The sequence below is a fragment of the Panthera tigris genome, chromosome B2 (assembly GCF_018350195.1).
Source record: "Panthera tigris isolate Pti1 chromosome B2, P.tigris_Pti1_mat1.1, whole genome shotgun sequence".
Taxonomy (NCBI): Eukaryota; Metazoa; Chordata; class Mammalia; order Carnivora; family Felidae; genus Panthera; species Panthera tigris.
In genome coordinates, this window is record NC_056664.1 from 91,682,961 (window position 1) to 91,827,139 (window position 144,179).

At 34.6% G+C, this 144,179-nt stretch overlaps 1 long non-coding RNA gene across 1 annotated transcript; it reads right to left on the reverse strand.

The window, feature by feature from the left end:
- Nucleotides 1-12,146: 12,146 nt before the first annotated feature.
- Nucleotides 12,147-96,870, reverse strand: LOC122238416. Its single transcript, XR_006217334.1, has 3 exons — nucleotides 96,769-96,870; nucleotides 63,544-63,801; nucleotides 12,147-12,321 (listed from the first exon to the last, which is right to left on the reverse strand). It is a non-coding gene; the product is annotated as an uncharacterized LOC122238416 (long non-coding RNA).
- Nucleotides 96,871-144,179: the final 47,309 nt, after the last annotated feature.

A 144,179-nucleotide genomic window follows, 5' to 3' on the forward strand; every position in this document is an offset into this window, starting at 1 on the left:
TTATATATGTGTGTACCAGTAGGTCATCAAGGCAACATTTCTAATGGCTATTTGTTAACTGAAATTCCTTTAAGTGGCCATAAACAATATCATAAATTTATATTAAAATACCATAAAACTATTAACGTGAATGAACTAAGGCAACATGCCTCAGTCAGAATAAGTTCAAAAAGCATAATATTAAGTTTAAAATAAAATTACAGATACATACTTAATTGCATGATTTTTACATAAATGCTAAGTTAAGCAAATTAAATAAAATATATCTTAATGGTTCATCTATATGTGGTCATACTGTAAGTAAAAGTAAGTTGTATTAAAATAAAAATTCAGAAAAAATTTACTTGTTTGAAGCCAAGAGGGGAATATGAGTATGAGGAAAAAGCACTCATATTAAAATAAGATTTTTCTTAAGCTACATGATTTCTTTAAACTACTAAAAATAAAAGTTATTAATTTAAAAAATGAAATGGGGTCTATTTGAAGTCAAATCAGAAATACAGGACAAATAAAAACCAAAAGCAAAAAAACTCCAGAGAACTAATGTATCAAATTTAAAAAAGGTATGTCAAATTGTAGCCATGTGTCAAAAGTGATTCTTGACTAAACACTTGGAATTCATCTCAGAAAAACTCAGGTTGTCAGTCTTATTTTAAATGTCCTCTCCTCTTCATCTTATATTTAAAAACATAAAGTGGAAATTTAAATATTTTCTGGAAATTTAAATATTTTCTAATCTTGCTCTACTGCCAATAAACAGTTGATATTAGCACATTTTACTGCAAATGTTTTGGCAAGATATTTATGTGACACGAACGTGTGTGTGTGCGTGTGTGTGTGTGTGTGTGTGTGTGTGTGTGTGTGTCAAACACTATGGTGGCTTTATAAATAGCCATTTAATATACTTTAATTTCTGCCACAGTTACTATTTTGTTATATTGGTTACTAAACTTGTCAGAAGAAAAACCTTGGATTTTCAAATTTCTGTAATCACTATTTTTTTGTGTTGTTTCAAAGTCATGGGTAGATGATCTATTAACAATATTACTGCTTTAAAGAGACAAATGTTTGAATCTACACTTGAAGGTAAGTAGAATATATAATATTTTAGCTGATGTAAACACAGGCAGACATTAGTTAAGGAATATAGCATGTTCTTCATGATTACCATGGCACTTAAGACCTATCTTCACTTTAGGTTTTCTCACACATTAATGAAATTTTTTAACGTGCCTCATCATTATAAAAATGTAAGATCTCCTGAGTCATGATGGCAGCTTTCATAATTTTCTTCCGAGGACACCTGATGTCCGAGACATTGGAATTATAATAGTTTGGGCTCCCATAAAATCACATGATTGCAAGGAGTTTGTTTGGGAAGTGAAGCCAGAGACCATGAACGGAGGAGTGAAGAAGTATTTCAGGAATCAGAAGAAATAAAAGTCGAATTATCAAAAAAGTTACACTCTGGACAAGTGTAACTTGATGTAGCTGATAAACCTGTAAACTTTTGTGAAATCCATGCTTCAGAGTTATCTCACATGGAAAATAAGAGAACTGGGTTATTTATCTGCTGACCCCTTTCAGTCTTTCATGAAGGGTTTTTCCCTGGCACTTGATCCTGTCCCACAAGATCATAGTGGACCCTAAGACCCTACAGGTGCTAGTTACTAGAATTCTAATCTGAATATAACATAATGGTAAGGTTTGTGTATATGGATAGGGATACCCACCACATCACACTATTAATACATGAGTTCTATGCCTTGCATTGTGCTTATACAAATATCGGTTGCTATTTAAAATAAAACACATAAATGGCCAAGATATTTTTTTAATAATGAATTCCACTTGTTCTTACCAGTGTATTTTTTAAGAGTGAAAAAGTAAGTCTATAAATAAAACAAATGCAAATGAATGCACATGATCATACTCTGAATATTTTTGGTTGCTAAACACTATATAATACTGTGTGTATTTCGTTTTGTAACCTGAATTTGCACAAAGTTATTCATAAGGTACATAATCTCAAAATGTTGTATCCAAAATTTTTCCTGTCATTATTCCATAGAAGTGGTCATATCCGCTTAATAAATTTATTCTGCTACCATCGTAATTTAATCCAATGTAGGCCATTTTGCTAAAACTCAACTAAGTACATCCGCAAATGTACAGTTGTCTATTTAGTGCATTAAGAATTTTGGATTTTGACAAAGATGACAAAGTAGGAGGATCCTAAGTTCATCACATCCTATGGATAAACACAGATAACAGTCACATCAGTGTAACTAACCCATAAAACAAACTAAAGTTTGGCAAAACAGATTCTCCACAGTTAACTGTAGAGAGGAGGCCATGAATAATCCATTAGTAAGGGACAAGGCATGATCAGGAACCAAACTCCCAGTGAGACTAACCACAAATTGGAGGGACACCCCAAAAATGAAGAACAGAGAGGAAAAGACCCTATACCCAAGCACGCCAGACATGAGAAACCTGCACTGGGAAGACAAATCCCCATATCATTTGACTTTGAAAACCAGAAGAGTTTAACTTCATAAGTTTTTATAATTAGTTGCTGTTAACATCCGGAACTTTAAAAATCACTGGACTTGGCTCTGGGAGAGCCTGAGGGTCATAGAAAACCGTCTTCCCATTAAAGATACAGGATAACAAACAACCCAACTGAGATACAAAATAGAAGCAGTAGTTTGGAAAGTGCCTGGCGTATACAGGGAGGAGATTTTATTTACTAATCCCAGAATGAACACAGGAGGGGCAGGGATATTTAGGGGACTTCTTCAAGAACAAAAGAACTGGTGGGTGCCATTTCCTCCCCCTCTTCCCCAATGTAGATACCCGGACACTTGTAGGAACCAGCTTGAACACTCACCACCTAGCTTGCTAACACCACATATTCAGCCTTTGCATTCTCCTGTGGACTGTCCCAAGCAGCTCGCCCCACTCAGTGGGAGTCTCCAAAGTGACGCCAGAAGCATTGCATTCTGCAAGCAGCCCCAACAATGATCAGCAGTACTGCAAAGTGACTCTTACCCTGGGGAGAGGGGAAGAAAGCCACACATACCAGTTTGCAGCCCCAGCAGTGGGCTGAGGGCAGACATCTGATCTGACTACTGGCCCTGCTAACCAACAAAAATCTCACAGTAGAAAGCACAAAAAGAGAGTCTTGTAGTTTAAGGTCACATGTGACTGCTAAGGGCAGACATCTGATCTGACTGCAGGCCCCACCCACCAACAAAAGCCTCTCAGGGAACAATGTAGGAACAGAATCCTGACCTTCCATGTGACCCCAGTTCTGGCAAAAGGGCTGAAGGTAGGCATCTCCTCTGACCTAAGTCAAGCCCAAGGCAGCCCCAGACTGGCCCCTAAACAGCACAAGAAACAAAAACCTTCTGACAATAAGCAAAGAGGGCCATTGTAGCTGACTGGACTGAAGCAAATGTGGCTCAACTAGGACAGTAGGACACATGCAACACACATAAGAGACACCCCTGAAATGCCAAGTTCTGGTGATTAAGGGACATTGCACTACAGAGCACGACAGGGCCTCTTCTTCATTAGGCCACTACTTTCAAGGTCAGGAGACATTAGCTGGCTTTCGTAATCAGACATAGAGACTTAGACAAAATGAGGAAACAGAGGAATATGTCCTGAATAAAAGAACTGAATAAAATCATAGCAAAAAAAAGCAGGGGGGAGAGAAGGAGATAAGACTCAAATAAACAAAATCAGAAATGAAATAGAAATAATGCACACCACAGAACTACAAAGAATTATAAGAGAAGATTATGAAAAATTATATGCCAACAAATTGGGCAAACAGAAGAAATGGATAAATTCTTAGAAACATATAACCTCCCAAAACTGAAACAGGAAGAAATAGAAAATTTGAACAGACTAATTACTAGCAATGAAAGTGAATCAATAGTAAAAACAACTCCCAACCATAGTTCAGGGCCAGATGGCTTCCCAGGTGAATTCTACCAAACACTGAAAGAAGAGTGAATACCTTTTCTTATCAAACTATTAAAAAATAAAAGAGGAAGAAAAGCTTCAAAATTCTCTACTCTTCTCACTTCCAACTTCATTTAGAGTTGTTTTCTATTAGTGATTTTCTTTTCCTACTACTATTAATCTCATCCTATTAACATGTTTATTTTTTCTCTGTGTATTTCAAAGGTCTAAAATATCCTGAAGAGATAGAAAAGCACTAATTACTCTTTAACATGTGCCATGTCCTCATGTAAACTTCTCCTTTAGGGTTAGCTTTCAATTTCACAGCTCCAAAATGTGGAGGAGCCAATATATAGGACCATATGAGGAATCTCCATAAGGTATTATAAAAGATCAGATTGTCAAAACTAATTTTAAAACCTCAAAGATATTATTCAAATTTAAACTTCACTAATGTTTCAAGGACACAAGAATTACAAGACACAGGCAGTAGAACGATTTCATGACCACAACCTTATTTCCCATTTTTTTTTTTTTTTTTTTTTTTTTTTGTAGCATCATATGTGCTCTGGGACCAAACAGTATACGGAATCTCTAAGCATTACTGAATCAAGGGGCTTTCTGTTAGCAAATATCATTGTCTTATTTGTCAGGAGACTTGATGTTGGTATATTTATAAGGAAATTCGATGGATTCATCAACCATCTTCCTTATGTGCATCCTTCCAACAGAAGAGTATGCTGCTTCCAAAAGTGGGTTGAGACCTGCTACTTAACCTCTTCCTTCCCAGTACACCCTTTGTCTTTTATCAATATTGCCTTTCCATAAATGTCTTAGGCATCTTTATTATTTTTCTTAAACTATTTTCTGCAAAATATTATACAAAAGAACAAGCCTGTAAAGACTCCAACAAGCATTAGGCATGAACAATACAATGTGGAACAGAAATTCCCTCTACAAAGCATGCTAATCATGATTGTATCTCTTTACTTGTCTTTTGCTATTAATCTATTAGGCATTTACCCCTTTTTAAAATAGTCAGTAATTTGGGGCGCCTGGGTGGCTCAGTCAGTTGAGCATCCGACTTCAGCTCAAGTTGTAGTCTCTCAGTTCATGAGTTCGCCCCCGCTTCAGGCTCTGTGCTGACAGCTCAGAGCCTGGAACCTGCTTCAGATTCTGTGTCTCCCTTCTCTCTCTGCCCCTCTCCTTCTCATGTTCTGTCTCTTTCAAAAATGAATAAACTTAAAAATAAATAAATAAAATAAAATAAAATAAAATAAAATAAAATAAAATAAAATCATCAATGATTTGAATATTTTTTTTTCATGTTTTTATTTATTTTTGAGACAGAGACAGATCATGAGCAGGGGAGGGGGCAGAGAGAGGGAGACACAGACTCTGAAGCAGGATCCAGGCTCTGAGCTGTCAGCACAGAGCCCGACGTGGGGTTCGAACCCACAAACTGTGAGATCATGACCTGAGCTGAAGTTGGACGCTCAACCCACTGAGCCATCCAGGCACCCCAATGGTTTGAATATTTTAATGTATTTAGTACAAATGTTTATAACAGCATTATCAATGAGAGCCAAATTATGGAAAGAGCCCAAATGTCTATCAACTGATGAATGGATAAAGATATGAGATTATATATATATTATGTATCTAATTAATGGAACATATATGTTTAATGGAATATTACCTAGCCATGAAAAAGAATAAAATCTTGCCATTTGCAATGATGTGGATGGATCTAGAGTGTATTATGCTTAGCGAATTAAGTTAGTCAGAAAAAGACAAATATCATATAATTTCATTCATATGTGGAATTTAAGAAACAAAACAGATAAACATAGGGGAAGGAAAAAGAAAAAGAGGTAAACCAAAAGAGACAATTAACTATAGGGTACAAACTGAGAATTTCCGGAGGGGAGGTGGTGGGGGATGGGCTAAATTGGTAATAGGTATTAAGGTAGGTACTTGTGATGAGCACTAGGTGTTATATATGAGTGATGAATCACACTACACCTGAAACCGATATTACACTATATGTTAACTAACTAGAATTTAAATAAAAACTTGAAAGAGTACATGTCTCTTTTATAAACAATGGTTTTCCACAAGTGTTTCAAAAATCGTGAGCTTCAAATAAATTTACCCATATATTATCTTATTTGGAGATCATGTCTGCATGACTTTACTTTTCACTTATTTTTATCAGAGAAAACATAAAATTTTATTTCAACAATATATATCTCTGCCAGAGAAGTTAAAGTTTCACTTACCATATATCAATTAACTATATCACATATTTCTAATAGCAAATTGTGGCTATAGGTCAATGTTCAATAAAGTCTGGATTCTTTTTGTTAGTGAAAACAGCTATATCTTGGATATCATGGCATAGGTTTTTAAAGATACTGGCTTCCAGCTGTAATTATATAGTTCCACTTATTTATTTCCCATAAGACAATATGGTTTTGATCTTTATCTGTTCAATACCAACTAATCATAGCACAGAGAAGATAAAAGTTTTTACCAGGTATCTGGGCTGTTAAAAAACAACAATGAAAACCATAATAACCGGTGATGATCTCCTAAAACTTAGACTTACCATAATGTATTATCACAAATTTGCTTTTTAGGTTACCTCTTGAGTATTCATAACCACTGATCTTCAAAGACATCATTTTCATGATTAGAATATCTAATAGTCCTTCTTTTGTGAGTCTATAAAACTACCCCATCATTGTTGATGGGCATGGTCATCCATTAGAACAGAAGTTCTCAGTCAAGGGTAATTTTGTCCTCTAGAAGACATTTGGCATCTGGAGACATTTTTAGTAGCTACAACTGGGGTCTTGCTATTGGCATCTAGTGAGTTGGAGTTAGGAATATTACTAAAAATCTTAAAATGCATAAGGAAGTCATTCACAACTAAGAATTATTTAATTCAAAATGAAAGGTGATAAATCCTGCATTTGATTCATTATTCAGAGTCATTATTAATCCTTTCACCTATGGCCTTATTACCTATCCAGAGTGATTTTCAGCTGTAACCCATCTTTCTTGTCTTCTAGAATACATATCCCTCTGATATTCTGAACAATGGACATTTCCTTAACATGGTTTCTTGCCTTTCAGAACATTTTTATAGCCTGATACAATACCCCATGAGCAGTTCCTAAAGTCCTCCCAAAGTTTTTGGAACTACTGGTCAAACCTCTACATATACTGTTGCCTTTGAACATTAATGAGAGTCATGCAGTTTGAGAACATAATCTGTATTCCAAACTGTTGTGTGCTCACTGAGACTGCCTGTGTGCACCACAATTTTAAAAGTATCTTTGCATACCTCTGAATGGTTGTTGTAGGTAATATTAAGCCACAATTCACATCCAAATACACAATTTAAAGGCTGCTCAAGTTCTATTTCTACTGTCCTTAAGTAAATTTCACCCAAATTCACAACAGATGTATTTAAATGAGCATACTAAATTGTGAAATATAAGGACAACAGCTGCAGTCTGCTTCTCACCATTTTCAGGCAGCTGCCTTCAAAATATATAATTTTGATCTATGATTTTATATAATGCATAAACTTTGCTTTTCATTATTGTCTATCCTGTATGATTCATTGGTAGTACTTCACAGGATATCTGATAAATAGAATAGTAAATATAGGACATTAACAGTGAACTAAGCAGTAGCTGGGGCCCATAAGTAAAGTCATCAAGATATATTTTGTCCCTTCTTTACTCCAAATTATATAAGTGGAATACATAGGTAGAGTTTATAAATCAATATTTTAATTTCCCTTCTCTATAGGAACCAGGTCTGAAAGCTTCTCATTGCCACCACATTGGTAAGAGAGAGCTATGGGTATTATTCTCAGGCTCTGAGGTTCTCTCCTGGAAATAGTATGATTGTATCCTTAACTGGAACTGTGATTCACTTTTAAGCATCATTCTTATTTGCTATAATCTTTGCTTATTTCTAATTATTGCCTGTTTTGACCACTTTTTCATCCCCACCCCACTTATCCTCATGATCTTGGTTTCTAGCACAGAAGAATAGTTTACTCACAGAGCCAGCCATACAATATCCTTACTAATGTTTCTCCTTAGCTCCACATGCCTGGAAGACACAGTAGGATTTGACAGAAAAAAAATCAAATGACTACCCCTGCTTCTTGGTAATAGCACTGAATTTACATTTGATCCTCATTTGTCTATATGGAAGAAACTATGACCACCCTAAGATTTAGGAAAATGCACTATCACTTTTATGATATTGATAACATATCAACTACACTGGGTATATATAAATTTAAACCCATACCAGGCACCACCAGATAAAACAAAAGAGAAGATTATTTTCTGTTAGATGGGAAATATACATAATTGTATAAACTGCATCTTTCCTTACTCCCACATTCTGACCTCTCACACTCAGAAATATTTCCAGTTGACTCCTGGCCTTACTTCCTTTCATACTCATTTCAGTAGATTTAAATGGAATACTAATCCTTAAAAATCATCTATCTCATTATTAATTGGCCAATATTTTAATTAAAATGTAGTATTTTCAAGTAACATGGAACTACCATAGATTATTGTTTCCTTGTCCATTTCCTTACCTGAATGATAGATAATTCACCATTTTAAACATTTTATTTTATTTTCCAAGGTTGCTTCTGTTATGGGATAAATAAAGTCTAGGGTAGAATAAGTCCATCCCAGACAACATCAGTTAATAATCCACTGGGTTTACCAAGAGGATTCCAGTGTAATTCACTTAGCTGATGTGCACTGACCTTTGTCCTTGAGAAATTATTCCACATCCAGCTTCAAACAATTTATTTCCTTTTGATATTAGTGCAGTTCACTTTCACTCACCTGTTCAGGAATGGTCTGTGTCTCCCCCTGCCTTCTCATGTCCTGAATAATTAACTCAGGAATGAGAAAACAGCATCTTAACCTCCATTCCAGTTTCCTAAGGGCCAGCACATCTTGTTTATTTTGTTTTGCTTTGTTTTCGGTAATTATCTACATAACTCATACCAATACTTCCTCTAAATTTACATAGAGATTTTTGCAGCTGGCTTCTGTAACCTAGTAGTATGTATTTAAGATGAATCTAAGTGTGACTTTATTGTAATTTCTTTTTATTTATATTTATCTGGTTTTGGTATAAGGACAATTTTGGCTTTATAAAATGAATTAAGTTTATTTATTTGTTTTGAGAGAGAGAGAGAGAGCTCACAAGCAAGCAGGGGAGGGGCAGAGAGAGAGGAAGAAAGAAATTCCAAACAGGCTTTAAGCTATCAGCAAAGAGCCTGATGTGGGTCTTGATCTCACAAGCTGTGAGGCCATGACCTGAAATGAAATCAAGAGTCTGGTGCTTAAACTGAGTGGGCCACCCAGGTGTCCCTCACCTCACTCTCTCATTGCTTACATGGTTTCTGAGTTGTCTCCTGCATGTTTTATTCCCATTCTTCTATGGGTAAGATGTCCCCTCCCTCAAACTTCTTTCAAGATTTTATTTCTGTCTTGGTTTTCTGAACTTTGAATATGATATACTTGAGTGTAGAGTGTATCTTGCTTGGTGTTCTCTAAGATTCTTAGATTTTTGCCTTTGTGTCTGTAATTAATTTTGAAAAAGTTTCAGCCACTATTACTTAAAATATTTCTTCTGCCCAGTTTTCTCTTTTCTCCTGCTGGTATTCCAATTACATGGATATTACACCTTTTGAAATTTCCCCACAGTTGTTAAATATTATATTCTATTTATTATTATTATTTATTTTGCTTTTCAGTTTGGAAAATTGCTTTTGACCTATATTCAGACTCAGTGCTTCTTTCCTTAGCAATGTCAGTGTTCACTGATGGGTCTATCAAACATATTCACCACTCTCAATACAACAGTCCATAAAAGCATTCATCGTTTGTTAGTTATTTTTTCTTTGCCTAAAAAACTTAATAAATTTTTTAAATTAATTAGTTAATTAATTTTTTAATTTACATCCAAGTTAGTTAGCCTATAGTGCAACGATTTCAGGAGTAGATTCTTTAATACCCCTTACCCATTTAGCCCATTCTCCCCTCTCACAACTACTCCAGCAACCCTCTGTTTGTCCTCTATATTTGAGTCTCTTATGTTTTGTTCCCCTCCCTGTTTTTATATTATTTTTGCTTTCCTTCCCTTATGTTCATTTGTTTTGTATCTTAAATTCCTCATATGAGTGAAGTCATGTGATATTTGTCTTTCTCTGACTAATTTCGCTTAGCATAATACCCTCTAGTTCCATCCATGTAGTTGCAAATGACAAGCTTTTATTCTTTTTGATTGCCGAGTAATACTCCATTGTATGTATATGTATGTGTGTGTGTGTGTGTGTGCGTGTGTGTGCGTGTATGTGTGTATATATGCTTTGTCTTTTGTTTTTTTAAATTTCAGCAAGACTTGTAAAATTTTTTTTTTGCTGAAAGTCACATATGATATCCTGGTCATAGTAATTGTGATAAATAGTCTTTTAATGTGCGTTTATATTAATCTGGCTGTGATTTGTTAAATGTGCCATAGTAGTATATGCCAGATGCTTTACATCTGTATCTGTACATTGCCCATATTTTTATTCTTCCTTAGAATTTCTTTCTCTCAGCTTTAATTACTCATTTGTTTTTGCTATCTTTGGGTTTCCGTAGAAACACCTCCTCAGATACAGTGTAGATTGCAGACCTTTCAGCTACGATCCACAATTATGACACTGGACCCTTGTTGGTATGGTAGTAACATAGGGGAGAGGAAATGTCCTACAATATTATCATAAATTATCAATCTTTTACTGGACCTGTGTCTCTGAGATGTGAACTGCACATGTATTTCATAGTTTCCTTTTTCTCCTCAGATGTAATAGGAAGCCTAGAGTGGGATGGATTTGGAGAAATGTCTTTCCATTAGGTGGAGTAATGCTCTGAAAAAATCTTTGACACTGTTTATTCTTCCCTTCTCTTTCCATGAGCGGATCTCTCTTGGCTCATCATCATAGAGAATGTGGTGGTATTCCTGGATGTAAAATCTATAAAAGTGTGGGACTTTCCTAATATTCTTGCCCCCAAGAGGTCCCTAATCTCAATGTAGTCCACTTAGAATCAATCCACAACTTCATCAAAGTTAGCATTTAATTATTACAACAAGTTTATTGCTCTAGCTGATCTCTATTACGACTGATTTGCCAATATCTCCAGGTTTATGGGTGGTGGTTTGCCATGTCACTTCAGGTCTCTAATGGGTCCAAGAAAGACATTGATTTTCAATTTGTTCAGCTTTTTCTAGTTGTTAAGATAGGAATGGCAACTCTCAAGCTCTTTACATGTCAGAGCTGAAATCAAAAGTAATTTTCAAGCATTTTTCATCATGAATCATGATCCTCATAATTTCATTTGAAAATCTCCAAACTGGGATAGATAGAACAAATTTTCTATGACACCTTAATAGTCAGACCACTGATGGAACACCTCCATTTCCCTCATATTTTTTCATGTACTATCAACTTCATAATAAGAATCCTATGCACATCCATCTTTTTTATCTCATTCTTCAAAAGCCATCTTCTACATAATAGCACTAGTTATTATTCCTTTTCTTGTCTTCTCATTTCTCCCACTTGTCCCCCTTTCATTTTGATAACATGCATCTTAGTTTCCCATCATGATACCCCTTAATGCTGCAAGCTGAGATACCCTCAGTGTTCTCCTGGCTTCCCAAGAGTAAGTTTACATAAAAAGCACATGATTGGAGAGTTCTTCTGATCACAACATCCATTACCATCTGCATAGATAGCATTAAATTTTTTGTCCCTGGTTATTAAAAATCCAGTTTAAATTCACTTGGTATTCATAGCATTCTAACAGTGTAGGGAGAAATAGTTAATTTATACTTTGGGGAGAAGTGGGGAATTATTCATGCCAGACAATTGTTTTAAACCACAGCAAAAGGTTAATTTTCTTACCATTAGAAATATGACCAGTTAAAAAAATATTCTTCAGAATTAATAATTTTAATCAAAATTTGGAAATATAAACTTTTGAATTTAGTAACTATTCAGCCTTGCTATTTTCAAAGCTAAAGATGATTTAGGAAAGGAAATAGAGTTGTATCATATCCTTAGAATAAAGTGTTCTCACTTTTAAGTATATCAAACGGTGTTGAATTTCCAGATGCATGTCAACGTTGACATAATATCCACAAGATCCCAATTACCATTAGTCTTACTTCTTTTTGCCTCTGGCAGTGTGAAGTCTTGGGTCTTCATGAGCAAAACTGTCCACTAATCAGCCAAAAATACTGCAGTGAAGAAAAACAGTGACATGATTTTTAGCAGAATAAAAAAATGTAGTGGAAATAATTTAAAAAGTAAGTTCATGCTTGAATTGTACATTGATTGCTTTTGTTTTATTAGAGTAATGTCATTATTTTATGAATCTTGTAATGTTTTCAGTATAATAGAAAATGGCATGAGAATGTTGAATAATAAAATGCATATGAAAAAAAGTGGAAAAACTTCCTAAAAATACCTTGCATAGAAACAACATAATGGCTCAAATGTGTTTGTGTGTATATATGTAAATTTTGAAATTGGTTAATATATTCCATGGCTTAAAATCTATATGTAATACATGCTTATAATTTTACTCTGCTATATTTCCCATCATTCAGTATTAGCCATGAAAGATTATTTCTGTGTTGGTATGAAGGTTTGTAATGTGTGTGTTTATGTATGTGTGATTACGTGTATACAGTCAGTTGTTTCAGGTCAGATTGAGATCAAGTGTTTGATAAAGTAAACATTTTATTTGAATGAATTTACACTCACAATATGGCATAGTGTTTGGGTGTACTGTCTTAGCTTTTGGTTATAGCTTTTTACTTATAACATAGAGTTTTCATTTTTTATAAACCATAAGAAAATATCATCTTTAATGAGCTGATTATTTCCTCAACCAAAGCTAGAGGCATCAGGTAATAGGTAGCATCTGTACCAGCAATGTTGAATCTTTTAAAATCACCTTTACTTATTTGACTGCAATATTTTCTCAATGATTCAATATACTTTATTATTTCCCATGTCACCTTTGCCTTGGTTATGTCCAGTTTCAGGAAAAAGCAATATGTATTTGAGAAATGGTAAATGCTAGGAAAAAAAAGAATGGTAAGAAGTTGTCTTAAGTTTTTATTAAAACATTTTCTTGTATATTTTCACCAGTGTTGATTTAAAACATGAATCTTGAGAAGATAATATTTTCCTAAGATACAGCTTACATCAACATGATGCTGCCAAGACATTGTATAAGTAATGGAAACTACATGCTTTTTATTATATTTATAGATAGTGATACTACATTAAAGGCTTCCTGTATGCATATTAATTAATTAGAAGTGATATTTAATGTGGGATATTTTATGTGAAAAGTGAAATATTAATGAACTCCACATCATATGCATATTTATTTTGCTGCAGTTTTTGTTGTTTATTTGTGAGACTTAGATTTCCCATCAAGTTCCATTTCTAAGAACATACTGAGACGTTAATATCATATGCAATTTAATGTAATATTAAATTTTTAAATTATACTAATGATTTTTTGTGAATACAAATATTTTAGCAGTACATATTATGAGATGAAGCACTTAGATTAGCTTCATGGTGTAAGAAACAGTTCAGAATGAAACTGTTTAAATAAAACTGTTCCTTCAGCCCTGCTTTCCTTTTATTCCTCTTGCTTCTTTCCAACCATACTCCTATATAAAAGTTGGTTTAAGACTAATCATTCATTCATGCATAAATTTGTTTATATTTGGCCTAGAAATCAATTTAAAACATATCTGTGTCAGAGTAAGCATATCAAATAGTTTGACATCACGAATAATTTAGGTAGAACACCAAATTGCTGAATTTTTTCAGTAAAATGCAATGTGTTCATTAAATACTAAATTACCTACAAAGTTTAAACTGTTGTAGGCCAGGTCATGTTTTATTACCCAAAGTCATTTACATGATATTTCTCTCACAGTGGGCATTTAATAGATATTTTATTTAGAAATAAGTATGAGTTACTTCAGAATTAAACTGATATATAACATATTTCTGGTTACATCTTAATTTTTGTGAAGTTTTTCTCAATATTCTAGAGCTAAAGTTGAAGGACATGATCATGCCCTCAAAAATGCGCAAATAAATGCACTAAAGGCAATACCATGTAAGACATAAGGCAAAGTACAAACAGCAGTATGTGAAGAAAAAATATAACATGAATATCTAACTTAAGAAATTAGTATCTACATTAATAGCTTAAGGTTAAGCAGTTTTACAGGTCTGACTCAAGTAAATGGAAGAATAGACTGATGCCAGCATCTGATTTAGTCCAAACAGGGCCATTTCCTGTATCAGGTGGCTCCCATTTTACATGCTCAGCTAGAAGTTCTCCTTTAACCATAAATATATTGAGGGTTATGAAAGTTAGATACTTCTGTCAGAACCCTTTACAACAAAGATATAGCTCTACCTGACATAAGTACATTTCTGTGTAGGTTTTCCCCAAGAAAATGTGTTTTATATTTAGCTGTGTGTGACATAACTGGTTTGTCTGTCTCTGCTTTAGTTTTGAGTATTCTATATGATCATATAAATAGAGTTATACAGTATGCAGCACTTTTAGCCTAGCTCCTTTCACTTATCATAATGCTGTTGTTGTTGTTGTTGTTGTTGTTGTTTAAATTGTTTTGTTTCAATCAAAACCACACTGAGATATCACCTCACGCCAGTCAGAGTGGCTAAAATGAACAAATCAGGAGACTATAGATGCTGGAGAGGATGTAGAGAAACGGGAACCCTCTCACACTGTTAGTGGGAATACAAACTGGTGCAGCCACTCTGGAAAACAGTGTGGAGGTTCCTCAAAAAATTAAAAATAGACCTACCCTATGACCCAGCAATAGCACTGCTAGGAATTTACCCAAGGGATACAGGAGTGCTGATGCATAGGGGCACTTGTACCCCAATGTTTATAGCAGCACTCTCAACAATACCCAAATTATGGAAAGAGCCTAAATGTCCATCAACTGATGAATGGATAAAGAAATTGTGGTTTATATACACAATGGAATACTACATGGCAATGATAAAGAATGAAATATGGCCTTTTGTAGCAATGTGGATGGAACTGGAGAGTGTTATGCTAAGTGAAAAAGGTCATACAGAGAAAGACAGATACCATATGTTTTCACTGTTATGTGGATCCTGAGAAACTTAACAGAAGACCATGAGGGAGGGGAAGGAAAAAAAAAGAGAAGAGAGGGAGGGAGCCAAACCATAAGAGATTCTTAAAAACTGAGAATAAACTGAGGGTTGATGGGGGGTGGGAGGCAGGGGAGGGTGGGTGATGGGCATTGAGGAGGGCACCTGTTGAGATGAGCACTGGGTGTTGTATGGAAACCAATTTGACAATAAGTGTCATATTAAAAAAAATAATAAATCTATGTAGTAATGATTAAATAAATAAATAAATAAATAAATAAATTGTTTTGTTTCACTGTTGCGACCGGCGCAACAAACACCAAGGTCAGGGTCCTGAGGGTAGGGGAATGTAAGAAAAAAAGAGAGAGAAGAGAAGACAGTTTGGGAACAGGAGGGTCCCCTGGGCTGATGGCCCAAGTGACGGCTTTATTGTTGCTGTACACAATCTTTTATATCCAGACTCTTATGGGTCAGGCCATTCTAAGAATAAACAGGTTCCACATAATCGCTGCCAACCAAAACATTTAGTTCTGTGTTTCTTGTGAATTTTCTAGATGGGTCACAAGACCTTGTTGATAGATTGCTAGCAAAACACAATTCCCATGTTTGTTTCTATCTGACTCGGGGTAGAAAAAGGGAGGTAGCATTACTGCCAACACCTGCAGACCACAGGCTTCAGGAATTAACTTTCTTAGCCTTGACAAGGTTTTCGTATGCCCTTGAAAGTGGGGGAATGGGAGGGGGAACCACCAGGTTGGCTGAGTCAACAGGGAGCCGTTGCTCGACCTGGTCTCAGCCTGGCACCGGGGCCCGGCCTCCCACATTTCACTACTTGCTTGCTATTTTTCTGATTTGTTTTCTCTGGGCTTCTTGAATGCTTGGATTTGTATTTTGCTGTCTCTTCTTATTTTTGAAAAATTATCTGCTGTATTGATTTAGGTATTTCTTTTAAAACTTTATCTTACTCTTTGCATTCTGGAAATCCAATTACATATAGATGGTTAGTTTGATATTGTACTACAGTTCTTGGAAACTGTTAGTGTTTTGTTATCTTTTGTTTTGTTTTGTTTCTTACTCATTTCTATGTGTTTCAGTTGGGGAAATTACTATTAGTCTATCTTTTAAGTTCACTATTTCTTTCCTCAGCTATGTCTAGTTCACTGATGAGCACCCTAAAGGTATTCTCAATCTGTTTTACCATACTTTAAATTTGCTACTACTATTAGGCTCATTCTTATAATTTTTATAAGAATTTTTATAAGGATTTCTATTGAAATCCTCCTTCTGTCCATGAATACTGTCTATCTTTCAATATAATTTCTTACATATCACTTACACTTACTTAATTTCCCTCTCTGGATATTTCCACATCTGTGTCTTATCTGTGTCTTATCTAAACCTTGTTCTGTTAAGTGATTTGTCTCTTGACATTATTTTTGTCTTGCATTTTCATATGTCTCTTTATTTTGGATTAAAGCCAACATTGTGTGTAAGATAACAGAGATTGAGGTAAATAACACTCAATGCTTCACTTGTTGGGCCTCAGGTAGTAAATATATCCATCCTATCTCATCCATATTCCCCTATATTTCAACTTAGTTCATTGTCTTGCAACTTCAGCTCTCTGTTTGGTTCACAAATATGATTGCTTTTAACATTACCTAGGTTTTCTCATTGTTACTATAGGAATATGTATATTTATATCATATAGCTCTAGATCTATCATCTATATATTTACCTAATCATGTTGATCTTTATTTATCTCTTTTTTATTTAACTGAATATGTTACTAATCTGTTTTTCCTATATTGCATCTGTCAGAACATATCAATGCAGAATGTGTCACTGTATATCAGAGTACCTTTTGTAACTTATCGTTGCTAGAGAGAAATATTTTTATCAATGCGTCTAATACTTTATCATTTATTCTGCTCTCACAGACATTTCAGCCCTTTCTATTCTAATAATTTTACTGGAATAAAACAGTAAAAGAGCAGAATTCAATAAAATGGAATATCAAGAAGACAATAACCAAAGCCTGTTTACACTAAAATTTTATAAGAATTGTAAGTTGGCTTTTTTATATTTGTTAAGCAGACTGCTGAATGCTGGAAATTTAAATGGTTAGAGAGAATGAAATCTGTTTAAACCTACTAAATATTTACTCTTGTTCTTCCACATTTGTATTTTTATATAAAAATGGAAAAAAGGAAATTCATGTCAGTTTTATCATGTTGATGACATTCTTTGTCTACTTAGTACTTGTTATAGTTCTTATCAATTGCATATTTTAAACTGTGGTAATATTAAATTAATCTATCAATTCAGTCACCACCAAGAAATAGACACCTCTGTTTGGTGTATAAGACTACTAAGTACAAAAAACTTCAGAGTAAAAACTTTTTAGTATAAAAAAACCATTTAGATTACAAAACTTTCACTTATTTCATTAAATTCTGTTTGATCAGAAACTTGTCTACATTTCTTATTTACTTAATACATTTTCGTGATGCCACAAAACAATATAAGGAGCTAATGTTCACAGAATACTAAAGATGACAATCAATTCAATACATAATAATTAAATATGTATTACTCTGAAAATCCCAGATCTTCTAAAAGTCTGAGCCATTTTTTCCTGATAAAATAAGAAAACGTGCTGTTAATATAAATGAATGCTGAATTTTATAAATGCCTGTTAGAAGATTTCCTTGAAGAGTTTGGAAGGTATTCCCTGAAAGTGTAATAAAGATTATGAGTTCACATTTATATAATATTGTTAAAATTACAAAAATATATTAATCACTGGAAGTTAGCAAAACCTTTTCAGTCTCATTAAAGACATTTGTTTGCATATGCTTTTCCTTCGTATTCTTTAATTAAGATCTGTGGGTTCTAGAGAAAATGACAATTCGTTCTCCATAATTTTGTGGCAATGATTTAAGTTAATTACAATTAAACATATTTCAGTAATCTTTTCAGATTTAATTAGAAAATGATATCCACTCAACAGGAGCATTTATTCCCAACTGGAATAACTTTTTGATAATATTAAGTCATCTCTACATTTAATTCAGAGAAATATTTATTGCACATGAGATAATAAGTGAAAGTAAGAATACAATATGCTATAAAAGTTTAACTTTTTGACAACATGTTAACATACTCCCAAGTGCTGTGCCATCATAAATCATTTGTGCTTTTAACTGCTAACATCTTTAATTGAAAGAGATTTCATTAACTCCCTTGAATTATCAAATCCATTAGGCTCCTTGAATTATTAAATAAACTCTTGCTACATCCTTAAGTACCTAAGAATTAGGCAGGAAAAATCTCACTTTTTTAATAGATTAGGTTTTTTTTTTTTTTTTTCAAATCTCTGAAAAAAATCCCACAGTCATGTGCATCGTTAAGCAACATGTAAAGTTGGAGTAACTCTTTTATCCCTTTAAGCCTAAAACCTAAGTAATGGCTAAAATGGAAAAAAAAAATCACAAAGACATATACAAAATTGTGGCCAAGTACCCAAATATAGATCAATAGACCAATATCTTTCCCCACAACTTAGAAATCTTACCTCAAAATCCTAAAGGACTGAAGATGAACTAAGAAAATGTCAAAGTTAGGCAAGAATTAGATCATGTAAATTTAGATAAGATATTTAGGTTTTCTTGTAAGTATAACTACATCCCCTGAAGAATTAAAAAAAAAAATTTAGCTTATTTGTTTTTTGAGAGATAGAGGGAGAGAGAGCCGGAGAGGAGCAGAGAGAGAGGGAGAGCAAGAATCCCAAGCAGGCTCTGCCCTGTCTAGGTAGGGGCCCACATGGGGCTCAAACTCAAAAAACATGAGATCATGACCCAAGCAGAAATCAAGAGTTGGACACTTAACTGACTGAGCCATCCAAGTGCCCCACTAAAGAAATATTTTTGTATTTTATTCATGCTGAGAAATATCACTGTGACTTCTGTATAGATTATGGAATATGGGATAGAAGATATTAATAAAGAAAGAAGAAATATTAGGAAGAGTTTGACATAGTGTAGTGAAAAACAATGGTGTTTAGACTCAAGCTGTACCAATGGAGATAGATATGTGGTCTGATTTGGATATTATAGAATTGGCTAATTTAGAATTATAGCCAATAAGACAAAAAATATGTACTCCTGTGTTTGCTGGGAAACTTGACGTTTTCCCCAAAAACTGGATGTGATCCCTGTGGAAGATAAAGGAACTATAAAGTATTCTTGTGTTTTATCAAATTACTAACTCTTAAATTGGCGGAGAAAGTGATAAAGAGAAAAGCTGAGGTGAACTTAGATTACTAGAATGCCACAGAATGAGACACCCCAAATCGTATATATCGATATATATTTAAATGTATGTATATCTCTATAGATAGATAGATAGAAGATATAGAGAAGATACATCTTATAAGGTCTTATAAAATCTTATATGATATATCTTATCTATATTTTATCTTATATCTATATATAGAGAGGATTTCAAAGGAAAGTTTCTCATAGGGAAACTCTAAAGAAGCAAATAAAGTGTCCAAAGACAAAGTCAGCTTTAAAATTTTCATTATGATAGAAGCTTATCAATATTACTATAAGTAGTAATTTTCCTATCACTGACACTCATTACTCTCCCTCCTCAGATTTGGCTCCTCACTCTCTAGGGGTTTTTAACTTGCAAGGAAGCCCAATACTATGACAGAGAAAGGTTTCAACCAAAATGAAATCTTATATTAACAAAACTTTGTGACTTAAAGTTATCATAAAAGATTCTATTTCCCAAGGGTGAGCAGAGAAATTGTGAACTATTTCACAGTCTTTTTACAAGAACAGAGGAAGATTACTTTATATCCTTTGAATAAATGTTAAATGAATGGAAGAAGACCAAAAATGGGTGAATTATGGCATGAACTATGTTTATTCAATCTACCAATCATAGCTGAAACCAAAGTGACTCAAAAAATCATTGAAAGCTAACATTCAGTACAATGTTCCATAAAATTTTAAAAAGATACCTACTTTTAAATGTCAAGATAGCTACTTTTAAAAGTGTTAAAATATTATAATCTCAATATTAAAAAAGAACATAGAGGATATTATATGTACAATGATAACAGTTAAAATAACTACATTATTTAATAATGGTAAAATTAGTAGCGAATTTTACCTTTTTATTTCTTTGCAAAAGCAATAAGGTTTTCTAAATAAGTGTATAAAAGAATTAAGAGAAGAAAACACTTAAAACACTGAATAAAAAAACTGTTTAAAAATAAACAAGCTGGTAAGGGCAATTTAAAAAATATAACCTAAAATTCTCATGTAAAGTATTTGATGAAATAGCTCAGGCCATTTAAGTAGGTTTTGTTTAATGAACGTCTGAATATGAGTATCACAATGTCAGCAGTGATGGCAACACTATTCTACATGACTTTGAAAACCTGCTATATTTTTAAGTCAACATATAGGGTAGAAGGAACATGATAAAAGGAACATGGTAAAATTTTTCATGTCAATCTAAATTAGAGAAAACCAGTAATATTTTGCAACTTAGAATTTGAAACTACTAAAAATAATCAACACAATATGGAATTTTGTTCACTCTGAATGAAATGATGAATGAGTAAATGGGTATGGCTATTAATATTTTAATTCAAACTTCTTTTATGTTATTGACATGTGAATCACATTTAATGTATTAAATAATAAAATAAAGACTTCATAATTGAGACTTTCTTTAAAGTGTTACTGGAAAAATCTACATTGATATGAGGGCAAATAAGTGCGATTGATATATAGAAGAATAAAAGCATTAGCTGTTTGCTTTATTAAATATGATGCAAATAAAAAAGGGGAAAACAACAGTTTAAAATAAGTAAGATTGGAATAAATGAGGAGGCTCTTGAGAATATCATTGCAGCTTGTAAAAATTATTCCTAATGGAAATTATGAACAACATTTTACCCAGTAATAATACTTTTAGAAATCTATTTCATGCAAATTATCTCACTTGTGCAAAGCTATATGTAGTCAAATGTTCATTGCAATATTGTTTTTAATAGGGAAAAAACATAATATTATAAATGTTCTTGAAAATGGAGTAGTCAAATGCTAAATTGATAATCCACAGTGCTGTGAAGACACAAATATAATGAATAAAGGAAAGCTGTATATATTTATAGGAAATATTTTTAGGTGGTTAAGTTGGATAAAGACAGAAAACAATTGTTTTGTGATAAAAGGGAAGAATATTTTTATGTGATCAAAATGGAGTTGTATATTAGCTTAAATCAGACTATTATAACTATAAATGTTTTATGTAAGCCTCATGATAACCACAAAGCAAAAAATAAAGTAGAATTAAAACAGATAAAGAGAAAGAAATAAAAATATACCACTTTATGGGCACCTAGGTGGCTCAGTTAGTTAAATGTGCAACTCTTGATTTCGTCTCAGGTCATGATCTCCTGGTTAGTGAGTTCCAGCTCTTCATCAGGCTTTTTACTACCAGTACAAGGCCTGCTTGGGATTCTCCCTCTCTCCCTCTCTCTTCCTCTGCCCCTCCTCTACTTGCACTCACTGTGTCTCTCAAAATAAACAAAAACAAACAAACAAAAAACGTAAACCACTTTATCTTTTTATTTTTATTAGAAATCTTTTTAATGTTTATTTATTCATGTTTTTGAAAGAAAGAGGTAGAGAGAAAGCAGGCGAGGGGCAGGGAGATCCCAAGCAGGTTCCACTGTCAGCACAGAGCCTGATGCAGGGCCTGAACTCACAAAACATGAGTTCATGACATGAGCCGAAGCCAAGAGTTAGATGCTTAACTGACTGAGCTATTCAGGTGTCCCAGGGCATACCACTTTAGAAAATAGTCAAATCACAAAGGAAGACAGTGTGAGGTGAAAAAAACAAAGGAACTATAATGGCCATAAAAAAAATTAACAAGATGGTAAAATAAATCTTACCTATCAATAATTACTTTTATTCTAAATGGATTAAATTATGCAATCGAAAAATGGAAGATGGAGAAAAAAAGATTGAAAAAACAAGAATGGATAAGGAACAAATAATTTATAAAAATAGAAAAATAAAATAAGAATGGATTTTTTTAAAAAAGACCCAATTATACTGCCTACAAGAGAAGCAATTCAGCTTTAAAGACATACATCGTTTGAAAGTAAAGAGATAGAAAAAAATATTCTAAGTAAATTGAAACCAAAAGTGACCATAGCTAGCTATATTCATATCAAATAAAGTAGACTTTAAAAAACTGTAACGAGGGACATAGAAGGTCATTATATAGTGATAAAGGAGTCAGTTCATCAAAAGGACATAACAATTGTAAATATATATATATATATATATATATATATATATATATATATATACACACACACACACAACATAGAGCACCTAAATATATTAAGCAAATATCAACAAAATCAGGGGCGCTTGGGTGGCTCAGTCAGTTAAGCATCTGACTCTTGATTTTGGCTCAGGTCATGATCTCACAGTTTCATGAGTTTGAGCCCTGCATGGGATCTGCACTGTCAGCTTCAGATTCCCCCTTTCTCTGCCCCTCCTCCACTCACAGTCTCCCTGTCTCTCTCAAAATAAATAAATAATCTTTTAAAAAGCTTAAAAGAAAATATTAACAGATTCAAAGGGAGAAAAAGACAACAATAGCAACTGTGATATTAAAGTCCACACATTTCAACAATGAATAGATCACCCAGGAGGATAAGTAAGGAAATGTTGGAATTAAACTATACTTTAGATCAAATGCACCTAACAGACATATGCAGAACAGTCCATCCAACAGTGACGGTGTATACATTCTTAAGTGCATGTGGAACATCATCCAGTACAGATTATATATTAGGTAACAAAACAAATCTTAAAAAAATAAGAAAATGGAAATCATATCAATTTATTTTCAACTACAATAGCATGAAACTGGAAGTCAATTAAAAAAGGAAAACTGGAAAATTCACAAATGTGTGCATTCAACAATATGACCCTAAACAACCAATAGGCCAAAGAGGAAATCAAGAAAGAAATTAAAATATACCTTGAAAAAATAAAAATGGAAACACAGTGCACCAAAACTTATGGGATGCAGGAGAAAGCATTTTTAAGGGGGAAATGTACAGCAATAAAATGCTTACATTAAAAAAAAAGGAAGATATCAAAAAAAACCCCAACAAAATAGAACTAGAACTAGAAAGAGAACTAAGCCCAAAGTTGTTAGAAAGAAATATCAAAGACCAGCGCAAAAATAAATATACACCAGAAAAAAAGTAGAAAAGATCAGAGAAATTAAGGGCTGTTTTTTAAAGTTTATCTGTTTATTTCGAGACAGTGAGAGAGAAAGAGAGAGACAGAGAGAGAGCATACACACATGCATGCGTGAGCAAGGGAAGGGCAGAGAGAGAGGGAGACAGAGATACCAAGTAGGCTCTGCACTATCAGTTCAGAGCCCAATGCGGGGCTCGATCCCATGCACTGCAAATCATGACCTAAGCAGAAACCAAGGATCAGATGCTTAACCAATTGAGCCACCCAGGTGCCCTAAGAGCTGGTTTTTAAAAAAGATAAACAAAATTGACAAACTTTAGCCAGATTAATTAAGAAAAAAAGGGAGGGCTCAAATAAATAAATTCAGAAGTGAAAGAGGAGACATTATAAATGATGACATAGAAACAGAAAGAATCATAAATGCTATTATGAACTATTAGAACCAACAAATTGGATAATCTAGAAAAAATGAATGTGTTCCTAGAAGCTGACAACCTGTCAAGACTGTATATGAAGAAATAGAAAATCTGAATACATTTTTAATTATTAAGGAATTGAATCATTAATCAACCACCACCTCCAACAACAACAACAAAAGTCCAGGAAAAGTGGCTTCAATGGTGAATGTTATCATACATTTAAAGAAGAGTTAACACCAATCTTTCTCAAACCACTCCAAAAAATTAAAAAGAAAGGAACCCATGTAAACTCATTTTATAAGCCAGTATTATGTTCATACCTAAACCAAACAGAAACATTGCAAGAAAAAAAAATCTAGAAGCTAATATCTGTGATAAACAGGCAAGTAAAAGTCCTCAACAAAATACTGGAAACAAATTTAACAGCATATTTTAAAAAATCATACATTGGGATCAAGTGGGATTTATTCCAGAGATGCAAGTATAGTTCAACATACATAAATCACTAAACATGATTCACCATATTAATAGAATGAAAGATAAAAATCATATTAGCTTCTCAATATGAGGCAGAAACAACATTAAACAAAATTCAAAATCTTTTCATGATAAAAAACTCTCAACAAATTAGGCACAGAGGGAACATACCTCAGCACAATGAAGGGCATACCATGACAAGCCTACATCTAACATCATACTTAGTGGTGAAAAAATACAAGTTTTTCCTGTAAGATCAGGAATAAGACAAGAGTGTCCACTGTCACTGCTTCTAATCAACATGGTAGTGAAGTCCTACTCAGAGTAATTAGGTAAGGAAACAAAATAAATGACATCCAAATATGAAAGGCAGAAGTTAAATTACCTCCATTTGCAGATGACATGATTTTATATCTAGAAAACCTTAAAGATTACACCAAAAACAGAACCAATAAATACATTCAGTAAAGTGATAGGATAAAAAATCAACTTGCAAAAGTCAGTCACATTTCTGTACACTAATGGAAAACTACCTGAAAGAGAAATTAAGAAAGCAGTCCCACGTACAGTAGCAACAAAAACATAAAACATAAAAATACTTAGAAATAAATTTAACCAACGGAGTGAAAGATCTATACACTGCAAACTGAGACACTGATGAAAGAAATTAAAGAAGGCGAAAACACATGCAAAGACACCTTGTGTTCATGGATTTGGAGAATTGCTATTGTTAAAATAGCCATAATACCAAAAGTGCTGCACAGAGTCAATTAAATATCTATCAAAATTCAAACAGTATTTTTCACAAAAATAATAAAAGCACTTCTAAAATACGTGTGTAAACACAAAAGTCCCCAAATAGTCAAAGCAATCTTGAGAAAGAACAATGCTGGAGGCATTACACTTCCTGGTTTCAAACTTTATTACAAAACTATAGCTCAAAACAGTAAGATACTGGCTTAAAAACAGACATAGACCAAAGGAACAGAATAGAAAGTCCAGCAATAAACCCTGACATATAAGGTCATCCTTTGATAAGGATGCCAAAAACACAAGTGGGGAAAAGATAGTCTCTTCAATAAATGGATTCTCAAACTGGATTAAAGACCTAAATATAAGATCTAACACTATAAAACTTCTAGAAGAAAATATGTGAAAAGGCTACTGGAAATTGGTCTTCGCAATATATATTTTTTGATATGAGAAACTTTAAAGAGCAATGCAAAAATAAACAAGTAGACTATATGAAACTAAAAAGGTTCTGTTACAACAGAAAGAAAGAAAGAAAGAAAGAAAGAAAGAAAGAAAGAAAGAAAGAAAGAAAGAAAGAAAGAAAACCTGATCAACAAAAAGAAAAGGTAACCAACCTAACCAACCTATGGAATCAGACAAAATATATGCAAATCAGACATCTATTAAGGGACCAATATCTAAAATATATGAAGAACACTTATAATTCAATGGCAAAAATATAATTTAATTGAAATGGGTAAAGAACCTGAATAGACATTTTTTCCAAAGAAGATATACAAACTGCCAATACATGAAAAACTGTTCAATATTATTAGTCACCAGGGAAATGCAAATAAAATCATGGGTTACATCCATTAGAATAGCTACTATCAAAAAGAGAGGAGATGAAAAGTGTTGGCAAGGATGCAGAGAAAAGGTAGTCCTTGCGCACTGTTGGTAGAAATATAAAATTATGCTACCAGTATGGAAAACAGTATTTTAGAAACAGAACTACCTCAAAAACTTAAAAAAATTAAAAATAAAAAAATAGAACTACCATATGATCCAGCATTCCCATTTGCACGCACACACACACACACACACACACACACACACACACATACATAAATATATTCAGCCATAAAAAAGGAAATCCTACCATTTGTGACAATAGGGATGAACATGGAGGGCGTTATACTAAAGTGAAATAAGGCAGAAAAGACAAATACTGTATGATATCACTTATATGTGGAATCTTAAAAAAAATAAAATGAACTCATAGAAATAGAATAGCATGCTGGTTGTCGGGATTAGAGTAGAGGAAATAGGGACACAGTGGCAAAAGATAAAATTTTCAGTTATAAGAAGAGTAAGTTCTGAGGACCTAATGTATAAAATGGTGAGGATAGCTGAATACTGTATTGTATACTTCAAAATCACTTACAGGAGATCTTATGTGTTCACACACACACACACACACATACACATAAAGGGAACTATGTGATAATGAATATGCTAATTAACTTGATTGTGGTAATCATTTCACAATAAGTATGTAAACCAAATCTTCACATTGTACATCTTAAATATATACAATTTATGTTAGTCATACCTCAATAAAGTTGGGAAAAAAAAGAAACTCTTGACAATTTGTAAATGATTGAGTGTGGTTCTGTTCCAATACAACTTAAAAAAAATTTTTAATGCTTATTTATTTTTGAGAGAGAGAGAGAGACAGAGCATGAGCAGGGGACAGGCAGAGATAGAGGGAGACACAGAATCCAAAACAGGCTCCAGACTCTGAGCTGTCAACACAGAGCCTGGCACTGGGCTCAAACTCATGAACGGGGAGATCATGAACCTAAGCTGAAGTTGGATAATTAACCAACTGAACCACCCATGCACCCCCCACCCAGTACAATTTATTTATGGACTCTGAATTTCTAATTAAAAAAATAAACTAAAATTAAAAAAATGTATTGTTTTAGGTGCAGATATAGATGACAATATCATATATAATATATATGTATACATATATATGTATATATATATGAGATAAGCAAATTAACATGTGAAGTATACTTCTATATTTTTGTTTCATTCAGTCATCTTGTTTCCTTTTACTATTCTTATTTAGCTTATTCTCCTAGACTTAAAGATGATACTTGTGGTTTCATTCATCAAATATCTCACAAATTTGCCAGGGATAGAGAGGATATAAGTTCAACAATAAAAAAATATATAGGTGATATCACTGAAAGGGAACCAACTGATTCTGAGTAACAATTAAACTTCAGGGTTTTTGTTTTGTTTTGTTTTGTTTTGTTTTGTTTTGTTTTGTTTTGTTGGTGGTGGTTTTGTGTGTGTGTGTGTTTGAGAGAGATAGAGTGAGAGAGAGAGAGTGCCCAGGTGAGGGGTAGGGACAGAGGGAGAGAGGGGGAGGGAAAGAATCTTAAGCAGCCTCCATTACCATCAAAGAGCTCAAGGAAGGGCTTGATCTCACTACTGTGAGATCATTACCTGAGCCAAAATCAAGAGTTGGATGCTTAACTGACTGGGCCACTCAGGCACCCCAAACTTCAGTTTTTTTTAAAGAGAAATGGACTATTTTAAGAAGGTCATCCAGACAATAGCTATTCTTGGATATTCATAGAAACTGTATGTACAGTGGAATATGCAACATCAAGATAATAAGTGTGCAGTGTTTCTAATAATAAGGTGGGTTATGCAGAGTATTATGATGAGATTAAAATCAGTGGAGGAGCCAGGCTCAATGATTATAGACTCTGTGTAGACTAATGCCATTTATCATTTGAAAGGCATGTAATTAGCAATTATTTACAACAGTAATTAAATTATACGTGAATAATTTACCTTTAGCTTTGTTTTATCAATGAAAAGTGGTTGCATTAATGCAATTTGAATATTGTTATAAAACAAAAAGGCCTTAACTTATGTTACATAAATAACCTAATAAATGATTTCATATACTTTTGATATTTTAATCAAATTTTCTTCTTGTTCATCAGAATATGAGGTGAAAGGAGCAAGCACTTCTCCCAGTGTCTCCTTTACCTGAAGCTAACTGTTTAATAAAAAGACAGAAGGAAGGAAAGGGAAAGAGGGACAGAGAGAGACAGAAAGGTAGGAAGGTGGGAAGGTAGGAATAAAGGAAGGAAGGAAAGAAGGGAGAGAGGGAGGAAAGAAGAAAGAAATTCCATTGTATATAGATACCACATTTCATTATCCACTCATCCACCCATAGACAACTTGGGTTGTCACAAGAGGAGTTAAAAAAATATGGAAACCTAAAGTATTTATAGAAAACACTTCTCCCCATTATGAAGCATTACACGTCTTCTCACCACCAGCACTGTGCCTTTGAAGTATGTAGCATTTATTTAAAAACACATTGAACAAAACCAAAATATTTTTTTGACCCCAAGAAGCATATTCAGTCCCTTTAGATATCATTAAATTGTACCTGTTTACTAATGAGTATATTACCAAGTAGCTCATATAATTCATACTTGTCAATTATTTCCTCTCACTTGACATAACTTTAAAAATTGTCAAACTTGTGACTTTTGGCTTTTACCCCCTGGTTTTCTATGGATATCTCAAATGATTAATAGGAATTCCACAAAAATTGCTAATAATTTTCCTCTTTGTTTTATCATATCTCTTAATTTTTATAACCTACCCAATATCTTAAAGATTGCTTTTCAATCTCTTTCCTAGCAGATTATTCAGCAAATGACATGACACAAACAATCTGATGGACACTTCACAATCACGACAGAGACTGCAAATACCATGATTTAACAAGGATTCTGAATTGTATAATTAGCGAAGAATTTACCTTTGAACAAGTGAAGGAATGGAAAGGGTATGAATCTTTCTTCAATAGAAATGAAACAACAGTTTTAAATCCCAAACAAAAAGTAAACATTTTTTCTTGTTAAACTCAAAACCACAGGATTTATAATCGCAGACATATGCAATCTTAGCCCATCCACTTGTGATATTTAATAACATGTTAACTAATCTTAGTGAATCATCTATTGCCTTGCCTTCCCACTCCCTACCTCATATTCCTGTTTCACCCGTTTTGGTGAACAACTTAGGCACTTGATAAACTAATTGACAGATGGCAAATCAGTTACCCTTTTAGATTGTACTTTTGTTGCAACAGAAAATAAAGATTTTTCTTTCCTCACTTATTTTCTTATGAACTTGTTTGAGGATACATCATGTTAAGGAACACTTTCAAGGAAACCACTTTAGAAGGAAGTAATTAAATATGGAACCATGGACTGCTTTTCTTTGGAATGTTTTCATCAACATCTGGCACAGTCCCTATCACATAATGTATTCCAAAAATGAGGTAGAGAGAAAGGGCTATTGGTCATTATATATGGTAAACTGAACTTCAAAATGTTTTTCTAAAATGCTGTATCTGGGCACTTAGTGGCTCAGTCCATTAAGTGTCCAACTATTGATTTCAGCTCAGGTCATGATCTCACGGTCATGTGATCAAGCCCCATGTAGGGCTCCACACTGGGTGTGGAGCCTGCTTAAGATTCTCTCCCTCAATTAAAACAATAAATAACTAGAATAGAAAATAAAATTCTATATCTTAAAACTTATCTGAAGTACGCAGGAAAAAAAACTATGCAACCTTTAAAAAAAGCATAAATCATGTTTAAATGGTAAATTTTTTTCTTGAAACATAGTACATAATTACAGATACTTTAAAAATCTTCCTGTAAAAAGCATGGTGGTGTAAACATCTTGTCTAATAACAAAAAGTGTTATGAGAAGAGTTTCAATAATTTAAAAGGCAATATTGAAAATTTTTATGATATGGCTAGATTTTGGGGATTGATATACATTAATTCATTTCTTATGCAGTGAATATATGGTCTTGAAAATATTGCATGATTTTTGTCTATAAGTTGCTGTGACACAAATATGATTCTGGTTTATTAGAGATATGTATTATTTATTAATATATTAATTTTTCTTTCAAGTTTCTATTTAAATTACAGTCAGTTATTATTCAATGTAATATTAGTTTCAGATATAGAATTTAGTGATTCACCACTTACATACAATACCCAGTGCTCATCACAAGTGCCCTCCCTAATACCCATCACTTATTTAACCCATCACCCTAACCGCCTCCCCTCCTGTAACCCTCAGTATATGCTCTATAGTTAAGAGTCTGTTTCCTGGTTTGCTTCTTTTTTTCCTCTATGGTCACCTGTTTTGTTTCTTAAATTCCACATAAGTGAAATAATATTGTATTGTCTTTCTCTGACTGACTGATTTTAGCATAAATCATGTTTAAATGGTAAATTTAGCATACTACTGTCTAGCTCCATCCATGTCATTGCAAATGGCAAGATATCATTATTTTCTTATAGTTGAGTAATATTCCCTTGTACATACATATACCACTTCTTTATCTATTCATCAGTTTGATGGTTATCTGGGCTCTTTCCATAATTTAGTTATTGTTGACAACGCTGCTATAAACATCGGGATGCATGTATCCCTTCAACTCAGTATTTTTATAACCTTTGGTTAAAAACCTAGCAGTTCAATTTCTGGATCATAGGATTGTTCTATTTTTTAACATTTTGAGGAACCTCCATATTGTTTTCCAGAGTGGCTGCACCAATTTGCATTCCCACTAACAGTGTAAGAAGTTTCCCCTTTCTCCACATCCTTGCCAACATCTGTTGTTTCCTGTGTTGTTAATTTTAGCCATTCTCACAGGTGCACGGTGATATCTTATCATGGTTTTGATTATATTTCCCTGATGATGAGTGATGTTGAGCATCTTTTCATGTGACTGTTAGCCATCTGGATGTCTTCTTTGGAAAAATGTCTATTCATGTCTTCTGCTCATTTCTTAACTGGATTTTTTTGGGTGTTGAGTTGGATAAATTCTTAATAGATTGTGGACACTAACCCTTTTTTGGATATGCCATTTGCAAATACCTTCTCCCAGTGTGTATGTTGACTTTTAGGTTTGTTGTTTGTTTACTTCACTGTGCAGAAGGTTTTTATCATGATGAAGTCTCAATAGTTTATTTTTGCCTTTTTCATCTTGCCTCAGGAGACATAGCTAGTAGGAAGTTGCTACAACTCCTGTCAAAGAGGTTACTGCCTATGTTCTCCTCTAGGATTTTAATGTCTTCCTTTCTTACATTTAGGTCTTTCATCCACTTTGAATTTGTTTTTGTGTATGGTATAAAAAAGTGGTCCAGTTTCATTCTTTTGCATGTTGCTGTCCATTTTCCAATAACTATTTGTTGAAGAATGTGTCTTTTTCCCATTGGATATTCTTTCCCGCTTTGTCAAAGATTAGTTGACCATATAGTTGACCATATAGAAATGTGGGTACATTTTTGGGTTTTCTATTCTGTTGCATTGATTTATGTGTCTGTGTTTGTGCCAGTACCATACTGTCTTGCTCACTACAGCTTTGCAATATAACTTCAAATCTGGAATTATGATACTTCCAGCATGCGTTTCTTTTTTCAAGAATGTTTTGCCCATTCTGGGTATTTTGTGGTTTCTATACAAATTTTAGGAATTTTTGTTCCAGCTCTGTGAAAAATGTTGGTGGTATTTTGAAAGGGATTATATTTAATGTGTAGATTACTTTGGGTAGTATTGACATTTTAACGGTATCTATTCTTCCAATCCATGAGCATTATTTTTTTTCCATTTCTTTGTGTCATCTTTAATTTCCGTCATAAGTGTCTATAGTTTCAGAGTACAGACCTTTTACCTCTTTGGTTAGGTTTATTCCTAGTTATCTTATGGGTTTTCGTGCAATTGTAAATGGACTAGATTCCTTGATTTCTCTTTCTGCTGTTTCATTATCGGTGTATTAAAATGCAACATATTTCTGTAGGTTGATTTTGAGTCCTGCAAGTTTACTAAATTTGTCTATCAGTTCTAACAATATTTTGGCAGAGACTTTTGGGTTTTCTACATAGAGCATCATGTCATCTGCAAATAGTGAAAGTTTGACTCTTCCTTGCCAATTTGGAAGACTTGTATTTCTTTATGTTGTCTGATTGATGAGGCTAGGACTTTTAGTACTATTTTAGATAACAATGGTGAGAGGAGAAATCCCTGTCTTGTTCCTGACTATAGAGGAGAAGTTCTCATCCCTTTGAGGATGATATTATATGTGGGTTTTTCATATATGGATTTTATTATGTTGAGGTATGTCCCCTCTATCCCTACCTTGTTGGGAATTTTTATCATGAATGGGTGCTATACTTTGTCAAATGATTTTTTTCTGCATCTATTGAGAGGATCATATGGTTGTTATCCTTTTTCTTTTATTAATGCGGTGTATCATGCTGATTGATTTGTGGGTATTGAGCCAACCTTGCATCCCAGGAATAAATTGCACTTTATTATAGTGAATGATTCTTTTAATGTACGTTTAGATCGGATGTGCTAGTATTTTTGTTGGGAATTCTTGATCCATGTTCATCAAGGATATTGGCCTATAGTTCTCATTTTTAGTGGAGTCTTTGGTTTTGAATCAGGATAATGATGGGCTCATAGAATGAGTTTGGAAATTTTCCTTCCATTTCTATTTTTTGGAATAGTTTGGGAATAATACATATTAAATCATCTTTAAATGTTTGGTAGAATTCCCCTGGGAAGCCCTCTGGCCCTGGACTTTTTTTTGTTGGGAGATTACTGGTTCAATTTCTTTGCTGGTTATCAGTCTCCTCAAGTTTTCCACTTCTTACTGTTTTGGTTTTCTAATTTTGATTTCTAAACTAATTTCCAAAATTTTTAAACTAATATCTAAAAATTGGTTTATATGTTTCTTAAATTTATCCATTTCTTCTAGATCGTCTGATTTGTTGGTGTATAATTTTTCATAATATTCTTTAATAATTGTTTGTTTTTTGTGGTATTGGTTGTGATCTGTCCTCTCTCATTTGTGATTTTATTTATTTGGGTCCTTTCTCTTTTCTTTTTGATAAGTGTGGTTAGGTATTTACCAATTTTATTAATTTTTTCAAAGAGCTAGCTCCTTGTTTCATCGAACTGTTCTACTAGATTTTTCAGTTTCTTTTTTTTTTTTAATGTTTATTTTATTATTTTTGAGACAGAGAGAGACAGAGCATGAACGGGGGAGGGGCAGAGAGAGAGGGAGACACAGAATCGGAAGCAGGCTCCAGGCTCTGAGCCATCAGCCCAGAGCCCGACATGGGGCTCGAACTCACGGACTGCAAGATCGTGACCTGAGCCGAAGTCGGAGGCTTAACTGACTGAGCCACCCAGGCGCCCCGATTTTTCAGTTTCTATATCATTTATTTCTGCCTCAATATTTATCATATTCCTTTTTCTTCTGGCTCTTGGCTTCAACTGTTCTTTTTCTAGCTCCTTTGTGTGTAAGATTAGGTTGTTCATTTGAAATTTTTCTTTCTTCTTGGGTAGGCCTATATTGCTATATACTTCCCTCTTATGATTGCCTTTTCTGTATCCACAAAATTTTGGGCTGTCATGTTTTCATTTTCATTTGTTTTTATGTATTTTTAAAATTTCTTCTTTAATTTCCTGGTTGACCCATTAATTCTTTAGTAGCATGTTCATTAACTTCAATGTGTTTATGGTCTTTCCAGGTTTTTTTCTTGTGGTTGACTTAAATTTCCATATCATTGTGGTCAGAAAAGATGTGTCATATTATCTCAATCTTTTTATGCTGGTTGAGGACTGTTTTGTGACCTAGTTTGTGATCTATTCTGGAGAATGTCCCTGTGCACTTGAAAAGAATATGTATTCTTCTGCTTTAGAATGAAATGTTCTGAATATATGTTAAGCACATCTGGTCCAGTGTGTCATTCAAAGCCATTGTTCCCTTGTTGATTTTCTGCTTAGATGATTTGTCCACTGTTGTAAGTGGGGTGCTAAGTACCCTACTATTATTTTAGTAATATCAGTGAGTTCCTTTATGTTTTATTAACTGATTTATATATTTGGATGCTTCCAAGCTGGGAATATTAATATTTACCATATTTAGATCTTATTGTTGGATATTTCCCTTTGCTATGATATAATGCCCTTCCTCATCTCTTGTTACAATGTTTGGTTTAAAATCTAGTTTGTCTGATATAACTATTGCTACTCTTGCTTTCTTTTGACATCCATTTGCATGATAAATAGTTCTCAGTCCCTTCACTTTTGATCTGCAGGTGTCATTAGGTCTAAAATGTGTCTGTTTTAGGCAGCATGCAGATGAGTCTTTTTTTTTTTCTTTATCCATTCTGACACCCTATGTCTTTTTTTTTGAGCATTTAGTCCATTTACATTCAGAGTAATTATTAATAGATATGTATTTAGTGCCATTTTATTATTTGTTTTGCTATTGCTTCGGGATATTTTCCCCATTCCTGTCTAGTCTTTGTCACTTTCAGTCTTTCCTTCCTACTCAAAGAGTCCCCTTTAATATTTCTTTCAGGGTTGGTTCAGTGGTCATGAACTCCTTTAGTTTTTGTTCTGAGAAATTCTTTATCTCTCTGTATGTTCTGAATGATAGCCTTGCTGTGTAGAGTACTCTTGGCCACAGATTTTTTCCATTCAACATGTTAAATATATTATGCCATTCCCTTCTGGCCTGCCAAGTTTCTGTGGAGAGATCTCTTGCTAGCCTTATGAGTCTCCCCTTGTAAGTTAGGGACTTATTTTTTTCTTGATGCTTTTAGGACATTTTCTTTATCATCATGTTTTGCAAATTTAACTATGATATCTATTGGTGTTGGCCTACTTTTGTTGATTTTGATGGGAGTTCCCTGTGCTTCCTGTTTTTAGATGTGTTTCCTTCCACAAAATAGGGAAGTTTTCAGCTATTATTTCCTCAAATAAACCTTCTGCCCCTTTTCTCTCTCTCTTCTGGGACTCCTATGATAGATATGTTATTATGTTTACCGGAGTTACTGAGTTCCCTAAGTCTATTCTCATGATCCATCATTCTTCTTTCTCTTTTTAGTTCTGTGTCACTATTTTCCCATAATCCTATCTTCTATGCTACTTATATGTTCCTTTGATGCTTTCATCTTTGTGGTCACTACATGCAGTTTTAAATCTCAGTTATTATTTTTTCATATCTACCTAATTCTTTTTTAGCTCTTTTACCTCTGTGGTTAGTGTCTCCTTGATGTTTCCCATGCTTTTCTCAAGCCCAGCAAGTGTCTGTATGATTGTTGCTTTAAATTTTGCATCAGGCATATTACTTATATCTATTTTGATTAGATCTGTAATCTAATCTAAGCTAAAGGTCATGACTTTTCTTGTTCTTTCTTTTAGGATGAATTCCTCCATCTTGGCATTTTGTCTAGGTCTCTGTCTCCTTTTCTGCATTAGAAAATCCTGTTATGTTTTCTGTTCCTGAAGTAATGGCTTTATGAAGAAGAGATCATATAATGTCCAGGGCCTGGCACTTTAGGAAGTGTCTGTGTGCACTCTCCTGCTGTGTTTTGTCTCCTCTACCCCTCAGGTCAGTCATCTGCAGAGGTTCTCCTTGCCTACAGCAGGGCAGTGTTTAGACTTTGGCAAGAATGTGGTGATTTTAACTATTTGTGCTCTGGTCTGCTTGTTAAATAAGACTTGATGCTATTTCCTTTAGAACTGAAGCTTTGTAGAACTCTATGGTCAATAGATGTGGTGTGTTTATGTGTTTGTGTAGAGAGGTTTGTGTTTCTTCTGGGGAAGGGGACTTCTGGGATGGTACTTATGCACATTTGCCTATGAAAAGCAGTACCAGCAGAGTACAGGAGGGGAGTACTTATAAACAGGTTACGCAGCCAGTGTTGGTGCTGTGCTGTTTACTGAAGCTGATTTATGCTGAGGGGCAGGGGATGGAGATGGTGTCAGCCAGCTCCTTTATCCCTGGAGAAGGGAGTCCATGCTTGTTGCTCTCAGGGAAGTCCTCCCAGCAAAGTGAATAATCACCTCTCATGTGTCCTAGGCATTTTTCAGATCACTGTTTTCCCACTGTCTGTCTCCAGGTTGCTTGTCTGCCTGCAGCAGCACAGTGCACTTTGTGTTCTATCCCAGAAAAGTTTGCTGATTTTTAAAACTCCAAATTTTAAGGACCTGGTATGGTGTGGCCCTACACTGGTCTTTGGGAGGGTCTTGTTGCGCTGAGACTGATGCAGGTTTGATCCAGAGGACAGTCATGCCAAAGCACAGAGGCATGGGATTTGGAGCAAAGCAGGCTAAACAGCGAGTTTTGGGGCTAGCTTTCTGTCTAGGGGTAGGGGAGTGAAATGGCACCCACTGGTTCTTTTGTCCCCGAAAAGCAATGCCACCTCTCACAGATGCTAAGAAGAGGGAGCAGTCTTTCCTGTGTGCCTTATGTCATCCTCAGAATATGCTGTGTACCTTGGGGTTGCTTGCCTGCCTTTTCTCCAGGGCCCTGAGGTCTCCATCCCATCCAAGCCCATGGACCTCTGAAACCAGTCTTTGGTTTTGCACTGGTTTTGCACTGGTTGCAAAAATTCACAAAAATCAACCCCTCTCATTTTCTCAGCCAATGGTTTTGGGAATGTTCTCCTTGGGTGTATCCTTATGTGCTCCCCTCTCTCTTACCTTTCTCTGCTACTCACTCTCTCCCCTCAGCAGCACCCAACATCCATTTCTCCCCCACACCAAGCCTCTGCACTCCCTACCTTCTCTGATGTGGCCTTTTCTCTCCATCTAGTTGTGCAGTTCATTCTATCAGTTGTCAGGGCAATTTTGTGGGTATTCAGAATGATGTGATCTAGTAATATAGCTGTGGTCAAGGGATGGGGCAAGCCTAGGTTCCTCTTAGTATGCCACCAGTTTAGTTCTCCTCCTATATTTTGTTTTTTTATAACATTGTCTCAGAGTGCAAACCAGCCATTTAATTAAGCTTCACTCTAAAGGCTATATTGCCCTTTGTCAGATATATTGTCATTGTCAGATGCATAGTCATCTCCCAAATGGCACATTACTAAGGGATATAAAGAACAAATTGTGATGCTAAGTGACATAAGTCAGAGAAAGACAAATACCATAAGATTTTACTTGTATGTGGAATCTAAAAAAATCAAAACAAATGACGAATAAACAAAAATCATAATCAGACATATAAATACAGAGAACAAACTGATGGTTGTCAGAAGGGAGAAGGATGGGGTGATAAGCAAAATGGATGAAGGGGCATAGGAGATACAGACTTCCAGTTATGGAATGAGTTAAGTCATGAGAATAAAAGGAACAGCATAGAGAATATAGTCAATGGCATTGTAGTACAGTTGTATGGTGATAGATGGTAGTCACACATGTGGTGAATATAGAATAGTGTATAGAGTTGCTGAATTACTATGTTGTGTGTCTGAAAATAATGTGACATCATATGTCAACTATACTCAAATTATGAAGAAGAGGAAGAAGGGAGAGGAGGAGGAGCAGTGGAAAGACTAAATTGTTTCGAAAAAAATTTTTTTTTCCTATAGGACATAATCCCCATGTCATACGAAATTACACAAGACATGTTTTGATTTTTTCTTTGCTTTGTTTGCAGTTGCTCTTGACTCACTTAGAAATTAACAGTTACACATTAATAATAACCTCAAATTTTATTTGTTTGGAAAGGTTCAAGGAATATATTTAGAGCTGCAACTTTGCCCCATCACCCCCTTTCCCCTACCTCACTAATTACTCTCAAAATTTCAAGATACTGGAATTTGTAATGGTATGGTTCATTCAAATAGAGCAAAAATACATGGGAAGTGAAATCAACAGCAATCATATACATAAGAAGATATTTGTGTATTTTTTTCTAAGAGTCTGCTATACCTAATTATTAGTAAATTGTTAGATACTTTTGTAGAGAATGTACTGACATGTTTTCACCATATTGAAAAAGTGACCCTGTTGATAAAATAGGTTTTCTGGCTACCACTGAAGAGTATGAAAATATGATTTTCATTTTGGAGGGCTTTGTTATCTAAAACTGTCTGATCATATTTAATCTGTCAGAAAAAGGGCAATGTTGTTTTTGTACTTAAACTGCCGACTCCTATTTGGAATATCTTTCATGCATACATGCATCTTGCACTGTGAAATCATGGTGATGGTACATGATTAGAACTGTCAAAGTTTTATGTGTTCTTTTGAATTTATAATTTACCCCTTTTTAACTTGACAGGCGATGATTCTTTTTTCATATCTTTAAGACACTGATGAAAATATTTATATATTAACAAAATCCCACATTTCCCCACACTTTTTACAAATGATGAATACACAAAAGTGACACTGTGTTTGAAGTCACACATCACAGCATTTGATTCATCTTTTTTCAGTCCTTAGCCTTGACAGGTGCTGATGGTTTGCTTCCTATCTTAGTAACTGCTGCAAGCTGTCACATCTACTTCCAATTAATGCATATCTGTTACAGTCCAGCAGCTCTAACAAATGCAAAGCTACAAAATATTTCTTCAACTTTCACTAACCAGGTGTTGCCATGGTATCTGGTCTAGCGGGCAAAGTGATGTGGCCTGTTTCTAACAAGCATATTGTCAGTCATTAGACCTACATATTTTACTCATAGACAAAAGCCATCAATGTAATAATAGAACTTTGACTTATAATGTAACTCATTGAAATATACAGAAGAAAATCAGTAAACATTTTATATTCCTCTACATTGACTGACAATAATTTAAATCAAATTTTTGGTGATTCCTTCTTCAATTTGAAAACTTGGTCAAGAATATCATTCAAGCTTTCATAAATTCCAAATGTTAAACTACTTCATCATTATTTCAAGAATATTAAAGCACTAAAGTTACTGGGCTTTTACAAGCATGTATTAAATTAGGACTAGAAAATGAGAAAAAATAGCCCAAAGAAGACTATTTTATTGCTTTGTCAGGAAATTTCAAGGTAATATTTCAGGAAAAACAATGGAGATAGAGTGAGAAGGAAGAACAGAGAGAGGAAGAGGGAGAGAGGGAAAGAGGGATGATAGATTGACCCTGGATATTTTTAAATGAGCAGATTTTTAAAAATAAAAGCTCTTAAATTATTTTGACTTATAGTATATGCTACTCATACTCAAGGAAATATTGAGCTCTTTAAAATTAAAATATATAAGTTTCAGAAAAAGTTAAATTAACTAATGATAACACTCTTCGTGTTGATGTGAAAATAATTATTTTTCTTGTAAATTATATTGAGATGGCACTAGGACCAAGTGGACTTTTTGTTGTTGTTGTTGTTATTTGTTTTGCTTTGTTTTTTAGTACTTTAGTGTGCACAAGTAAAAAAGAGATATATAACTGTTTAGTTCTTCTCTGAGCAAGAGAACTTCACTTTGATGGACACAGCATATTAATTACATTTTTATTTCCATTGTGTCAGAATCAGAAGATAAGCTTAAGTGGTTCTGTAAGAGACTAGAATCTGAACAAGAAGCTGATTGTTACTGTGTTTGGAAATGTGAGGTTTGGCAAGAAAATGTTTGTATCATTTCATAGTTGATAATATTTGATTAATGTTAATAATTGATAGTATTGCTTAAACGAAATGGAGTGGAAGAGAAAACTAAACACCAATAGAAAGTAAACAGAAAAAGGCCATATGACTTAGAATATGAATACATATAGTTTTAATAAGAGTAAAAAAAAGATACTAAATTCTTCCATGCTAAAAATGTATTTCATAAGTGGTTTCTGTAGCTAAGTGCATTTTACTCAGGTGGAGTGCAGTTTAGAATGGTCACACAGTTCATTGTGTTCATTCACACATATTTCCATAAATACTTCAAGTCACTTATATTCTAAACCTGTGTTCAACACTGGCTGAATGGTGACAACATAATATAAATACCTCTATTGATTCACTCAATAGATGATATTCCTTGACTTCTATTTTAGACATTTGTATATGTCAGTAAATAAATCTAACAAAGATCCCTGTTCTCTCACAGCTTATATTTTATCATGGAGATGTAAACATTAAATACTATCAACAAAGAATTAAATAATTCAGGATATTAGCAGGTAATGAATGCTATGGGAAACAAAGGGATAAAAAGAGATTTGAAGGTAGTATATATAGGATTCTGCTTGGTTTATTTTAAGGAAAGGGAGAGGTAGAGATAGAGAGAGATAGACATGATAGAGATAGAGATAGAGATAGAGATAGAGATAGAGATAGAGATAGAGAAAGAGAGATAGAGACAGAGAGGAAGAGAAGAGGAGGGTAGAGGGGAAGAGAGAATGAATGAGTGAATGAATGAATGAATGAGTGAATGACTCACAGATGAGTCTAAGGTTTTTGCACCAAATACCTGGGAAGATGATGCTTCCATCAACCAAGATGGAAATGTCTGCAAGTGGAGATGGTTTTAGAGAATCATCAGAAGTTCAATTTTAGGTATATTGAATTTGGTATAGATATTATACATACACAAGTGGAGATACCCTGTAGGCAATTAGATACATAAAGCTGGAATTTGTAGAGAAATATTTTAAGATTTAAATTTTAAAATTATCAGCATAAAATTCTATTTAAAGTCATGACTGGATGAGTTCACCATGAGTGTGTGTGTATACATATACATATACATATACATATACATATACATATACTGGCCAAAGATTAAACCTACACAATGGATACAAATTCCAAAAAACATAAAGCACATACCATGTATACATAATTGAGTAGGGGCTATATTAACAATCAAGTACCATGTTAGTTGGTTCCTCTTGAACCAAACATAAGTGTTTTTTTTAATAGCCTTTTCATCAGTCATCATGAATGACTGTTGAAATGCCTTTTCATCAGGCAACAGAATCATGAACACTTGTGACATTTATCATTTGTTTCAAGAAACCCTACTTGAATAACTAGTCCAATTTTGTTTAGATATTTATTTATTTTTTTAAATTTCTTAATATTTATTTGTTTTCAGAGAGAGAGAGAGAGTGAGAGAGCGCTGGGGAGGGGCAGACAGAGAGAGACACAGAATCAAAAGCAGGCTCCAGGGTCTGAGCTGTCAGCATAGAGCCCAACACGGGGCTCAAATTCACGAACCATGAGATCATGACCTGAGCCAAAGTCAGATGCTAAATCAACTGAGTCACCCAGGCAGCTCAAGTCCAATTGTTTTCTAAAGCAGAATATTATAACTGTCATCATTCTCACATGTCCATGTGTGACATGTGAATGCCTGCTGGAAGGATTGTTCTCTACTGTCTTTATTTCTTTATGTTGGGATTACTAATGATGCCACAATATAAGAAAATATTTCATTTATAAAATTACAAAATTTTTAAAAAGAGACCAATTGAATGTATAAATTTTGGGGATATAAATGGTATTTAACACATATTTAAAGTATTTAATATATTAATGCTTTTACATATAACATTTAAAATCATGTACTATATAACACATTCACTTAGAAATAACACTACTTTTCCCTTTTCATAAGCATATTTTAAGACTTTTCACAGTCATTTTTGACATTGTCTTTATCAACATTATAGTTATTTTCTGAGTGATCTAACAGTGTTCTCAAGAATCATGTTTTACGAATTGAAAATATGTTTGGAGAATCCCCTATTCTCAGTTTACTGTCAAAAAGATTTTCAAGAAGAAATCTTTTCAATTGTGCTTGCCATGAGAGGAAACATGGTCCTGTGGGATAACATTCTGCACTTGAGAAGTTTGTGTAACACTAACAAATACATGTATGGTTATTATTGATACAGTATTGGCAGAAATAGTAACACATAACTGTATTATATTTTTTATATTATTGTTATTATAGACAGGGTGAGAATCAGCAAACATTTCCTAAATTTGTGTATTGTCAATTCTTGGTTTTGATTTAGGATGTGTGGAACAATAAATTCCATTTTTTTTCTGTCTAAGCCATTGAGTTGGGTGGATTTCTAATTCATGTTAAAAGCACACAGGTAACTAAATGTAAGGCAAATATATTTGTTTTCTTAAGGACCAGCTACTTTAGAGGTAACAGTTTACACTTGTAGAGCTGGAGCTAAAGTTTTAAAAAATAAACTTAAAATACTTAATGATCTAAACATATTTTTGCAAATTGTAGCTTTCCCTCATGTAAAACTTATCTATAAATGGCTAGGTAAAACCCAAAACTTTCAAAAGAGTCATAAATTTCTTAGAAGTAGTAAGAATATGAAAAAAATATTGGAGGGTCGGTAAAGAATGCCAAGAATCTTTTATTTTGTTTCAGTTTTTTAAAATAAATCTATAATAATATTTTTTTCAATAAAATATTGGATCTCAGTTTTTTTGTCAACAAAATGGATGCTGCCTCCCTACAATGGTATGCGGCATATAAATAATAATCGCCACCTGTGTAGCATTTTATAGCACAGATGGTACTTTCTTATATATGATATAATTTGAAATGTACTATGTGGAATAAAATAAAGAAACAAACTAGGGTTCAACTTTAATTTCTCATCTGTGAAGAAATTGACAACATAAGTTAATAGAAATATAAGAAATAGTCCCTGTATATGTAAGCACAAAGTTCAATTTTTTATTAGTATAAGCTTTTGTTTAAATGCTCCAAGGATTTCTACACATTTTTCTCATACATTTTGTAAATTAATTTAACTTTTACAATAATTACACCTTATTTTATATAGCATATGTTACTTTCTCACACAATTTGAATTTTTACCAATTATAAATACATTTGTGGACGTACAGAACTATCTGTGAAAGAAGCAGAAATGATTAACATGAAGTATTCTAACAATTATTATATCACTTACTCATTTACTTATATCACTCATTTTCCTTACAGCCATACAAACCTTCATTTATTGGGCATGTAATTACACATTTCTAAGATATTAAATTCCTTAAACTTTCTTTTAGGTTATCAGCTTTATGTTATTACATATATCTTATGACAATTTTGGCATGTCCTAATTTGCTTGAAAAGTATTTTGATATAATGGAGGAACCTATAGTATAAAATCATGAGACCCTTTCTTTATATTTTTCCAAACTTGTTTGTTTGTTTGTTTATTTATTTATTTATTTATTTATTTATAGGATGTGTGGAAGAAGGGCAGAGAGAGGGAGAGAGAGAATCTCAGGCAGGCTCTGTGCTATTGGCATAGAACTGGACACGGGGTTTGATCTCACAAACTGAGATCATGACCTGAGCCAAAATCAAGAGTCAGATGCTCAACTGACTGAGCCACTCAGGCACCCCAAGACTCATTTCTTTCTATTCTATATATCCATAAACTTTTTTCACACTTAGTGGTCAGTTTCAGAACCTTTACCACAGGAATAATATAACTCATCTCATTGAGTTGTTGTTAGAATAGAATGCCTTTTAAACTATTTCTTAAGTGAGTAAATAATATACAGATGTTAGACATTGCGATCATTCATAGATTAAATTAATTCTATGCTTTCACACGGTAAGAAAAATAGTGGTGAGTTGCTATTCCACATACTAGCTTTGTGTATATTGTTGTTTATTTTCAACATGCTATACCTTAAGAATCATGAGTTACAATGGCCAGGTAATTTGGTAAAACAGAAATTACACACACTTTGTGTAAAATCAATCTGTATTTTAGTCTCCACTTAACAACATATGAGGATGAACTTTGGAATATTTCTTAATCTTTTTGGATCTCATTCTATGTTGTAAAATGAAGAAAATAATGTTTATTTTAGAAAGTTGCTGAAAAAATCTTATCCTTTCTTAGAAATTATTAAGGTTCAAGTAACCTGTGTAAAAGTTGTGAAACACAGTAGCACTAACATGAGAATCAAAACTGATTGGTATATAAATGCGGCTGTGTGTATAAGGAATCAGGTTGATTTATAAAATAGAGATTATTTTCTTTATATATAATAAAGTTGATCTATTCTACCATGTTTCCACTTTCTCACATACCCCTATACTATTTCTTCCTTCCTATTTTGCCCAGCTTGGGCAAAAAAAGTGTATCATCAAACATTTGTGTACATCTATTTTGCTGTTGTGGTCCTTTTTTATTTCTGCAAACCAGGTTGTCAAAATTATAATTCTAAAGAAAATAAATTTTATCTCTATTCTACATCTATGTAGCTAATTAAAGTTAGAGAAATAAATAAGTCATTGAGGCTGTTTTCGTTTTAAATTCATGACCATAAACTTCAAAAAATAGAAGGAAAGGGGCGCCTGGGTGGCTCAGTCGGTTAAGCGTCCGACTTCGGCTCAGGTCATGATCTCGCAGTCTGTGAGTTTGAGCCCCACATCAGGCTCTGTGCCGACAGCTCAGAGCCTGGAGCCTGCTTTGGATTCTGTGTCTCCCTCTCTCTCTGGCCCTCTCCTGCTCACACACTCTCTCTCTCTCTCAAGAATAAATAAATATTTAAAAAAAAAAAATAGAAGGAAAATGGCTTTAAAAAACCACAATTTTACTAGTCTACATTTCCACTTCTCTATATGGATATTTTATATAATCTTTAACCTTCAACCCAGACACCTCATTTTCTAACCTTTCTCTCCATCACCTCTTATCTCTATCCCCATCTATTCAAAGCAGATGATACTGCTTTGAATTACTATGAGAAAACTGAAGCAATGAGAGATATCGCACAAAAAAATCCTCTCTATAATATGTTTGTTAGTTCGCTACTACCTGTTCTGTTATCAAGGATGAATTGTTTTTGCACCCAACTGTAATAGCTATTGTGCATTAAATCCTACCCTCTCTCACTGAAGAGAGCCTGGCTAGAACTTTGTCCTTATGTAATCCTTATCAAAACACCACCAGCATTTTTCACAGCTAAAACAAATAATCCTACAATTTGTATGGAACCAAGGAAGATCTCAAATATACAAAGCAATCTGAAAAAGAAAAGAAAAGCTGGAAAGATCACAATTTCAGGCTTCAAGCTATATTATAGAACTGTAGTCATCAATACTGTATGGTACCGAAACAAAAACAGACACATAGATCAATGGAACAGAATAGAAAACCCAGAAATATACCTACAACTATATGGTCAACTAATCTTTGACAAAGCAGGAAAGAATATCCAATGGAAAAAAGACTCTCTTCAACAAATGGTGTAGGGAAAATGGACAGCAACATGAAGAAGGGTGAAACTGGACCACTTTCTTATATCATACACAAAAACAAAATCAAAATGGACAAAAGAACTGAACGTGAGACAGGAAACCATCAAAATTCTAGAGGACAACATAGGTAGTAACCTCCTTGACCTCAGCCATAGCAACTTCTTACTAGACACGTCTCTGTAGCCAAAGGAAACAAAAACAAAAATGACCAATTGGGACTTGAGCAAAATAAAAAGTCTCTGCACAGCAAAGGAAACAAGCAACAAAACTAAAAGGCAACCTACAGACTGGGAAAAGATATTTGCAAATGACATATCTGATAAAGGGTTAGTATCCACAATCTATTAAGAATTTGTCCAACTCAACACCCAAAAACAATCCAGTTAAGAAATAGACAGAAGACATGAATAGACATTTTTCCAAGGAAGACATCCAGATGGCTAACAGACACATGAAAAAAAGCTCAACGTCACTCATCATCAGGGAAATATAATCAAAACCACAATAAGATATCACCATACACCTGTGAGAATGGCTAAAATTAACAACACAGGAAACAACAGTTGTTAGTGAGTTTGTGGAGAAAGAGGAACCCTCCTTACACTGTTGGTGAGAATGCAAATTGGTGTAGCCACTCTGGAAAACAATATGGAGGTTTCTCAAAAAATGAAAAATAGAACTATCCTATGATCCAGCATTGCACTGCTAGGTATTGACCTAAAGGATACAAAAATACTGATTTGAGGGGATACATGTATCCCAATGTTTATAGCAACATTATCAACTATAACTAAACTATGGAAAGAACCCAAATGTCCATCGACTGATGAATGTATAAAGATGTCATATATGTATATGTATATGTATATGTATATGTATATGTATATGTATATGTATACACACACACATACACACACATGCATGCATGTGTGTGCACAATGGAATACTATTCAGCCATAAAAAAGAATGAAATCTTGAAATTTGAAACAACATGTATGAAGCTTGAGTGTATTATGCTAAGCAAAATCAGTAAGAGAAACACAGATACTATGTGATTTCAGTGATATGATGGATTTAAAAAACAAAACAGATGAACATAGGGGAAGGAAAAAAAGAGAGAGAGAAGGAAGCAAGCCATTAGAGACTCTTAACTATAGAGCAAACTAAGGGTTGATAGAGGGGAGGTGAGTGGCAGATGGCTAAATGGATAATGAGTATTAAGGAGGTCACTTGTTTTAAGCACTGCATGTTATATGTAAGTGAGGAATCACTAAATTCTACTCCTGAAACCAATATTATGCTATGTTTAACTAACTAGAGTTTAAATCAAAATTTGAAAAAAAATAGGAAAGTTAGATTACAGTTACATTACTAGATATCATGCCTTTAACCACTTAATTACATTTATAACCAAATGTTATATCAAAATTCCATGTTTTTGCTCTGCTGCAGTGTCGTCTCACAATGTTACATTAATTATTTTATTTTCTTCATCTCTTTCAAATAGTACACTTTGCAAGGGGATATTTGGAGATTAAGGATATTTGTGAATTGGATGTAAGTTGGTGATATATTCTTTAAACAAATATTGAGAACACTATTCACATTTCATCCAGGCAGCTTGTATCTGGAAGCAAGGTTAGCTTTGGGAATCAAGAATTACATGTGTTCCTGAGTCCTTGAATTCTCACGAAACTAGTAAAAAATGCCTAAAGCAAGAAATTCTATATACCTTTCAATAACCATCTTAAATGTCAATTGTTTAAGGTCTTTTTTGTTTGTCCTAAATGGAAACATTCACTGCCATTGCTAAAGCCCATAATACTTTTACTCTTCTGTATTGAAAGGATAGTATTTCATTTACATTATATTTACTTGAAAAAATCATTATATATTCCTAAATAGATTATCAGCTATTTGAGAAAAGATGTTTGTTTTTGTGCTCCAAAGCACAAAAATACTTGTATTTTATCCAAAGTAGGGCATTAGTAAATATGTGTTGAATTCAGCTCTTAAAAAAAGTATACTTCAATTTTATGGTAAAGTAAGTGAAATGAAAGTGGTTATTTTTAAAATGATGATCATGATCATCTGTTTTCTGCACCATCCTCCTCAACTAAGCGAGATGATGAGTCTCTGCAACTGAGAAATTCTGCAAAGTACAAGTACTGAATCTAATCAAATACTTGAAGGAAGGTTTCTGTGTTGCTTGTTACGAGAAAAGAATTATAAATGAGCCATATGATGCCCTGGGTTTATTTCAGAATTTCATTGTTTGTTTGGTTGTTTCAGAAAAGCTTAAGAAATTTCTCCCTGCACCAGAAATCTTTAAAATCCCATGTTCTTTGGGAGTTTTCACACTGTGGATAAGGTAGGATTTTCAAAGAAGTAACAAATAACATTTTAAATTCATTAAGCTTGAAAGTAGTTGAACTCTTCTTTGTAAGATTGCTAAAGTACAAGTTATAAAAAAAAATAGAGAGCTTCTTATAAACGTTGGCAGTTAGTCAAAGAAAATCCTGAAGTTTTTGAAGTCTGAACTGCTTCATTTGCTAGATTATTATAAATTTTTTGTGAAAGATTCTATTTTTCAACCTCTCATTAGGAAATTCAGCTTAGAATATTGCTTTCAAAATGCTCAACTACATTCCTAACACTTTTAATTGAAGGATTAATATGAATTCAGATGTATATTTTCAATTGCAAAAGTGGTACATTATCATTTTAACCAAATTTTTTCCATAATCATTCAAATGTCAAGGAACATTTGCTTTTTGTTTAATATTCTCTACTGTGAATGACATGAGTGTATGAGTATATATGTTTTCCGTAAATTTCTTTATCTTGGTCATAAGCTATCAGAATTCTGAAACATGCCTAATGTGAACAAAGAACAATTGTAAAATAGAGAATTAAATGCAAGAGAAATGTAAACTATTGGTCTCAATGAGAATGTTCCACTATTTCTTTTTTTTTTTTTTCAGCGTTTTTTTATTTATTTTTGGGACAGAGAGAGACAGAGCATGAACGGGGGAGGGGCAGAGAGAGAGGGAGACACAGAATCGGAAACAGGCTCCAGGCTCTGAGCCATCAGCCCAGAGCCTGACGCGGGGCTCGAACTCACGGACCGCGAGATCGTGACCTGGCTGAAGTCGGACGCTTAACCGACTGCGCCACCCAGGCGCCCCTCCACTATTTCTAAAGGTATGTTGGGTTCTAAACGTTTATAGAATATTTGTTACCTATTTTCTATTCCAAATTTTAAATGTCATTTTACCTCTGCATGCACCTTCTCAGCAGCTTTTCACTTTACTATTTCTTTGAGTTAGAATCATACATTTCAAAACATAAAAACCTTTTAGAACTGAACATGCAATATCAATTTTAAGATTTTACCAGAACTGAAATAAAAAAGGGGGGCTTCCGACTCTGAATGACATATTTGTCAATTTTGAAAGTGTTATATAACCTAGTGACAAATATGAAGCTGCAATAGAATATTGTGTCTAAAGTATACGAGCTTTACATTTTTTTAATGTATGTATCCTAAAAATGACATATTTTCATTCTCTAGAAAAACCAATCCTTTCCATATAGTCATTGGTTAAATTGACTTTCAAGTGTGTCATTATTGGCGATTGTATCTATATTTAACATGTTAAAATGGAAGAAAAGTTATAGAAGAAGCTAGCCTAAAAATGTAACAAAATCCATGTGTTCATTTTCTTCTACTATAACCAGTAGATGATTGGCTTGTTGTTTCTCCTCTTGCCCAGCTTCCTCATGTAGTAAAGAAATAGAATCTCTTCATTGTAATGTCAATGCAAACTGCACATATTCCATTTGAGTACTGTTAAGTATCAGAGTTTATGCCTGTATAAGTAAATTACTTAGATCTTTCCAGTTGTGGAGATCCAGTTAACATTGCTTCATGATGTGAATTTCATAAACCAAGGTGTTTCTATGTCTCATCAATTTTATTAACATTTCTTATGTTTTCTGGTCCCCTCTACTGTCAACTTTGGGGCACAGGGTTATGTCATTTTATGTCATTATTACTGATATTATAAAGCTCAATTTAGCTCCTACAATAATAATCCCTCTCAGTATGCATTTGTATTTTCAAATTTTAGACAATTTCTGCAGGCACATGGAGAGGCGGTTTACATCACAGTCATAAAATCAATAGTAATGGGCACTGCATTTCTTACAATGTCTTTAACGTCTGCAATCTTTGAGAAATTTTACTTGAATGTAATCTCTGCATCTTGTCTATCATTTGCCTCTTTTCCCCCATTCCTTCTCCATTATCTGGTGTCTCCCTACTTTATTTCATGACTGAGGAGGAAAACAAAAATATGTCTTCCCCTAAATCATGCTGGAACTATTCTTACCTCAAGGTCAGCAGGGAAGGGTGGAGTTTTTTGGCATCAATTTTCAGTATTTACTACTCTCTCCATCTAAATCATTCAGTATGCTTATGAAATAAAATTGTACTATTTTTGCAATTAAAAGTGGGTTTGCATTTCCTTGAAAATAGCAAATACATATGAATGTCTAAAATTTCTTTAAACCAATATTAATTAACTCATAGAAATCAATTTTACAGAACTTTGAGCCAGTTGTATATACAAGGGAGGTTCTGCACTGTCTTGGGAAGAACTTAAGTTTGTCAGAGTACTTTGCACTAAAGTAGGTAATAAAATAGTTTCTGTGTTTAAAAAAAAATATGTCCCAAGGTTGTTTACATTTACCAAAGAACTTCAGGAGATAATATCATGGACTATTATATATTATATATAAATATTTCTGTTCAAAAATATAACTTCACACAATAAAAGATGACATATAAAAACAATTGTTTTCAAGACAGTGGACATCAAGTAATGGACAATGATGTTTGAGAGATGAGAAATATCCAATGTGAGCACTTTAACAACACAGTTTATATCCTTGAGACAGTTTCCAGGCCATAGTGTACAGAGGGAAAATACTTCATTCCACTTTCTTCTTGCTTACATGATTTCCGAAGAGAAATTGGATGTAATTCTTATCTTTGTTCTTCTATACATAAGGTGTTTTTTGTTCCCCCTCAGGCTTCCTTTCTTGATCTTTGATTTTCTATAACTTCAAAATTACATGCTGAGGTGTGTGTTTTTGTTTGTTTGAATTTAATCCTGCTTGGTGTTCTCTGAGCTTCCTGGATTTATGGTTTGGTGTCTGACATTAATTTCGGAAAATATTTATTCATTGTTGTTTCAAATATTTCTTCTGCTTTTTTCTGTTCCTTCTTCATCTGATATCCCCATTACGCATGTTTTATAGTCTTTGTAGATGTCCCATAACACTTGGATATTGTTCTTTTTATTCACAATCTTTTTTTCCCTATGTTTTTTAGTTTTTGAGGATTCTATCTCTTTCTGTATACTTTTCCTCAGAGATTTTCTCCTCTACTGTGTCCAGTCAACTGGTAAGCCCATCAAAGGTATTCTTTGTTTTTCCTACATTGTTTTCAATCCCTAGCATTTCTTTTTGCTTCTTTTTATGATTTCCATCTTTCTGCTTACATTGCCCTTATGTTCTTGCATGCTATTTAATTCATTAGAACCTTTGCATATTAATCATAGTGGTTTTAAAGTCCTGGATTGATAATTTCAACAATTCTACCATGTTTGGGGGCCACTGTTTGTTCTGTCTCTTCAAATTGTGTTTTGTGCCATTGGTACACCTGACTTTTTCTTGATAGCTAGAGATGATACACTGGGCAAAAGGAACTGGTATAAATGGTCCATAGTAATGTGCTAGTAAGGTGTGTGTAGTGGAGAAGGTGTTCATAGTTCTATGATTAGGTTTCAGTATTTCATTGAGTCTATGCCTCTCTACTATGAACGTCATAAGAGTTTCTCAGTTTTTCTCCCCACTTAGATGGAAAATGATGCTTAGATGGGCTGCATTTGGGTATATCCCTTCCCTTAGGTCAGGGATAATACCCCAACAGGTTGGGATATGGTTAGCTAATTTCCTTTATGGGCAAGACTTGTTAAGAAAAGAGTACTCTGGTGTATTTCAAAATGGTTCTTTCTTCATTTCCCTGTCAAAAGCCAGAGGAAATTTTTCTCTGATACTTACTGTGGGAAGCTGGTCAAACCTCTGGAGGTAAATCTCACTATATAGTGGTGACCTCCCCAAGACTGAGTCCACCTGGAGATTTTAACTTTCAAACTATCCACACTGAGCCTCCACAATTCACCAATTACTGTTCAGGTTTTTCGGCTCCAACTCTGATTCCTGATTTCTAGTTTAGACTTGAAAGCCTCTGTTCTGATAAGCTGTGACTCCCTGTGTTTGCCCATTTGACTCTCTAATTTGGGGGGTAGGGTTTTGCATTCTTGCTCTTTCTTAGGAATCCAAGAACAGTCTGTGAAACTGAATAAAGGAAACTTCATATAAAATGGGGTTGGAAAGTCAGATGAAGTCACTCTTGCCCATTACCACTCACCATTAATTGCAGACTCTAATAAGAGCTACATTCCCTTACATTCCCAACAGAAGAAGGCTACTTTACTACCACAGCAGGAGAAAAGAAGAGTTTCTCCTTGCCCAGCCATTGAAAGACTGTCACAACTCAGCCAATAAAAAGGCACTACAATTTGAATTCCTAGTTTACTCTAATGGACTTTTGACTTGTAACAGCCCCTCCCAACACCTTTCCTCTATAAAGGTGTTTCTCTCCTTTGTTCTCCAGACTTACCTATGGCTTTTGCTATAGCTTGCTTGTCCCAGATAGCACTCCCTCTGCTATTCCTGAATAAGCCTTGTTGGCAAAATAACTGACAATTTTACTTTTAAGGTTAAAATTACTTGATGTCAGAAGTGGGATCCAGAGACAACCCCTCAACTCTGAGGTTGGTAAGCCAGAGGTACCAGTACCCACTGAGCCCACTGAGCTCACTGCTTTCTCTCCAACCCTGGGGTTTGAGGGTAAATTTTCTCTTGGGTTTCAGGCTTCACTCTCTGTGTCTTGAGCTCTCCAGGCTTTATTTGGGATATTTTTTATTTGTTTGTTTTTTTAACTTTTATCCTTTTTTTGTGAGTACTCATTTGGCATTTGACCCAACCTCCTTTGGACTCCAGCTGTTTCTACTGAAACTGTGCTGATATTTGGCCCAACTCCTTTCAAATCAGGCTGCTTAGGAATATTTCTTTTGCTCTGGAGAAAAAAAAAAACTGTGGAAAAGTGATCCCTGTTATTACATGCCCAAAGGCATCCCTTCCATGTAACAAGGTTAGTTTTATGTCTAAAACCTATAGTCCCTCCTCATACACATTTTTAACCAACTGGACCAGCTTAGCTAATTTAGAACTTTAATGACCATTATGCAAACTTTCAATTTCTCTACTTGTTTTTCTCAAAACTAAATTCAATAGTTGTGGCTCCAAAATGAAACAACAACAACAACAACAACAACACAAACATGAATGGAATGCCTATTTTAATTGGTACCTTGAGGTTTCAAAACATTTCAGGATTCTAAATTGCCTCTCTGCAAAATACTATTTCTAAATTAACTGAAGCAAACAAACATTTGAAAAAAGCCAAAATGGTTCTCAGTACTTCTTTTCCACTCCCATCTTCCTTGTCTCTAGAGACACAGCAGCCGTCTTGTGCTCAGGCTCTGCTTCTGGCACTGTTTTCCTCTATTCACTCTGTACCATCCTACTTCTCAGAACACTCTCCACACACTCCCTCCTTTTAATCCTTTCCCCCAACTTCCTTTTCTTCTGAATCTTTCCCAGCTTTCTCTTCTCCTGGACCTATTAAAAGGTTCAACTCTTTAAAATAAAGTGTTCTGAGCATCCAAATAACCCCCAAATTTCTTATGTTCCCTGGACTAAAGGTGAACTTCAAACCATAGTTCCTGAAAGTAACCAAGGACCCCCACAGGTTCGCTGAAGAATTCAACACAGTCATTCAAACTTATCAGCCTGTTTTCACAGATTTATATCAATTAGTTCACATGCTTGTTAATGATGGCCAGGCCAAACATTGGATGAAAACTACGCTAATGGAAACACCTTGAAAGGTACTTAGGAAAACAGACCCCTAACTTTGTGCAAGATGCTAGCAAATTCACTAGAAATCTCCACTAATCAACTTCAACAGATTTTCCTAAGCCTTTGGCCTGAAACAAAATTCAGGCTTGCACACAAAAGCTTCATTAACCTGTTCATGACTATTATAATCAAGTTAAAATTGTCTTTAAGGAAACTCTGGTGTTCTTTTAGATGCTGAATCCACTTAGAATTTAACTATGTGTTTATTAATGGGCTGAAACAGGATCTTTTTCTTTTAGCTGAAAGGACCAGGATGAAATAGGAAATTATGTCCACAGCAAAATTAATTAATGTGTCAAATCAGCTTGCCTGTACCCTAGATATTCAAATAAAAGGAAGGCCACTAAAATTCTTAATTTTCAACTCTAGCAATGGAGGTTCTCAAACAAAACCAAAAATCTCATTGTCTCTGCCAGTATCGCAAAGAGCCAAGATATTAGGGAAAAAATGTTACAAACCTACGCACTCCATGTACCCAGAATCTTCTCGCCAGCCTTTCCAGTGTTCTCCTAATTCCTAAATGGTGCTCCAAGGAACTACATGGGCTTTTCCCAATCCTCTATCTCAATCAGCACAGAGAAAAAACAATCCAGATTGGGAATAATTTCTCTCTGTCCTTACTGACACTTGAGCTATACTTTTGGTGCTCAAACCCATTGCTATAAAGCAGCCCTTGCCTTAGAGTACAAAAATGATTCAAATAGTGGGGGGTCTCTAATACACATCAACAGGTTCCTGCTCTGAACCTATTCCTTCTTGTTTAGGTCCTTTGAGAGATACTCACCCTTTTCCCCATAGTTCCTTCACTCTTATTCATTTACTGGGCTGAGACTTAGAAAAATATCATGCTGGAATTCTCTCTCCCAAAAGAGGGAAATAATTCTAGAATTTGACAGTAATAATCAAAATAGCCAACCAAGTGAATTAAATTATTTATAACATCTTTTATTTGCTCTGACAGCACTATGGCTGAGTCTGGGGAAACTGATCATTTGTCCTTATTACATCAGGTACCATTCTCTTTGTGGACAAAATCTTCAACTGATATTGGCAAAACCAATAGTGTACCTCCACTGAGATTCAAATACATCTCTCAAGACCTCTCCTCAGAATTAATTAATACCCTATAAATAAAGAAGCCCTTCAAGACATCAAGCTCAAGCATTTACACCGATAGCATGTCTTTGGGGTAGCTCATAACTTTGGAATGATATGAAAATAGCAAGGTTTCCTTATCTCCAATGTGAATAAAATTTAAAATGGCTCCTGTGTCCACATTTATTAAATGCCATATGTTTGACAGCTGCTTTGGCTATTATTTAGGTTCCTGAGCATTCTAGACTCAATTCTCAGGAGGCCAAAGGAAACCACTTCACTGATATTTCCACCAAAAATGCTACTCTCAAGGAAACAAATTGTCAAATCTTTGTCATAGTCCAAAAGGATGTTCTCCCAAATGATAATTTGGACAAGTTGACCTCAATGAAGAAAAAACAATATGAGATATAATAACTAATTCAATAAAAATAGCTTTTGTTTTGACCAAATAACAATCTGGCTCTACCAGAAATTCTAAATTTCTCACTAGTTATCACTGTACACACATTAAATCATTGGCTTACTGACAAAATTATAGGATACGTAAATTATGCTTTGGATAATTGCATTGGTTTGGAAACTTTAAGAAGGCTACAAAAGTGCCCACCTCATTTATATCACATGTCCAAAGTAAAATCCAAGGAAACCTGTTTTCACTGTTCCCAGATACTATAAACTGCCCAATTTCAAGGACCATTCAAGGTTTAGCAAATGGACTTCATACAGCTTTCCTTGTCTCATGGATATAAATATGTTTGTGTCATGGTTTTTATGTTTTCCTACTTCACCAAAGCTTCCCCTTATAGAGAGGCCATTGATTTTCTATGGTTAAAATTCTGTTAGAAAAGATTATCTTTAACTGAAGAACCCCTCTCAAACTGCATAGTGATCAGTTAGATCTTTTTGTTTGTTTGTTTGTTTGTTTTTATTTTTTACATCTGTGCTGTTTGGACAGTTTTACAAGACATTCACTGTGCTTATAATCCTCAATCCTCAGAGCACATAGAATGCACTAACAGCATCATTAATACTCAATTGGCAAAATTTGTAGAGACCCTCCAAATACCCTGGCTAAAGCACAGCTGTTGACCCTTCTAAGTCTCCTTTGGAATTCATCATACATCCCTTTTGGAACTCATAAACTCTCACCACTTGAGATAGTCATAGGATATCTAATGCATCTGGCCCCTGCCTCTATGATCCCCAGTTGATAAAGGAAGATATACTTTAATATTGTAAAGACCTACTTGCTTCTATTAGATATATCCATGCTTTACTGACAAATCTTTTCATAGCACACTACTGGGAAATTAAGACTTTAAGCATCACACCTTGCAACCTAGAGATTTCATCTAGTGGAAAAGAAACCCCTAGAAAGATTCTCTTCAACCTCTCTGTAAAGGCTTCTGTCAGGTTTGGTTAACCCACTCTTGTACCTCCAAACTCCAGGGAATAGATTCTTGGATTCATGTGATAAATCTAAAGAAAGCACCAAACTCTAACTAGACCTGCTCACCTTCTGGTGACCTGAAATAAAGATTTCCCATAATTGAAGCAGACACCAACTAATGAGATAGCTTTTACAAGATGTATGGACCAAGCCTTTACACCTTTTCCTCACTGTTGCTTCTTTTCTCTCTCTTTCATGGAAAGACATTGCCGTTGTCTAGATTTCCCAATTCCTTTAGAAAGGGGATAACCTGATTGTTGGATTTGCCATCAGAAACCTCAGTCTTCCCAAGACAGCAATGAGCCCTTAGCTCATCTTATACGTAACTTTGCTGAAATTCCAAATGCCCCTGTATGCTTGAATTGTTTCCCAGGCCCTTTTTATAAGCTTAGAGTATTAAGCCCACCTAACCCCATCCCTTCAGTTTTTTTAATGTTTATTTGTTTTTGAGAAAGAGAGAGCAAATGAGGGAAGGGCAGAAAGAAAGGGGACAGAGGATCCAAATCAGGTGATTTTTCAGTCTGCTCAGCTTTTTATTTGTTAGGGTGGAATGATGACTTTCAAAAGCTTCTTATATGCCAGACTAGAAACTGAAGTCCCTATCTTAGTTTTTGTAGTTACTACTTTTAGGGTCCCTAAATATTTTAGGATCTCTCACAGACTACAGTCAAGATGTCATTACAAGGCTAGACTGTGGAAGGTTTTACTTCCAAACTCCCTCATGAGGCTGTAAGCAGGATTTTTAGTTCTTGCGGTATGGAAAATTCACATGGAAATGGAAAATATCTAGGACAGATGAAGTAAGTTAAAAAAAAAAGCAAACTGGGTTATCCTGAGTTAATGACTTATTATAAAGCTATGGTAATAAAATCAGTGTCGTATTGGAAATAAGTTAAATACATCCAGAATCCACAATCCAGAATCCAGAATCCAGAAATAGACCCATACTTATATGGAGAATGGATTTTTGATAAAGGTGCAAAGGCAATGTAGTGGACAAATGGTATCTTTTCAGCAAAATGATACTGGAACAACTGGAAACTCATATTAAAAAATGTAAAATATTACATTATACTCAGGATCATGCTAAGAACCTGAGGACATATATTTGCAAGCTCGTTCATGCTTTACTTTATGAACCATCTTTAGTTTGATACCTGTATTAAATTAACAGCTTTTCCTTTGGGTTTGTGTTCAGGTTTTAGTCAAAGGCTTAATTTTTAAGCCTTCTAGGCTTTTACTCTACTTCTGCCTTGAGGTTTTCTTATCGATTCTGAAAGTCTAACTCTAGCAATTGTTATATTAATACTTTATCTATAACTAAATCTATATCCATAGCAAAAACTTGTTTTCACTGTCATATTGAATTTCAATATATTTATAGCATAGTGACAAAAATTGGGAAAAAAATTTCTATAACTCAGGATCATTTCCTTGTGAGAATCATGATTTATTTTTAAAAATAACAAGAAATACAAATCTTAGGACATCATAGGATACTAGGTAATTTCATGTGATCTACTCTCTTAATCTGAAGCATTTAATTGGAAATTTCCCTCACTAAAATAAAAATATAATTTTAATCAATTTCTAACATTAGACATATATTTCTTGGCAATTTTCATGAGTCCTTGAGTTTGCTACCTTTCATAATATTGTAAGGAAACATCTTTTTGTTAAAAATACATTGAATTTGTAAACTACCTATGGTTTAGATATAATAGTTGTCATCTTTTACTCTGGAAAAAAGTTCCAAATAAAAATTTGGCCTATGGAGCTCTATACCCTTTATTCCAAAATGTTTTAAGTTTAAATGTCAAGTACATCATCATAACAACAAATGTTCTGGTCTTATTACTTGAATGTAAACATCTGTTTTGGCTTTAATGTCAGAAACATCTGAGCTTAGAACAAATATATTCCTTAAAGATTGAAAAATAGTTTGCTATTGAGAATAAAGAATGGAAATGGAAAGAGAATTTAGTCATTTCAAATGCAAATTTACATGCATGTAACTCTCATTTGCATGCATGCAATTCCAAAATGACTTTATGTGTTTGATGAGAACAGACTCGAATCATTTGGTATACAAAAGCATCTGCTACACATACATAGGATTATTACTCAACTTGAAGAAAAATTTACTACATGCATCAAGTTGACATTATAGTGGCTGTAAAACAACAAATAATAAAATATTATTGAATGAATTGCATTTGTTTAAGGACATTTACAATGACAAATGTAGCCATGTGAAAAACATTTCACTCATCTGTTTCTATTTAAATTTGCATGCATACCATATATTTTGCTTTTATTTTGGTATTCCATGATTTAAAAATTAGAGATGACAAGAAAGTCAGACTTTTATAATGTTTTCTACAAAACTGTGTTTTGTACATTTGATGAGGGTCTTATGCTTCTTAACTCCTCTGTCTCTAATTCTAAATACCTTACTGTCTATAGCCACATGCTCTGCAAAATGTTTTATTTTTTAACTAGAAAAACATTGTGAACTTGTTCAAATCCAAAATATAGTGTGACACAAAATTAAAAAATCAAAAAAGTAAACAAATGGAAAAGCCAATGATACTCAGGAAACAAATTATTTCTAAAGAGTGGATGTATTATTTAAGAAATATTTATTTTTAGTTGTTTCCCAAAATTTTCAAATTGAACATATCTTATTTTTATGACATTGAGGAAAACAATAAGTCTGCCTTTAAATGTACGCCTGGGTTTCTTTATAATATAGCATGGATGATTTGTGTAGACACCATAACACATTCTGTATGTAAACAGCTAAATATTAGCACTATGGAAGACACACAGTCAGAAGAGAAAAACATGCATAAAGCCATTATAAACTGAGTGTAAGTAAATCTATTTACCATAGACATTTATAAAGGTATCACTGAGAACAGTATTGGTTTAAGAAAAAAGTATCAGAAAGAATAAAACCCATCTTTTAAATAGTTTTCAGCGGTAGACAAACATTGTTCTATTTCTTTACCAGGAACAAGATGGTGAAGCAGAATACCAGACTGAGAATAAGAAATGAGTATTGTATTTTTAATTCTACCCCATGTTAGATATATGGTTACAGGTAAGGTATACCACCCAGATTCCTCTTTAAAGGACTTACCACTCAGGGCGCCTAGGTGGCTCAGTCCAATAACTGTGTGACTCTTCATTTTGTCTCAGGTCACGATCTCAGGTTCGTGAGTTCAAGCCCTGCATAGGGCTCTGCACTGATAGCATGGAACCTGCTTGGGATTCTTTCTCTCTTCCTCTCTCCCTCTGCCCTCCTGCGTGCATGTTCTGTCTCTCAAAATAAATAAATAAACTTAAAAAAGATAAAGGACTTATCACTCCTACTGGCATCTGCATTAGGGTTTGATTCAGGTGTACAGATAACCTCACTCAAGGCCATGCTTTATCTGTGTGGCCTATATCCAGTGATGGATCAACACAGTCAGTCTCAGTGTAGGACAGTGTTGAAAGGACATATTCATTCCAGATCTCATGAGGTGGGTCAAAATTTTCAGGTATATATCAGTTTGGCCTCTCCCTCTGCCCAGTGCTGCTTCTTCCCTCTTCTTTCCAAAGGTGTTTATTCTTCATTAAAACTCAGCATGATAAAGTCTGTCTCAGCTTTTGCTTTCCCAGAAACAAAATAGTGACGGTAATTCCCAAGAGTGTGCAAAAAAGAGAGTGACAATATTTGCACAAGATCTCTTTTCAGCCTGCCTGCTCCCTGTCAGGGAGCCCCTGACAAAAGGCAGTGGTCCACTTGTTAAAAGTCTCACAGGTAGTGAATTGGCATAGTGTAACAATGAAAAACAATGTGATAGCTTACACTATTTATCAGACATTTGAGAAGTGCAAGATAAATAGTAAATATAAACATTTTATGCCAAAATCAGGGGTGGTTGGAAAAATATAGGAACCAAACATGGTACATGCTCCTGCAAATGTTGAATAGTTGTATTTGCAAGCCCTGAGCCTGAAGAAGTTGCCCAATCTTCCCTATTGAGAACTAACACTCCTTTCTTATTTAAAGTCAATGTAGAAGCTCCTTCCCTAGAAGACAACTGCCCCGTTTGGCAGCTTCTCCAAATATTAAATGTAACTTATCATATGACTTAGCCATTCTAGCTCTAGGTATAATTCCAAAAGAACTGTAAATATATGTCCACACAAAAGCTTGTATATTAATGCCATAGTATCATTATTCATAATAATGAATAATGTTGGAAATTCAGTTGGAAACCCAAATTTCCAACTGATAAAGTAATTGTTTAAAGGTCATTTTATTACCCATTTATACAACAGAATAGCCATACGATGGAATAAAAACTAATGAAGTACTGATACCCACCCAAATATGGATGAAGCTCGTAAACATTAGGATAAGTAGAAGCCAATAACAAAAGACAGATTAAAAGATTCTATTTATATGTATGAAAAGTTTACAATAGGCACACTTAGAGACAGAAAGTAGATTAGTGGTTGCCTAAATTGGGAAGGAATGATGGTGGGAAGGAATGAGAAATGACTGCTAACTTACAGGTTTTCTTTTTGGGGTGACACAATGTTCTAAAATTAGATTTTTATGATTTTTGGATAATTCTGTAAATATACTAAAAATAATTGAATTATACATGGTGGATATTTATAGTATACAAATTATATCTCAAAGATGTTTAAAAAATAGTCATACATTCACATGTAATTTTCACCTATCTCCTAATGTTAATTTCCTAACAATAATCAATACCAATAAAATCACAGATTCATTTCCTGAAATACTTTTTTGGTTCTAAGATCCAATTCTGGATCCCTCATTGCATTTTGTTATCATGTCTGCTCAGTCTCCTTCAATCAACTAGCTTTTTCTTTTTCATAGTCTATTGTTAAAAGGTATTTACTAAGCCCAGCCCACAGTGAAAAGGAGGTAACTGAATTTGTCCTCCTTGACAGAGAGGCAACAGAATTTATGATAAGCTTTTTTTTTAAACTATTAAAGTAGGAAATTTGGGGGATAGGTATAATGAGGTATGCAATAGCTAGTTTCTCTTTTAAGTTTGTCTACTACTTTTGTCATTCATCAGTGGATCTTGCCGGCATCAAGTTATTACTATGGTGTTCTCATGATGATTTTCTGTTTCCCTCATTTCTTCTACTTGTAGGGGAGGGGGAAATCTTTTCCTTTTATCCTTCTTGGTTCTTGGCTGGGGCAGATTAATAACAAAATACCAGTTTTAATAAATTTTTTTAATGTTTATTTATTTTTGAGAGAGACAGAGACAGAATGAGAGTGGGTTAGGGGCAGAGAGAGAGGGAGACACAGAATCTGAAGCAGGCTCCAGGCTCCGAGCTGTCAGCACCAGAGCCTGACATGGGGCTTGAACTTGCGAGCTGTGAGATCATGACTTGAGCTGAAGTCGGACGCTTAACCGACCGAGCCACCCAGGTGCCCCACAAAATACCAGTTAATAACAGAAAAGCACACAACTTTATTTAATATCAATTTTACATGACACAAGAGCTTTCAAGGAGATAAAGACCCAAAGAGACAGTTAATGCTGAGCATTTTTATATTATGTTTGATTAAAAGTAGAAAGTTCTGAGAAAACGTGATAGGAAAGAAGGGTACGAACTAATGTAGTAAACTGGCAGAAACTTATCAAGGCCTATGAGTGCAAATTCTATTTGATGTCCCTCCATCTTTAGAGATAAGAATACATCTTTCCTCCTTGTAGAGAGAGGGTACCTCTCACATGAGCATTTCATGACCTAGTTCAGGGGGGAAGGTCAGAGAGTCTTTCCAGCACCTGCCATTCTTCAAATTCTTTCAGCTTAAAATATTCAACATGCCAATGTGTTATATTTTCCATTCTTTTGGGATTATACCTAGGGCCTGAACCCTATCAACATTTATTAATCAAAATTATTCTGTAAGAAAAATCTGGCCTTCTTTTCTCCTCCACTTATTTATTCAGTCATAAATTCATATCATTGCAGACTCATGGAGTTTTTTTTCCCTTTGAGTTATAATGTAACACTATCATTATTTATTATTTTATCGGAATTCTTTCAGTTTTGGCCATTGGGTGCTTTTATAGGCCACTAAGAGCTTCTATGTCTACTGGCATATACCTTTTTTTTTAAGTACTCCTTATTTTCTAATACTACAAAAACTCCAGACTTATTTTGCATTTTTCTTACCCTAGATCTAGAATTAACCATTTCTCTAAGGAGATCTGGTTTCTTTTATTGGAAAATGATGTTTAGAAACCAAGAATGTGGGTTAAGTGTGCTTTGCTACTGTATTGTCACTGATTCAAGCTCTCTGAATGGACAAAGCTGGGAAATACATGTCTGTATAACAAGACATATGAAATATAATTTCTGTAACTATCTATGTACATATATTAAATTTAAGTTTATCCTGACATTTCTGATTCTAATTCAAAACAGGTGTCATTTTAATCTCTTTCTTTTGGGTATTTGTAACTTTTTCTCTAGCCATGAGGAATGGGCTCACATTATCTACAAGTAACTTATTTATTTGTTCAACCCAGTATATATGTAAAATAGTTTCAGAATTATATAGTGTTACACAACTGTCTGTAGCTTTATGATATTTAGTCAAAACAATCTTTACCAAAGTTACATAGATCAAGTCCTTTTCCTCCTATCATTCAATGATGTTATATCATATATATATATAATATAGTTTAAGTTTTTACAGTTTGTATTCGATGCTGGGATCCCTGATGTTCTAGATGATTTTTTTAAAAAATCATCTGCAAGCAAGGAAAATATTTTCTTGTACCATTTTAGGGTCCCTGGCTAGGTCTGAAATTCAAAATGACAAAGATTCACAGAACAAAAGCATAAAATATATTTAATATAAATTTTATGTGACATGGGAGTCTTTGTAGGAGTCAAAGAAACAGACTTGTGTACTTTTATTCTAGGTTGATGAGGGATGGACAATTGTGGAGAAATACAATAGGTTAAGGATTATTAGGTAATTGCAGTAAACTGAGGGAAATTTAGCAAGGCTTATTAAGATTTATCTTGATGACCCTTTGTCTTCAGAGATAAAGGTACTCCTTACCTCTGGGTATAAGTAGTGTATCTCTCACAAGAAGTTTTTATGAACTGTTTCAGGAAAGAAGAGTGAAGTGGGGGTAAGAATTCGAGTGACCTTCCTGCTTCTGCTATTTTCTCAAAGTCTTTTAGCTTAAAATATTCAGTGTGCAAAGGCATCGTATTTTAGGGTAGTGTTTGCTGCACCCCATCAGTATCCAATCAAGTTGTTCCTTATGATGTTACCATTCTATGGGTTCTGACAAATGCATAAAGTCATGTATCCACCCACCTAATACCATACAGTATGATTCCAACACCCTAAATTTCCCACATGAAGCTCCTTTCCAGTAGCCCCTCTCATCTTCCTCCTCCAACTACTGACAACTACTTACCTGTTTTAGGTCTCTATGGTTTTACTGATTGGATCTGAGCATACTTTGGCATTCCTTTTTCCTGCCTCTCCAGCCCCCATCTTGTTCTCTTCTTCAACAGTGTTGCATACATATGGCCCCAGCCCTTCTCCTTATCTCCACCAGACTATGGCTTTTATTCCACTGAAGAGATAGCAAGAGAAGAATCCAGTTGAATTTCCTGCCTCTATTGCAAGATTGATGTTGATTTGCAGCACAAGATACTTCTCAGACCTGTTTCTGTAAAGATTCAAGAAAAACAACTCATATATTTTCATCACCCTTTTCAGGGATTTCATGCTATCCTGCCAGGCGGCCCTTAGCCTTTAATAATTTGCCAGCAATTCCAGTTAAACTCTAATGTGTTCAGTTGCATCTATCTCAGTAAGTGTGAATATCTGCTCTCTCTCTTCAAGCACTATTGTTTCTTAGATTTGGGGCCAGTCATTTGTTCTGCTAATTTTGAAGTTAGGTCATCTCTTTTTCTGTTGTTAGAGAGGAAGTGCCCCACTATTTAGCTCTCTACATCTTGGGGCAGAAGCCAGAAGTTCTCATTTCTATGTTCTTCATTTGCTACTATGAATTTACACTTAGTATGTAACCAGGATTCTATCCCCTTAAACCTTATGCTTAGAGTAAAAACTAATATGCCTAAACCAGTCCCAGTGATATAAATCACACAAACTCTGTCCTTACTTCTGAGCAAAATTGTCCTCACTTCTGCCTATGTGCTTACATCCAGAAAGTAAAATCACCAAACTAAGTATTACTTTATTTTAATTCTTTAAGTCTTTTAAAATGCATTTAACATCACTCTCTTCCTCCTCTTGCTGCTATTGACCAGTTTTCCATTGCTTTTCAATATGATGAGAAAAATGTCCATTGTAATTTCTGTAGGTTAGATTAACTTCAGGAAAGTAGTCAATTTTTCTATGGGAACTTTTACTTGATAAAATAACATCAAGGATTGTGACTACTGAGTAGCAAAAAAATTTGCAATTTAATGCTAATAAATCCTTGCATTTGCAACCCACTGTAGAATCCAAGAAAACAACCCTCAGTGATATGCAGGCCATATGTAACAAGGAAGTTAAGTAATTTCTTGAGTTGATATCAAGTATGCAGACTGAAGTCTAAATTATAAATAAAAGATTTTGGTGTGTAATTTAACTAGTTGATTTTTTTTTCTTTTAAAAGCCATAAAATGTAAGTAGTTACCTTCATTAAGTATTCAAACAAATAAATTTGAGTAGGAAAAGGAGCCAAGTATACCTCCCTCTTTTTTGCTAATCAAGTTCAGAATACACCCTTTTCATTAGCAAAAACTGTTATATATTTCTAAGAGAATTTCTTTTTCAAAACAATTTTAAATTGGAGAGTTTGAATGAAAATCCATTATTGAATATCTTCAGATGAATCCAAACATGATAATAAAGTCTCATTTTCATACGTAACTCAGTAAAATCTCTAAAAATGTAATAGAGTCACTTAATGCTTAAAGTATTAGTTTCCTTTTCCTGCTGTAATAAATTATATGAAATTTAGTGGCAAAACAACACAGATTTATTATCTTACAGTTCTGGAGGTGTAAAGTCCAAACTCCCTCTCAAGGTTTCACAGGGCTAAAGTCAAGTCAGAGGGCTGGTTCATTCTGAAGGCTCTAAGGCTGAATCATTTTCCTTTTTTGTGGTAGCTTCCAGAGACTGTTCAATTCTTTGACTGGTGGTCCATTCTTCAGTTTCCAAATCCTGCAGGGTAACCTCCAATCCTCTCACTGATACCATTGTCACATTTCCTTCTCTGTCTTTGACTTCCCTGCCTCTTTCTTTCAAGAACTTTTGTAATTGGGCCCACTGGATAATCCAAATAATCTGCCTGTCTCAACACCTCTAATTTAATTACATCTTCAAAATCTATTTTACCATGAGGAGTAAAATATTCTAAAGGTTGGTTCGAGGGATTAGAAACTGGGCATCTTTGCAAAAGAATTGTTTAGGCTGCCACACATAATTTAATACTTGAATTCAAAGACCTCAGTAAGGGATTAGAATACATTAGAAAAAATATAAGTAAGTTTCTATTTGTCTTTATTAGAAAATTTTATCACTGACTTTTTTTTATTTTTTATTTATTTTTATTTTTTTTAAAAGAGAGAGTATGTGAGTGTAGGAGAAGGGCATAGAATATTCAGCAGGTTCCATGCTCAGCACAGAGCCTGACACAAGCTCTATTGTAAAGTAGTCATTCTGTGTTTGAATTTTGGAAGGCAAGAAGCTAAGATGGAGAGAAGACTACTGAATAAGGTTAACAATTGCATGTATAATATTTAGTCACATAGAATATACTGAGAGTCATTTGGCATCTGTGCTATTTGATCCTAAGCATTCAGAGACTTGTCTAAATTGTGGAATTGTGAACATTTTTAAACTTAGAAAGTATAGAGGAGCTCATTTTCTCCTAATTTGAAATGTACATAATTTCAGTTCCTTGGAAAATAGAAAGTAGACTTGCCTTTTCATGTGGTTTTCATTAGGAGTGGCATATCTTACAAACACTATAGATTTGAACACCAAATACCTAAATCTACATTATATAGAAAGAAGAGTAAAGTCAAATATATCATCACTCTATATCTTATTTAGCCCAGATTATTCATTTGGTTTTAAGTGCTTTTAAGAATAAGATACATGGGCTCCTGAGAGGCTCAGTTGGTTCCGCATCCAACTCTTGATTTTAGTTCAGGTCATGATCTCATGGTTCCTGGGATTGAGCCCTGTGTCAGGATCTGCACTGGCAGTGCAGAGCCTCCTTGGAATTCTCTTTGTCTCTCTCTGTCCCTCCCTTGCTCACACATGTGTGCTCTCTCTCTCTAAAAATAAACACTAAAAAATTCATTAAGATAGACACTTCTTGGGGGGAGAGAAAATTAGTCAATATTAAGGTAACCTTTTATTTTTATTTTTTCCAAATTTCTATTTAAATTCTAATGTACTGACTTATAGTGTAATATTGGTTTCAGGAGTAGAATTCAGTGATTTGTCACTTACAAGTTATACTCAGTGCTCATCATAACAAGTGCCCTTCTTAACAAGTGCCCATCACCCACTTAGCCCATCCTCCACCCCCTCCCTCCATCAACTCCATTCTCTATAGAGAGAGCTTTTTATGCTTAAAGTAAACCATTCTTTTAAAATTCATTTAAAATCATTCAAAGTTTGATTAAGAAGTTTTCTTTTGGTTCCATATTCTTAGATATGTTAATTTGAAATGTGTTATATGTGTATATTTAAAGCCTAAAGCATTGTAATTGTCTTCACAACAAAAAGAGATTTTTGTATTGTGTTGTTTTGACATACTACAATTTCACTCTCGCTGACTGAGCAATAGACTCCACATAAACCACATATCTAGCTATGTCTTACATTTTTTCAGTATGATTTAATATATTTTCCTCTGGGATTTTACATATTGTATATGACCAGTGAAAACTGTCAATCATCTAAGTGATTATTTATTTCTTTAATTATATTATTATTTTATGATTTTGTTTGTTTATTATTTAATTTTTTGCTATTTGGCATCTCTCTGCTAAAATACAAAAGTATAGCTACAAAAAACCCTCCACTTATTCTTAGGATAAGACTGAGTGAATTAAAATAAAATTAATATTGTTATTATTAAGTTAATATTTCATAACCACAAATAATCATACCACAGTAAAACATTAAGAGTGAATAATGTCTGGAGATCTTTAGAATATTTGATATTAATAGAAAGTAAGTGAAAGTAAAGACCCAGTTTGATCTGCAAAGTGTGCCTAAGAGACCTAATTATAGTATTTATAAAATAAGGATATATGACATCAATTTTGCCATTTTGAGTTTATATATTTCATCATGCCTCTTTAAGACTTAACCTCTCAAAACCTATAGTACTATTATTGATGGCACTTTGACATTAGTTGGCTATATTCACCGACAGGTAAAAATGTTAAGAATTAAATTAGAAGATAATTTAGTTAATAAAAAGTATGGTGTAGATAGGATCTGTGCTTTAGTTGGACACATTTTGTAAAGTCATTTTGTAAACACACTGTGGGACTTCCACAAGAATTAAATTTGGACCCACACCTATTCTTATTGTGTACTCTTCCTCAGTTTTTCTATGTACATTTGGGCTTCACAAACCAATTGCAAAAAGATTTTATAAACACTATGTCTTTGATCCACATCCTTTCACTCAAACACCCCCAGAAAAATACATGATTGAAATCAAACAAGATGTTGTGTGAGTTCAAAATGCATTTTAAAATCTTTCATTTTAAACAATCAAATAGAAATAACATTTAGATAAATATGCCATAGTGGTCTATTTGTATAATTTTTCCTAGAGACTCAAGTTCCTCATAATTAGGGATGAATAATTTGTCAAAGGTAATACTTTCTGAAAATTATTAAAGGGACTTAGAATATTGTTTACTTGAGATTTATAGCAAGTAAAGGTTAGCCTTAATAATTCCAAAAAGGGAATTATGTTTTCAGGATCTACAAAAATATTTCAGGTACAATGAATAAATCATTTTCTAATATTATTTTCATTTTTAATGTTTATTTATTTATTTATTTTAGGAGAGAGAGCATGAGGTGGGGTGGGGCAGAGAGAGAGGGGAGAGAATCCCAGGTAGGCTTCATGCTATCAGCACAGAGCCGGACCTCATCTGGCTCATCTGAACCATGAGATCATGACCTGAGCCAAAATTAAGAGTCCAACACTTAAACAACTGAGCCACCCAGGAACACTTGTAATATCATTTTCTGATAAAGTAATAAACAGTAATAAAAGATAACTGAAGAGTTAAAATATACACATAAAAAATTTAAAATATTTTGCTCTACTTATTATTAAATGAGAAAATATAATTCTAGGTAATAAAATTCTAGGTGTTAGAGCTTCAAAAAATAAAACAAGTACTTGTATATGTGTGCAAAGACAGCAGAATATTAACTGAAATAATTCTTCCATTTTATTTGCTATTTCTATTTATGATTTTTTAAAAGATTTCAGAAGAAATGATTTTAATGATCTAGTTCAGCTACAGTGTTTGGATATGTCAAGAATGTTAAGCTGATGTGAAAGACATGGATTTTTCTACTAAAAAACTTAGAGAGTTATAAAAAAGAGCTTTCATTTTATAAATTAATATTGCCTTTTTAAACACATTATGCATATTAATGTTTATAAGGGAAATAAACATATTAGTTCCAACATAAGATATATTGACATTCTTGGTTCAATCTATTTTACTTTATTTCTATTTCTAGATTTCTTTTAATCTTTGAGAATGTATTTTCTTTTTGATTTTTACTATTTTATTTATTTATTTAAAAAAATTTTTTTAACGTTTATTTATTTTTGAGACAGAGAGAGACAGAGCATGAACAGGGGAGGGGCAGAGAGAGAGGGAGACACAGAATCTGAAACAGGCTCCAGGCTCTGAGCTGTCAGCACAGAGCCTGACGCGGGGCTCGAACTCACGGACCAGTGAGATCATGACCTGAGCCGAAGTCGGACGCTTAATCGACCGAGCCACCCAGGTGCCCCGATTTTTACTATTTTAAAAGACTACATTAATTATTTATCATTATAAATACTTTAGTGTAAATTAGTGAGCTATGCAATATTGTCTATTTTATATTATTATTATTTAAAAATAATCTGATTTTTAAGTCAGTGTTTTGGAATTTAATTCTGAAAAGAAGAGGGAAGACAAGGAAAAATTGCCCATATTTTCACAACTCATATAACCCATGTTGATATGCAAATAAATATATGAAATATGCATATTGTAAGAAAATTCAAATAAAACAGAATAATGTAAAATATTTTAAAAGTATATCCCCCTCTCCTCCTTTTTCAAAAATATACCCTCAGTAAACAAAAATTCTTAGGTATATTTCTATAAAAAATGAATATACTAGATTATTTATACTAGTTTATTTATGTTAGTTTATACCATTTATTTTCATAAAAAGAAATATGCCTTGGAGATTAATTAACACATTGTGTTTATGTGTTTTATAATGTATCTTAGAGACAATTTTATATCAGAATTTAATTAAAATTTTTTTTTAAATGTTTTATTTATTTTTGACAGAGAGAGAGACAGAACATGAGTGGGAGGAGGTGCAGAGAGAGAGGGAGGCATAGAATCAGAAGCAGGCTCCAGTCTCTCAGCTGTCAGCACAGAGCCCGAGCCGGGGCTCGAACTCACAGACTGTGAGATCATGACCTGAGCCGAAGCTGGACGGTCAAACAACTGAGCCACCCAGGCGCCCCTATCAGAACTTAATTTTTAAATTTATTATTTTAAATAAAGATTGGTATTTAGTTTTTTTAGGCAGTGGTGAAACAAACATCTTCGTATATGTATTTATTAATTTTATAAGTGAATCTATAGGTTTATTTTCTAAAACAAAATAATTAACATTTTTATTTTGATGTACATTGTCAAGTATAATCTATAATAGTATTGTTCTAAATATTCATGGCTGTCCCTATAAATCTTGTCCTAATCCCTGACTAAGAATGACAGGTGAATATGAGAGAGATGGATCTCATGTTTTGGAAAAATTTCAAGGAGAGTGAATTACAACTGGGGAGGTAGGGAATGCTGTGGCAGCTTAAAAGGTGCTGAAGGGGCTGATCTAGTTTTAAGGTTAGATAATATATCCCTTATGATGTTATACTTATGGTTAAAGAATGAGTAGGAGTAAAATAAAAAAAACAGACAAATTCATGTTACTCTTAAGAGGTATGTAGAATCAACCTTTATATTTATATGCAATCACAAATAAATAATAATAAATATGACTAATAACCTATATAAATTTTTCCAAGCAAATAATATTTCCACTCTCTGTGGTCTTTTATTTCAGCTCCTGCTTAATATCTCTTAAAACAAGGTCCATAATCTTTAAATAATACCTTATAAAGCTTAAAAACATGTAAGCCATTTGAAATTTCTCAACTAGTGAATAAAATCATAAAAAAGGGAAGGTTTGCTAGGCTGTAAGAATAAGACACAAAGCAATGGCGAAGGCCTGTCTAGTTTTTGCTATATTTAAAGTTCATCTTGTAAACCAGGATGAAAAACATGTTAAACTTGTGTTTGAAATGAGAAAGAATAAAAAACATAATCCCTGAGTTTGGAGAATTATAAAACAAAGTTTTTAGAGAAAATTTGTCCTATAACTAAGATTCATACAGCTACGTTGACTTGACGGTTTGTGTAATAAAATGAAAATACTTTACCAAAAATTATGTTTACATTATGCAAGCAGGTTAACACTTTGAAATGACTGAGTTCATTTTCTGCCAACCTAAAATACAGCTGTTATAATGTTTATCCAGAGCTCATGCTCATTTGGAAGCTTTTATTGAAGGAGCTAGAATGCATATGTGTGTGTGTGTGTGTGTGTGTGTGTGTGTGCGCACGCGCGTGTGTGTATGACTTACCAGAAGTAGGCAGAGTCTCATTCTTTTAGTTCATATAGTGACTCTCTAGTAAATGTTCCATATGCCAGATATTCAGCTACCTAGTGAAATTCCTGAAATTTGACTCATCTTTTCTTCCTGAAAAATGTTTTTTTAAAGCTCAAATTCTCATGAAAGGAAAATCTGGAAGTAGAGTTCCATTAATAAACAACTTAGTCTTTTGGTAATTTTTTTTAAAGGAAGATAACTCATTTACTTGAACAGAATTACAAGCACTATTTTCTCAATTATAATACATGAAGTGGAATTTAAGATACAAAACAGATGAACATAAGAGAAGGGAAGCAAAAATAATATAAAAACAGGGAGGGGGAAAAACAAGAGACTCTAAAATACAGAGAACAAAATGAGGGTTGCTAGAGGGGTTGTGGGTGGAGGGGATGGGCTAAATGGGCAAGGGGCATTAAGCAAGACACTTGTTGGAATGAGTATTGTGTGTAATATGTAGGGGGTGAATCACTGGATTCTACTCCTGAAATCATTACTGCACTGTATGCTAACTAACTTGGATGTATATTAAAAAATAAATAAATAAATACATTATATATAAAAAATTAATACATGAAGTAGGTGTTAGCTTTGGTAATATTTTAGCTCACATAGCTCAAAATTTAATTCCAATTAGAATATAACAAATTCATGCAGAAGAGGTTACTTGGTATTGGCAAATTACAGTTTACTTAAGTCTAGCTGCACATTGGGCAAGGAAATAATTTAGAAAATTTTTTTCAGATTACTACATAGAAAATAGTTTTATATCCCTTCCACAGGGATATATTCTATTCCAAAATACTATACAGTTGCCAACTATCCATAAATAATTATAGGTTATATGTGTATGAACACACACACATACACATCCATATCTCCACACAAAACATAAATATTAAGATGAAATATACTGATACATCCCTATCACACATAATGTGTTCTGAAACCATCTCTTTAATATTAAAGCCTGTTAGTGTGCTTGTGGTGGTGAGAATTAAACTTTAATACAGCAGACCTAGAAATGACTTTTACATAAATTTTCTATTTTATCTATCAGCAATGTCATAAATACTTCCCTTTTACAAATCTTGAACATTTTAATCTATTTTTAGAAAAATAAAATTCAAACTTTTCCTCTGGTGCAGTTTAACTTATTACCTAAATTTCAAAAAGTAATGTGACACTGCCTGGAAATTTTGTTTGAGAGTTTTATTTAAGCTTTTATTCAAACTTAATAAAGCTTAACTTTCTTTAACTATCTTCTTTAACCATGATTCTTCCTTTAACAATGATTATGTAAAACACTTCTAGCAGGAAAGTGATAAAACAATAAGAATGAGTCTCAAGATGATTTGTAGAACAGAGTAGAACTATGCTATTAAGAAAGGAAACTTGGATGGGGAATCTGGGTGGCTTAGTAGCTTAAGCGTCTAACTCTTGATTTCAGCCCAGGTCATGATCTCACAGTCATGATCTCTCAGTTGTGACACTGAGCCCCGTGTGGAACTCTGCAATGGGCCTGGAGTCTTCCTAAGATTCTCTCTATTTCTCCTTCTGCCCCTCTTCCCTGCTCATGCTCTCTCTCTAAAACCAAAACCAAAACAAAACAAAACAAAACAAAAACTTGGAAAAGTACTGGTTTATTATTTTATCCACAGAAAACACCCTTTCACAAAATCTAAAATAGATCTATTTCAATATCTACAGTCATTTATGAGATTTGGAAACTTTGTTAACTATTCTCTGATCTTAGGAACATTTGAAGTATAGGATATCTTCATTTTAAGAATGTGTGCTTATTAAGTATAAATAAATACTGTGAGTTCTTTTTACTTAAATGAAATGTCATTAAGAAAAAGCAATGCCTGATACCTTATGGATCCCATATATATGAAAAGGCTATGAAATATTGAAGTATATTAGAAAAAATTAGTAGGTATAAGAATGTGTATAAAAATTGCAGAACTAAAGAACTGAAGATACATCTTTTCTTCTGATTTTTTCCTTGAGAAGCCTATTACAAATAACAAAAATAAAAATAGGATGAATGTCTTTATGAAAAAGTAACATTAAGTTCAATAATGCAATATATGAGTGTATTATGACAAAATAGTGTAATAGGTGAGAAATCAAAACATCAGGGAAAACAAAACCACAGTATTAGAGTGTAAAAATAAGGACATTTATATGAGTATAAGTCTAGGGATCAAGACAGAAGCACCTTTATAAAGATCATAAAAGCAAAAAAGTTAATAAGGCTTTGAGAGAAAGATTAAAAAGGTATTTGAGTTAATTCTCAACCTTCCTGCTGGTCAAATTGAGAAAGTAATGGAGTTAGGAAGAGTGGAAGGGTGCCTAGCAGAAAATTTCAAAAGTCTGACCTAGTCACATTGAGTTTTAGATGGCAACAGAACACATGGGAAGATGTCACGGGTAAATGTACAGATAGTGAATTGAATAAAGCAGAACATGTCATGGGTTGAGAGACCCATGGAACTAGAATTGATTGGATAGTAATTGAAGACATGGAAAAGATACAAACCAATGGAAAGAGAATGAAAGAGAAAATGAAAGGATAACAAATGGTAAATAGATTATGCAGAGTGAGTAAGACATAGAAATCACTGGGAAAGTTGCTGATATTATAACTAGAAAGAGAAAGGGAATTCTTTTATGGTGAACAGACATCTGACATTTTTGAAATGGAATAAGAAGATTTATTAAGATTTCAAGTAGGAAAAATAAAAAGATATGAGGAAGATAACAAAGTACTGACAATTAGTAGTCATATCTTGAGTAAGTATATGGAAGGAGGTTGAGAGCTTGGGAATGTATAAAAACCACAGACCAGTTAATTTCATAAGGGCAGTAGCTACCTTATGAAAGGAGTCTTAAATGAGGACACAGGGCTGAAAGCAGGTTGTAAGAGATCAAGATGAGAATTGGATGACTGAAAGCCTAGGTACTTTCGTAAATTGCCTCTTCAGGGACTATAGATATAAAGAAGATAATAGTAGTTGGAAAGAAAAGACCTGCTTTGCAGCTGCAAAATCAAAGCAAGACTGACAAGAGGGGGAAAATGATGACAGCGATAGAAAAAGAAGAGGCTGCGTGTTTAAGGAGAGATGCCACGTAAAGGTAAGTGAGTTTACTTCTGAAGTTTAAAAATATTGAAAACTTTTCTTAAGAAATCTCTTCTCTGACCGTGCTATTACTACATCTAAGTTTATTCACAGCTTGACATCTGTTTATATTTTCAAGATAATGAAAAAGAAAACCCCCTGCCTATGTCAAACCACACTATCTTTTCTTTTTCTCTCTCTTCAAAAGGCAAAGCTGAGAGAAGTAAAGCCAATGATTCTTAGAGAAAAAAGTCAGCCAAAAGTTACCTTTATTAAATAGGAGTACCAAAAAATCAGTGCAGGGCATTGTTGAATCCAAAAGAAATTTGTACAAACTAAAGCTTTAGGCTTTCCTTCCTTTCTTTTTCTTTCTTTCTTTTTCTTTCTTTCTTTCTTTCTTTCTTTCTTTCTTTCTTTCTTTCTTTCTTCTCTTTCTTTCTTTCTCTTTCTTCTTTTTTGGTAGAGGGGTATCTTCTGAATAATGAACAATGTGTTTGGTAATTAAGAGTTTAATTAAACTGAGTTTTTATTAAGAATATTTATAAACTGAAATATTTCCAGAGAATAATGTATCATGTCCCTCACTCAGTTAGCATCCTCCACTTCTTTCACAACCACTAACCAAACAAATAATCCTAATTTATCTGATTGGTCCAATTGGTTTATGACCCCACACACCTTCTTCCCCATTTCTCACCTCATTGTACTCTCTGAAACTGCTCTCCCAAACCAGCAGACTACTCTATGTCAAAGTATCTCTCTTATTTCCTGCTGTAAATGAAACCTAAATCTTCCCTTAGGAAATTCTTTCCCTGTAATCTCCTTAGGTGGTGAGTACTTAGATTCATCTGACCCCTAGAGATGATACTTGTACTTGTTCCTTCTTGATCCCCATTACTTTACCACACTTATAAAATATCAAGATCATTTCTGTTGAGTGCTGAGTCTTTCAGCTACATGACCACTTTTCATTCTACCTGCTGCTTTCTCCCTTCGTTCTTGACATATACTCCTGCCCACCACGTTCATTAAAACCTGCCTCAGTTTTCTTCTTCACCTCAAACACTGCAATCATTTTTGTGGGACTCCAATAACCAATTACAAATCCCAAAGCCTCCTCTGTCAACCTCTTCAAAACCTTATTTCAACTGACCCATTTTTGCCACTTTAGTAACCCATGACTATAGTCAAAATTTAAGTCACAATCACAAAAGTATTGACCATTTTACTTTCTTCCAATAAGTGACTCCTTATTAACACTTCCTTCCTAATAAGATAGCCATAGTCTATCATCTCAGTAATACATCCTCACCAGTATCCCAAACTTCCTTGCATCTCTAAATTGTGGTTCAATTGTCTAATAAAACTTCAACTTTTGATGAATCTAAACATTGTTTTCTCTATGATTTACTTAAGGTAGTCAAAATATCAAGTAAGTTTCTTTTTTTAACTTTTTAAAAAATATTTATTTATTTTCAAGAGAAACAGAGTGTGAGTGGAGAAGGGACAAGAGAGAGAGGAAGACACAGTATCTAAAGCAGGCTTCAGGCTCTGAGCTGTCAGCACAGAGCCCAACGTGGATCTCAAACCCACAAACTGTGAGATCATGACCTGAGTTGAAGTCAGATGCTTAACTGACTGAGCCACCCAGGTGCCTCCCAAGTAGGTTTCTTAATGTTTAATCTTTTAAGATTCTACATTAACAAACTGAAGTTCTGGGTTCCATTTTTGTCTCTAATATAATCTTAAGTCATTCTACTCTCAGTCTCAGATTTCTAATATATAAACCTGGAATCCTATTACCTCCATAATTTTTTGGTATTTATTTTTTTTAGATTTGAAAATCAAATGTGATAATGCATATGGAAACTCTTAAGAAAAAATATAAATATTTTTTGACATTTCAAGTTGTAGAGTATGGGAGGGACAATGATTTGGCCTTCTAATACCTGGTGCCAGGTAGCCACTCAGCAGAATCACTTTTATTCAGTGGAGATATGACACCATACATCTCAATTAGTTGATTCCAGGGATAGCCTCATGTACCTGTCATAATTCCTATCAAAATGTCTTAAGTATAATGAGAAAACTATCAAAGGGAAAACAGCATAGGTCTAAATACAGGGGAATACTTTCTACTTCAATACTGTACTGAGCTGGTCTACACAATTTGATTAGCTTGCAGTAGGTGATCTTAAATATTTTTTTCTTCATTTAGAGACAAACTTGAGAAGAACTGATTAAAATGAACAAACTGAGAAGGACTAGCTGCACAGGATAAACAAAGACAGGACAAGGTAGTTGACTTCAGATGTGATCTAGTACAGGTTGCACATCAATTTTTCCAATTGCCCCAAAATCAATGTACCTCTTGGGAATCCAGGAAAAATATTCACTACTTTTATATGGATGATGCCAGACAGTAGTCTGTATTTATTTTAAGACTATCACCTATTAAAAATAAAATAAAAATCATTTATAGCATGAACAGAGAATTCTCAGTATTGGTTATTCAGTCACAGTATCACTTCATTATAAGGGATAAAATATTTTACTTCATATTATTAAAATTATACCTATATTTAATAAAGAATACAACCTGAGAGAACTATATACTTAGGAACCAAAAACAATAAAATACTTTACTACAGGTATTTCCTACTTCAAGTAAAACAAATCTGAGAACTTTGTATTTAAAAGAGAGGCAGTCAAGCTCAGAGGATAGAGTGACCTAAGAAAGATGAGCTAGGTTTACTCCTAGATTTGCCAGTGAAAAGTCATGTGACCTTAGGCATCTTTTTTAAGTTCTCTGAACTTCAGTTTCCTCATCTATGATATGGAGACAGAAAAGTCCTACAACATAGAGTTGCTGTGAAGATTAAATCAGTCAGCAAAGGTGTAGTGTTGAGCAAATAGTAAGCACTCAATAATTGTAAGGTATTAATATGAAGCAAAATTGGAAAGCATTTTATAAAAATGAATAGAATTGATTTTTCAAAAAAATTCTTTTAGTGTATTTATTTATAAAATTACATCTTTAATTTTGTTTACACTGAGAATTTATCAGGCTCACCATTAATTTATCTACTTATTTCTTCCTCACCTGTTTTGTAGCACATAAAATGTGATAATTACATGCTCAATGTTGAACTTATCATAGTAAGAAGTTCACAGTCCTGGGGTGCCTGCATGGCTCAGTTGTTTAAGCATCCAACTTTGGCTCAGGGCATGATCTCACGGTTCATGGGTTCTAGCCCCACATTGGTATCTGTGCAGGTGAGGAGCCAGTTTGGGATTATCTCTCTCACTCTCTCTCTCTCTCTCTCTCTTCCTCTCCCTCTCTCTGCCTCTCCCCCAACTTGTTCTTGTGTGCTCCCTCTCTCTGTCTCTCTCACTCTCTCTCAAAAATAAATAACTTAAAACAAACAAAAAAAAAAAACAAAAAAAGAAGCTCACAGTCCCTACCCTAAGGGAGCTCAGAGTGCTCACAGCATAGTAGGGAAAACAAACAGATTAGCACACTCATCCAATACAGACCGATGGAGGATTTGACAGCCCTATTCCTAGGATGCTTTGAGACCTATACTAGCACCTCAGCTTTATATAGACTTTAAAGTCCTATTAGAGGAACTAATTTTAGTAATACTAATCCTAAAAAAATATGGGGGGATGGACTGGATTTCAGAAATAAATAGCATGTGAAGAGAAGTAAATTAAAAAAATGAAATTAAAAGTTCCAGAAAACTAGAAGCTGAAATAAACAGGAAAAGAATAGTGAAAGGTGATGCTAAAATGCAGGTAAAGGTGGGTTACAAAGTGTTTTTTCTACATCATTTAAAGTTTTTTCAACTTTATCTTGTGGACAGGGAGACATTGACATGTATTAAGCATAGTTGGTACATATTTTTGAAGGTAATTCCAAGTCTAAGATGGTTTCAAGTGGGGAACAATCCCGAACTTATTCTACCTAAATAGGGCTGAGATGGCTGAACTAACAGGCTTGTAAGGCATCTCTCTCTCCACTTAAGTCTCTCCATATGCTATTTTAGCTTCCTTACCCCATGGTGGTCATGCTTCTTACATGAGTGCTCTAATAGATATGAAGTGGAGATTGCTTTTAAGTCCAAGGCCTGGAAGCTGACACATTATCACTTCTTCCATATTCTGTTGGTCAAAGCAGATACCAAACCTTACTCAGATCCAAGGTGAAGGATCACTGACCTTGACTTATTATGGGAATTACACAAAGGATTTTTTTTGGTCATCTTTAATTCACCACATGCATTATTGTTACTAATTTATTTCTTGAGAATTGACAGAGGGGAAAAAGGGGTGATAGAACACCAGGATAATTGCTAGGTTTCTAGCTATTAAAACTATGAAAAGCAAAATGGTTTGAAAAAGAAAATGAATCCTATCTGGATAACTGTCAGACTATTTAGTAGAGATAGACAACAGTTGCATTTGGATCTGGAAACCAGAAGCCTGGATCTCCTTTGGAGTTAGGCTTTAGATTTCTTCATCCACACATTATGCAAATGGCAACTGAAGATCAGCAGTGAAGGTAAACCTTCAGAGAAATCAGAGAGAACAGAGTAGGAGTCCAAGAAAATGGTAGAAGAAACAGTCACTTTTGTATGGGCATAGAAAGAGAGGCCGGTGATAATTCCTGGAAAAGAGTGGTTAGATATGTAGGTAGAAAGGGCTCAGTTCATGATCCTAGATCATGAGATCGAGCCCCAAGTTGGGCTCCATGCTAAGCATGGAGCCTACTTAAGATTCTTTCTCTGCCTCTGCCCCTCTCCTCCACTCATGCTTTCTCTCTTAAAAAAATAGTAATAAAATAAACAGAGGCATTCAACCATGGTTTGTGCTGCTGAAAAAGTAACTGACAGTTTACATGTGTAGTTTCCATTGTGTGTTAAAGCAAAATTATTCATGAATTTAGCAAGAGCATGGTGGTAGTTCCCCCAAGAAACGAAATCAAATCATAAAGAGTTTAGGCAAAATTGAAAGCTGAAAAAAAAAAAAAAAAAAAAAACCTCGAAATAGGAGAAATTCTCGAGAATGTGAGTGCTATTATCAAGAATAACAAAGAATGTTTTTATATAAATTGTTCATTTATCACATAAAAAAATAAAAATATACAGCTCAATACATTCTTACAAATGTAACTATACCCAGATAAGAAAGCTAGCAGAAGCTAGAAGCCTCCCACCTATCTTTTGCTTTATTCCATTCATATCTATCCTTGAAAGTAACCACAATCCTATCTTCTAACATCACAGACTAGTTTTCCTGGTTCTGAATTTTATGTAAATGGAATCATAAAGCATATACTTACATGCATCTGGATTCTTTTAGAAAATACTACATTTGAGAGACCCATCCATTTTGTTGCATGTAGTTAACTGAATATATTCTCATTGCTATTGCTATGTAGTATAGATAAGTGTATATTGAAGAAAAAATCAGAAGTTCCTTTATGTTCTGAAGTTACAATAAATAATTCAGTATAACTTTACAAGGTGCAAAATACCTGTGATACAGAATAGCAAACCTGGTAATAGTTTCACATACGTATGAAAACTTCATGTATTACAGAGATGGCATTACAAACCAGTGGAAATAAAATTAAATGTTTAATAAGTGATGCTGAAAGACGTGGTTTTCCATATGGTAACAAAATAAAATTAGACTCCTATATACACACAAAAAATATTTAGGTAGATCAAAACCCCAATAGAAAAGCTAACCTTTTAAAATATCATTTTTATAATAAACAATAATTTCCTAAATAAGATAAATGAACAGACAAGAATAAAATATTAATACATTTAATTACATTAAACTTTAAAAATAGGTACAATAATAGAACTTAACAAGGATAACACAGACTCAAATAATACATTTGCAATGCATATATCCAACACAAGTTAATATCCTGCAATTATATAGACAGCCCAAAAGAAATAAAATGAGGAAAAAAAGCCCAAAGGAAATGTACTGAACATAAATAATAGTTTAAAAAATATCCTCAAGTGGCTGGTAAACATTTAAATACATGTCTATCCACATGGAGAGGACTAAAAACTACCAAATTCACATTTAGATTGTCTCTGATGGTTGAAGGATGGGAAAATCATTGGGGAGAGGGGGCTACAGGTCTTGATTACTAAATAAACCATGTTATATATTTAACTGTAACTATTTTAAATATGGAAAATGATAACATTTGATAGAGCTGGGTAGTAGGTACACTTAGTTCTTTGTGTAATTTTTCATTTTTCTTTTTGATATATTTCCATGTGACTTAAGAATTTTATATTACAATTTATTAAATATTATTTCTGGCTTCTTTGATTTTAAATGAAAGATAACCTTATATGTATAAATACTGATGGAATAAGTCAGAAGAAAGAAGATACAATTGAGAGATATATTCATTAAAATACAATTTCCCTGAAAAATATAGGAAATTTCAAAGCAATTGTTTATGAGAGTTGTAGGGAATCTTCCTTTACTGTGGATTTGGGTTAAGAAAATTCATTTATGACTGAGATTAAGATTTATTTTAAATTGAAACTAAGTTTTAGAACCTGAGAATGTTTTCATGGTTGGGAAATGTTCATTTGAAAGGTCAGCTTTGTGTTTGAACCCATTTTTTCTTTTGAATTTTATTATGGCTTCAGTTTCATTTTAAATATTATATTATATTAATACAAAAATTATATATGTATATGCATATACATGAATATATATGTATATACATATATACATATGTATATGTATGTATGTATGTATACATATGTATACATATATACATGTATATACATGTATACACACATGTATACATACATGTATATACATATATACATATATATGAATATATATGTGTGTATATATATATATATATATTCATACACACACACAAACATATATAGCCCATTAACCCTTTCTTATAATTTTGTGAGTATAGAAAAGTAAAAAAGTTGTAGGGTGTCTGACAAATTTTTGTGGTAAACATTTTAAGTGTTAGACCATCAAAATACTTGAAGTTTCTTTAAAGTGCCCTCTTAGAGATTTCTCTTTTAACATTTTAGGCACATTTGTCTTTTCTAAAGCTAGGTATCAAGACAAAAAGATTCTGCAGAACATGCGATATCCAATCTGTCATGGGAGGCTTTGCTGCCATTTCTAAGAAATCTCCCTTTTTGGGTATGATCTTTGCTAGAATAGAAAAAGATTTCAACCAGAATACAACCTGCAATAAAATGTCACTATAACATTCCAGAATTACTTAAAAGTCTCATTAGAAGTCATCTCTGTTTCTGCATGAATAGTAAATATGATAAATTTTCATGAAAGTAAGAAAGTATAAGTAATAAAATAAATTCATTATGGTGAATATTTTAAAGGTAAAAGCATGAAAAATGTGCTTTATTTACTTAAGATGAACATATTTGTAGCTCTGGAAGGAGATAATTAATCTTTAAAAAAAAATTTTAACTTTTATAAACATTTTTGACAGACAGAGAGAGACAGAGAATAAGCAGGGAAGGGGCAGAGAGACAGGGAGACACAGAATCTGAAGCAGGCTCCAGGCTCTGAGCTGTCAGCACAGAGCTCGACTCAGGGCTCAAACTCATGAACTCCAAGATCATCACCTGAGCCAAAGTCGTACGCTCAACCGACTGAGCCACCCAAGCGCCCCTTAATCTTTTTTTTTTTTTTTTATACAGGTTGCCATTGACTTAAGCTGTCATTAACTTGAGTTGTCACTGACTTGAGTTGTCACTATATGAAATACATATATGTGTGTGTGAATGTGTGTATGAATACATACAAAGTGCCATATCCAACTTTAATAATGTATGGATATTTATCTGTGCTGAAAACTTCAAAATAAAATGCTTAAAGCTTAATAGTTTAAAATATGTGGCAATCTCTTTCTAAAAGAAATGATGTTTGTTTTCTCAATAAGAGTAACTGTGAAATAAAACGCTAACAGAACCTTGTATATTTTTCGATGTTTAAAGTAATGCCATAAAGTATAATTATTTTTTAAATGTCTAAAAAGTAAAACATCTAAATACTCATTGCCAGAAGCTGAAATATTACACGTAGCTTTCAGTTTCAGTACTGGTCTAATGAGTAAGCAACAGTAGGTAGGAAAATCTTCACAAACAAAAGCCTTTATGACCAAATTGTGAAAGGGCATATAAAATAAATTATGACAATACTAACAGCACAATTTACATTTCACAAAATGGTAATCAGGAAAAAATAGAAAACAAATATTAGACATAGGATATATTTGATGACGATTTTATTATATCAAGAAATTTCTCATATTATCCACTCATTAACAGAGAAAGGTATTATTGTTCAGAGGTACTGTTTTCAATGCATATTAATTAAGACGAAACATATTATTAAATTATTTTATTCATAACCAGTATAAATAATTAGTAAAATATTTCTAGCTCTATTGCTCCATCAGCTTTATATGATGTCTTGATAGCTGTCCACAAAGCCTAAGAGAACGCAGCATGAATATGTTTACAATTAGATTTATGAACAGGGAGTAAGTGGACCTCTTCATACTCCAAAAACATGAAACACCCAACGTCTATAGGAGAAACCAGCAGCTCTGATATGGACACCACCACCACCACCAGCAAATAGCATGGGATGAAACTCATTATGTGGATGGGATTCCCCAAATAGTTGCTGCTTCCTGGTTGGCACATATTTATTCTAAATGATCAGGTAAAGAGAGAAGATGAACAATCATGAACCATCTGTGAGGGTATTCTTCAATGAGAGAAATTAGAATGATCTTTTAGAAAGGGGGTATGATTTAAATGTGAAGACTGTAACAATGGTACTATATAATAGGAATGATGACCAAAGAGATGGAAGAATTTTGGAACAAGCTTTTAAAATAGACATGTGTAAACATACGGCCTATAATTATTGCTACTTCTTTATAATTTTAATCTCAATGGTGAGAATAAAAGAAAATCACATAAAACAACTGAAATGAAAGTTGTACCCAGCATGAAAGATGGCATGGGATAATACAATATAAAAGGAAGTTTCTCACCCATGGTAAGATCAATTGATGGAGATTGATCCCTTAATTATTGCATTAGAGCTATTTCCATATAAAACCACTCATACACCAGGTTGACAAGAACCCGAATTCTGTGGAAATGTAGATTAATGATAATATTTTAGTTTAGAACCCACAGTAAAATATGAATACATGTGGTACTGGTTTTTGTCTGCTTTTTGAATAACATTGCATTTGTTTCATAGGTTAGTAGGATATAGCCACATTCTAGGCTAGTTTTTCATAAATGAAAGAGATTGAAAACAATTCATATATATTTAATAATCCAAAAATTAAAATTTATTCTAAATACCAATAATTTAAAAATGAAATGTGATAATTTAAAAATAGAAGATGCAGTTGCATCCAACTGTGTATGAAATTCAATTGATGGGATCCAATTGATGTTTTTCCTAATTTCTGCTATATTTTTCAGTACTCATAAACTTTAATGACATAAATGATAGCTCAAACTTTGAGCTTACTGATAACTTCTAAAGATTTTAAATTTTGATAGACTTAAAAATTGTCTTATTTAAATGATCATGGATATATTCAGAATTATCTTAATGCTTTATGAACTACCCATTTTTTCCTATATAATTATAATTTTCTATGAAACACCTTGGAAATGTTTTGAAAAAAAAAAACACTGCTAAGTTTCATATACACAAAGGTAAGATTAAATGGTATCTTATCATGTATCAATTAGACTACAATGAACAATGACTATGTAGTTTGCAGTTTTCAGAAGTTAGTAGATACACTACATCATGAGCACTGTTGGCACTGTAAACAGAACCAGGATTTGATTTCATATGTAAAAAGTCTATCTGTAGGAACACTTGAATTATAGAGAAGACTTTTTTGTGATTTCCTTTAAAAGCAATTTTCCCCATGCTTGTTTTCCATGTCTTTTTAAATATCTCCAGACCATTTCACTACTAAGGCTATTAATTAACTGTCAATATAACAAACTCTCTTTTCTCTCCTTATAGGGAGATCACAGTGTGACAACTGAATCCTCAAAGATAATGACCTAATATGTGTTGAACTGAAATTGAAAAGCTAGTGATCAAGAGAGTTTTAAAAATGTGATATTTTTATTTTTTAATAAAATGTTTAATATCAGGTAAAGTATCAGAATACTGCCAGCTAAGAATATTTGAACAAAGAGTAGAATCATAGTAAAGGTTATAGTTATGAAGAATAATTAAAACAATAGTATGGAATAGTAATTTTATTTTTAAAAATCTGAATCAATCCTGTTGAAAGGTATTATAAGTGACCAAATATGTACAGGATTATGTGAATTAATTATTTGTTGTCTGTCAACTATTTCCAGTCTTCATTGCAATACTGTATTAATATTTTAGGCCCTTATTTTTTCCTACATAAGGGATACTTTCATGGTTGATTTATAATAACTTCAAAAATTGATATGTGTACAAAAACAGGCAAACAAATATATAAAATTTAAAAATTTCCATATCAGTGCGTTAATAATCTTCCTTCATCCTGATTGAATACTAATGTTAAATGCTGAAAAAACAATATTGAAGGAATACTAGACTTGGAGGGTTAGTAAACACAACATTTTAGTGTTGAACTGGAATTCCCTTAAAAATATCTAAGTACAGAGAGGGGAAGAGGGTGGTATAGGAGGACGCTGGGCTCACCTCGTCCTGCTGATCACTTAGATTCCACCCACATCTGCCTAAAAATCCCAGAAAACTGCCAGAAGACTAGCAGAACAGATTCTCTGGAGCCAAGTGTAGACAAGAGGCCCATGAAAGAGGGCAGGAAGGGCAGAGAAGTGGTGTGCACTACACGGACTGGCCGGAGGGAGTGGGGAAGTGGAGGAGCAACCCACTCAGCAAGGCAGAGCCCCCGAAGTCTGGCTTGCAAAAGTGGAGGGACCAGACCCTGTGGGATCTGACAGCCAGCAGGACTTAACATCTGGAATTAAAAAGTCAACAGCTCTGCTCTCATGAAGAGGGCAAGAGGACACTGGGAGGGAGAGTTGTTGAGCCCTGGAAGACAGAGCTCAGCCCAGCTGGGGAACAAAGGCACTGGCAAGCACCATCTCCCTCTCCCATTCCCCAGCAGAAATTCCAAAGGGAACCAGTTCCCATCACCGAACTTGCTTGCACCATGGAAATGCCCAACACTGTTTTTCGGTGGATCCATCTCTCCAAGAGGTCTGCCTCCCTTCCAGTGCTGCAGGGCCCCTCCCACAGGGGACCACTGATGGCAAAACGAGCTAAGCCTGCCCCTCCTGCCCCTGTGCACTTGTGGATCCACCCAGGCTAATACGGGCTAATACGCCTTGGCCAGATCCCATCGAAGAAACACCACAAGCCTGGCAATGTGCAAGTAGCCCAGACAGGGGCCACACCACTCCACAGTGAGTCCTGCGCCTGGAAGAGAGGAAGATAAGGGACTCACCAGTGTGACTGTGGCCCCAGTGGGTGGGCTGGGGGGAGATACCGGGTCTGGCTGCAGCCCCACCCACCAACACAAGTTACTCCAGACAGCACAGGGAAAGTGCCCTGCAGTTGGCAGCCACCACAGGGACTACCCAAAATGACAATACAGAACAATTCTCCTCACAAGAAACTCCAGAAAGTAGCGACAGCTGATGAATTGCTCAAAAACAATTTAAGTAATATAGCAGAACAAGAATTTAGAATAATAGTCATAAAATTAATTGCTGAGTTTCAAAAAAGCATAGAGGACAGAAGAAATCTAAAGCTATAGAGATCAAGGGACTAAGAAATAGTCATGAGGAGCTATAAAATGCTATAAATAAGGGGCAAAATAAAATGGAGGCAGCCATAGCACAGATTGAAGAAGCAGATAAGAGAATAGGTGAATTAGAAGATAAAATTATGGAAAAAGTGGAAGTTGAGAAAAAGAGAGATAAAAAAATCCAGGAGTATGAGGGGAGAATTAGAGAACTAAGTGATGCAATCAAACAGAACAATATCTGTATCATAGGAATTACAGAAGAAGAAGAGAGAGAGAAAGTGGCTGAAGGTGTACTTGAACAAATCATAGCTGAGAACTTCCCTGATCTGGGGAAGGAAAAAGGCATTAAAATCCAAGAGGCACAGAGAATTCCCTTCAGAAGAAACTTGAATCAATCTTCTGCATGACATATCACAGTGAAACCGGCAAAATACAAGGATTAAGAGAAAATTCTGAAAGCAGCTAGGGATAAACAGGCTCTAACTTACAAAGGTAGACCCATATGAGCAGTGGCAGACCTATCTACTGAAACTTGGCAGGCCAGAAAGGAATGGCAGGAAACCTTCAATATGATGAACAGAAAAAATATGCAGCTGAGAATCCTTTATCCAGCAAGTCTGGCATTCAGAATAGAAGGAGAGATAAAGGTTTCCCCAAACAAACAAACACTGAAGGAATTCATCACACTAAACTAGCCCTCCAAGAGATCCTAAGGGGGATTCTGTGAGTGAAATGTTGCAAGGACCACAAAGTACCAGAGACATCACAGGCATGAAACCTACAGACATGACAATGACTCTAAACCCACATATTTCTATAATACCAGTGAATGTAAATGGACTAAATGCACCAGCCAAAAGACATAGGGTATCAGAATGGATAAAAAAACAAGTCCCATCTATATGCTGTCTATAAGAGACTCATTTTAGACATGAGGACACCTTCAGATTGAAAGTGAGGGGAGGGAGAACTACCTATCATGCTACTGGAAGTCAAAAGAAAGCTGAAGTAGCCATACTTATATCACACAAACTAGACTTTAAATTAAGGGCTGTAACAAGAGATGAAGAAGGGCATTATATAATAACTACAGGGTCTATCCATCAGGAAGAGATAACAATTATAAATGTCTATGCGCCGAATACAGGAGCCCCCAAATATATAAAACAATTACAAACATAAGCAACCTTATTGATAAGAATGTGGTCATTGCAGGGGACTTTAACACCCCACTTACAGAAATGGATAGATCATATAGACACACGGTCAATAAAGAAACAAGGGCCCTGAATGCTACATTGGATCAGATGGACTTGACAGATATATTTAGAACTCTGCATCCCAAAGCAACAGAATATACTTTCTTCTCGAGTGCACATGGAACATTCTCCAAAATATATCATATACTGGGTCACAAAACAGCCCTTCATAAGTATAAAAGAATTGAGATCATACCATGCATACTTACAGACCACAATGCTATAAAACTGTGAAATCAACCACAGGAAAAAGTCTGGAAAACCTCCAAAAGCATGGAAGTTAAAGAACACCCCACTAAAGAATGGGTCAACCAGGCAATTAGAGAAGAAATTAAAGAAAATATGGAAACAAATGAAAATGAAAATACAACAATTGAAATGCTTTAGTATGCAGCAAAGGCAGTCCTGAGAGGAAAATACATTGCAATCCAGGCCTATCTCAAGAAACAAGAAAAATCCCAAATACAAAATCTAACAGCACACCTAAAGGAAATAGAAGCAGAACAGCAAAGACAGCCTAAGCCCAGCAGAAGAAGAGAAAATAATATAGACCAGAGCAGAAATAAATAATATAGAATGTAAAAAAAACCTGTAGAGCAGATCAATGAAACCAAGAGTTGGTTTTTTGAAAAAATAAACAAAATTGATAAACCTCTAGCCAGGCTTCTCAAAAAAAAGGGGGAAATGACCCAAATAGAAAAAATCATGACTTAAAATGGAATTATTACAACAAATCCCTCAGAAATACAAGCAATTATCAGGGAATACTATGAAAAATTATATGCCAACAAACTGGACAACCTGGAAGAAACGGACAAATTCCTAAGCACCCTCACACTTCCAAAACTCAAAGAGGACAAAATGGAAAACTTGAACAGACCCATAACCAGTGAATAAATTGAATCAGTTATCAAAAATCTCCCAACAAATAAGAGTCCACGACCAGATGGCTTCCCTGGGGAATTCTACCAGACATTTAAAGAAGAGATAATACCTATCCTTCTCAAGCTATTCCAGAAAATAGAAAGGGAAGGAAAACTTCCAGACTCATTCTATGAAGCCAGCATTACTTTGATTCCTAAACTAAACAGGGACACAGCAAAAAAAGAGAACTACAGGCCAATATCCCTGATGAATTTGGATGTAAAAATTCTCAACAACATACTAGCAAATCGAATTCAACAGCATATAACAATAATTATTCACCATGATCAACTGGGATTCATTCCTGGGCTGTAGGACTGGTTCAACATTCATAAATCAATCAACGTGATACATCACATTAATAAAAGAAAAGATAAGAACCACATGATCCTGTCAATCGATGCAGAAAAGGCCTTTGACAAAATTCAGCATCCTTTCTTAATAAAAACTCTTGAGAAAGTCAGGATAGAAGGAACATACTTGAACATCATAAAAGCCATTTATGAAAAGCCCACAGCTAATATCATCCTCAATGGGGGAAAACTGAGAGCTTTCCCCCTGAGATCAGGGATGTCCACTCTCACTGCTGTTGTTTCAGAGAGTGTTGGAAGTTCTAGCATCAGGAATCAGACAACAAAAGGAAATCAAAGGCATTGAAATTGGCAAAGATGAAGTCAATCTTTCACTTTTTGCAGATGACATGATATTATACATGGAAAACCCAATAGACTCCACCAAAATGTCTGCTAGAACTGATACATTAATTCAGCAAAGTTGCAGGATACAAAATCAATGTACAGAAATCAGTTGCATTCTTATACACTAATAATGAAGCAACAGAAAGACAAAAAAAGAAACCGATCCCATTCACAATTGCACCAGGAATCATAAAATACCTAGGGATAAACCTGACCAAAGATGTAAAAGATCTGTATGCTTAAAACTATAGAAAGCTTATGAAGGAAATTGAAGAAGATACAAAGAAATGGAAAAACATTCCATGCTCATGGATTGAAAGAATAAATATTGCTAAAATATCACTACTACCCAAAGCTATCTACACATTAAATGCAATCCCAATCAAAATTGCAGCAGCATTCTTCTCGAAGCTAGAACAAGAAATCCTAAAATTTGTGTGGAACCACAAAAGACCACGAATAGCCAAAGTAATATTGAAGAAGAAGACCAAAGCAGGAGGCATCACAATCCCAGACTTTAGACTCTACAACAAAGCTGTCATCATCAAGACAGCATGGTATTGGCACAAAAGAGACACATAGACCAATGGAATACAATAGAGACTCCAGAATTGGACCCACAGAAGTATGGCCAACTTATCTTTGGCAAAGCAGGAAAGAATATCCAATGGAAAAAAGACAGTCTCTTTAACAAATGGTGCTGGGAGAACTGGACAGCAACATGCAGAAGAATAAACTAGGCCCCTTTCTTACACGATTCACAAAAATAAGCTCAAAATGGATAAGGACCTGAATGTGAGACAGGAAACCATCAAAACCCTAGAGGAGAAAGCAGGAAAAAAACCTCCCTGACCTCAGCTGCAGCAATTTCTTACTTGACACATCTCCAAAGGCAAGGGAATTAAAAGCAAAAATGAACTATTGGGACCTCATGAAGATAGAAAGCTTCAGCACTGCAAAGGAAACAATCAACAAAGCTAAAATGAAACCAATGGAATGGAAAGAGATATTTGCAAATGACATATCAGACAAACGGCTAGTATCCAAAATCTATAAAGAACTCACCAAACTCTACACTTGAGAAATAATCCAGTGAAGAAATGGGCAGAAGACATGAATATACACGTCTCTAAAGAAGAAATCCAGATGGCCAACAGGCACATGAAAAGATGTTCAACCTCACTTCTCATCACGGAAATACAAATCAAAACCACACTGAGATACCACCTCACGCCAGTCAGAGTGGCTAAAATGAACAAATCAGGAGACCATAGATGCTGGAGAGGATGTGAATAACACGAACCCTCTTGCACTGTTGGTGGGAATACAAACTGGTGCAGACACTCTGGAAAACAGTGTGGAGGTTCCTCAAAAAATTAAAACTAGATCTACCCTATGACCCAGCGATAGCACTGCTAAGAATTTACCAAAGGGATACAGGAGTGCTGATGCAGAGGGACTCTTGTACCCCAATGTTCATAGCAGCACTTTTAACAATAGACAAATTATGGAAAGAGCCTAAATATCCTTTAACTGATGAATGGATAAAGAAATTTTGGTTTATATACACAATGGAATTCTACGTGGCAATGAAAGAATGAAATATGGCCTTTTGTAGCAACATGGATGGAACTGAAGAGTGTTAAGCTAAGTTAAAGAAGTCATACAGAGAAAGACAGATACCATATGTTTTCACTCTTATGCGGATCCTGAGAAACTTAACAGAAGACCATGGCGGAGGGGAAGGGGAAAAAAAAGTTAGAGAGGGAGGGAGGCAAACCATAAGACCCTTAAAAACTGAGAATAAACTGAAGGTTGATGGAGGGGTTGGAGGGAGAGGGGGGTGGAAGATGGGCATTGAGGAGGGCACCTGTTGGGATGAGTACCGGGTGTTGTATGGAAACCAATTTGATAATAAATTTCATATTAAAAAATATCTAAGTACAGAAGATTGCTAGTTAGGTTAAATTTATTAGCACTCAATATGCTATCTGGGCTGGAAATACAAACACGGAAGTATGAGCACATAGATGGTAGAAAAACAAAAGGGCGTATAGAATTGCCTGTTGATGGCACATTGAGAAAGAAGAAAAATAGATCAGAAATAGACTCTTGAGAGACACCAATCCAATCTTTAGGGATAGACTAAGGAAAGAAAGCCAATAACAGGAATCAATAAAGAAACAAAGGCTCCTGGGTGGCTCAGCTGGTTGAGCTTCTGACTTAATTTCCACTCAGGTTGTGATTCCAGGGTCATGGGATTGAGCCCCACACTGGGCTACGGGTTCAGCCTGTTTGAGACTATCTCTCTCTCTCTCTGTCTTTCTCTTTCTCTCTTTCTCTCTCTCCTCCTGTCCCTCTTCCCTACTCCCATTCTCTCTCTCTAAAATAGAAAACCAAACAAAAACCAAAGAGTAACTACCCTTTCCATTTCTTTAGCTGCACACAAACCATCCATCAGATGTGGTTTCTTCTGACCAATGTCACAAGTATATTGCTTCTTTCAGGAACTACTAATATCTGTAGGTATATGTACATCAGCTAACCACAAGGTCTTGTCACCAATTGTGATTAGCTCCTTTTCATTTCTTCAATCCCAAACTCTACCTCATGTTCACTTCCTGCCTTCTCTGGAAAAACTCATGCTGTTGTTTCATCCTACACACTCTACTATTTATAATTTCCACTATATATGGCAGAATTTATTGTCACTACCTAAAAGAGAAATTGGCAACAATTACAAAACAGAATACTTGCTAGTCTTAGTAAATGTGATATTGAACTCACCTTGTTTTACTAAATGGGAATGGTCGAGACAGTCTTTCATAAGAAGAAAGCATACATCTTTGGGAATTAAGATAGGCAGGAGGAATGTAACAGAATTGCACACATATATTTCAGGTGTCAGACAAAAATCAATGAGGTCACCAGCTCAGAGACATAAGGACATGGCCCCTTTCAGTTGTATAATTTCAGAGCAAAATGTTCAAGCCAATAACTGATGTCACTGGAGTTAGTGCAATCTTTTCTAATGTAGGATATAAACTGATTGTTTTAAATAGGTGGAAAAACATTATTGATCAAATATTAGTTCAAATATTCTATACATTAGAATCCCCAAAATATTGTATCTATATAATTTAATAGCAAAATCTATTGAATATATTAATTTATCTGAGAGAAATTATCAAAGTCATTCCTGTCCACCAGTCACTAAAGACAAAAAAACTCAATTCATATTTCCTTTCATTATATAACTGTATGTCTAGATGTACAGACAAGCAAATGCAATACCCTGCATGCTATGTTTCATGTATAGGACAGAATGCTGATATAGCACATAGAAAAATGTGAATACTATTTCTTAATTAAAAAAAGGAGATATTCTATTTGAAGCTTAAAACTAGAAGTACCTAATCATAGGGTAGGGTCCATGTCGTCTGCATCAACACACCTTGCTCACTTACTGTTCCTTTCAATGTCTCTATCAGTCATACTATAACTTAGTCCCTCACGTGTATATCTTGATTTTGTATGTAGGGTTGATGGATTTCTAGTAGTAAGATTATATTTAGGTTTTTTTTTTTAATTTTCTATCAACAGTTAATTGAGACTTAGTCTGTACAGGAAGTCACTGAATACATATTACATTTATTGGGAAAGTTCAGTAGGATCTCGAGGAGGCAGAATTATATTAATTTTGCCCACTTCATTTGGGAGACTCCAGGGAAGAAACTGAGAGTTTCCATATAACGAAAATTGAACCTCAGATACAGAATATATTCAAAGACCATAAAATTCAAATAAAAAACAAAACAAAATAAAATAAAATAATAAAAAAGCAAAAGAAGGCACAACTCAACCTGAGGAAATCCCTAATTTGCACTGGGTCATTTTCTCAGTCTCTTTCAGCCAAATATTTGCTCTCATTTTTCTTTTCTCACATAAGAGGAAATAAATTTAAAAAGTGAGTTCCTCAAAGATTCTCATATTTGCTTTTCCTTTATTTCAACTTAATTATTTCCTCGTTTTTTTTTAAGTTTATTTATTTTGAGAGAGAGAGAGAAAGAGAGAGAGAAGAGGGGCAGAGAGAGAGAGGGAGAAAGAGAGAAACCCAAGCAGGATGCAGAGCTCAAACTCAAGAACCATGAGATCATGCCCTGAGCCAAAGTCGGAGGCTTAACACATTGAGTCACCCAGGTGCTCTTTCTCTTTGTTTTCTTGATTTTTTTTAAATATCGAGTGAGCTTGTATAATATACTTTATATCAGGACAACCATTGCCTACAAGTAATGCTATCCTGATCTTCATTTTCTCTACTCTTCACAGACTGGCCTCACAATAGAGGTAGAAGTATGGAAATAAATCCTTTTAGAAATGTCTTTGACCCAGGAAGAAGTTCATCATGCCAGATTAGCTGTATGAGGCTGCCACATTACTGTTTTATATGTTAATAATGAGTTCTTACTAAAGTCAAAGAATGATTGGTACATCAAAACCAATAGCCGAAATGAAAATTAATTGATGATTTATATTTATTTTTAGTTATAAAACTATATAATATGTAAAAAACTTAGTTGTTTCATGAATATACATATATACTTATTTCACCAAGGGGAAGTAGGATCTATGTTAGATTTTATGAAAATTGTTGCATATTGGAATCACCTGGAGAGCCTTAAGTAATGATGATCCCTGGGCCTCACCTATACTCTGATTAAATTGATCTTAACTAATTTATATTAATTTTCAAAATCTCTTAAAGCTATTTAGCAAAGATTGAGAAACATTGATCAAAATCATGTAAAACACATCTGACTAAGCTATGTATATAAAGATACATAAATTAAAGAAGTATGGGAAAGTTCACTATAATTCTATTTTATGGTGATGTTTTGCCAGAAACTTATACATCTCCAAGTCCTGTCTTCAACAATTCAACCTATTTCTCAAGGTACTAAAGAAACTCATATGCACTGGAGAAGACAACAAAAATTTACCCTTTATTATTATCCGGGGTTTTAGAAAACTAAGCCAAATTAAGTGAGAAAAACTAAAAAATGACAAGAAGAAAACAATAAAATTCCAAACTGAAAAATACAGAAAAACATAAAGGACATTAAAATCAGGTTATTTAAAAAGATAAACCAATTTGACAACAAGAAAGAATGAAAGAAAGAATATAACTAATTATATAGACAAAAGATAGTAAGTACAGATTATGAAAAACTCCATGCTTATAAATTCAACAAATTTGCTTAAATCAAGTTACTTTCCTCCAAATCACAGCTAAGATAAAATATTAACATACACACACACACACACACACACACACACACACACACACACACACCTATATATCATGAAGAAATTTAGTTGAGTTAAAAATATTTTGTAAGACAAATATATGGCCAATAATGCTTTCAATGGCAAATTCTGACGAACTTAATTTTTTTGTTTCCATCAGTTAAGCATCCAACTCATGATTCTGGCTCAGGTCATGATCTCATGGTTCCTGGTTCAACCCTCCACTCTTAGCACAGAGCCTGCTTGGGATTCTCTTCCCCTCTTTCTTTGGTCCTCCCCAGCTCATGGGCGCACTCTCTCTCTCAAAATAAATAAAAAAAAAAGATTGAATATTTGTATACATTACAAAATAATAACCACAATAAGTCCTGTTAACATCTGCAACCATACATGCAAAAAATAATGATTTTCTTGTGTGAGAACTTGTAGGATATACTCTCTTACTGACTTTCAAATGTGCAACATGGTATATTATTAACTTAGCATGCTGTATATTACATCTCCATTACTTATTTTATAACTGAAAATTTGTGCCTTTTGGCCACCTTCAACATTTCAGCCTCTCTTTTATATCCCTCACCTCACTCACCCCTCATCCCCTACCTCTGGCAACCACCAATCTACTCTCCTATTTATGAACTTGTTTTTTGTTTTTAGATTCCACAAATACATGAGATCATGTGATGTTTGCCTTTCTCTTATTCACTTATTTCTCGTAGTATAATGACCTCAAGGTCCATCTATGCTGTTGCAAATAGAAAAATTTTATTCTTTTTGTGGCTGAATAATATTCCATTATACATGTATATATACCACCGTTTCTTTATCCATTTATCTATCCATGGACACTTGGGCTGTTTCCATATCTTAGCTACTATAAATAATGCAAAGATCATGAAAGTACATACATATTTTCAACTTATTGTTTTCATTTTCTTTAGATAAATAACCAGAGGTGCAATGCCATATTGTGTGCAACAGAGAGTTATTCTTAAATTTAAAATCAGTTTGTGGATATATCATAGACTCTAAGACCATAGCATGAGCCTTAAGACATTAGATGACTAGGGCGCTTGGAGATTCTCATGATAAATGCTTATTTTCCAAATATCAGATAATACGTTTGAGTGACTCAACACCAATTTATTGTACAACAGAAATGGTGTCTTTTGGTATAGCTCAGGCAATTATAAAGGGCAAAATTATATTATATAAATAGGTGTCCTAGACCCACCTGTTACCTCTCGCTATTGCATTGGTGTTGATCCCTCTCACTTTACAGAGCTGCCTAAGACCAGATAGATATCAAAGAAAGAAAAATACTAGTTTCCATTTAATGGCTAGGTTAGCTCACTATATTGGTGTGAGCTAAGTACAGAGTGTTTCAACATTACCAGCCTAGAACCAAGGAATGGGAGTATTGATAGCTCCTACCAGAAACACTCTGGGGAATTTAGCACCCACATTTCTAACTCTATTAAAAATTTCTTTTTTATTTGATTTCTTGGTTTTGACTTCCTGGGGGAGAGCTTTTTTACCTGGAAATATAGTAAGGGTTCAAGTAAAGCTGTATCTGTTGTCTGGTCACTTTGGGTTGTTTGTGGCAGGCAAAAAAAGTTGTTCTTACATTAGTAGGGATAGTTGACTTTAATTATCATGATGAAATACAGCTGCTGCCATAAAATCAAGACAAGGAAGAATATGGCTACAACTCAGGAGATTTACTGATGTGCTTGTCTATGCTTTCATATACGGAGATAACATAAAGAGAGAATCATAGGAAAAATGAACTGACAATAGCACAGTTATCTTGGAGATAAAGTCAAGAATTGAATATTCTACTTCATTCCCACTAAGAATTTCAATTTAATCTTTACACATTAAAAACTAAAATGGAATACCTTGAGGGTAAATAAGAAATACTGAGGCAGAGATATAAGGTATTTGAAGATTATTTCAGGATTGGGGATTGTGTACACACAGAAGAAAAATCTGAAGCAAAATCAATAGTCCATTTGAACGTGTGTAGCATAAATAATTTAAACAAATTTAAAATGAATCGGCAAATTAAACAGATTCAGTTTTCCAGATGGTCAACAAACTAAAGCAGCACTCTCCACGTTGTACAGCTTTTTTTAGGTACAAATGTGATTAATATATATATATATAAAGCCAAGTCAGTTAGGCTTCATTCAATTATTAGCTTTTGTCGGATACAGTGAAAAAGATTTTCCTTAAAACAACATTTAAAAATGTTAAGTCTCTTAGATTACTTTGTTTCTAAAAGATACAAGTATAAATTTCTGCTCTAACATGTAAATTGTGTGGAAGTTAGCACTCCATCCTTACAACAAGATCAAGCTAAACAAAAAACCCTTTTATAGATCCAACAGAGAAATGAGGTCACAGGGCAAGCTGCTGCAACCAAAACTGGAGAGAAGGGCAGGCAAAACTGGAGAGAATCACAGAGAATAACAACTTACCAGGAGCAAAAGCCCGTAAAGAGTATCTTGAGAGTTAAAATCTTCTGGAATCCCAGTGTTAGGAGGGCCCCCACACCTTCACCTGGAGCTTCACCTCCAGGATTCGCACTAGCTTCTCACTGTGAAGAATGAAGAAAAAATCCCTTAGTGCTTCCTAAATACTGTCTTGATTACTGTAACTTTATTTGAAAAATAAATTTTGAATCTGAGGTTCAAATTTATTCTTCTTTTTGAAAAATGGTTATGACTATGGAAAAATGTTCATGGAAATTCAACATTTGATTTTCCATATACATATTAGAATCAACTTATAAATACATCCAAAACATATGGTGAGATTTTGATTGGAATTCCATTGGATCTACAGATCAAAATGAGGGAGGTTAACACACTAGCAATATTGAATCTTTGAATCTTTAACAAAGTTTTTTCCTCTATTTACCTAGGTGTTCTATGATTTCATTCATAATACTTGAAATTTTAATTTTTCCAATTTTATTGAGATATAACATTGTATAAAGTTTAAAGTGTACAACAAGATGATTTGATATATTGCAAAATGGTTACCACAATAAGTTTAGTTAACATTAATTACTTCAAACACTTATAATTTTTTCTTGTGATGAAGATTTTTAAGATATACTCTTTAGCAATTTTTCAATATACAATATTGTTACCTGTGTGGAGTATGCTTAGGAATCCTCTGGGCTTACACCAATGGGTTAACAAGGCATAAAGAAGTACAAAGCCATAGAATGCTCACACCTGAGTTTGAGTAAACAAGACCAGGACCCCAGAATAGGGAGGGTGTGCAAAGGCACCTAGAATAGAGAGGGGGTTTAGGCTTCCAATACAAAGGTATATGAGGTAAGCAAGATTAGGCATTCAGGGCGAAAACGTCCCCCAATTTAGTACTATAGCAGAAAGCTGCTTTCACAGGAAGGAAGGACCAAGTTAAGTAAGCAGGTAAATAGGGCTATAGACCGCTACACTGAGCTGCAGGTGAAGTTGCCCAGAGTGAAGATGATTAACAAAAGAAAAAGGTGCCTTGTTAACCCTGAGGTCACTTGTCCTACCTATCTCATCCCTAGGTTAGCTAAGATAAACAGAGGTGCTGTCTCATGTCCGCTGTAAACAACCTTCTGCCGGACTGCCTGGCACCAGGATTTTGTTTTGTATTAATCTAAACCCCTAACCCCAAATATCTTCAAGACCCCCTTTCCCTCATGTCCCCAAGTTAATGTTCACAGAGTCATTGTCTCTTTGTGCAGTCCATCGCCATGTTTGTAAGCCTTCTGATTCTAATAAAAACGGGGCAAGGACTCTTATTTGGGGCTCTTGTCTTTTCCCAGACATTAGCTATCTCTCACTTTTCATCCTGTGTCCTGCTCTCTTGCTGGCCAAGAGAGATCTTTAGACTTAAAATCTATGACAGTTACCTATCATTTTCATATTGTACATTATATTCCTAAAATGTATTAATCTTACTGAAAGTTGTAACTTTTGACCACTTCACTCAATTCCCCTACCCTCCATCTCCCGCTTTTGGCAACCACCATCCTGACCTTTGTTTCTGATTTTTTTTTTACATTCCACATACAAGTAAGATCATTTGTCTTTCTCTGTCTGACTTATTTCATTTAGCTTGATGTCTTCAAGGTCCATCCATATTGTCAAAATGGTAGAATTTCCTTTTTTTAAATGGTTGAATAGTATACACATATAAATATATATCATATATGATACACAATATTTTGTAACACATTCTTTATCCATTCATCTGTTGATTAATTTAATGTTTGTTCTATGCTTTGCTTTTTTTTTTTTTTTTTTTACCAAAAGATTGCTGGCAATACTTCTACAGATCTCTACAATCATGGTGGCAGATGAAAGTCTATATATACATCTTAATTATTTTTTGTATTAAGACTGAAACATTGATGTAGCTCATCAGTTATATGTAACTGGACTCAACGAACAATGCTTATTACAGCAATTGTTTCCTTTTGTATGTCATTTCTTTCATGGGCTTTACTTACATTGTTGTAAAATCTTGTGGTTTGTGAAACAGGAAACGAAATCTTAAAATATTCCTATACAGTAGGAGTAGTATCATTTTTAGATGAAGAAATCAATGCTCAAGGAGGAAAAACTTTTGACAGCTTATAAAAAATGTGTATTGAAATTTATGAATAAACTGCTTCAAAATCTGTTTTTATCCATACTTATTCTATACCTTATGTAATAGTGCACTATAAACATTATAATGAAAATGAAAATTGAATTACAACAGTAAATGTATAAAATTTATTAATATACAATTAACAATAAGACTATGTCCATATTATGAGTCATTTGGGGATATGCAGTTCTTAATGGATGAGAAATGGTTTAATCTATATATTAGAACACCATTCTGTATATCATGAATATTGATCTCCAACATAATACATTTATATCAATTTCTATCAATGTGAACTATTTTATCACTGACAAATGACAGTCTGTCTAGGGAATTAGTATTTAGGAGATAAAGATATAACTTTTTTAACCTTGCCTTCTTACTAGGAAAAGTAAAAATTAAAGTAAACTGTAATAATAAATGCTTTAGTGTTGAATACATTTACTACTACAAAAAAGTAAAAATATCTTCCTAGAATTTTATTCTAAATATCCTTCTAAATTAAAAATATATTACTGTGCTAGATATCAAGCCCAGTACCCAAGAAAAGCACTTAACAGTTTCACATTTCACTGACTAGTGTTTTATATAGTCGCTTTAAATCATACATAGCAGGGTATTTGGCATTACACAATTTTACCTTGGCTTGAGAATTAACCAACAGCTGAGAACTTTACCTGTAATCTCACTCAATATGATTTTAATGGACTAGCTCATGGTGGGAAAATGCCATCACAATTAAAATTAATCTTTTAGGTTTATGAATCCTTATAGAAAATGACTCAAGGAGGATATCAACTGAGGTTACAAAGAATACTTCAAACTTGAAATTGTCCAAAATACTCTGAATATGTGGCATCTTTTATGAACTTAGTGTATCATATTTTCTCTCAATACATAATAATCTTCCACTAAATATTATGTCTGTTTTAATAAGTGCTGTGGGCCAAAGGTTAATGCTCTTCCCTTGAAGAGAGTTATTTGTACTTTAAGGCTTTACTTCTAATCCTTTGACTTTGCAAGATATTGCCACCATAGCATGAAACCGAACACAATGCCCTCTTTATGGAAGGTTTCTAGTATTAAAATCATTGAAGCAGATTCCAAACAACTTTTTCCTTACTGACATTTTATTTTATTTTTATTAAAAAAAAAGTTTTTTAATGTTTTATCTATTTTTAGAGAGATAGAGAGACAGAGCATGAGTGGGGTAGGGGCAGAGAGAGAGGGAGACACAGAATCTGAAGCAGGTTCCAGGCTATGAGCTGTCAGCACAGAGCCGACATGGGGCTCGAACCCACGAAACACGAGATCATGACCTGAGCTCAAGTCGGACGCTCAACCTGGCCCAAGCCTTGTATTAGGGATAAATTAAAGCTATAATAGCTGAACTTAGGAATTTGAATTCTGTGGATGTTTACCAAATTTTGTCTTTTCATCACTTTTGGTCCTTCCTCCATATAAATACCTCTTATAAGTTCTGAGGAATTCAGAATTTAAAAAGCCACATTACATATAGCCATTTGCATTATTTTTAGGTAACGTTTGACATTCGGTAGTCTGATTCATAGAACAGGTTTCTTTGGAATATGTTTCCCAAATCATATATTTTCTTTAAATTCTTGTATTTATTTTCTTTTCACAGGTAAAATCGAAAGAAAATAAAGGAATTAATCCTTCTCAGTTATAAGTGGTTAGTAATCAAATAAGGTGAAGTATTTAGGTGAAATGGCAGTGTTTGTGAGATAATATCCTATCTGGGGAGTAATGTAATGCCATGAGAATTTCCCGAGTGTTTATCTCTGATTTCCAAGAGTACATGTAAAAATACTCTGAAAAATGTCTATATCATTACATTAGTGAAGCTTTGCTGAATAATATACCATAGTCTAATTTTGAAAGTAAAATATTATGATTCAAAATATTCTGAATTCATATTTTATTCATAGACATGACGGCACTATGAATTATTTATACATATCTGTTCAGATACATTTTTACTTTTTATTAACATACTCATAAAGTAGAAAGATTTCTCTCATAAAAGAAGTTTTATCATATAAATGTGTAATGTCAAGGTATACACTTACTATTATAATTATAGTGAGGTTACTAAAGTAAAAATGTAGCCTTGAAAAAATATTTTGAAATTATATACTTATGTAAAATTATTTAAGTGGTTGAAGAAGTTCTTCAATATTTAAATGGTAATCAGTTTTGTTCATTAAATGAAATATTGCATACATATAAGTATATATATCATGAAAAAATTCCATTGATATTATAGAATCAGTGTATAATGAATAAAACTAAAGAAATACTCATAAATATGGGGTGCTTGAGTGGATCAATCGGTTGAGCATCTGACTTTGGCTTAGGTCATGATCTCATGGTTCTTGAGTTTGAGCCCCACATTGGGCTCTGTGCTGACAGCTCAGAGCCTGGACCCTGCTTCAGATTCTGTGTGTGTGTGTCTCTATCTCTCTGCCCCTTCCCCTGCTCACTCTCTGTCTCTGTCTCTCTCTCAAAAATAAATAAACATTAAAAAAAAAAAAAAGAAGCATTATCTTTGGAGTCAGCGGACCTGGTTTGAGTACTACTTCCCCTGGAGTCTTTGCTGTTTTTACCTTGGGAAATTACTTAACCTCTAAGTCTTAGTTTCCTTATACATGAAACGACAGAGATAATAGTATCTGTATCATAATTGTGATGGTTCAGTGGGAGTGCTCATTAAACCTTTAGCATGTGGGGCACCTGGATGGCTCAGTGGGTTAAGTGTACGACTTTGGCCCAGGTCATGATCTCATGGTTCCTGAGTTCCAGCTCTGTTTTGGGCTCTGTGCCGACAGCTCAGAGCCTGGACCTGGCTTTGGATCCTCTGTCTCCCTCCCTCTATGCCCTTCTCCACCTCATGCTCTGTCTCTCTTTCTCTCTCAAAAATAAAACCATTAAAAAAAAAGAAATACTCATGAATAGTAAATGATATTGTAAATTCTTGGCAAACAATGTCAATAAAGTCACAAAAATGTTTTGGAATGAGCAGGATTTGAAACGATTCACAAATATGTATAATGATGTGCTTGTCTTGGACATTATTAAATGCCATCTTGTGTTGCATACATATGTACTACTTATTTATTAAAAATGTAAATTTATTTAAGCATTGTCAATATTGGGTAATATTTTATTATATAGAGATGAATACATCTTTAACTTATACTGTTTATTAAAATTTTGAGTCTAAACTACATAACAGAGGAGAACCATCAGATATACGTTGTATTTAAATTTTCTCATTAGAGAAAATTATTTGTTAATAAAATATACATTTAAATAATACATTAAATAAATTAAACAAGTAAATATATAATGAAATGCATAATTAAATACATATATACTTAATAAATTAAATATTTATTAATATTTAATTAATTAAATTTAATTAATTAAATAAATTTAATAATTTTACATACACAATTTAATTAATATTTATTAATTAAATTTACTTAAATTTACTTTAATTAATAAATAGTACCTCATCCTTTCTCAATTTTCTAAACTTGGTTGTTGGGGGAGTTCAGTGGAAGAAGAAACTATGCATATTATCCTGTTTAACAAAATAAAAATGTATAAAATAATACCATTTCTGTAAATGAATTTAAGACATTTGGTAGTTCAGTTCTAATGACAAATATTAATTTACCAATTGTTTTATATAAGAAAGTCTCTTCTTAACTATTCTATACATATTTCTTAACATTAAAACAAAAAGAAATTTGAATTTTCTACCACGATAAACATTGATATCTAAGAATAACTTTTTAGATTGTTACCCAAAATCTTTTTGTGTTCCTAAGTGTGTTAGTTTTATTATACACAAAAATAAATTAAATCTGCATACCTAAAATAAGATTAAAGACAAAACGTTACAGAATTCTTAAAATGTGGAGTTTTTAATTTTATAAACTACCAAACATGCAAATTGCTGTCAACTGTCTTTTTATATAAGATCTGTAAAAATAGTTTTTATAATTAAAGCCAAAAGTCCTCCTCTCCAGAACACGGATAAAACACTAAATTAAGACGTGATCATTGCATTTAAAATCTGATGAATCAAATTTACACTTAATCTCACTTAATCTTCACGCGGGGCTGCACGGAGCAAACCAAGGGCAAGAAGGGCAAGAGGCCCGGAATTGTGTGGCCACTTAAATGAGTGAAAAGCATAAAGATAAGAAAGCCTGGGAGAAGGTGACAGAGAGGAACGGGTCCACACCCTGTGGTGCTGTCCTTGCCTGAGCATGTGGGCTGGCCTCGGTGCTGAGCGACTACACGGAGGAGGTGAAGTACTTAGGCCTCCGTTAACACACCAGGGTACTTGAACGCCCCCAGGGGGAATGAGATCTTGCACTTCACAGACCGCGCAAGCGCACCGGTTCCCCGACGCTTGCGCAGGAGCACCGTGATGCTAGCAACCTGTCTGCCTACTGCGCGAAGCTGGCCTGGAGGGATCAGAAGGACAGCATCTCACGGTCCCTGCGCATAACACTGTCGCCTTCTCCCATTTCCGGAATGAAGCTTGCATCCGGTGTTCCTGAAGATGGCACAGGGCTGTTTCCCCACAGCCAGAGTCTGTGAGCACCAAGTCCCAGGGGCCTCAGCTCAGGCTCCCTGTCCCAAAGCAGTGTGGGGCCTGTGGAGGCCAACCACCCTGGCCAGCCTCGCTGCAGACACCTGTGTCGCTCTAGTAGAAGACCAGTGTTCGCTGGTCAGCCAGGTCTTCGGGGTTGTTTACACGGAGTCCACCATAACTTTCTGGGCAGAGTACTGTTTTATTGGGCCTCGACACCCACCCACCATCGGCCCCTTCCCAAACGACACTCTCCCACCAAAGTGGATATCAAAGGTCCCTGTGAGGCTGGAGCCAGCTCTTTCTCCTTACCCGAGTGTACGCACGCGGGTTGCCTTTGGGCCTGGCCCTTGTGCAAGCAGGGGTCGCCTCCCGCCGTGACCATCCGTGAGCGCTCTGAGCACCGTGGCTGCTAAAGGGCTGCGCCGCTGGCGTGCGAACTGGGTGCCGAGGCCCACGCCGCGGGAATTCCAGTTTGGCGCTGCGCTGCTTCACAAGGAGCACGAAGGGCCTCAGTCCCCGAGCTCAACATGAGGCAGCTCTCCAGGAACAGCTGCAAGTTCAGGCTGCTTCCCCTGCAGCCCTTCATCCTTGGGGACGACTACCTGCAGTCTGGGCATTTCCTGGAGACCATCTGGGCTAAGGACGGCTCTGGAATCGTCACGGTAAGAGCAAGGCTTGGGCGGCTCACATCCCCACCTGCACACCCTTACTTGTCTTGCCTTCTTGGGTAGAGGCTCCCTGGACCTCTGTGCTTCTGCTCTTTTCCTCTCCCTGGGCTCCGGCTGGGCAGGGGAATTGCGGTGATAGGTGGCCCTCTATTGTGAAGAAGCACGAATGTATTAAAAAACCGTATTATTAAGCAACATAAAATAGCTTACTTTATCATCATATTAGGCTGCACTATACAGATATTTTCATTTTCTGCCGCATTAACTGAAATGTTCTTTCTCCTGACACCTCTTTATAGAAATTCTTTCTTATTACATCCTACATAAAATATTTTGCAAACAGCAAGGCTACATTTTTAATCCATTAATTTGTTCAACAGGAATTAATTGAATGTAAGGATGGGTTCATTTAAAAGAATTTTCTGATAGTCCCATAGATAATATCGCATAGATAATGTTGACTTTTTCATTGCCTAACAATTTAGATAGTGACTGTCAAAACTCTTTATTTCCAAGCTAACTGACAGGAAGTCAGTAAGATTCATAAAATGTAGAATTTTTGATGAGATTAGGAAGGTGATGTTATAGTAAAAGCTTCTTGGGTACATAAAAAAATATACTAGCTTAGACATTATATAAATTAATACATGAATAAGACAAAGGTCCAAATCAGTTTTTTAAGTTTATTTATATATTTTGAGAGAGACAGAGAGACTGTGAGCAAGCGAGGGGCAGAAAGAGAGAGAGAGAAAGAGAGAATGAGAATCCCAAGCAGGCTCTGCAAGGTCAGTGCAGAGTGTGACATGGGGCTCAAACTCACAAAACCACGAGACCATGACCCGAGCCAAAACTAAGAACTGGATGCTTAACCGACTGAACCACATAGGTACCCCCAAACCAGTCTTTTAATCATGAAATAGTCCACCATACTATGTAACTAAACATTTTATAATTGCCTTCAGTCTATGATTGAGGCCAAAAGAAACTCACAGAATGGTGAAGGTATAAAGTTGATTTATTTTATTCACTGAGATTCCTTTCTAAATTAGAAAAATTGTGGTTATCATTAGCTAGGAGGAAAGGCTTCTTATGGACACTTTTATTAAAATCTACTAAGGATCTTTTTCCCGTCTAAAATCAAGCCAAATCTTTTTTTTTTTTTTTTTTTTTTAAAGAAAGCTGTTATTCCCTGTAGGTTCCCATCCACAAAGGGCCTTCTGCACAGTGTTCTAAACCTTTCTGGAGGTGTGGAAGGTCATGGTTTGGGAGAAATGACAAATAAATGAAATTCCTACCAAAGCTGCATACTCTTATACCTTGACTGAAGTCCCCTAGAAAATTATATAAGTCATTATCCCCTCTATCTAGCACAGCATGTTCTTATTTTTATCTGTACCATTCACTTAGACCAGCAGTTCTCCAGATTGGCAAATTCTGAAGAGAGGGAAAGCTGAGAAAAAAGTCTTACTTCTTTCAATTTATCTATAATTGTCATTTCTTCTTCTTTTATTAGTTTCTATAGATATCTTCTGCTCTTGATACATTTCTGTGTTTGTAATAGAAATTTCTACTTCTATGTGGTTTTGAATTAGGGAACTTGTTTCTCTAATACTGAAGTATTTCCTCTATAACTTCTGCTTTTATGTTGGCATTTCTAGCCATCTAAAGTATTGATTTTCAAAAATTTTTCTGTTCCTGTTAAGACATTCTACAATCCTTTCATTGACTAGAATGAGTCATGCAGAAAATAAATTTGAACAAAAGTATAATAGCTACCTGTGCTTCAGTGCCATGACAAATAAAGCCATGGCCATAGATTACACAACTCCAGTTAATCCTAAAATGAGAGCTATGTATAGTAAGAGAACTTGGATATGACCTTGTGTTTAGGTCAATACAAATTCATCATTAACTATTAGGAAAAATCCTCAAAGGTCATAGTGAATGAATGATGACTGAATAACATCATGGGTCATTTAGAGAGGATAGCACACACCATAAGTTTATGTTAGTATGTCAAATTGAGTTTTTATTTAAAATTTTACTATTACAAACTAATTTCTCAATTTTCTTCATTGGAGATTTTTTAAATATTTTAAAAAAATTTTAATGTTTATTTATTTTTGAGAGAGAGACAGTGAGAGCAGAGGAGGGGCAGAGAGAGAGGGAGACACAGAATCTGAAGCAGGCTCCAGGCTCTGAGCTGTCAGCACAGAGCCCAAGGTGGGACTCAAATTCACAAACTGTGAGGTCATGACCTGAGCTGAAGTCAGATGCTTAACCGACTGAGCCATCCAGGTGCCTCCAAATAATTTTTTATTTAGTAGTATTATTTTGGAATAACCGCTAAGGTTTATTTAGGCCATTTTATTGTTAACATAAAAAATCAATACACCAAAAAATTTGAAGTACAATAAAAACAATTTCAAAAAATAAGAAAATTCATATGCAGTACATCATAGTAAATTAAAAGTTGAACAAACATATGTAAGTAAAAATTAAAAAGTCAAATCATAAAAAAGCATGGTAAATAACACATAGATAATATGCACAATGTACAAACCTACTCTTAATGACTATATGCCTAAAGTTTTAAATACTTTTTTTTTCAAGAATTCTTATTTTATTCTATGCTTACATTTCAGCACTAATACAACAAAATCAAATGTTAGAATGACAACAGGATTTTTGACCATAAAGATTCACTATTTCACCATGATATTTTCTAATCAGAAGTCTTTGGAAACATTCAAACTATTCTAGATGGTAGCAGGAAGTTATCAAATTAGAGAACCAAAAATTGTAGGCTGTCTTGTAAGTGATTTTAGATGTTGCTCTGTTTTTTGCCAGAAATAAATTACCTCTTCAGGGATCACATAGAATTAGTCAAAATTCAAATGCTGGAATGGTTCCCAATTAAGCTAACTTGCATGGCATTATAATACCCCTATAGCTAATGGTATAAATATAAAAAATGATCTGTTTCTATGTGATTCCACGACCCTGGGATCATGATGCAAGCTGAAATCAAGAGTTGGACGTTTAACTGACTGAGCCACCGAGACACCCCTGAAATTAAGTTTTGCAATTGTATACACTTCAGGTATATACTGTTTAAGAAAGCAGTGACTGAATAAAACTGAATAGAAAGGATACAAATAAAGATACAATAACATATGAAGGAAAAGTTATCTAATAAAAAAAATTCAAAGCAAAAATATCAATGGATACTAAAGTAGAACACCTATCATGATCTGTGTCACATAAGAGTATTAATTCGCTAATAATATAGCTTTCATGAGCTCCAAATTAGTGAAATAAGGACAAATATGAAAAATGCACAATCATAGAGGGAGATAACTTTAAGTGGATGACCAAACAACAAAACAAAAAACCTTCCCATTCAGGTATTTAATACAAGAAACAGGCAAAAGCCAAATATGTATTTAATACAAAATGAAATCAAAACATACTTTGAAATGTTTAGAAACAAAGCAAATCATATTACAAAGCTTGTGTGGAAATTTACAGCTTCCAACTGATTATTGAATAATATGAAAAAATTGAAATAATTTATCAAAGACATCAACTTAAGAAGTTAGAAAAAAAAACAAAATAAGCCTTAATATTGAAGAAATGTATAAATCAATATATGAACATATATTGACATAAAGGAAAATCTCAGAATATAATTCATCAACAAAACCAAAATATTTTATCAGAAAATATATATAAATGAAATGGCTACATTGAAATTTGAATGAACTAATTAATAAAGAAGAGGGGAAAATTAATTTAGAAAAAAAGTAGATAACGTTAAGACCAAGATGTTTTAATATAAAACAATTATAAAAATTTCACATTAAAAATCTTAACTAGAGGGGCACCTGGGTGGCTCAGTCAGTCGGGTGTCTGATTGGACTTTTGATTTCTGCTCAGGTCCTGGGTTTGTAAATTCAAGCCCTGAGCCATCTGGCTCCATGCTGACAGTGCTGAGCCTGCTTGAGATTCTCTTTCCCCATCTCTTTGCCCCTTCCCCACTCACGTGTACACATTTTCTCAATCTCTCAAAATAAATAAACAAACTTAAAAAAATCTTAAGTAGATACAAAATGACTCAATTTGTGAAAAATATAAATTAAAAAATACCTCAAGAAGAAATAGCATATATGCATATATTAATAATTAATAACTTTACAAGAGCATTGAAAATAAAGAACTATCCAATACATAGATTTATGGTTTAGATTAAAGGAGCAAACCAAGATCTGTGACACCCCCAGGAATTGGAAACAAAGGAACCCCATCACCACCCATAGAGGGAAGGCAAAAGGAATGTTGTTATTGGAACCCGGCAAAAACTCAGGTCTGAGAAATAGAAACTTTGCTACAAGTTGTGGCCATTGAAAGAGGAATGGAGCCTGCTAAATTTGCAGCCCTAAAGGAAAGAATCAGGGAAATAAATATATTTGGTTCTCCTGTCAGTTTATTCCAATAGCAGATGAACAGAAGCCACGGTGCAAGGAGACAGAGTCAAGCAATCAATAGAAGTCCGCCTTTCTAGCCCTAGGACAGGGAATGGAAAAGTAGAACAGTTTCTGAAGTGGCAAATGAAGAATAAGTTGTCCAATTATATCAAAGTGGTCCAGTTAACCTTCACATATTGATAAGATCAACCTTGGATGTGACATGTTCTTTCAAAGCCCTGTTTGTATTCATTGGATCATATGTTGTTTTGTATTATTACAGTTGTATTTATGAGAAGGATTATCCAATAGTTGAGTCAATTTATGTTAGTTTCTTTTTTATTTTATTTTTTTATTTGAGAGAGAGAGAGAGAGAGAGAGAGAGAGAGAGAATGAGTGGGAAAAAAGGACAGAGAGAGAGAGAGAGAGAATGAGTGGGAAAAAAGGACAGAGAGAGAGAGAGAGAGAGAGAGAGAGAGAGAGAGAGAATCTTAAGCAGGCTCCACACTCAGCATGGAGCTCAATGCAGAGCTGGATCCCATGACCCTGGGATCATGACCTCAGCCCAAATCAAGTCAGATGCTCAACCAACTGAGCCACCCAGGCACCCATGTTAGTTTCTTCTTTTTATAGCTTTTGATATTCATTTTTTTCTTATATATACTGGTTTTCTTATGTATATAATTTTGAATTGTTGCCAGGTAGCTCAGTCTTAAACCATAATAGTGATAATTACTACCCTTGTTTATAACTATGAATATATTTAGCTTTTCAACATTGAATATTATGTGCCCTATCAATTTCAAGTAGATAGCTTTCAATAGCTATCAATAGAGTTTCAATAGGGTAAGCCATTTTTTTCTACTGATAATTTGATGAAATTGTTTTATATTTGAATTAAATAATGCTTTTAAATGTTAGAATTATATATAAAATGAAATCCATCAATATAAGTACATTGGAATATTATTATGATAACCTGATCCTAAATAGGAACTGTACACTCAATGGATTCAATGAAAAATGTTAGTAATTGTCAGCTATTAAATGTAAGTCAGCAAGATGACATAATAGGAGATTCCCTGCTGGTTCCCTCCACAGCAATAATAATTTGGCTGCTATCCATGGACAAAAGTGCTTTTGTAGGAGTGTTGGGATCTAGGTAGGAGGTTGTGAAACCCCAATGAAACCCAAGACTGAGGTGAGCCATTTTGAGAAGGCAGACCCAGGTGGCAGATTCACTGATGGTAGTTCTGGCTGTAGACCCAGAAGACCCATCCCTGTTTGGCTTTGGTTTTGTCACTGGCACCACCCACAAAGGGACCTGGGAGGAGTCATGCATGTATGTGCCACAGGAAACAGACCCAGACTCATTTCACAAAGCCAGAATTACCCTATACCAGATCCTGATAAGCACACTACATGAAAACTATAGTCCAATATTCTTGATGGACATAGATGCAAAAAGCCTCAACAAAATATGAGCAAACCAAATTCAACAGCACATATAAAGATCTACAGAACAATCTAGTGAGATTTTCCAGAGATATAGGAATGCAAATAAATAAGTTGATAAACTGCATCAACGGAATGAAAGATAAAATCATATGATCATCTCAATTGATACAGAAAACTATTTTGACAAAATTCAACATCCTTTCATGATAAAAACTCTCAACAAATTAGGTGTAGAAGGAATGTTCTTTCTCATAATGAAGGGCATATGTGAGAAGCCCACAGCTAAACTCTAAGATAAAAATATGTGAGATTTTCCTCTCAGATCAGGAACAATACAAAAGCACCCAGTCTCACCTCTTCTATTCAGCTTCTTAGTTCACAACTTCTATTCAACAACTTAGAGTAGTTAGGCATGAAAAAGAAAAGACATCCAAACTTGAAAAGAAGTTAAATTGTCTGTTTGCTGATGAAATGATCTTATATATAGAAAACCCAAAAGACTCACCAAAAAGGTATTAAAATTAATATATTTAGTAAAATTTCAGGATTCAAAATTAACATACAAAAATCAGTTGCATCTGTATATACTAACAACTATCAAAAAGATCATAAGGAAACAACCCTATTACAACAGCATCAAACAAACAAGCACTTAGGAATAAATTTAATCAAGGAAGTGAAAGATCTATATACTGAAAACTATATGACATTGATGAAGGTAATTAAAATAGAAATAAATATAAAATATCCTGAGTTCATAGATAGGAAGAAATAATACTGTAAAAATATCCATACTACTAAAATGATGTAGAGAGTCAATGCAGTCCCTTTCAGAATTCTGATGGTGTTTGACTCCAAATAGTCAAGATATCTTGAGCAAGAACAAAGCTGGAGGTATCACATTTCCTGATTTCAACTTGTGTTACAAAAGTATAGTAATTAAAAGAACATGGTACTGGCATAAAAACAAATACAGAGACCAATAGAAAAGAATAGAGAGCCAGAAATAAAGCCACATGCATAGGGTCAGTTGTACCAAAAATATGCAGCGGAGAAAGGAGAGTCTAGCCTTTTCAATAATGGTGTTGGGAAAACTGGATAATTAGCATGCAAAAGAATGACATGTAACTTTTGTACAATACACGAAAGGCAGCTTACAAAACTATAGAAAATGTTTGTAAAGCTTCTATCTGGTAAGGGGTTAATATCCAAAATACATAAGGTATTGCTAAACTTAATAGCAAAAAACAAACAAACAAACAAACAAACAAACAAAAAAAAACGCCTGATTTTCAAAAGACCAAAGCACCTGAATAAATGATAATTTTCCAAAGAAGACATACATGTGGCCAACATGTGAAAAGTTGCTCAACAACACAAATCATCATGGAAATGCGAATCAAAACCATAATGAGATGTCACCTCACACCTGTAACAGTGGCTGTTATCAAAAACATAAAAAATAAGTGTTTTCAAGGATGTTGAAAAAGCGAACCCTTTTGCACTATCAGTGAGAATGTAAATTGGTACAGCCATTCTGGAAAACAGTGTGGAAGTGTCTCAAAAAATTAAAAATAGAACTACTGTATGATCTGGAAATTCAACTTTTAAGAATTTTTTCCAAAGGAAACAAAAACAGTAACTTGAAAAGTTATCTGCACTCCCATGTTCACTGCGGTATTATTCACAATAGCCAGGTAATATACATAATTTTAAATAAAGGTAAGGGAATTTAAGAAAATATTAGTAAACATTTTATGAAAATTCAAAAAATAATCACTCTAGGTTAAAATTATATTGTCCTCAGAAAAATATTAGTCTTAGCATTAAAGACAGATAGGCTAAACAAGTGATTAAGTATGTATTTACTAGAATGATTATCCCGTTATACTATATAGCAACTTTCTGATGATCCATATTTTTTAAAGATAATCAGTATTAATGGGGAGCTTTGCATTATACCATACTATGTTTTATTTATTCTAGAAATGTTTCTCTCAAAGGTAGTATGGCTCTTCAAAATGTCTCCTCCCACCACCTCCTTCCCATCTGCTACAATTTTATTATTTACCACAAACACCAAATATTGTGTAAGGACAAGGAAGTTTCTTTCTTTTTGTCTCATGATATTGAGTAATTATTTCTTTTATTGGCCAGAACCAGGTCATACACTTCCTGAAACAATCACTGTGAACAGGATAATAGAATATAATGGTGAGTTTAAGATAGTCATGGCCTATCCTTAGAGGTCAAGGTGGAGTAAACCCCTCCAAACTTTATGGATGAGAATGGGGAGGGGTGAATTTGCAAATGGAAAATTAAGATATTTTTGGAGAAAAAAATACAGAAGTGAAAGCTATGAAGGACACTAAGTCACTTCCATCATACTTTTTCTAAACTCATCATATCCAAGTCTCCCCAACTATAGTTGCTCAGTTTCTTTAAAATACTAATGCTCATTTTCCATTTCTCTTTATGATTGGCCTTCCTTTTTAGTTGTCATAATCTCAGAGAGGACTTCCATATTCATTCTGTACTAACGCCATGAATTATTAACAGAAGCTTGTATTGTTTCCTGTAAACCATACGTCATAGTCTGCACAATTGTAAATTAACTCCACATCAGGCTTAAGTAAAAAGGTGTACACATATTTCTTTCTTGTTTTTTTTTCCTACTAGAATAGGAATATTTCCTGTTAGAATATTTCCTACTAGAAAATATATTCCATGAGAGTAGGAACTTTGTCAATTTTTTTCACTACTAGAATTCCAGGACCAGATACAGTGTCAGACACATAGGAGGGAACCAGTTGATGATACTTTATGTCTTTTGTGTGACTACAACAATAATATAATATTGATATCTATAATTAACTATGGTGGACAGAAGTGTAGAACTCATGTAAATACATATTCTGGGAAAAGAAGAGTGGCCAGAAGATATAATTTATGAATACTAAAAACCTAAAAGTCAAGCAAGGAGACAAGATTCATAAATATAAAACAATTGGGAAATAATGCAAGGTGATACACAATCAGGTAGATTTGTGTATGTGAATATATTGATACTGGAATGGGTCTTACTGAATATTATCTAGTACAACCTCCACATTAAATAATCAAGAAAATGCACAAAAGCAGTAAATGACTTGACTTTCTCCAGAATATACTTTGCAATTAGGAGTTCCTGTTGCATAAAAGTCTTAATAATATAGTACGCAGATTAATTACAGGAATAGGCTGTTCACATAGTAATCCATTTCAACTATAGGTATAGATACATATTGATAGATACATATTGAGTCAGTTCAGTTTATATCTGGTGATACCAATTATTATATTTAGAGAAAATCATATAAAACTATTTTTATTACACAATTTACAGATACATTAGTCCTTTTAGTAACACATCCCATATAGGTAAGTACTTTAGTGTATACATATATGCTTCTGTGTATTTCTGGGTGGATTAAATCAATTTGATATCTTTATTTTAGCACAACCTCTATTACTCCATTTTAGCCACAGAATATTTTCTTACCCTGTCAATTAAAATTAGACCAAAATATGATTCATCTAACTCAAATCAAATTCACCTGAATCTCTGAAGATACTAAACTAAGAAATCTGATATTCAAAATCTATTTATTTTAATATGAGATTGACCCTAAGAGTCGCTACCTTAAATGTGTTACCTATCCATTCTCCTGAGAATAAGAGGGGCCAGAGGAGTTGCTCATAATCTCATGGTCCTGTTCTAATATACTCCATGCTATTGCTCTGTTTGACATTCCAGCTTTGTTTCCCACTTCTCCCCAAAATTATCCTTACATCAAAACCAGGTCAGTTCGTTTTCCACAAACTCAGTATGGTCATTTCTGTCCCAGTTTCTCTTTACCAAGGGTCACTTTCTCCATGATTTTTTTTTTCTTTCTGTTTTTCTTTCCTTATTGGCTGCTGCTCTCACTAGCAGTTTTCAGTATTCTTTTCTCTAGGTACAATCTATGCAGTTGTATTCAATTTTCATATACAGAACAAATGTCTCTGTTGAAACTGAAGTGTTACAGCCATAGTGATCAATTGTGTATTTCAGAGTCATTCAAAGTTACAGAAAATAATTTATACCATAAACTCTTGCCTTCTTAAAGAATGGCTCACCAATGCTTTTTTGTAGCCCAAGGGTACCTTTGTATTAAACACAGACTTCCAATACCTACAGCATCAAGTTCTCTAACTGATCATTCCTCTAAAACAGGGCTACATTTCAAATTGCTGTTTTAACAGATGATTAAGATAAAAGGAGAATGAGAATAAAAGTTCCATACACAACAATTCTTTTTTCAACTACTTTGCTTGCTAAGCTTACCTTCCTAAGATTGTAGGCCTCCAGGGCAAGGGCTTGTCTTCTTTATGTCTTTTGTGTGACTATAACAAATGATAAATAATAACCAGTCTCACACATTGTAGCAGCATAGTGCATTTCAACAGTATAGGTTAAGGTTTTTTTTCAATATGTACACTTAAATTCATCCAGAATATACTCCCCTATCAATTTTTTTTTCCTGCTGTCTATCTTGTAACAAGCTATGTGGTAAAGTCAGGTAAATTTCTTTTTACAAGGACCTGATGTGATAACCTAAGAATTTGCAACAAAAACATGGCGGGGCGGGGGGGGGGGTTTCCTCTTTTTAATTCCATTAGAATTCATTTATAGAGAAAAAAATACTTCCTTCTCATTTTCTTGGTTTAAAAAAATCCAGATTTTCTTCAACATATAAGTAAATTTGTAATTTGCATGGAAAACACATATAGACTTTCAACATTTTACTCTACGTTAATTTAGAAAGTGCTGGTAAGGAATATGACCAGCACAAATTAGGGAACTGGTTATGGTAGAGTTTTATATTTATAGGTATTCTTAACTTTCTTTATGCCTCATCTACCGTAAGTGTTATTAATTGGCTGGAGAAAAAGAGAAACTTCATGAACAAAGTCATGTGGCTATCAGGTACACAAGGAAAAACTACTTATAATATATATTAATGATAATAAATAGCTTAGAAAGATAGACGGAAGGAGTAAATAGTAATCCATCTGAATTGTGTGCTTCTCCTATAACCCCTTAGTTATAATGGATATAAATTAATAAATAGATACTAATTTCAACACAAAAAGTAGATGAAGATCATTTTAATACTGTCACCATTGCATTATCATTTGGTTTCCCTTTTATGATTTGTTCTCTTACAAATACTTTCTAACTATTTACGTATCCATTTATCATCTAATCATCTCTCTGAGTCATACATTAAACTGGGGAAAACAGTCTGCACTTGAATGAAGTAGGCAGATCAGGAATGTCCATCGTAGATTTTGTCATTGTATATATTTATATTGTCATGAAATTCTTAGTTTTTATAACATAGTTGAAATATTTTACATGAAATATTTGAAACATACTGTTCAAGATTTTGTGAGATATATATCTCAAGAAGTTTAACATCTGAGACATGTCCTTCTGTCTAGGCCAATAATAATTTAGAAAAAAATAATTTCATAAGTGTGGCTTTAAAATTAGGTATTTCCCATCACCCAGTTTTATCTGAATTCAGAAAATTATATTTTTCTGTTCATTAGTGGGACACAATGAATGACAAAATGTACTGAAATTTATTTATTGTATTCTCATTTTTAAAAAAAATGTTTATTTTTGAGAGAGAGAAGAGCATGAGTGGGGAGGGACAGAGGGAGAGGGGGAAAGAGGATATGAGAGCCCAATGAGGGGCTCAAACTCACAAACCATGAGACCATGACCTGAGCTGATGTCAGATCCTTAGCAGACTGAGCCACCCAGGTGCCGTGTATTCTCATTTCTTGAATAATCTCTTCACTCTATTGTTCAGTGCATTTACAATATATTCTATTTAGTATTGTTTTCCCCCCTATTTGGGCTCATTATCACTTAGCTTGTTTTTAAAATGCTTTGCTTCGCACTCTCAACAATAGCCAAATTATGGAAAGAGCCTAAATGTCCATCAACTGATGAATGGATAAAGAAATTGTGGTTTATATACACAATGGAATACTACGTGGCAATGAGAAAGAATGAAATATGGCCTTTTGTAGCAACGTAGATGGAACTGGAGAGTGTGATGCTAAGTGAAATAAGCCATACAGAGAAAGACAGATACCATATGGTTTCACTCTTATGTGGATCCTGAGAAACTTAACAGAAACCCATGGGGGAGGGGAAGAAAAAAAAAAAAAAAAAAGAGGTTAGAGTGGGAGAGACCCAAAGCATAAGAGACTGTTAAAAACTGAGAACAAACTGAGGGTTGATGGGGGGTGGGAGGGAGGGGAGGGTGGGTGATGGGTATTGAGGAGGGCACCTTTTGGGATGAGCACTGGGTGTTGTATGGAAACCAATTTGACAATAAATTTCATATATTAAAAAAATAAATAAATAAAAGAAAAAAAAATAAAATGCTTTGCTTCAAAAACAAAGCAATACTGGTATACTGAAAAACAATAAACTGCTAAGGGTGTTGTGTGTTTATTTTTGATTCTCAGAAGGCCATTGAAAGGTCTCCTTGTAGGAAAGCTACAGCTGTGGATTGTACTGTGCAATTGTGAATCAAAGAGCACCAGAAAACCACACTGCAAACAAACCAATCAACAGTCATATTCTACTGTGCTGTTCTGATTTGATGACATTCTGCAACATGTGTTGTTTATTCCTTTCTGGCTTCTCTTTTTATTTTTTATTTATTTTATGTTTTAGTGAAGCATTTTTACCCACAATGGCAAGCAAATTTTGTGCACAAGAAAATAAAGTGAAAATCTGATGCTAGAAACTACAATGCGGGCTTCCCAAGGCTTAAGTTGCCTTCAAGGAAACGCTTGAAGAAATGGACCATATGTATTAACACACAATTAGGAATGATGGAATCATTTGGTATTATTGATGGCAATATGAATTGTATTGCAGCTGGAGGGACATGTCCCTCATTTGTAGGAATGGTTACTTGAACAAACTGTGGGCAGGAATATGTTGTGATGAAAGAATTTGAAGAAAATAGAATGATTTCCAGGATAAAAGCTTGGGATGAAAATGCTGAATAAAACTGACTCCATTAGCAGTACAATTTCCAGGAATGGATGCTGATACTACGACAGATTTTTTTTTTTTGATGTTCATAACAGACTAATAAGTGTAGGCTTCACAAATGTTAATTTCACATTCATTATTGAAAGAGTTGGTGAAAGCTAGAGATGTATGTAGATACCCTAGAGATGTGCTATATTAAATATGTATGTATGTATATATTTGGGGTCATTTAAGTCAAATCTTCAATAGTTTAAATTAAAGTTCTATGTGTAGTCACTGAGAGTGTAAATGATAATTCAGTGCTTTTCTGATTAAATTCTCATTCTACGAATTGGCATAAAATTATATTCTGATCATTAACTGAAATTTAAGAAAATGACTTTAGCTTGTCTTTATGGTAGGGTTTGTTGACCCAAACTATTTGATTCCTACCACTTTTTTTTAAATTGATAACCCAAGTTTGGGATGAGGCAAAGACTGGCTGAAAGCTTATTTCTGTTTCGTGAAATTCTATTTTGATGCAAGGGCAAAATTTTTCTCAGGAGGGAGAGAAAGAAAGACAGAGATTACAATATTTCAGGTGAAGTTACTGATTTCTCAACAGCAGAGCTAGGTTGCTCTAAAAGGCATTTTTAAGTATATGGTTAAAACTATTATGCTAATTTACAGTTAAAAGATGAGAGGAAAAGCACTAAAAAAATTTTTATACATTTATTTATTTTTGATAGAGAGAGACAGAGCACAAGTGGGAGAGGGGCAGAGAGTGAAGGTGATACAGAATCTGAAGCAGGCTCCAGGTTCCGAGCTGTCAGCACAGCTCACAAACTGCGAGATCATGACCTGAGCCGAAGTCGGACACTTAACCAACTGAGCCACCCAGGCGCCCCAAAAATTGTTCAATAGATCAGCTTGATTAACCTCATTAAGAGAAACCTCTTAATGGAAATTACTATGATATCTAGTTTGCAGCTATAAAATTTCTAGGTAAGTCAGGCTCTTTCACATTTCTGCTCAGAAGTATGGCCTTTGAATAGCTAATATTACCAAATCCAATTAATGACTAAAATCCTATAAAATTTGCCTTCAAAACAGATGTTGAATGCTATGCACCTCACTGCCTTGATGACAAACCACCAGGAAAAGTATGTGCCTATTCTTAGTATGACTATAAAAATAACTTCCTTCCTGGCCATAAATCCTCTCTTCTTGACTGTTAATCACTTAACAAGCTGTTCATGTTCAAAGAGTCTAACTTTCATTGACAATTCTTTATCTATAAATTTTAGTGTAATAGCATTACTCTTAGGGGAAATTCCAAGGCTCTTCCTTTTATCTCAGCATTGATTTCTCTTTTTCCCTTCTTAATGTATACTCACAGTTTTAGGGATTTGAATGAGATCTTTTTACACACCATTCCCCTTACTGGAATAATTGCTTCTCTCCCAACTATCCACTCTTTCTTTAGTTAACTCATGATCATACTTTATGTCTGAGTTGAAATGGAATTTCTCAATGACCTTGTTCCCCAAAACTCACAGTACCATACATTCCATTTTATCGCTCATCACAATATTAAAGAATGAATTACAGTTAACCCTTGAACAAGGCAGGTGTTAGGGGTGCTGACCCCCCACACAGTCAAAAATTTACATATAACTTTTGACTCACCCCCCAAACTTAATTACTAATAGCCTACTATTGACTGGAAGCCTTATCAATAATATAAATATTTGATTAACATGTTTTGTATGTTATATGTATTATATGCTGTGTTCCTACAAAAAAGAAGCTAGACAAAAGAAAATGTTATTAAGAAAATCATAAGGAAGAGAAATACGTTTATATTACTGGAAAATTTGCATATAATTGGACCAACACAGTTCAAACCCATGTTGTTCAAGTGTCAAGTGTACTTGTGTAACTATTGTTAATTAAAATATATTTTCCTTTTGGACTACATTCTCTTTTTCTCTTCTTTCCACCCCTGTATGTGTGTGTATATTTTCTTATGTGCTGAGGAGATTATATATATAGTATACTATGTATACTGCGAGGTACATGGTCACATTATTGGCACTTAAGTGTTTGTTGAGTAAATAAATTAGTAATATTGAGCACTCACTGTAGACAGAAAGTACAAGAATCTTAATACTTTATGTTTTATATTGGTAGAGAATAACACAGATTAAATTTTGGAGTTTTGAGAAAATTCATTGTAATAGAAATTTCCTGAGATAATTTCACAATATAGAGGCATAATAGGGAAAGCTGTGTTAATTTCCTATCTTTTTTTATTGAAAAGTAACTATAAAATTAATGATAATAGTAATTATAACGTATTCGGTGTTAAACTGAACCATACAATGCACGTGTTCCTGTGTATATCATCTTTGATTTGGTTTGTTCAGATATTCCTGAAAAATAAAAGTTCCTACACTTCTAGAAAAAGATGGATTGCCTTATGATACAAGTAGCAATACAAACCAGTTTTAAGGCTGTTTATTCAATAAGCAAAAACTTTCCTTACTGAGGATACTTTTCCATACTGACCAATCAGTTCCAGCTCCTCATTTATCAGACTTACTCCAGTAGATATACTTCTGAGCGCCAACCAATTAGGAGTTAGTAACCAGCAACCAATTAGTCTTACCTGAGTAATCATGCTTCTACAGATTATATCATCCTTCTGTTGCTTTTGAAAGTCTACCAATCCCCAAGTCTTACACTTCCTAAAAAAATTGTATAAGATGAGCAATCTGGTCTACCTAGATTCAGAGAGACTATACTAAAATGGCATTACTCTTGCTTAATATAATAAGCAATAAATTTAGCTTCATCTTTTTATTTCAGATGTTGAGTAGTACTCTCATTATCCTTTGACTCTCCTATGCCACGTATTATTATATTCATTTTACAGAAAAGAAAAATGAGGATCAGAAGAGATAAGTGACTTAATTGAAGTTGCAGAGGTAATAATGTATCACTATTGGAACATTGACCATACTAACTCTAAATATAATTATTTAATCATAGTATGTTCATATGGGCATGCCTTTGATAAATGCACTTTAGGATTTAAAAAAAAAATATTGTCATCAAGTCATTTAAAAGCTTGAATAGCAACAAAACAGAGGAAGAGATAGAATAGAGGGAAATATCAAGAAAACATAAAAATATGAGGGGTGCCTCAGTAGCTCAGTTGGTTAAGCATCTGACACCTGGTTTCAGTTCAGGTCATGATCTGATGGTTTGGGCCCTGCGTCAGCCTCTGTAATGACAAAGCAGAGCCTGCTTGGGAGTCTTTCCCTCTCTCTCTCTGCCCCTTCCCTCTGCCCCTCCTCACACTTTCTTTCTCTCAACATAGATAAATGAACTCTAAAATAAATAAATAAGTAAATGAAAACCATAAGATATTGAAATTAGAAATAAATATACCCACCATAAAAATGAATATAAAGAATTAAACTTATAAACTAAAAGTGAAATACTTTCAGTTTTTCCTAAGTAACATATGCGACCAAAAATACTTATAAAAGATAAACTTGGGGCACTGGGTGGCTTCAGTTGGTTAAGCATCCAATTTTGTCTGAGGTCATTATCTCACAGTTCATGAATTCAAGCCCTGCTTTGAGCTCTGTGCTGACAGCTCAGAGCATGGAGCCTGTTTCAGATTCTGTGTCTGTGTCTCTCTGCCCCTCCCTGCCCCTCTCTCTCTCTCAAAAATAATAAATATTAAAAAATAAAAAAAAAAAAAAGACAAACTTGATGGGTTAAAATAGATGATGAGGATTAAGGTGGGCACTTGTGATGAGCACCAGACGTTGTATGGAAGTGTTGGATCACTATATTGTACACCTGAAACTAATATGATATAGTATGTTAACTAATTGGAATTTAAATAGAAAAAATGGTAAAACAGGTATAGTTGTTGGACAGAATGAAGGAAAAAAAATTAAAATATATAAAATTGAAAAAATAAAACTCAAATGAATATTAATTGGAGATCATTAGACAATTTGTGTTGATATAAGTTACAAATCTCAATAAAGATATTAGAGTTATGAATATGAAAATTCAAAACATCACTAAAATATTTTTAAATCTTAGAAAACTGAAGAAACATATTTAAGAAATTTTTATATGCTAATATGTGTGAAAATTGTACATTGTTAATTAACTGATACTTTAATATGATATGCTTTCTGTAAATTATAAAGGAAAGAAAAAGGCGTCTAGACAATATTGTTTACATAAGATAATGTGAGGGGCACCTGGGTGGCTCAGTCAGTTAAGAGTCTGACTGACTCTTGATTCAGCACAGGTCATGATCTCACGGTTTCTGAGACCCAGCCCCATATCAGGCTTTGTGCTGACAGTGCAGAGCTTGCTTAGGATTCTCTCTCTTTCTCTCTCTTCTTCTCAAAGTAAATAAACATTTAAATTTTTTTAATTGGGATTTTATTTATTTTTTTTAATTTTTTTTAATTTTATTTATTTATTTATTTTTTAATATATGAAATTTACTGTCAAATTGGTTTCCATACAACACCCAGTGCTCATCCCAAAAGGTGCCCTCCTCAATACCCATCACCCACCCTGCCCTCCCTCCCACCCCCCATCAACCCTCAGTTTGTTCTCAGTTTTTAACAGTCTCTTGTGCTTTGGCTCTCTCCCACTCTAACCTCTTTTTTTTTTTTTTTTCCCTTCCCCTCCCCCATGGGTTTCTGTTATGTTTCTCAGGATCCACATAAGAGTGAAACCATATGGTATCTGTCTTTCTCTGTATGGCTTATTTCACTTAGCATAACACTCTCCAGTTCCATCCATGTTGCTACAAAAGGCCATATTTCATTCTTTCTCATTGCCACGTAGTATTCCATTGTGTATATAAACCACAATTTCTTTATCCATTCATCAGTTGATGGACATTTAGGCTCTTTCCATAATTTGGCTATTGTTGAGAGTGCTGCTATAAACATTGGGGTACAGGTGCCCCTATGCATCAGTACTCCTGTATCCCTTGGATAAATTCCTAGCAGTGCTATTGCTGGGTCATAGGGTAGGTCTATTTTTAATTTTCTGAGGAACCTCCACACCGCTTTCCAGAGCGGCTGCACCAATTTGCATTCCCACCAACAGTGCAAGAGGGTTCCTGTTTCTCCACATCCTCTCCAGCATCTGTAGTCCCCTGCTTTCTTCATTTTGGCCACTCTGACTGGCGTGAGGTGGTATCTGAGTGTGGTTTTGATTTGTATTTCCCTGATAAGGAGCGACGTTGAACATCTTTTCATGTGCCTGTTGGCCATCCGGATGTCTTCTTTAGAGAAGTGTCTATTCATGTTTTCTGCCCATTTCTTCACTGGGTTATTTGTTTTTCGGGTGTGGAGTTTGATGAGCTCTTTATAGATTTTGGATACTAGCCCTTTGTCCGATGTGTCATTTGCAAATATCTTTTCCCATTCCGTTGGTTGCCTTTTAGTTTTGTTGGTTGTTTCCTTTGCTGTGCAGAAGCTTTTTATCTTCATAAGGTCCCAGTAATTCACTTTTGCTTTTAATTCCCTTGCCTTTGGGGATGTGCCGAGTAAGAGATTGCTACGGCTGAGGTCAGAGAGGTCTTTTCCTGCTTTCTCCTCTAAGGTTTTGATGGTTTCCTGTCTCACATTCAGGTCCTTTATCCATTTTGAGTTTATTTTTGTGAATGGTGTGAGAAAGTGGTCTAGTTTCAACCTTCTGCATGTTGCTGTCCAATTCTCCCAGCACCATTTGTTAAAGAGACTGTCTTTTTTCCATTGGATGTTCTTTCCTGCTTTGTCAAAGATGAGTTGGCCATACGTTTGTGGGTCTAGTTCTGGGGTTTCTATTCTATTCCATTGGTCTATGTGTCTGTTTTTATGCCAATACCATGCTGTCTTGATGATGACAGCTTTGTAGTAGAGGCTAAAGTCTGGGATTGTAATGCCTCCTGCTTTGGTCTTCTTCTTCAAAATTACTTTGGCTATTCGGGGCCTTTTGTGGTTCCATATGAATTTTAGGATTGCTTGTTCTAGTTTCGAGAAGAATGCTGGTGCAATTTTGATTGGGATTGCATTGAATGTGTAGATAGCTTTGGGTAGTATTGACATTTTGACAATATTTATTCTTCCAATCCATGAGCAGGGAATGTCTTTCCATTTCTTTATATCTTCTTCAATTACCTGCATAAGCTTTCTATAGTTTTCAGCATACAGATCTTTTACATCTTTGGTTAGATTTATTCCTAGGTATTTTAGGCTTCTTGGTGCAATTGTGAATGGGATCAGTTTCTTCATTTGTCTTTCTGTTGCTTCATTGTTAGTGTATAAGAATGCAACTGATTTCTGCACATTGATTTTGTATCCTGCAACTTTGCTGAATTCATGTATCAGTTCTAGCAGACTTTTGGTGGAGTCTATCGGATTTTCCATGTATAATATCATGTCATCTGCAAAAAGCGAAAGATTGACTTCATCTTTGCCAATTTTGATGCCTTTGATTTCCTTTTGTTGTCTGATTGCTGATGCTAGAACTTCCAGCACTATATTAAACAACAGCGGTGAGAGTGGGCATCCCTGTCGTGTTCCTGATCTCAGGGAAAAAGCTCTCAGTTTTTCCCTGTTGAGGATGATGTTAGCTGTGGGCTTTTCATAAATGGCCTTTATGATCTTTAAGTATGTTCCTTCTATCCCGACTTTCTCCAGGGTTTTTATTAAGAAAGGGTGCTGGATTTTGTCAAAGGCCTTTCCTGCATCGATTGACAGGATCACATGGTTCTTCTCTTTTTTTTTGTTAATGTGATGTATCACGTTGATCGATTTGCGAATGTTGAACCAGCCCTGCATCCCAGGAATGAATCCCACTTGATCATGGTGAATAATTCTTTTTATATGCTGTTGAATTCGATTTGCTAGTATCTTATTGAGAATTTTTGCATCCATATTCATCAGGGATATTGGCCTGTAGTTCTCTTTTTTTACTGGGTCTCTGTCTGGTTTAGGAATCAAAGTAATACTGGCTTCATAGAATGAGTCTGGAAGTTTTCCTTCCCTTTCTATTTCTTGGAATAGCTTGAGAAGGATAGGTATTATCTCTGCTTTAAACGTCTGGTAGAACTCCCCTGGGAAGCCATCTGGTCCTGGACTCTTATTTGTTGGGAGATTTTTGATAACCGATTCAATTTCTTCGCTGGTTATGGGTCTGTTCAAGCTTTCTATTTCCTCCTGATTGAGTTTTGGAAGAGTGTGGGTGTTTAGGAATTTGTCCATTTCTTCCAGGTTGTCCAATTTGTTGGCATATAATTTTTCATAGTATTCCCTGATAATTGTTTGTATCTCTGAGGGATTGGTTGTAATCATTCCATTTTCATTCATGATTTTATCTATTTGGGTCATCTCCCTTTTCTTTTTGAGAAGCCTGGCTAGAGGTTTGTCAATTTTGTTTATTTTTTCAAAAAACCATCTCTTGGTTTCGTTGATCTGCTCTACCGTTTTTTTAGATTCTATATTGTTTATTTCTGCTCTGATCTTTATTATTTCTCTTCTTCTGCTGGGTTTAGGCTGCCTTTGCTGTTCTGCTTCTATTTCCTTTAGGTGTGCTGTTAGATTTTGTATTTGGGATTTTTCTTGTTTCTTGAGATAGGCCTGGATTGCAATGTATTTTCCTCTCAGGACTGCCTTCGCTGCATCCCAAAGCGTTTGGATTGTTGTATTTTCATTTTCGTTTGTTTCCATATATTTTTTAATTTCTTCTCTAATTGCCTGGTTGACCCACTCGTTCGTTAGTAGGGTGTTCTTTAACCTCCATGCTTTTGGAGGTTTTCCAGACTTTTTCCTGTGGTTGATTTCAAGCTTCATAGCATTGTGGTCTGAAAGTATGCATGGTATGATTTCAATTCTTGTAAACTTATGAAGGGCTGTTTTGTGACCCAGTATATGATCTATCTTGGAGAATGTTCCATGTGCACTCGAGAAGAAAGTATATTCTGTTGCTTTGGGATGCAGAGTTCTAAACATATCTGTCAAGTCCATCTGATCCAATGTATCATTCAGGGCCCTTGTTTCTTTATTGACTGTGTGTCTATATGATCTATCCATTTCTGTAAGTGGGGTGTTAAAGTCCCCTGCAATGACCACATTCTTATCAATAAGGTTGCTTATGTTTGTGAGTAATTGTTTTATATATCTGGGGGCTCCGGTATTCGGCGCATAGACATTTATAATAGTTAGCTCTTCCTGATGGATAGACCCTGTGATTATTATATAATGCCCTTCTTCATCTCTTGTTACAGCCTTTAATTTAAAGTCTAGTTTGTCTGATATAAGTATGGCTACTCCAGCTTTCTTTTGGCTTCCAGTAGCATGATACATAGTTCTCCATCCCCTCACTCTCAATCTAAAGGTGTCCTCAGATCTAAAATGAGTCTCTTGTAGACAGCAAATAGATGGGTCCTGTTTTTGTATCCATTCTGATACCCTATGTCTTTTAGTTGGTGCATTTAATCCATTTACATTCAGTGTTATTATAGAAAGATATGGGTTTAGAGTCATTGTGATGTCTGTATGTTTTATGCTTGTAGTGATGTCTCTGGTACTTTGTCTCACAGGATCCCCCTTAGGATCTCTTGTAGGGCTGGTTTCGTGGTGACAAATTCCTTCAGTTTTTGTTTGTTTGGGAAGACCTTTATCTCTCCTTATATTCTAAATGACAGACTTGCTGGATAAAGGATTCTCGGCTGCATATTTTTTCTGTTTAGCACACTGTAGATATCGTGCCAAGCCTTTCTGGCCTGCCAAGTTTCAAAGGAGAGATCAGTCACGAGTCTTATAGGTCTCCCTTTATATGTGAGGGCATGTTTATCCCTTGCTGCTTTCAGAATTTTCTCTTTATCCTTGTATTTTGCCAGTTTCACTATGATATGTCGTGCAGAAGATCGATTCAAGTTACGTCTGAAGGGAGTTCTCTGTGCCTCTTGGATTTCAATGCCTTTTTCCTTCCCCAGATCAGGGAAGTTCTCAGCTATAATTTCTTCAAGTACCCCTTCAGCACCTTTCCCTCTCTCTTCCTCCTCTGGGATACCAATTATGCGTATATTATTTCTTTTTAGTGTATCACTTAGTTCTCTAATTTTCCCCTCATACTCCTGGATTTTTTTATCTCTCTTTCTTTCAGCTTCCTCTTTCTCCATAACTTTATCTTCTAGTTCGCCTATTCTCTCCTCTGCCTCTTCAAGCCGAGCTGTCGTGGTTTCCATTTTGTTTTGCATTTCGTTTAAAGCGTTTTTCAGCTCCTCGTGACTGGTCCTTAGTCCCTTGATCTCTGTAGCAAGAGATTCTCTGCTGTCCTGTATACTGTTTTCAAGCCCAGCGATTAATTTTATGACTATTATTCTAAATTCACTTTCTGTTATATTATTTAAATCCTTTTTGATCAGTTCATTCGCTGTTGTTATTTCCTGGAGATTCTTCTGAGGGGAATTCTTCCGTTTGGTCATTTTGGAGAGTCCCTGGAGTGGTGAGGACCTGGAGGGCACTTTCCCCGTGCTGTGGTGTATAACTGGAGTTGGTGGGCGGGGCCGCAGTCCGACCTGATGTCTGCCCCCAGCCCACCGCTGGGGCCACAGTCAGACTGGTGTGTGCCTTCTCTTCCCCTCTCCTAGGGGCGGGATTCACTGTGGGGTGGCGTGGCCCGTCTGGGCTACTTGCACACTGCCAGGCTTGTGGTGCTGGGGATGTGGCGTATTAGCTGGGGTGGGCAGGCAAGGTGCACGGGGGCAGGAGGGGCAGGCTTAGCTCACTTCTCCTTAGGTGATCCACTTCAGGAGGAGCCCTGTGGCAGCGGGAGGGAGTCAGATCCGCTGCCGGAGGTTTGGCTCCGCAGATGCACAGTTTGGTGTTTGAGCTGCGCGAGCAAGTTCCCTGGCAGGAACTGGTTCCCTTTGGGATTTTGGCTGGGGGATGGGCGGGGGAGATGGCGCTGGCGAGCGCCTTTGTTCCCCGCCAAGCTGAGCTCTGCCGTCCGGGGGCTCAGCAGCTCTCCCTCCCTTTGTCCTCCAGCCTTCCCGCTTTCTGAGCAGAGCTGTTAACTTATGACCTCCCAGACGCTAAGTCGCGCTTGCTGTGGGAACACAGTCCGTCCGGCCCCTCCGCTTTTGCCAGCCAGACTCGGGGGCTCCGCTTGGCCGGCGAGCCGCCCCTCCGCCCCGGCTCCCTCCCGCCAGTCCGTGGAGCGCGCACCGCCTCGCCGCCCTTCCTACCCTCTTCCGTGGGCCTCTCGTCTGCGCTTGGCTCCGGAGACTCCGTTCTGCTAATCCTCTGGCCGTTTTCTGGGTTCTTTAGGCAGGTGTAGGTGGAATCTAAGTGATCAGCAGGACGCGCGGTGAGCCTAGCGTCCTCCTACGCCGCCATCTTCCGGACTCCAGCTTAATTGGGATTTTAATAAACTTTTATTGGATACATAGGTTTTTTTCTACTCCATACACAATTCCAATAAAAGAAAACTGAATGTATATAAGAAAAGAATAAATCTGCAAGGATAGAGGTATGAAGCAAAGCAAGATGACCACAGATAAGAAATGTCAACCAAGTTTGCAACAAAAAAAAATAGATGAACAAATAGCAAATGATACAGGGTTTATGTATATCTTCCACCTGACAAGGGCCTGAGTGGCTAGAGGATAGTCCAAGAATCATACAGATTCCTTCCTCAGAATCCCTAAAAATGCATTGGATTTAGGGCCAATGCACCATTCTGAAAATCTAAGTGCAAGAGAGAGATGCTGGAAAAGGACTGTTTCAAAGTGTAGGAAGAGAATTGATAAACCCTGTCACTAGCTAACCAACGGAATGCCTTCCTCCACTCCTGTTGAAAAGAAATTTACTTCTTAGGAAGGGATAATCAGAGAAATTCTGTCGTGGGGCCTACTAAATCCTGATGAAGATGAGAAGAGGTGCCTTATTTCATGAAACTTCTTTTTTTACACCTCAAACTCACTAAACACATTAGGCCAAACTCGGAGTTTGTCCAGTCCAAGAGGAAAAACCTACAGATAGAGATTTTGGTATAGATGGAGATGAGAATGGCTCTTCCCTTTCAAGAGGCCTGATCTTACTGTGTACAGTAGATTTAAAGACCTGTCAGTTGACAAACTCTATTCATACATCTGAGCTTTCTATCAGCTTTTTATGCTAATTTATAAGAATGAAAAAAAATAATTTCAAAGAATCATCTGCTGTGGAAGGAACACCTCAAAAAAAGATTAAAACAGCAATAAAAAAGATGCAGAACTCCTTTGAAGAACGTATAAGTATGGTCCTGCATATATCTGGATAATAAGAATAATTATATTATTAGAGACCTTACAGTGCTGATTAAAACATACCTTTTATACCACACCAAAAGAGAAAGTTCATCAGTGTATCTTATATTTTCATACTGCATGAAAAATTCATTGCATAGATTACAGTCATTAAGGCCTATTGGACTGAAGTCTCAAGAAAACATTTTCCATTTTGACAAGTTCATGTTATTCATTATTGAATGATGTATCAGGATGTTTCTGTCAGGTTTGCTAGCAATATGTATTATTCTCATTTTCAGTCAATAACTTGACTGGCGGGCAACTCCCAGAGAGAGAGAGAGAGAGTAGGGATATTTAACTGCTTGTTTTGCCATGATACGTCATTTAACTTCATCTTTCAAGCTTTTAAAATATGTCACAGCACATAAAATGCCACAGAACAGTGGTTCATAATTAGCTTCCTATTTCCTTTTATTATTTTTGTTTTTATGAGAGGTAGTATTTATTGTTACAGTATGTCATCCCAATACCTTGTAACTTGTTTAAGATTTTAAAAAGTGTTTTCTTTTCTACTTTAAGAGAGGGAGAGTGGGTGAGGTATATTTTCAACATAAGTAATAATCTCCAGACCCCAGAAATATCTTCCTGTAATTGACAAATGTTAAGTCATAACATTTATTTCCAACATTCATTAAAGTCATGGTATTGTTAGGAAAAAACCTTTTCACAGATTTCACATATTGTTATAATGCAATGGATGAATTGTGGTATTATTTCATTTTGCTTCCTCCATCTCTAACTTTGAACTCCACACTGAAAAGTTCATATTTTGAAAACCAGATTAAATTATTTTTCTTTAGGAATTTAATATCATAAAAAATGCAGTGTGCAAAATTTATTGCTTACAGGTCTGGGTTGATCACAGTTAATGGAGGCTTGGATTTCCATTAGAGGGATATATTATAAATTAAACTGCTTTGAATCATTTATATCTTAGTTCATTGAGAAAATCTTACTACAAAGTTTGAAGACACTCAGATGCAGATAGAAGGTATGCATAAACCAGTAAATATAAGGGTATAAATGAAAATGCATTGAGTTAGTAATATCTTAGTATTTCCATCAGTGCAACTTAATATAAATCATCATCCTTGTTCATCTACATGACTAATGTCTCACCTGTGTCCTATCTTGGCCCCCTGTAGACCACCTTTCATGAGTAGTCATTTTTCTAATAGTTATAAGATCATATTACTTCTTTCTTCGGACTTACCAATGGATTTCTGTTACAAATTAAGTAATAACTTTCCTTAATAATTTCCCATGTACTGCAAGGTCATACATGAAATGGATCTGGTTTCCATCTTTCATCCTCTCCCGTAGGCATGAAGCACATCTAGTTTGACCTTCATTTTGCTCTTATTTCACAATTTTTGTATTTGTTCTTCTTTCTTCATGGCTTTTTTCTTAGATCTTAGTATGTTTCCTTCAGCTTCATATTTCAAGTCACAATATACATGCCCCTGCTGTGAAGCTATACAATAGCTAATGAACGCTGTTGAAGCAAATCTACAACCTTGTGTACTGCCATTATCAGCCAGTAGCTCATGGAGAGTAACTGTTGCCTTTCTTCTGTTCATGAAATCTCATGTGAGTAAAATTAACAGACAGAACCTAAATGATATCCTGAATCCTAACACCAAAGAGGTAAGTATAGTGTTTTAGCTTTACAACTTCTGCTGGAAAGAGAGGAATGAAAGCTGAAAGAGTCAATCCAAATCATATTGATATAGATAGGTATTTTTCATAGTTAAGTAGATTGACATATATTGTGGAATACTATAAAAAAATAATGATGCTTGGCTATACACAAGGCTCTTAAAGACCAGGCCTATGGGAATCCTAGGAATATATTCAGGACAGTTCCTCCTTATTGGGTTCAGAAAGAGGTGAGTGATTGCTTTTCTGCATGACAAATTGCATTTTGTTTGCATTTTCAGAAGTACCCAAGGAGGATAAAACTCATCTTCTGAATACTAGACAAAAATCCATTTTACTGGGATAACTTTGCCACTATTTCACTATATAAAAGTTCCTAAACATACTTTAAGATATTCTTGAGCTTCTTTTTTTATGAGGCATGCAGATGCCTAAGTAAACCCCTACAAAAATGTCTGTATATATCTCAGAAGTGCTCTCAAGGATTTAGGGCATTTTAGTCATTCATTTAATCATTTCCTTTAACAGATTTTTATTGAGTGCTCAACTTGACTGAGACACTGTGCTGGGCACTGGGCACAGTCCATCAGTAAAACAGAAGAGTGAACTAACAAATTATATTCTGTAAGGTTAATGTCATTCCCTATATTTGCAGAAACAAGTAAATGAGCTATCACATTTAATGGGGATCAGGGAGATATGGGCAGGGAAAGAAATAGTCAACTTAGCTCAAGGACTTAAAGTTTACTTAGGAAGAATTAATATGAGATGTAATCTTTATGTCTTTAATTTTACTTCAGTCCTTAATGCATAGATTTCGTTATGTGATTAGATGAATGCACTTGTGTTTGGATGGTGGGCAGTGATGTGTTATATGGGTTCAGGGAAGGAAAAAAGCTGTTAAATTTCCCTAAGTTAATGTTACTAAGTGATCTTTGGAAGGATATGATCCACAATATTTTTTCTCAACTTTAAACTGTTCTATGTAAACTTACACCTTGTTATCTCCTCTCCAGATACCTATTCCTGATCAGTTTCTTTGTCTCTCTCGTCACCTGTGTAATCTTCTGCATTAAAATCCTTCTTTTCTAAACACTCACAGTGGTTTATGTTTTAATAGTTGGGTCCTGACTGATATGGGCTCCAAAGTATTTGTACAACCTTTCCATTTATGTATGCTGTCAGGGTTCAGCAGTTTGTCTCTGAGGAAATATAGCTGAACACAGTGCATAATAACATAGCTGTACTCACTATCAGCTGCAAACTGTGAAAGCTTTGACATAGAACCCCGCTCTGTACTTCAAAACATCTGGGTGTTTATTGATTCCAGCTGTGAAGAATACATTGCGACTCTGGCTCTTCATATGACCAGATGTGGACAATCAGTGTACAGACCGGGTATTGACTGATATATCAAATCTTCAATTGTTGCAGCATGACAGATAAGAACATGCCACATTAGATTATATCAAGACTTGAATTACAGCTTAGTAATTATGAAATCTACTTGGATAGCCTGTGGAAGCTCCGTTGTAGGTCTGGCAGAGCTGGAACACAACATAATGAAGGTCTTGGTCCTGCTGTAGTTTTATCAGGAGGGTGAGCAATAGTGATGATCTTGATGCTAATTGTGTGTGGATAGCCTAGGGAAATCCTAGTGAAACTATGGCAGCTATTTATAAATACAGATATATTTTGTGGAGATGCTGTGTCTGCATTTCTGCTATAATTTCTTTAAGGATTGGGTTCCATATTTAACAACATACAGGTTGTCAAATGTCTATCTCTGGCCAAATTGCTTGCCCAGTCCTTGAACCCTGGACTACTAAAGGGTACCTGAAACCCATGCAGACATTGACTTGTATTCAAATTACTGTACCCTTTCAGTCTTGCTTTTCTCAAACCAAGTACTTGCTAATGCATATTCCTCATGAACCTGTTTCACAATAGGTTATCTCTCTGTATTTTGGACCCTAACTCTGAATACTTTTTCACTTCCCACTATTGTCCGTAGTGTCCAGCTATAAACATGATTATGGAATAATGAACTCTGCCATACAATGTTATAATAAATGAACACATCTCTTTACTTTGAATAAGAGGAAATTTCATAAAAAGTTTATTATTTGTCATAAATAATAGACTTTATTTATATTACCTCTACCATGAAACCTCTCTATCGGAGAACTATAACCCTGTTTGGTTAGCAAGATTTTAAATACAATATCCTTTCAACACACATGATGGCAGTTTTCAGCATATCATTTAAATAAACAAAGCATTTGATTCTCAAGTGTTTTGTTTTATGAAATTTTTATTAATTAGTGTTTGTCTTCTTAAGGAAAAATTGGCACTTTTTATCTTATATATTGTTTTTATTCTCAAAGTGGAGTCATATTATTTGTTTGGGAAATTTATTCTGCTCAACTTCAGTTGGACACCCTAGCTAGCATAGCTCTGACTATGGCAGTGTCCTGTATTACATTAGGATCTATCTTCCTCCAATTATGGAAATCATGCAGTGGCCCATCTCTCTTCCATTCCTAGCTTCTTATTGTTGGTCATGAGCCATTTTATAAATGGCTGTTGCATTCTATGGAGAAAAATAAGCTTCAGTTCAGAACAAATCAGTGTTCCAGGTGTTACATAGTCACTGAGATTTCCTATATTCTATCTTCCCTTAACTAGTTTCCTGAAGCATTCCTGTTTTTATTTTCTCTTTCAAACATATTAAGATTTGATAAATAAATCGATAGAAATATATCTGCTAAGCATAGTAAGGGCTACATAAGTTAAGAATAATGATAATAAACACAAAATAAAAACATGGTAATACATATCACCTAGCAAATTAATAAGTATTAAGTAATAATCATAATTGCCAGTCATAATGATGATATAGGAGTAAACTGATTGTTGATATACCTATAAATTTAAAAAAGATCCTTTCTGAAAACCTTCCAAAAATCTGCATAAAATATTTTAGGGGCACCTGGGTGGCTCAGTTGATTAAGTGTCCAACTTTGGCTCAGGTCATGATCTCACGGTTCATGGGTTTGAGCCCTACATTGGGCTCTCTGCTGTCAGCATAGAACCAGCTTCAGATTCTCTGCCTCCCGCCCCTCCCCCACTCTCATTCTCTCTCTCTCTCTTTCTCTCTCTCTCTCTCAATCTCTCTCAAAAATAAATAAACATTTTAAAAAATAAATTATTTAAAATGTCCAAATCCTTATTTTCACTAAAACCATATTAAAACATTTTAAGAAACACATAGTGGCATATAGTCAAATATATTGACAATAGCAAACCTATGAACTTCTGTAATGTTCGAATTAAAGTAATGTCCAAGTAAGCTAAAGCTGAACAACTCAAAGTGTGGTGCTCAGACAGGCAGCATGGATGTTATCTGGGATCACTCTACTCGAGACCCACTGAATCAGAATCTAGAGATGGGGCCCAGAATTCTGTGCTTTAATAAGATTTCTTGGAGACTCTTACACATGTTAAATTTGAGAAGCATTAAACTACAGTACATCTTAAAAATTACCACCTACCAAAATTAAGTAGTGAATTAATGTGTTTTACAATGTCTATGCTGTACATGCTACCAAGTAGTATGGTCCTGAGTTTGTAAAGAGACAAATGTATGCATAGAAAATCTTGGAAAAAATGGTGTTTCAGATGTATGTGGAAAAGATGGATACCTCAATACAAGAGAAAAAAAAATTCTTATTTTGTAACAAAACAGCTTACAAAGTATTCTGACAAGTAGAGTTAATGTAAAATTTACCAAAAAAAGGCAATAAAAACTAGGAGGAAATACACTTGTCATGAATTTGCCTTTACACACCCACACACATACATACATGCACAGAAAGGAAGAAGCCAATATAGTAGACCCTGATAAGATATGATTGAGCCAAAATACAGGTTTATATCATTCCATTCTGAAAACTCACTTTAAAATCATAGCAGTATAAATGAAAAGGAAAAGGAAAGAAGCTGATTATGAAGGAGAGAGATAAAAGAAAGGAGCCATAAAACTGATTAAGGCCCTGCTAAACATAGTTTGATGCAGATAATGACTATAAAATCTGGACCCCTTCAAAAATGGGTTCATATGAAGGATACGACACAGGTGAGTTTCTCATTTTTATGGTTTTTTGTTCTTGAGGCTTGTCTTTCTTCGGGCAGTGTGGTGAAGAGTACATTATAAAAAGCAGTTTTTCTAGTTTGAAGAGCTAGACATTAGAGTTTGGAGAAGCACAGCACTAAAATGTGAAGAGGTAAAACTCAGAAAGGAAGGAGTCACAGAAGGTGAACCCTAAGCCTTGTGCAAAATTATCTTTAGTCACTGGGTGAGTATAGAATTCTGTATGAAGCAAACATATCTTTCATAAATGAAGGCAAAATAAAGGTCCCTGAAGAGTAAAAATAAATAAATAAAAACTAAGAATTTGTCATTAGCAGATATAAAGTATAAGAAATGTTAAAGGAAGTTCTTCAGGTGAAGGTAAGTGATACCATACAGAAAATCTAATCTTCCAAAAACAAAACAAATGATTAGGAATGGTAAATACTATTAATGCACTGTATCAATAATATAAGGAATAAACATCAGTTTTACACTAGTGTTTTATCAACATGCAGGAGGAAGAAGGAACACTTCTCAATTCACTTTGGCCAAATCTGACCTAATACTTCCAAAAAATAGAAATTAAAAAAATAAATAAAGTACGAATGAATATTCCTTATGGCCATGCAATACATTCAGTAACTTTTTTTAATATTTATTTTTGAGAGAGAGAGAGAGAGAAATCACAGGTAGGAGAAGGCCAGAGAGAGAGAGAAAGAGATACACCCATGCACACACAATTGGAAGCAGGCTCCAGGCTCTGAGCTGTTAGCACAGAGCCTGATGGCTCAAACTCATGAACTGTGAGATCATGACCTGAGCCGAAGTCAGATGCCTAACCGACTGAGCCACCCAGGCGCCCCTACATTCAGTAACTTATTAGCAAATCAAATCCTTATGTGGTAGGAATATAACATTTTTCTCAGAGATACAAAGTTAATTTAACATCCAGAGAACAAAATTTATAATTTACTAAATTTACACAGTAAAGGAGAAAGCTTATACAATCATTTCCATACATGGAGAGAAAACATTTGACAGAATTTCATATCCATTCACAATAAAACACTCAATTTGATAAAGGGTGTATACCAAAACTCTGCAGCTGACATCAGAATTAATGACAAAAATACCAAAAGCTTTCCCCCTAAGATCAGTAGTAGTATCGCAAGGGTGCCACTTGTACTCAATTTTTTATTAGAGCTTCAAAAAAACTGCAGTAAGGCAATAAAAAGAAATGGAAGGCATAAAGATTGAAACGGAAGAATTAAAATTATCTTAACTTAGAGATCACATCATTATACAAACAAAAAAATCTTAAGTAACCTATAAAATTACAAGCATACCTTGGAGATATTACAGGTTTGGTTCCAGATCATTGCAATTAAGTGAATATTTGCAATAAGGCAAGTGAAATGAAATTGTTGATTTCCTAGTGCATACAAAAGTTATGTTTACACTGCACTATAATCTGTTAAGTGTGCAATAGTATTTTGTCAAAAAACACGATGTATTTACCTCAATTTAAAATTACTCTGGAGTCTCCAGGGGGCTCAGTCTGTTGAGCATCCGACTCTGACTTGATTTCAGCTCAGGACATGATCTTGAGATTTGTGAGTTCTAGCCCTGTGTTGGGCTGTGCACTAACAGTGTGGTGCCTGCTTGGTATTCCCTTGGGATTCTCTCTCTCTCTTTCTCTCTCTGCCCTTATCACCCCTCAAAAATAAATAAACATTTAAAAAATAAAATTATTTATTGCTAAAAATGCTAATCAACATCTGAGCCTTCAATAAGTCATAATCTTTTTGCTGGTGAAGTGTCTTGCCTTAAGGTTGATAATTTCTGACTGGTCAGGGTATTGGTTGCTAAAAGTTGGGGTGGTTATGGCAATTTCTTAAAAGAAGACACAATGAAGTTCGCCACATCAATTGATTTTTCCTTTCATGAACGAATTTTCTGTAGCAAGTGATAGTGTTTGATGGTATTTTATCTACAGTATAACTCCTTTCAAAATTGGAGCCAGTCCTCTGAAAACTGCCACTGCTTTGTCAATTATGTATATATCATATTTTAAATCTTATTTCAACTGCCTTCACAGCATCATTATCAGCAGTAAATTCTACCTCAAAAACCAGTTTATTTAGTCATCTGTAAGAGGCATAACTTCATCCCTTAAAATTTGATCATGACATTGCAGCAATCAGTCCCATTTTCAGGCTCCACTTCTAATTCTAGTTCTCTTGTTATTTCCACCCCATCTGCAGTCACTTCCTCCACTGGCAGCTTGAAGCCCTTTGAGTCATTCATGAAGGTCTTCTTCAAACTCCTGTAAATGTGGATATTTTGACCTCTTTCCATGAATTGTGAATGATCATAATGGCTTTTAGAATGGTAAATTCTTACAAGAAGGCTTTCAATTTACCTTGCTCAGATCCACAGGGGAATCACTGTCTATGGCAGCAATGGGTCATATGAGGTATATTACTTAAATAATAAGACCTAAAAGATAAAATTACTCTTTGATCCATAGGCTGCAGGATGAATGTTGTATTAACAGACATGAAAACAACATTGATCACATTGTATATCTCCATCAGAGGTCTTGACTGACCAGATGCGTTGTCATTAAACAGTAATATTTTGAAAGAAATCTTTTTTTTTAAGTGCTAGATCTCAACAGTCTGCTTCAAATATTCAGAAAACCATATTGTAAACAGATGTGCTGTCATTCAGGCTTTGTTTTTCCATTTTTAGAGCACAGACAGAATAGACTTAGCATAATTCCTAAGAACCCTAGGAGTTTTAGAATGGTAAATGAGCACTGACTTCAACTTAAAGTCACCAGCAGCATTAGCCCCAAACAAGAGAATTGGCCTGCCCTTTGAAGCTTTGGAGCCAGGCATTGACTTCTCCTAGCTATAAAAGTCCTAGATGGCATCATCTTCCTATAGAAGGCTGTTTTGTCCGTATTGAAAATCTGTTGTTTAGCGTAGCCGCCTTTATTAATTATCTTAGATCGTCTGGATAATTTGTTGTAGTTTCTGCATCTGCACTTGCTGCTTCACCTTGCACTCTGATGTTATGGAGACAGTCAGTGTCTTTCCTTAAACCTCATGAACCAACCTCTCCTAGCTTTCAAACTTCTTCTGTAGCTTCATCACCTGTCTCAGCCTTTGCAGAATTGAAGAGAGTTAAGGCTTTTCTCTGGATTAGGCATTGCGTTAAAGAAATGTTGTGACTGATTTGATCTTCTATCAAAACCGCTAAAACTTTCTCCATGTCAGCAATAAGTCTGTTTGGCTTTGTTATCATTTGTGTATTCATTGGACTAGCACTTTTTCCTTCAAGAACTTTACCTCTGCATTCACCACTTGGCTGTTTGATTTAAGAGGCCTAGATTTTTGCTCATCTCAGTTTTCCACATACTTTCCTCGCTAAGCTTCATCATTTCTATCTTTTGACTTATAGTGAGAGATGTGTAACTTCACTTGAACACTTAAAGGCCACTGCAGAGTTATTCATTGGCCTAATTTTAATATTGTTGTACATCATGGAATAGAGAGTAGACCAAGAAGGAGAGAGGGGAACAGCCAGTTGGTGAAGCAGTCAGAAGATAAAGTTTGCTGTCTGCCCAGAACAATTACAATTGTAACATCAAAGATCACTGATTATAGATCACCATAACAAAGTTAATAATAATTAAAAATTTTGAAATATTTTGAGAATTAGTAAAATGTGACACAGACATGAAGTGAGTAAATGCTGTTGGAAAAATGATGCCAATAGACTCGCATGGTGCAAGATTGTCACAAACCTTCAATTTGTTAAAAACACAATATCTGAGAAGTTCAATAAATCAAAGTATGTCTACATTAGAACTAATATGTGAATTTAACAAGATTGCAGAATGGAGGTCTACATTAAAAATATAAATTTATATATACTATCAGTAAGTGATTGTAAAGCAAAATATATTATAGTACCATCAAATCCCAAAATAGAAATAAATTTAACAAGAGATGTTCACAACTTACACACTGAAAGTTATAAAACATTGCTGATAGAAACTGGGTAAAACCTAAATAAATAAATGGAAAGATATATCATGATCACAGATCAGAAGGCTCAATATTGTTAAGATGTCAGTTTGCTGAAATTGATTTACAGATTCAGTGTATTCCCCAGAGGCTTTTTAAAGAAACTGACATACTGAGCCTAAATTTTATGTGATATGCAAAGGAAGTAGAAGAGACAAACAATATTAAGAAAGAAACAAAGTTGGATGAATTTACCACCTGATTTCAAGACTTACCATAAATCTTCAGTGAAAAAGACAACATGATATTGGCATAAGGAATGACAAATATATGAGTGGAACAAGATAGGCCATAAATAGACTAGCATTTATACAGTTATTTGATTTTTATCAGAGACGTCAAAGCAATCCACATAATATGATTGGGATCATGTTTTGATTTGCATTTTTTATATTTGGAAACATTTAAAGCTCGAAAATATCAAATGTTGCGAGAACATGGTAAAATAGTTGCTATATCACTCTAATGGTAGAGTGAATTAGTATAGTCAATTTAGAAAACAATTGGTGTTATACAGAGAAAATAATAGAAATATCTGGCATGATATACGGTAAACATATGACAGTGATTTCTTCTGAAGATGAAGAAAGTGAAAAGACACTTGTCAGTGGTAGAGGAAATGTTCCAAGGGGACTTACTTTATCTGTTCTATGCAACTGTTTGTAAAGGAGAAAGTATGCATATATTAGAATATTTAAAATGTATGTATATTAAAGATAGATAGGAAATACATCTTGAACTGATTATTCTATTAAAATAAATATGTATGTTTGTTGACTATTGGTACTTTTCTGTATTTCTGTATTTTAAATAGTACACCACACAAGACCTGCAATTGCTGCAGTCAGTTCTCACGAAGAATGCATCCCGTCTTGTTCCTCACTTCCTCTGGGCTTACTCCATTTCTCAGATGAAGGAGCTTTGCCCAATCCCTGAGTGTCAATACTTGATTCTCGGGTCTCTCGCTCCATGTAAACATTCTAATCCTATTTCAAAAATGGATTTACCCTAATCCTTTTATTATCAGGCATTTAATAACCTGGAATATCCCTCCATAGGAGTTTGTCTTTGCAAAGGACTTGCTCTATAGCCAGCAGTTATTCCAGCTCATGTGTCTTCTCCTTTTCCTTTAATTTGCACAGCATCTCAAGAGTGGGGTCTTTTATCCCTTCATGATGGTTAATGATTTATCATTTCTCTGTATCAGTCCAGTCGTGTGATAACTAAGCTCCAGTGTGTTTTATCCAAACTACATATGATGCACAGATAGGACCAATCTGCCTTTGGAAACTGTGAATTTAGCAAGATGGCAGATAGTATTTGGTCACCCCCTGACTAAATCCTGAGCTTTAGGTATTTAGTTGAATCTTGGTGGCACTGCTGCCCCTGACTGGTTGTTGTGAACATTCAGGATAGGGTTTTCTTGTGGATAGGACCTGGTCTTGGGTTTAAGTGACTGAAGTCTTCCTTCAGCTTTATCATCTCACATATGGACCTATTTCCTTTTTTCAGATTCAATCATTTTTACTGCACTAAGAATTGTTGAGACTTTCCTAACCTACACAATGGAATAAACTGCAATTTATTGTTCCTTTTAAAAGAATCTAATTATATATTATACCATCCTCATAATTAGACACATTACAGACATGCTTAAGAAAAATGGATCTCTCCCCTGAGTCACCATGCTGCATTACCACTGGTCATTGTGCCTAATGCTCTCTATATTGCACCCTGCTGTATAGCAGAATTGTCATGTTCTGTGTATCAAAGATTCTCTAATGACTGCAGATTTCTCAGCTCCTATGGTTGCATATTCTCACTATTGACACATTCACTGTCTTTTCTTCTAATACATTTTTATACATAAAAATACTCTTTGCTAACAGACATTGAAACCCAATGCAGTCACTATCTGTCTAATGATTTTCAAAAATGCCTGCCCCCTATTATTTTAGAAATAAAATAATATTCTCTGTTCTCTCTGTGTGCTGCTCTGATGATTTTCCTTTTCCTCTGGGCTCTGCTCTGGATTGGAAAGGTTATCCAAGAACTGGTTATATTTTAGGAAAAGAAAAACTTCCTCATTTAGAAATGTCAGAGTCACCATTGTTGAATGAAATGTGATTGATTAGATGGTAATAGTATTTGTTACAGAATTAAGCATACTTTGCCTAGCTTAAGCAGCCTATGGTTTTATAGTTTAACATGATTTGTTGAGTTTAACACGTTCTGTTAAACAAATCCTACCAGTGCCCTTCAACTTATTAAAATTCTAACCATTCTTTCATTTACAAGTTTAAATTATACTCCATGGAAATCTTCCTGATCCTGTTTTGGCATTAACTGATCTTTCCCATGTACTTCCATAAAATGTTATTTTTCTGTGTTAGTAAAAGTACTTACTTCTGTACATTTGGAATTAATGGTTAGTTGTTTGTGTGTGTGTGTATATATGTATGTATGTATATATATTTAAGTATCCAATCCAGAGTGCTGCTTATGACAGGAATACTCATGTCATCTCTCTGAGAATGTAACACATTGAAAATAGTTGATATTAAAAATATATTTGTAAGCTGGGGCGCCTGGGTGGCTCATTTGGTTGAGCGTCTGACTTCGGATCACGTCATGATCTCATGATCTCACAGGTCATGAGTTCGAGCCCCACATCAGGCCCTGTGCTGACAGCTCAGAGCCTGGAGCCTGCTTTGGATTCTGTGTCTCCCTCTCTCTCTGCCCCTCCCCCACTTGTGCTCTGTCTCTCTCTCTCTCTCTTTCTCTCAAAAATAAAAAACATTAAAAAAAATTAATATATATATATATATTTAGAAGCTCATCTTTTAAATATTTAAAATATAAGTATAAAAGTCAGACATTTTAAGTGTAGAGCTAGGTTAATTTTCAAAATTAAAATTGAGATGAGAAATAATAAATACCAGAACCACAGAAACCTCCTTCTTATTCTTCTTAATCAATAACATCATTATATATTAGTTTTGTCTTTTTTAAAAACTCATATCATGAAACCACAAAGTATTTATTTCTTTGTATCTGGTTTTTTCATTCAACATATTTCTGTGAAATTCCTAATTCTTGTTGCTTATAGTAAGAGTTCATTTTATTCTATTAAAGTATACAATTTCACTGTTTGAATATTCCATGTTATATTTATTAATTTTACTCTTGATTAACCTTCGATTTGTCTTGAGGGCTTGGTTGTTTTGTACACATACACTCTCAAGTCAGTTGAATGCATGTCTATGACTTGCTGATATAAAATATTCATGTGTATATGTTAAGCTTTGGAAACTTACTGATCTAAAGTTTGTCCAACTCAGTGTATACACTGATCTGATCTGTATATGGTCAAGATATTTCTGAATGTCTTGCATACTTTTGTCCCAGTATAATTTGTGGAAATAAAATATATATTGCTAAACTTTTTAGCTTCATAAATACAGAAAAATGCTATTACGCACTTCATAATACTAACTAAATTTGATACATGTTACTTAAATCTGGTCTATTTTGTCTCATTTATTTATTTTACTGAAACTAATATAACATCTAGCATCACAAAAAGAAATATCATTATGACCCTCTCCTATGATTCGCCTCCACAAAAGCAGGCACTTACCACATTAATATTCAGGTCTGGTATAAGTCTTAGTGAATCTCTCAATCCATATCATTATTTTGTTCATACCAACACTCTTGAAATGGACTTGACAGATAAGACTAAGAAAGACAAAAGAATAGATTTGTTTACGTAGAGATTATTTTAAGCTTGCTGGAAGCAGCAGAAAAATCTCAGGGGAGGAAATAAGAAGCAGTCAGGCAATCTGTGTGCCTCTCATCTCCCAGCAGTTCCTAGAGGTTACATATAAGAAGATTAGGAAGCAAAACAGAATTATCATAGAACAGCTTTCTAATGAAAACAAGTTTACCATGTTTGATTGCTTATATTTGTCATCACTTTTTGACAACAGCATAATATGGAGAGATGATTGAATACAATAGAATTATTTACTATATAAATAATTTGCTTGAACAGTTTGGTTACTGAGACACAGATAATATTTCCATCACAGTTTTAAATTACTATTTTAGTGCTTAAACCTAATTTAAAAATGAAAGGAAAATAAGACATTGCTCCTAATAAATGAAGAATATTGTTACTTAGTTTTGTATAAATATCTGACATATGAAATATGCAGTGCCTAACCTTATATATGTTCAGCATCAGTAACACTTTTTCTGTCTACCTATATTACAGTCTCTACAATGTGTTTCAAAATATTCCTTATTTCCATTGACAGCACAAATAAATATGTAAGCAATAAATAATTGTATAATGAGTGACTGCAAAGAAAGAATCAGTGATGTCTATCAATTTTTAGGTGCAGTGGGGACTCAGAAGTATAGCTATTTAATCTGTTGTGCGGGATTCCATTGTCAAGTTAGTAAATCTGAGAATCTCTTTTCCTGTATGAGACTGGGATAAAGAGAGCCAGAAAATAATATGCATGGGATTTGGGCAGTGAAGAAAAACTTTCTGCTGTGGTCAGATTGTGATGAGAGATAGACAGATGGGTGGCCTCCTGTCTTCTTGCTCTTCAACTTTTTGTCCACCTCTTCCCTGTGGATCATCTCTGATGTACAACAGCATCCCACACACGCACAAGCAGGCACTAGGCAGTGGTAATTATACAGAGAAAGCAGATTCCAATGAACCACTGAAAAAGCTCCCCCTTTGCAATCTGACTTAGACAACCACACGTAGTTAGTTGGATTCCAGCATGTTCCTGGCTTTTCACCCCAGCTAGTGCTGCGGGACAGTTGATGATGTTGATTCCCCAACTCCATCCCGCAATCCTTCCAGGTCTTCTCTTCCTGAGATCTTCCTACATTTACATATGGCCACTTCCTATAATGAATACTTTTCCCCATACTACTCAGAAAGTTTATGTTTCCCTGATGAAGGACATAACTAATGGGTCAGTATTCAGTGGTTTATATTCTGTTGTTGTGTCAAGACTGGCATGATTAGTGACATTAAGACATGTAATTGAGAGCAGAATTCAATGATGTTTTATAAAAAAAAAAAATTAGGAGAAGTCAGTGAGGTTTTGAATAGTCACGGAAAGCTGAAAGGAGAAAGTGACACGTTATTTGGGTATTTAATGATAAAGGGTGGAGGGATAAGGAGTCCAAAAAGGACAATACAGGAGTAGGAAAAAATGACAAAAAGCATACATGGAGTAATGAATAGAGAATATACATAGAAGGGAAATACCATGGGGCACCTGGGTGGCTCAGTCGGCTAGGCGTCCAACTTCAGTTCAGGTCATGATCTCACTGTTTGTGGATTTGAGCCGCATGTTGGGCTCTGTGCTGACAGCTCAGAGCCTGGAGCCTGCTTCGGATTATCTGACTCCCCTCTCTCTGCCCCTTATCTCCTCAACGCTGTGTCTCTCTCTCTTTCAAACATAAACATTAAAAAATTTTTAATTAAAAAAAAAAGAAGGCAAATACCATATGATTCTGCTTATATGTAGATCTAAACAACGACAACAAAAAGAATAAAAGCAAACAAAAGTAGAATCAGGCCTATAAAAACAGAGGACAAAC